Below are 132,348 nucleotides of genomic sequence, written 5' to 3'. Positions count from 1 at the left end.
TTTCTTTTTTTTTTTTTTGGTCAACTGAAATATTCATGATATTGAATACGGCAATGAACAGAGAGATAAGTTTTTCCTCTATTTCCCCAACCAAAAATCAAGATTTGCTATGTAGGAAATACAAACCCAGCTCCCAAGCATCAAAATAACCTCACACAAACAACTTCTCCCACCTCCCATTTCTAACTTAGGTATCTCATAACCTGAAAAATTTTAATCAGCTCTAGGTTTCTGTTGCCGCAGCACCTAGCCAAAGAGAGATGCTCATTTTGCTGAAGAAACACCAAAGTGCACGGACTCAAAGGAGGGAAGTGGAGCTATTTCTATTCCTGAGTGCCATGTGTGATACTTCCATTTATATAATGATTTTTAGCAACATCAGGACAGTTCTTGACAGTTGATATGTAAAGAACTTAGCAAATCTCTGTAGAAAAGGAAATGTAAATTCAAAACTGCCATATTTTATTAGTTTAATTACAGTAGCTATGAAACATAACTCAATTAAGCTTAGAACAAGTCATTTACAGAATTGTCCTGCTGTTTTTAACAAGCTGTGTTGATTTTTCTACTCCTCCCTCCTTTTCCCTCCGTGCTCCGCTTGCTGATTTTTTGTGATCTGATCTAGAGCAGCACAATACATTTCTTGTTTTTGTGGTCCAGAGAAAGACCTATTTCTCTAAGTAGTTGTGCGTCTCTAAGTCTCAATCCAAATCAATAGTGGAGAGGTAGGAAAAGGTTAGTGCAATACGCAACAACAAAAGATTTCTAGCAAAGCGAGAACAAAAAAAAAAAAAAAGAAAGGCAAAAAAAGTCCCAAGCTGCTAAGTGCATGTGTGAATTTCCCACTGTGTTACAAAATGGCCTGGTAATGATTGACTGCCTATATTTTCCACAAACTTTATAGACCTGTTATTTTGTTCCTTGCTGTATAAAAGCAGAGAAGCCAATGTCGCCACTTCTGTAAATGGCGCAGTTCTTACAGGGGACCACTCCCATTAATCCCAACATTGGCCATGGCCTCAGGGTCTGCTCCAAAGTTCAGGATATGCCCCAGATCCTGCAATTTTACTATTTGCAAAGAAACCCAAAGGGACTCATAAAGTAAGACCTAGGCACTGTTCTGAACTGCTGTGGTGCCAAAGCGGAGTAAGTGCATCCGTCAGTGGAGCAATGCCAGATTTACATTGTCATAAGTAAGAACAAGATTTGGCCCAAAAATTTGTTTATAGAGAATGTAAGATTGTCATATCTTAAGTTAAATATTGCACCTGGTTTCCTACAAATGGCCAAAGCCTATTCTAACTGTTCTGGCTATTGAGCAGTGCCATCTCATGCTGGAGAAGTTTAGATGTGTCTGTGCAATTGAAAATAACTTTTTGGTTTATTTTGTCATGCCAGGAGGCAATCAATTTTTTTTTTTCCAGCTGCTGACCCAAGGCATACAGTTAGCTCCAAAGTATAACCGTGTTTGTGCGTCAAACCTATCTTGCAAAGGAACAAAGGCTTTTAAAGGAAAACAAAAAGGAAATCAAAGTAATATACTGTACAGCTTGCTGTAAAATTGAGCTTAGTGTAAGAAGTTGTGCTTTAGAATTTACTATTGATGAACTTAAATGTGTATCATATTTATTTATTCTGGTAGGTAAAAGATGGGGAAAAAAAGAGTTTATATTCATTTCTGAAAAGCTGCAGCGTGATGCTATGTACCAATCGTACCAGTTCTGCTTTCTGTAAAATTATTGCCTGTTTTCATACTCCACTAATAAAAAAGAAAAAAAAAATTGCAAGAAAAGCTTATTTCTCAAGTCCTTCAACAGTAACAACCTGCCCTGGTCGACAGGGATGCATCTGCAAGCAAAGGGAACTGGTTTGCACCTCAGTTGCTCCACAGGCAGGCTGCAAGGAGTTTTCCGGTGCAGACAAAGTCAGAAGTGGAGTTTGGGGCAGGTAAGGGCATCCGAGTCTGGGTCAGCACTCCCAGCTGGCCCCGTGGCACCTCCACATCCCCAGGCTGATCCCGTGCTGAGCACCAAGCTCCCTTGCTGTGGAGCCACAACGACTGAGACACCCCAAAAGAGCCGTCTTCATGGGCACAGAGTAATCAGCTTCTTGCTGTTGGGGTCTCTGCCACCAGCTAGGGCGGCAGGAGTGAAATGTCCTTTTGATTGCAAGACACCGAAACGGTGGTAGGGAACCGATGTGATTTCATGTACAAAGCGGATGGCACTTAAAGCAGCGGGCAAACCACTTCTTCTTGGGTGGCACCTTCTGGGCAATCAAAAGATGTCTGGTCTGTTGTGATCTTCCAACATAAGCCAGGAGACAAGTTCATGCCTGATGGGACAGAGACAGGATGACACAGCTTGCCTTTACAGATAGCAGTACAGGATAAACTTAGCATTCTCAAATGATCCATGGGCTTTCCTGCAATTTTGGGGACATTTCTATTCTTTTGGTGGAAGACCTGTTCCCTTTTCCAGCTCAAAGTGGACCAGGGTGGACTCAGGAATTCAGTAGAGGAAAGACTCTTGTAAAAGAGCTTTTACAAAGCTCTTTTGTCCGCTGTGCTGCTCCCTCAGGGTTAGCTTGAACATCTTCTAGACGGTGAAACGAAAGATAGGCGAGATGTTGTGAGTGATGGCAAGGGCTTTGCATCTTGGCTATGGGCATAATCTGATGACCAATGAAGCTGATGAAAAAACCTTTTTTTTCTGAAATTATTGAGATTTTCCTGAGCTAATCTAATAATGAAGCTCTTGAAAAAGAAATAATCAAATTCTTTAGTTTCAGACTCTCTCCCTCCGCCAAACTTGCCCATTATGAGTTTCTGATTTCTTTTTCCAACTGTAGAAATATCACAGGGGGAAAAAAACTAATTGAAACGTCGGGAAAGAAAAGCAAGTGCATTTGTGATAATGATGTATATCTTTTATGTCATCTTCATCAATAAACCACAAAGAATTTTATAGAGGACTGCCATTTACCCTCATTTTATAGTTCGAGAATTTGACACACGGAGAAAGAAAAGTAACTTTCTCTTAAACCAGGGAAAGAGCCAGAAACAGTGGGATTATAGACAGGGACTGGATACAACCCTGTCCAGAATATTTTTAGCCCTATTTTTTTTGACCCAATTCCATCAATGCCTTCAGGGATCATTTGATCACGTGCACCAAAATTTCAGTCACCCATGACTGTCAGATTGTGACTATCACTGTTTGTTTCCAAAATAATGGGACAGACCGTGGAAGGTCCTGTTAACCACTAGATTTCCTTCTTCACTGCAGCTACAGGTTTCCTTTGAATAATAAAAACCCTGTGGGTAAAGAAAGCCCATGACCTTCCAAGCCACCGAATAGCTCACTCCCTACAGCCACTCTGCCAGGTTGAAAGACCATCGCCTGCGGGACACGGCCACAGCCCCAGTGCGATGTCAAGGGAGCTGGCAACAAGCTGTTTATAAACATCAGGACAGTGGGTCGAGATCTGTCCTTGTGCAGACTTCCTATGGGGCTCCAACAGTGGCAGGAGCAGATCTGCTCAGAGCTGGAGGTGGGATCTCAGGGGGGACAGGCTCCATGCTCACCAGTATGGCCTGCAGAGGTGGGACATGTTTTGCTGCGTAAATCATGCTCGCTGTTGGAACGTGCCCTGGAGCCAGCCTTTTCATGATTAGGTCACGACTTTCAGAGAAATGTGCAGTTCTTGCCTCCCAAATGGCCAAGTCCTCTCCCATAGTTTCATGCCATTAAGAATAAGACCTGAGCTTACCACGCAAGGTCAATGAGGTAAAATCAGCCACCCACTAAAACTGGAATCCAAACTTCCAGGAAGTTCAAGGTGATGCTTTGGCTGTAAAAGTCATGGCCTAAAGTTATCTGGAGGTTTGTTCCAGAAAAATACAATGTCAGAGGAAAAATAAGATTTGAAAGAGCTCCAGAGCTCAGTATTAACTGCACATGTGGCATTTTGATCCATTTCCATAAAGCATAACATAATATTTGCTAAAGGAGGAGGAGGAAGGAAGGAAGGAGAAAAAAAGACCACAGTTAATATTCTCCTTCGGATCCTCCATTTGCTGATTACTCTGCAAGCTGTGTAATTGGGTGTCTCTGGCAATACGATGAAATGTGCCACAAACATCAAAAAATGGTGCTGTATTAAATCTGCTTTTCATAATCTCTTCTCATTTCCCAGACCTGAGACATTTTATTCAATTTTTCCTGACTAAGTTGATATGTAAAGCCAAATAAACATATCAATGCAAATAAATACATACATATTTTCACATGTTCATCAAAAGGCACTCATTACAAAGATTTGCATCAAGGGTCTCTCACGTTGTTGTTATCCAAAGTAACTCCTTTTTTTTAATGTTGCATTATTTTTAAGAATAGTTTAAGGAGCTACAGGCTACTTTGTTTGTATCTCGTTAACAAATCCACCTCTATCTATCATGTTTCAGCCTTATCTTACCTGATTAGAAAAACATTTTGCTATTTGCATGAAGGGCAAAAATCTATGCAAAGTCACCATTATGTTATTCAGTCCTAGGAAAAGCAGTGAAGATCCTGTTATACACTGGGGCTGTCTCTGTTCTCAGGAGCTGCAAGTCCAGAAGGGACCAGGCTGGTCTTTTATTTTAACCTACTGCAAGACACATGTCAGAAAAACGTACCCTGCCTTTGATATAGTAAATATTAAAAATGTCCAGGTGACTTAAATACTTGCAACCTTTGCCTGTATATCACTTAAGGCCTTTGCAAACGTTTTGCCCAACGTCTTCAGGGTTTGTTGCCCGCTCTTTGGTGTCGGCTGGCTTTTTGTTCAGCCATAGGAAACTGCTCAGCTCCTTTCCTCTGGATGCTCCCAGAGACAAGGCCAGACCCCCACCCCAGCAGGCGTGGCTCCACCGGGAGGACCCAGCCTCCAAGCTTTCCTGCCTCAGATGATCTTTCACCTGCTGCAGCTGACAGAGGGAAATGCTTTCATTCCTGTAGTGGCAGGATGGTGTCAAAGCAAAGAGGTGGTAGGACTACATTTGACCTACACTGGATTTATCAGATTAGACCCAAAGCCTGAAAGGTGCTTAATTGCCTGAGTTCTGCAGAAATCAGTGGAAGTTAATGAGAGAAACAGTTTTTGCTAAGTCCTGATTCACCAAAGCCCGGTGCAGGAGGTTGAGCCAGGGCTTGCAATTAGTCCCAGTCTCATGTAACCAATTTTGCAGGATTGGGAGCAGGATGTCTGCACTGTGCCTTGCAGCCCAAATACTGCTTTCCCTTCACAAGCCCTGCGTTACCTCCCAGCCAGAGCTGGGCATCACTGGGACATGCAGAGTCTGTTCCTCAGCTTTGCTTTTCCTGGAAGCAGCCAGATCGGGGTCGCGCTTGCAGACACTTGAGTCCTTTCGCTCTTCAGCAGCACCAATTCTGCAAGGTTTCACCCATTACCTTCCTGACAAACCCTGAGCAGTGAATGCACGGACCAAAAGCAAAGTCAAATCACTAGCAGACCAAGACAGAAAACATATCCTTTCCACCAGGAAGGCATGGATTTCCTTCAGTTTGAATTTATTTCAAACACATTCCCTCTGCCTTAGTAAAGCAAAATACTGCAGTGTTGGATTGCACTATATCCACAAGAAAGCACATGGGAGAGCTGATAAACAGGGGTGGTAGGTTATTTCAATAAACATAGCTAAAGGTCCAATAAAAGATGACGTTACTTGGATTTTTCATCTCCTAGGAGATCGAACTTCCACCGTATTGCTTTCATAGGAATCATAACGGAAAAATAAATCACAGAATGACTACGTATGACAGATACAACTGGATAGGTTTATAAAAGTCAGGATACAACAGTGGAAAACTGACATGAAGTACTCTGCATTGGTGGCACCATCTACGCAGCAGTGTTTTCCACTCTATCCCATGCTGCATGTTCACCCACACCATGCCAAGTCCTGAAACCATGGGATTGTTCCTCGTCCACTGAGAAGAACGAGAGCAATGAGTGAGCAAGCCCAAGGTCACCCCACACCTCTGTGGCAAGAGGGACAAAACCTGGTCTCTCTCCAGCTATTTTCCTAGCACAAGAACAGGGGACACCAGATGAAGCCAGTAGGCATCACCTTCAAAACCATCTGAAGAAGAACACTTTTCCCAAAGTGCAACATTAACCTGGGAATTCCTTTCTGCAGGATGTTAGGAGGCCAAAAGTCTACACAATATTGGACAAGTACACAGGGAAGAATGCTGTCTGGAGCTAGTGCATACAAAAAAGTGCTACCTCCAGCTCAGGGAGCCCTACAAATCATCAGAGGCTGGGAAGAATATTTTAGGGAGGCTGCATGTGGTCATCCCACACGTGGCTTGGCTCTGCAGCATCAAGCAACAGGCCAGGCACAGAACCAGCCCTCAGCAGAGCTGGTTCCCATTATTAACCTGCTCTGTTTGGGAATTAAATTCCCTCGGCATTTCCACCCTGCCTTCTTCCAGCCTTGTCTATGAAATACTGGGGCTGAAGTGCCACTCTCCATTATAACCTCCAAGGGCTTTTGCATGGCAGAATTAAGACCTGTCCTTCCAGACCATTTTACACAATGCTGCACCTCAGATGACCCAAACAGAAAAAATCCCAGAGAGTAATGGATCTGAAATTAGCCTGTGAAAAGGGTGCGGGCCCCTGCACTATCAGTCCTCATGAAGTACCTGCTCTTCCCAGATTGACTTTGCAGCTATCATTTTTGGACAGCAAACCTTACTTCATGCCATCCCTTACCTCAATGACAGCTGCAAGCACAATTTGATTGCAAGTGCAATATTTATGCTAATTTTCCCATTATTTCCTTCTTATGAAGTCAATTAAAAGGCCACAAGGGCCACAAGGTCTATGTGAGTTAAGCAAAGTAGTCCATCTCAGCAGTGCGCAGCCCATGGCCCGGACAGCCATCGGGGTTGGAAACATTTATTCAGGGAATTACTGAAAAGGAGCAGAGAAAAACAAGTAGTTCTGAAGCCGGCTTAAAATGATCATGAGGGTGTCTCTGTAGCTGCCTTGGGAAAAGCGTGGAAGAAAAAATCCACTGTGATACCTTGTAAAAATCGTTGCTGATAGATTTCCGCATGTATGGAGTTATTCTTCAGTTAAAAAATGAACTTTCCTATAATGAGAAAAATGACTCATGACTGGTGGAGGTGGCTCGGTTCCCTTCAGCTGGTGTTTGTTGAAGGTGAAAATCTACCCTACAGTTTTGTTTCAGCTTCAGTTTTGCTTTGTGCCACCAAAAAAAAAGAAAAATCATGTAATACCTCCTGTAGTTCAGGCTTCTCCCTTTCCCGAATAAAACCGCGGACTTTTAACTGTCTAGTGACAATTTCTGGTGCTTGCCCCGTGGAGACCACCAAAGATGAAACTCTTCCCCCAGGAGAGATTATCTGCTGTAGACAGACCTGCTTGTGGAATTAAGGATATATTTATTGCTGTGTCAAGAGAAGCATTACAGCTTCCTAAATATCAGCCCTGCTCCACCCTGGCCCTCTCCCCCCAGCTAAGCCATCTAACATGTTTGCCTAACCTCCCCGTAACAGGCACCTTAAAGGAAAAAAAAAAGGCCTTCTGAGCCACTCTGAAACATGAGATATCTCTGAACCCTCAATAACATCTTAATTTCCTCTCCCTGCTCTCCGTGCTAGAGATGATTACTCAGGCAGGAATGTTTCTGAAGACAAAAAAAATTACATTAGTGGGGAACAATGGAGGGGAGACCTGATGGAGCAGAAGAAGTGAATTAATTTTGCCTTCGGAGACACCCACACAGAAGAGAAAGGTGCCTGAGTTGCTTCAAAGTAATTCTTCTTTCCACAGAGCTCCTCTAACTGGCTTAAACAAAGGGAGATGAGAGATGAGCTTTTGATTTCAGCCACATTTCCCCAATTGTGTTTGTTTGCCTGGCTTTCACATGCATTTCTAGGTCCCTCCACCTCCCAGAGCGTTTACTTTTTCGACTCCCAGCACAGGGCCATGTTACCTTGGAGGTCTGGGTTATCTGCTAAAGCAGAGGCAGGAATGCGTCACACCTCTACCGTTACTTTTTGTCATGTTCCTGCAGCTTTCAGCAAGGACTGGGGAACAAGGGTGGGAGGAGAAAAGCACCACTCTAGATGTAGCTGTTGCATTTTCAGAATTGAAATTTAGGGACAAGCTGACCTGAGTTGGTTGTAGAGGTGCCTTCAGGTCCATAACTTCCTCACTACAGGTCTGCACCCACTAACAGCAACTAAAATTCATCAGATGCTCTCAGACACCCCCAGGTCTGTTGTTGCCCTTTGAAAATGGCTAAACATGAGTTTGGGGCAGCTCCAGATCCTGCTACCGGTCAAGCTCATGACTGAGACAGCTCCAGCACTTCTCTGAGAAAGACATAACCATGAAAACCCTCCAGCCCTGGGTGCACGGGTGGAGGGACAGGCGGTCCACGAGGGCCGAGCACTTCCTGCTTGCAGCCTTTCCTTGCACAGATTCACACTGCCACATTGCACGGTCAGACCCAAACATCCGCCTCCAAGCTCTCCCCCATCACTGGCACGGCTCCTGCCTGCCGGGTTGCTCTGAGACCCCTCTCTGTGGGCGAGGAAGTCACCTCCCACACGTCTCTCCGGGGACCCCAGCCTGGAGAGGAGGAGAGGCCGCAGTGAGCAGCTCTGGTCCTGGCATCTCCCCACTATCTCCGTGGCACGCAGGGAGACCGCAGCCCTCTCACCTCAGGCTTTACACCAAGACGCGGCGGACAAGGCTCTCCCTGCGTCCGCACAGCACACGGGATGGGAAAGCAGAGCGAAGGCAAGAGCTTCTGCATAGGGAGCACGGAAGGGCTGAAATCCCAAACATCTAGAATTTTATCAAAATACATTTCAGGCTATCAAGAGTCGCGTCGTTCCTCCCTCCCCCAAATTTTAGTTCATATTTAGTTGAAAATCCCAAACGTTTCATTTTGGCATTAAGCAGAACCCTGCTGGTGGACCAAATCTGTTTTTTCAATTTTCAGCAACATCTGAACAACGTACTTCACTCCTGCCAAAAAAACAACCTGTGGTTCACTCGCCTTTACTTAAAAAAAATGCTTGTGTTCACCCCTTAAAATGTTTTTCTGAATCAGAATGGCAGTTCAGCAGCTCCACTTGGCATTTAAGTCACTATTTTTTGGCACGTCTTGCGGGGGACCAGGGGCTCCTATCTGGTGAACTTTCAGACTGTCAGGCTGAACAAAAGCAAGTGCAGCTTTCTTTTCTTAAGGATGAAGTGGAACACACACCAGCCAGGATGTCTTGTACATTGAAAAATTCCTGTGCTGTCACGCTTAACTAATAAATCGTCGAGCTATGTAAACAGGGCCAGGGATGCTATTTATTTATTTATTTATTTAAAAAGAAAAGAGATTTGTCTGCAGGTTTCTTGCCAAACACGTGTCAAGCAGTGGGGGAAGAAAAATCAACAACAAAGGAGTTTAAAGACAAAATATTAAGAACCCCAAATTGGGTGAAAATTGCTTTCTGACAGATATCACCTATTGCAAACGAGACAGAAGTACAAGTAATCTTGTAAAATGAAAGCCAAGGACAGACCTGTACCTGCCTTAGATGAATAAGTATCCCATTATCTTGAAGAATGAGGGCCTCGGGCTGTGATTATGCCACTATTGTATTCTAAACAGCATGGTTTGTCAAATGGAATAAATCCCAGCAAAATCAAATAAAAAAGAGATCCAAATTGAAGCCCAGCAGACAATTTATTATTTTGTTTAATGTCGCCCTCTCGATGTTACTGATTATTGGGCAAATAGCGCCATGTTTAAGCATGTGTTTAGAGGGGCCTGTCCTGCTTGCCGGCTCCCAGCTGTTACCCTGGGCTGCTCGCGGCTGCGGGAGCCACCACTGTGCTCAGTCGCCTTAGCCGGGCAGACAGCCATGGTTGCAGCCAGATTCACATAGAAAGAAAGCCAATATTTGCGTCTCTTGCTGCTTGCATGAGCCTTGAGATGACTGAGTATTAGGTATAACAGACAGCACTTTGCAGCATGTTAGCAGTACCAAACCAATCAGGGGCTAATGATGGAGGATTTCTTCATTAATTTATGAGGTAGAAGCAAATTTCTCGCTGCTTCGTTTCTATTTTGTAGATTTGGGGTGACGGCCCATCTCCCAGTGATTCTTGAAAAGGTTTTTCCCTTTTCAAAGGTACCACCCCTTGTTTTATGGTGTCTGAATCTTGGTTAAGAAAAGAAAGGAGACAAAAAGGGCCAAATGCGTAGTATTCATTACTAAGCGTTTTAGAATAAAGGCTGAATAGGAGGTCCTCACGCCCTTGAGTCACAGCATGAGACTGAACATGAAGCTGCACAAGGTGGATATGTTGCTGGGACACTGGGATTTTCAGCGCTAAGGAGCCAAATCTGTTCCTGCTTTGAATTCAGATGGTTTCCAGAAGCAGTGTGGCTCTCCTGGAAAATCCCTTGGAGGGCTGCCCACACCTCCCACCTACATTCAGCTGTGGGCGGTCAGGAAAAGATGGCACAATCACATCCAAATGCAAATCAAAGGGAAGGAGCAGGCTCACTTTCAGGAAACGGGGTTCAGCCCCCGGCTCTGACCCAGACCTTGTCCCTGACCCTGGGCACATCCGAGCGGAGCAATTTGCTGGGGAAGGAGCATGAATGTGGTCCCCATGCTCTGGGTCACCTGGACGGCATTATCATTTCTCTACGTGGCTTTGGAGGTGCTCTGAGCTCCGCAGCTGTGAACACCCCCTTTACCTCCATAATCTATTCATCACGTTTTCGTTTGTATAAACCCTTGAGCCACATAAAACCCTGCCCCAGGAGCAGGAGTGGGAGAAGGATTGCGCAGGTGATACAAGGGGAAGTTAATCCCACAGCATCTTTTCCCCAAATGGCCCTCGCACCAGCCGTTCCCCTGCCCCTGCCTCCCCCATAGCCTCCCCTTCTGTTCCAATAACCCCATCTCCTTGCGCCCCTCTTGATTTTTCATATTCCAGTGCCTTAAATGACTAAGGGTAATCGGAAGTGGTTGTAAGTGTGAAAATTCAGCCATTTGTCAGCTCCTTGGGGCAGGAACTCTTATAACTTGCAAGTAGATTGTGCTCACACACCAGGGCTGATCTTAGCAGGGAGCGACATGACAAAGTCTGGGAGTAATAGGAAAGAATGATGGATTTAAAGATTCAAAATAAGAGCAGACACATTTTATTTAGGCAAAGGTCCGATTGAAATCAATAAGAGCTACAGAATGTAGCCTCCGAGTTTGACTTGAAAGCATTATTTGTTAAGGGCTATGAAAAACGGACAGATTTTGAAAATCTAATTTATTTTGCATCATTTTGTGCTGGCTGTTTAACTTTCCTGAATCCTTATCGCTTTGGACATGGTAATGTCATTCATTCCCTGTTTCACTTAAGTTTCACAATATTGTCAACCATAAGCGTCAAGAAAGTTACTCTCAAGCCCCTAAAATAATTAATGAAATTTTGTTCGAGGACTCTTTGCCTTTAGTACTCAGCTGTCAAATCTCTGTAAGTCACAAGGGAGAAACTCACTTAAAAGCCAAGATGCTCTCATTTTCACAGGACTTTAGAAGTTATGTTTTAACCCCTTTGATTTTCATCCCCCTCACTCTGGGGGGGGGGGGGGGGGAGACGTTTCTCTTACTGGATTTCTGATGCTTGTGCTGAACACTTCTTACTCAACAGGGCTCTTGATCAAGTTTTCCTGACACTTTAAAACAGGCAAGCATTGCAGAAAGATGCAATACCCTCTCAGCCCAACAGGAATAGCTACATAAGGTCATCATCCATAAAGCTAATTTGTTCCTTTACCTAGCTATTTTGATCAGTCCAGTAACGGTATTACCTGCAAAATATCCTTTTCCAATACAAACCAGAAACGACAGCAAGATTTCTATTTCCTTTGTACAGAAGAAGTCAAAAATATTCCACACCCTCTTAATCTATATACTTTAGTCAAACAATACCCAGATTCCTGTAAATGAATACGGGTATTTTATTAGAATCCCTTCTTCTCCATCAGATTTCTGCTGAAATGCCTTTTTTCCAGTCTCCAAAAGTTCTCTGAATGTGCTCTGATCAGTTGTTCATAAGGTTACATGCTACCGAGAACCAGTCACAGGCCCATCTGTTGCTTTAGATGGTTCGGAAACAGTGACTGTGACAATAAGCACTAACAAAATCTTCCTTGTTACAGAGTCCTAACCTGCAACAAGGATATGAGAAACTTACAGGTGGAAACGTCAAAAACTTGTACATCTCTAGCTTTCTGAAACGAGCACATGAATATTTCCCAGGGGAATTTAATCCAATTTGAGTCTACAGCCCAGACTGTCTCAGTGTGCTCTGTCTTTTAGTTGTATGAAAGTAGTTTAAAAAATTGCCAAAATTTCTTTGCTTTCAGAAATATTTTCCCCTCTGTTGGTTTCAAAATATATATACTTTTTCTTCTTTCCAAAGTCGTCTGCTTTTCTGGAATTTCTGTTTTATAAAATCTGGAACATTAAGAAACAGCTCCCAAATATTTCCAAATACATTCCCCCCAGGATGCCAATCCCACCTAAAGGAAAAGAAGAAAAAAAAAAAAACTAAAATGCCCAGTGAAAGCCATGAAATCACATGCAAAAAAAAAAAAAAAAATTCAAGAGGCTGAACTCAGGACTTTCAAAAGGGAATATTCTCCCACTAATATAGAGGTTTGCACCTTAAAATCAACGTTAACCATCGTTGCCTTTTTTTTTCCCCAAGCAGCCAGGCTGCCTGCCCACAACACTGAACAACCAACAATCCCCTGAGCCCCTCTCCCAGCTTCTGTGCTGTGGGGCAAAGTTTCCAAGAGCCCATCTCCCCATTCAGGGCGATGATTATGCTTTCACCATTACACTGAAAGCCTTATGCGAAGGGGAGGGAAAGAGGGGAAAAGACTCCAAAGGAATTCTGGCACCCCGGCCCGATAAGAAACTTTAGCCCTATTCAGCGGCTGACAACCGCTTGTAGAATATGATCTTAATCCTGTTTCTAACATTCTTTCGCCGTTCGGCCTCCCTATTCCAGGCTGTATTCTTCTAACTGTCGCTTTAGCAAATCCCCCAAATAGAATTACTGGGGGAGATAAACATCAAAGGGAATTCAAGAAATCTACAGTAGGTTCACACAGTAGGGGAAAGAGGGGCAGGTGGGGGCCGGTGGAAAGGGCCCTCTCTCCCCTTGCCCTGAGTCCCTTTCTGATTGCATTCCTAAGGGCCAGCTTGCTATCTCTCTGCAGAGCGGCCCCACAAACCTGCTCAGCAGCATCTTATTTCTACTATTTATTTTTATTCTGCTTGAGGCCCTTTTGTCTCTGGAGGAAGAGAGCCTGGCGGTGCAAAGCGCTGTACGTAGTTACCATGTGTAAAATCAAATCTTTCCTCGGAGAGGGACATCATCTACACGCAGAAGATGGAGGTGGGAGAAGGAGAAAACATGGTACTGGTACAAAGCAGAAACTGGGAAAGGACTTGCCCAGCAGCGCACAAGAAGTCTGTGGTAGAACTTAAATGACTGAACGTAATTTGGGATCTCTCAGTAATTTCCAGTAGAAGCAGGAACCTTCAGCACAGAGAGCTCTGAAGAGCTTCCCAACATGGCTTAGCACCTCTTAACTGTAAGGAGCCTCTATCTGAGCCTATAAGAAGCATTAATATTTATTACACAGTCCCCTTAATATAGGCTTTCTCTGCTCTGTAATTACAGTAATGACAGCACCATGTGCTACCCCTCCTGGGCCGAGGAAACGGTGAGACTCCGAGATAAAAGCAAATCTTTCCATCCTGCCTCACTTCAATCTTCTAGAAAGAAGGGATGATGATGAGGGACGGAGTCCTACAGAAGAACAGTCAGCTCAACCTCAGATGTTGTCTGGCATGGCCAAGGTGAAGTATGGCCCAAAAGCCATCCAAAGGCCCCTTCCTACCCACAAGTTATTACTCTAAATACTGTGTTTCAAAAGGAACTGCCCTTATCGAGAAGGCAAAGGCAGTGTGGGTCATCAAAGAGAGTACAGATCACTCAAAGAGATTAACCCCAGCACCACAAAAGCATCCCCTTATTAACTCTCCCAAGATCGCTCTCTCTCACTCTGGGTCCAGCTCATAGAGTCATACACAGCAGCTCCATCAGCCTGTTCTTCCCAGTCCTTTTTATCAGTTGCAGCCTACAACCGCTTGAGGGAGGGTACAGAGATGACAGAGCCAAAACTTTCTTGTACAAGCAGATGATGTGACAATGGGCAAATGCCATGACTTGCAGCTTAGGAAATTCAGACTGAACGTTAGGAAAAATTTCCCTGTTGTGAGAGTGGGGCAGCCCTGGGACAGGACACCAGAGAGCACCTTTCTTAGAGGATTTCAAGGCCAGCCTCATCTAGCATTGCTGGCAGCCCCAGTCCAGGTGGCAAGTTGGTCTGGAGAGCCCAGAGATGCCCCAGTAATACCCCAAGATGCTCCTCAGTTGCTCATGCACCAACTGCCCAACAGGCAGTTTCATTCTGAAAAAAGGTGTTGCAAGAGCACTGTGAGACTCTGTGTGGCAGCTTCTAGGAGGTAAAAATCTTATCATTTCTAAAAGAATACAGTGACCTAGAAACAGAGCTCCCACCACCCACACTAAAGGATTAACTTTCAGTTAAGAAATATGGGGAAGACTTCAACCCTCATCAAGTCAAAGATCCCTTTCTTACTGTGGTCATCACTGCTAACCCGCTACATGTGGTTTGGAGAAAAGGCTTCACATTGTTGATTATGGTTTTCCTATTTGTCAAAGGGGGCTGAAAATCATTCTACATTCGTTGATGGTCTGGATTCACTTCTCAGATTTACCTCAGACCTCAAGTCAAGCTGGGTTGCAATGTATTATTGCCTATTATCGAAGTATGAGCCATGGTAAAATCTTTCCAGCTCCTGTCCCTTGCAATTAAGTGTCAAAACTTGTTTTAGTCAGTGAAGCAACCCTCTAAATATAGCACATGGATGAAGAGGGCCACCTTACACCAGTTATTTTGCTTTCTTTTGACACATTTGGTAGTTTTGGCATCTCATCCCTCCAGAGAAAGCTGCACAGAGACATTCCACATTTTCAGCACATTCAAAAAGGAGCAAAAAAAAAAAAAACACAAAAGGGTGTACCATTTTTCAGGCTACAACTGCTGTGACAGATTTGCAGTATAATTGCTTGACTTAAGCCGTATGATGCCCATGAGGTACTTTTGCAACCTTGGACAACCCTGATAGCACATACAGGACATGGGAATGCATCTTTTTGCTCTACTAATCTCTCGTTAGATCTGAGGTGGAAAAGCATGTCTAATTTTCAGCAGCACTTCAAAAAAGAAGTCTACTGGCTGGAGAAAAGTCTACACAAAGTCCACAGAAAAGTAGTGAGAATAACTGAAAAGCAGCATCACCAAAAAAAAAAAAAAAGATTGAGAACACTAATGATGTGTAACCTGGAGAGAGAAGAGCAAGAGCGCTAGAACAGGTTATTTGGGAAAGAATTGCACTCCCCTCCTCTGAAGCTCCACAAGAGGAAAGTCTATGCACATCCAGTAAGAACCGTAAGATAATCGTTCCCACTTCAGGATGCCTTCTAGCACTTCAGTGACTCTGCTCAGAGACACAAGGTCAGGATGAAGATGGGATCACTGAACGAGAATGAGCTTCGTATTTTCCTCCTGAAAACATAGAGCACTTAGTGGACACCGAAAATCCCTTAGGCATTTGGATTCAACTTTAGAGAATCCCAGTTTGAGGTGACTTGCCCAAGGTCACCCAGGAAACCTGTGGCAGAGCAGGAATTAAATTCAGGCTTGAAGTCTCATGCCAAGAACTTTATTTTTTAAATTTTGCTGATCAGAGTATATTTGCATTTTCATGAACATGCTTTTGCCCTGTGAAAAGTTCTCAGGTCTCATATCTCTTTGGGACACTCTCTCTTCCACCATGTCATTTGATATGTTGGGAATAGCTATTTACTTCTCACACTTTATGTGACCTGTCTAGCTCTTGCTAGACTGGTCTCCAAACCTCTTTTCCAGCTTCATAATCTAGTCTGTCACCCTGCAAATCACAAGCCAAAGAACTTGAATGAATTAATTCCTCCTTGAAACAGGGAATCCATTCTCCAGTCTAAAGACTGCCAACAAAGATACACTCCCCTACCTCACCTTCAGCAAATTTTTACTGTGGTTAATTACCCTCGCAGTCCATGTTAATCTCACTATGAGGTCCTGTCTCATCCTGCGGCTCATACCTCCTTCTCAGGTTGCTTGAGATTTCGCCCCTGATTGCTGATGGCATCCATAGTCCTGCTGGTTATGAAAAGCTCAGCCAGATCAATTGCAAAGGGAGGCTTAAGAGTTTCCAAGACCATAATGAAAATTCCTTTCTGTAGAAACTGTGACCCAGACAGGAAACCCAACCCTCAGTGGGAGACTTCTAATTTCATAGGAGACAAAAGCCAAGAGCACTGAAAAAATTTGTCACTTGTTTGCAGAATGGGGCTTTATCATTCAGGTGTGGAGAGCTCTATCACCCTCCACCTATTGCTTTATTAAGGGATGAGTTTTGGTTGTTGTTCTTGGGATTTCTTTTAATTCAGCAAAATGGGTGCGGGAACACTTTGTCCCTGCCCTGCCAGGAAAATGACACAAGCAAAAAGTGAAGCAGTTTTCAGGATCCTACAGACCCTTCTTGTTTTATCTTGAAAGTGTTTATCTGGCCTTGGGGGCTAGTTTGATGAAGATCTGGGAGATTTAATGGTTTGCCTGGGACAGTAGCGTGCTTGCTGCCAAGAATGAGGTGACGGGAACCTTTCAGATCATAACTCTTCTAGGCAATAGTCCACCCCAAACAGCTTCCCTGAAGGTTCACCCTTGCTCTGACCAGCAACAACTGAACCCTGCAGTGCTCATCCTGGCAGCATTCATCTGAGGCTAGACTGCTGTTTTCCAGAGATGCTCCTCATTGAGCAACACAGCTAAGGACTTAAAAAATGGGGTGATGACCACACATTCCCCCTCAAGGTAGTGCCTCTACCCAGAGAAAACAGCTTTGGGCAACACAACCTATCCATGGAGAGGGGATATTCATCCACCTCTACCATTAACTCCATTTATCTTTTATCAGATAGCAACATTCGCCAGAGACTGCTCTGTATGTCCAAGGAGCATTTCCAAGCTCCAAGCTTGACTTAACATTGAAACATATGAGCTGTGCCCCATGTGGCCCAGTGCCAAGAACACCTATCACACAGAAAAGAGTAAAGATGTCAGGGTGTAAAATGTTATTGGATTTCATCCACAGCAGTGTTACCCCTGCTTTACATTTAAGTAGAAAAATACTCCCACAATATCTGAGCCCAAGGAAGAAAAACAGCTACTAGAACTCTAATATCTCCTCCCCACAGGTCAAGAGCTTAAGAAAGAGCAGGGGAAACCAGGGCAGGAGTGTCGTGGTATGCTCCCAGCACAGCCTTCCACCTTCTGGCTATTGCATGCACAGTGAGAGAAGCAATGCCACCGCTTTGTGTTGAAGTGCCCCAATGTACTTTTTTTTCCATGAATTTGCCTAATCATCTGTTATAGCTTTTCTAAAGTGGTGCATAAATGGGTGTCCAAGCTTGGACATCCTCTGGGTGTGATACAAGTGATGGTTTTGTATTGCCAAGGCTCAAGACTGACCCTGCACCTTCATGCTCAGCAGATGCAGACCCTGATTAGAATACATCCGTGTTCAAATGAGTCCTAGGATCGTACTGTGTTCCCGCTCTCCTTTTCCCGGATCCTCGGTTTCTGGATGGTCTAACAGGTCAACCTGGACATCCAGAGGAGCAGGATTTGTGTGCTGCAAAGCACCCACATGCCGTGCAATGTCCTTACAACCTCAGGGATCTCCTTGTGCCTGGGGAGCTCTCAGCATTTCTCCTTACCAGCCCATTGCAAAATCGGCTTCTGGAAGGACTCCGCCTCTCTTTTCTCCCTCTTGTGCCTGTCCATGCTTCCCCCATTAACCTTGCCAAACTTTAGTTGTTTCTTAAACCAGTTCCAACTAAATGGGTTTTCAATCAGTTTGATCAGAAGTGCTTTATCCTAGAAGTGTGGCACACCTATGAAATCAGGCATTTCTTGCAGGACAGCTACTTCCTGAAAAAAGTTTGAATTTTCTCTTGGAAAATGCTCAGCACAAAAACAGAACTATTTGGCCTTGCAGCCAACATTTTCCTTTATAATTTCTTCCAGAATTTGAAATAGATTCTTCTCTCCTCCCCCCACTCCAAATTCTTTTCTCATCAAAATATTTCATGGATAAAAAACAAACCAAAAGCACTCTCCACTGGCTTGGAGTTCAAACAGGCAGGATTTTCACACAGCCCAGACCTGAGACTTGGAATTGCTCTGGCTTCTTGGCAAAGTCCATTCGGTAAAGTAGCTCGGAGTACCCAGATTTGTCCAAGGTACACCTCCCACCAATTTAACACTGGTGAGGATAATCCAGTTTTAAAATGAGAAAAAACATCTAATATAGATTTGCTGGAGCTTTCCTTTCCAATAAATTTTTTTTTTTTTTTTTTATTAGCAGCAACTGTCCGAGAAACATACTTTCAAGGATGGATCTTTCCCCCTTTCTCAGCCTCTCGACTACCAAGTCATAATTTTACTTATATCATGTGTTCCCCATGTTCTATACACATCAGTCCAGAGGATCACTGCAATTTATTTGGCCAGCAATAGCATGGCCACTGTTTATTCACTGGACCAGATTGCTGCGAGATAGGAGAGCCAGGCTGCGTGCCTCCTTGCTCCTAATGCTGAGAGATTAGATAGGGAAGGCAGATAGCCTGGCTTTGGAAGCAAGCAAATGAGCAACCCTAAGTACTTTCCTAGGCTTGGTGACCTTAAGTCCTTGGCGGTGACTGGTCCTTGTGGGATAATGCCAGGACGAGGCATATTAAGCACATGAATGTCAAGTTCTAATTCATCTCTTTAATGTTGTACAGTAGGAGGACTGTACCCCCCTGCTGCGGTGTAATTTCACGCTGAGGAGTCTGATGGGGCTTCCTGCAGACTGATCCTTTATGGATCAGAAAACTCACTTTCTCTTTGTGTTAGAGGGCCCAGAGATTATTTTATTAACCATTTCCATGCCAGCACAGATTAAACATCAGGGTCTGCCTCTTCTGAGGACTCCTCTGTAGCGATTCTTTTCCTTTCCTGCAGACTCACGTTGCAAAAGTGGATAACATTAACAACCCAACCCTTTACCAGAAGGTATCATATTTATGTGAGCAGATGTTCTATTTTCCGTTTTCTTGGCTCAGATGCAACATCAGCCTTGTTTGAACACAAAATCAGTTTAAGCAGCTTTGTACTTCCATGCTAGGCCTCCTCTATCTCTTTTTCGTTTTTTTTTTTTTTTTTTGTGGTTTCCCTTGCATTGCATCTACCTACACTGTTTGTACAGCATCAAGCTCTGTGGGACCCAAACTCAGCCAGTCCTTAGGCAATTCATAGTACCATTAAGTGACCTGGCTGAGAGCTCAGCTGAGATCATGCCGTAGGGACAGCAAGACACAGCAGTGACCAGCCTCGCTTCCTCCAAAGCGGTCAGGTACAGCATGTGGACCAGGAACAGACTGGAGGAGGGAGGATAGAGATCCAGGCAGGTTCTCTGAGACTCCTTAGGACGGAGGATTTTCCAGCCTGGGGAGACAAAAGCCTCATGCTTTCACCACTAAACCACACCGCCTCCCCAGACAATGCCGGAGGGCCACCCTGTAGCCACAGCCCAGCATGTAACAGGAGATGATAGTTTATAATCTCATTTTCTGGGCTGGCAGCCCTTCTGGTGACTCCCATGCTCCATGTAAATCATCTGGAGTCTTACATCTTTGCCCAACAGGGCCATTCCCCCCAAGTTTAAAGTGCAAATTACATTTGGGAGGCTTGTTTTCTTCTAAGAGGTTCCTGGTTGTACAGGGAGTTTATTAGTGAAGATGTTTTCCCAGGACAGACCCATCAACAGACCTGCAAGTCAGTCTTGTTTGGACACAGTATTGTAGCCAGAGTCAGACTCTGTCACACACCCCTAGAGAGGCATCCAGGATTCTTCCAGATTTTGGGTTTAGTTACACTGAACTCGACATATCACCATTTGTCAAATATAAAAATTCATTAGAGATAAGCAGTTCTACACATATAATAGACGACACTGGACTACACAACAATTAACACTGAACAACCTACAAATTACAAGTATAATAAAGCTAAAGGAGAGTAAAGCTAGAGAATACAGCAGGACTAAAAAAGGGATATGTACATATTAGACCCCTATAGTCAAATCATGGGTGTGCGGTATGGTGACCCCTTCCACCCTTTCTCTGTGCTTATCAGCCACCCCTCTGGTATACTTTTCCCTGGAAAGTTCTCACCTTGCTCGAGCTGTGCCAGGATGATTCATGTTCTCCCTGGCAGTTGACCTCAGGAGCATCCCCACTGATGGGTGGGTTGTCAGGTCCGCAGGCCAGCTGACAGTGGGTCCAAGTCCACACCCCCAGGAACGTGGCTTACTTTCTTTTATCTTTCTTTTGTTCTCAGGCTCAGTTCATTATCCAATCAAATAATGTCAGATCATAGTTACACAGCACTTGTATGAGCTCAGGTGGTAACAGCACGCATGTCAGCAGATAGCACCAGGCCTGGTTCTCATCAGTCTGAGCTGCCTTCTGCAGCTTGACTCTTGTACAGTTTTAACTCTTGCATGGGTTTGACTTTTGTACAGATTGACTCCTGCACAGGTTTAACTTTTGCACAGAGTGACTCTTGTACAGGCTTACCGACAGGTCATCTAGTGGAAAAATTTCACAGTGCCTGGATGCTCACAGCATGAGTCTGCAGTGCCACAAAATCTCCATCAGGTGTCACTTCCCCTTTGCTGACTTTGTTCAGCAGTCATGGGGTTGCTGGAAGATCTGCCACTAGGCTACAGCAACCCCCACAGGGTGGTGGCTCTGGCCGTGGTGCCCCTGGCTTTCGTTCACTCCTGGGGAGCACCCCAGAGCAAACCTCTCTTCTATGGGCTGCACCATCCTGAGTCCCACACTCGCCTGTGCGGCCCATAACAAACACCTGCTCACAGATAACCATATGCAGCTTCTGCAAATCAGGAGCAGCTCCAGCATGCTCTGATCATCTGTTTGAGCCTCCTATTTATGCACCTCCCTATCCATCAGCATAGTTTCCTGAATCAGGGTCATCCCATCCCTTTCTCAGCTCACCTGGTGCACCTGAGTGCAAGCACTGTGATACAGCCTTCACTAATTTCAGTTATTTCAGCTGAGGATGTTGTTTGTACCTGCTCACATTGTGCCGTGCTACAGAACCCAGTGGCAACCCATGGCCTTTTTGCAGCTAATGAAAAATAACCTGCCTTTTATCTGCAGAAAATAGCATCGCCTGGGTCTTATCATGGCCAATTATTTAATGGCTCTCCAAGCACTAAATAGTCCTTCCTCACCTATAGGGTTGTGAAAATCTCTTTTCAGCTGCTGCCCTGCTGGATTAAGATGTGCTGCTGACTGCTCCCTCTTGCAAAGCAGAGCTGTTAAACTGTGGTCGTAGCTGCCTCATCCTTTGAAGCAGGGAGCCAGAGGCCCCCTCACCTTGCTGGGGCAGAGGCTGCCACAAGCCCTCTCCCCAGGGCACTTTGCTCTTTGGCCTCACTGGGCAGGTCACCCCTTCCTGGGAAGCATACAGGACAAGAGGGCCCTGCCTTTGTGAGAACAGTCCTGTCGTTTTGCTTTCTCCCGGTGCTTTTCATGCCACCAGCTTTCCGCAGAAAGGCACTCCTGGGCTCTGCAGCTGGCTGTGTTTCACACAAGGAAAGAAGTTACTAAAGCCTTGAGGACACAGCAGCATCTCAGCAGGACAATCTGCCCCGTGCAGGAGGCCAGGCAGTTGCTGAGCATCTCTGCTGAGAAACATCAAAGCACAGAAAATGTCAAGCCTCCAAATTTCTAAGCACCCAGTCTCCTCTCCTTTCCAGATTGGATTGCAGAAGAGGGAAAGCCACCAGCTCCCGTTTGCATAACAGCCCCAGGGGAAAGGGGCCGTCGTGGGAGCGAGTGTCCCACGCGAGGGGAGCCGAGAGCAGGAGCAGGGTGCTCCGCGCCTGCGGCAGGGCTGCAGCCACCTCTCCCTCCGCCAGCCAGGCAGTCCGTGCCACGGAGGCATGCTTGGAAAAAACAGAGTTGTCGGAGAGAAACTGCTTTGGCAGAGGCTGTTTTTAAGAACTTTAACATCATTAATAAGAGTGGCTGGGTTTTCTTTTCTAATTGAGGGAGAATCATTGTTCTGATAACAATGTTATCAATATTTTTATTTTATGTTTCCATAAAGGAAGAAACAAACACCTCTGTTCTTGTTTAGCTTTACTGTAAGGTATAGTAATATAGAAAATGGACAGTGACTCGAAACCTCTTTTCAAATTCTATGAGAATGACTGAACTATTTTTTTTTTCCAAATAAACCTACTTAAGAAACCCCATAACTTACACCCTTTATTTTTGCATTTACAATTTGACTAATCTCTCCTTTGCCCACGCGAGCTGGGGCAGGTTTGGCTGGCACTTGGGGCTTTTACACTCTTTTTCCAACCAAGCCTATCTAGGTGGTGGGGGAAGGCTTTGGAAGCCTTTGGAAGGTCTGGAAATGCTGCCGGGGAAAAAGCACAGCTCGCAACCAAGCAGCATGGTTGCCAGCCATGGAAGTGGAGCTGAAGCACAGATCGCTGCAGGTTAGGGATGAAGCGGGTCAGGAGGCAGCTCTCCAGAGGATGCACGTGTGACCGAGGTGTCCACAGACCTGCTTGCCTGCTGTTGGCCCAGACTCAGAGCCACGGGGCTGCCTGTCCCTGCAGTTGCCTCCTCCTCCCCAGCAACATGGACATGCAGGTCCTTGGGCAGCCACTGCGCACCCGGCAGTGGGCAGAGTTAAGGGGATGGTGGCAGAGGCAGAGCCCAAGGAGTGCAAAGGCTGGTGGCTGCCCTCACCCTGAAACAGGTAGATCTTCAGGGTAAATAAACGCACAGCCCCTTATTCTGCCTGGTGCCATGGGTTTCCTGGAGCCGGTGCCTGAACGAAGGACCCTCTCCAATCCGCGAGCTGTCAGATCCCAGAGCAGGGGGGAGGACTGTTTGTTTAGACCTATGTGGGTTAGGCAGCTCAGGCTCTATTCTTGCACTTTGATAGGTTCCTAAATGAAAATCCAATAATATTTTAAGCAGAACGAGTTCCCATGAAAGTCATTTCTAAATCGCCCAGCTCATCCTACCTGTCGGCTGGATCCTCCATCCCCACTGGCCTAAGCTGGGTGTAACGGCGCTGCTCCCAGGGGCATTACTCCAGGAGCGGAGTCCGGCCCTGCCGGAGAGAGCACCCGCTCCTGCCTGCCTTTAATGAACATGTAAATAGACGGGAGGCTTCTGAGCAGAGCAACCCTTCAGTCAGGAAGTTCTCTAAAGCAGCTCGGGAGAAATAATACTTTATTCCTGGCGGTGCAAATAACTGATAGGGACTGGCTAAGAAGGGTTCATGCAAATACTCCTGAATTAAGCTCCGTCTGAAGTTAGAAAGGAAAGATGATAAACACACCCGGCTTTAAAATTGCAAAATATGCTTTGCAGGCATGAAACTGGAGGAGTAACAAAACTATCTGACATCATATTAAACAGCAAAGCATTTCTTATTCTCAGGGCTGCAGTTACCTAAAACCAGAGTCCCATTAAAGAGCCCTAACTATTATTTACATTTCTAAATCTTAAAACCATTAACAAAAGCCACTTAATTCAATTACTTTCCCTGGGCGCCGATGTTATTACATTATTGTCATGAAGCCGAGTTTGGCTCTGGGTTTGTCTTTTTTTTTTTTTTTATTCATTCGTCTTTTCTCCATGCCGAGTGCCTCCCCCCCACCTCCCCGTCTTCCTCTCCCCCGATGTCATTGTGTAGAACTAATGGGGTAAACTGAAATGGTATCTGTCCTCATTGACAGGTTTATGAGAATTTAATAAAGCGTGGCACGGATAAAATGAGATATTACAAGGCCACACAAAGCTGATTGACTTCTCCACGTCAGCATTTTTATTTGGTTATTTATTTATTTCTTTTCAACGCAGGGGTGATCTCAGTTCTTCAGCATTGCTGGCCCAGGAGAGATGCGAGGGGGAGGGAAGGTGCAGGAGGCAGCAGGGACCGATCGATCGATTGGCTGGTTTGTTTTAAAGAAGGACCTCGATGCTTCGTGGGTTTCCGGTGGCACCAGGAGGATGAAATGGCCCGAGTCCAGCTAGGGCCCCTCCGTGACCACCTCTGCATGCTCAGACCCCTCGGCCCTCCTCGGGGCCTGGGGTGAGCTATCTCCGAACTGTCAGGGTGAAGTGCAGGGTGATGCTAAAATACCCCCGCTTAGCCTGCTCAGTAGACCCTCCCTGGACACAGGCGCAGGCAGGCTTATGTCAGTCGACATAGAGCGACTGTTCAAAATCTGCAGTAGCACCCAGAGGGTCTCCAAGAAGGAAGGTCCTGCTCCTGCCACCAGGAAGATCCTGCAACCAGCTCCTGGCCAGGCACACGCCTGCTCCGTGCCTCAGTTTCTCCCTCTGTCCAATGTCCCTCCTGCTCTTTTAAATGTCAATTGGGGTTTGACAGATCAAACCTTCCTTCTGGGAGCACTGGGACCATCAGGGTGTACGTGTAAGTGCATAAGCTCCCATCCCATGGCAAACAGGGAGAGCTGCCTGGGCTGGAAATCGGGCTTATGCAGTGGCTGGCTGGCTGTCTCCCTCTCCTGGCCTGTTCAGAAAGTGAGGCTCAAAAAACCCAAGAATTTGGGCTGGGTAGGCGCTTTTCCAGGCAAGGAAAACCACGGTGGCCGAGGAGATCTGAGTTCAGCCCATACATGCTCAGAGCTGCTGAAGGGCTCAGGACCCCACTTAAACCTAGATGCCAAGCTACAGGTGAATGTTTCTTTGTGGGAAGACTGTCAGGATTAAACTTGGCTCCTGCTAACTCAAAATTTGGCCTGTGGTGGCTCTAAACTCAAATAATTTCTACTGTTCCCTGCCTTCTGCAATTTGTAATCAGAGAGAGCGGCAGCGATGCCCTTGCTGGTTCAAAAGCACAGGCAGCTTCGCATGCAGCCGAGCTCAAGCTGTCAGGAGAGCCAACAGACCTGTGGGTTTGAGCCATGACCCTGGGCACCTGCACAAATCCTGGCAGCAGCAGGGACGTGGACCTCTCAGAGCACCAGCGGTTTCTAAGACCAAACCCTCCTGAGACATCCTCCTTAGCAGAAGTAGCCAAGCCAGGATGGACTGACAGCAAATCTCCCATCATTTTTTAAGAGGACTTAAAATCACCTGAAATCAAAGCATTGCTTCCTACAAATACCTGTGTGGACTGGGCTGTCCCATCATCCAAAGAGCCAGAAAAGAGGCTGCTGCTTCCTTCAGTGCTCATTGCAAGCCGAGTGCATACTGCAGGCTTTTAGGGTAAAAAAAGTCTCCAGAGCACCAGATTTATGCCAGGCCAGTAGCTCAATCCTGCTCTCTGGTGGCTCACATCCGAAAGGCCGAATCACATCCAGCAGCTGTCTTGCCTTCTCAGAGCAGTGTGATGAACATCAGGACTGGTCCAGCATTCACATGTGGGCTGGAAAGGGTCTGCATGCCCTACTTTTTTTTTTTTTTTAACTCCACAAAGGGGTGCAACCCATTCAGATTCCTTTAAAAGCCCCTACAAATCTTTGCCAGAGGGGTGCCCCCCATTTTCAGTTTGCATTGCAGGAAGCATCCTGCTGCTCAGCACACTTAACTTGCCCCCAGTGCACCAGCCTTTCCTGGGCTGTTCCAGGCTGCAAACATGCCCCTCACCGTGTCTCCTTGCTGAAGAGCCATGGGGTGTGGAAGAAGCTGGGGAGGATTTCTTCCCGGCTTCTTCCCGTCTGAGACATACGTGCATTGCAAGCCCCACTGACATGGTAATACAGGGGGCTCACTCGAAGTGCAGGGCTCATGCAGACGTCCCTGGGGGACACCACCTCTGCCGTTCCCACCCCCACCATCAGTCTCCCAGAACCAGGCCACCACTGCTTGTGACCTCAGTAAAGGTTGTAATCGATTCAACAGACCCTGAGGCAGCATCCTATGAAGACTGGGCTCACACCGTGCAATGCTCAGGAGCATTTCACCCTCTTCTCCATGCTGGCTTCACTCCAGAAAGCTTTAAACCCAGAGGCAACCCCCTATTCTCTGCTCTGAAATGCACCACTAAAGAAAAAGATGTGGTCAAACTTGTCCTCCCTCTCTAGCTTTGCTGCCCTGACTCTGCTCCCCCTGCCTGAGCACTAGAGTTGCTCAGGATGTAAATGTATGTAAATCTTTGGCAGTATCCACAATAGCCCCTATCTCCTGCTCTCTTTCTCTCTCCAAGCGGCTGGAGTAATTACAGTGTAGCAGTGCTAGCATGAGGCATTTCTGCTGATGAATGCACTCAATCTAAGCACAGTTTTATGTATCATTAATTCTTTTAGCGTTCAAAAAAATAACTTTTTTGATGGCAGATAATACTGTAATCACTCACAATTGCCAATACAATTATCTTCATTCAGCTGTGTAAAACAACTACGGGAGTAATTTTAGCCACTTAAATTTTCTTTCTCGCTCTCTTTTTTTTCTTATTTTTTAATGTTCACATGAAATGCAAAGCTGCTTGGACTCAGGTTTCTGTGACAGTCACTGCTAGAAAGGAGTCCCCACTCCTCTATCTGTAAAGAAAGGAGGAGGTTTTCAGAGCCAGCCCCCTGCCCCTCGTGTTTGCAAGGTGCAGTACTTGCTTAAGAAGCCTCAAGCAATCTTAGGAACATCCCAAAGGGTCCCACCATCCTGGAGACCTCACTGCTATGACCTGCCCAACACTTCCTGACGCCCCATCAAGCCACCATGCAATAGCTGCTCCATGTTACATATGGAGCAGCCAGCTAAGGGTAAAAACACTTATAAAATCCCATGCCCCCAAAAGCTCTCCTAGCCAACAAGACCCATAACTTAGCAAGCCAAATGAGGGGGAACGTCTCCTCTCAAAGATATTTTGAGAGGTTCAGGTGTTGCTAAAGGATCCCTGGCACTTTTCACAGGCACAGGAACTGAATAGTGACAAGGAGGGTCAGCACAGCAGTGGAGTTATATTCCAGGTTTTATTTCCATAGAGGAGAAAGTGGAGATTTGCATGTCACACAGCAGTGAGCTTAACTCGGGAGATCGGCTGGCTTTGCTCCTTGCTTGACATGTCACCTTCAGTTGCCTGTGTTTGCACATGAGGCTCAGGTGCAAGGGGCTGTGCGTTCCTCTCTTCATCTCTCTGGGATGCCTCTGTTTGCACATCAAGCTCGGGTACAAGGGGGAGTGGGTCTCTCTCTTCATCTTTCTGGGATGCTTCTGTTTGCACATCAGGCTCCGGTGCATGGGGCTGTGGGTCCCTTTCTTCATCCTTCTGAGATGCCTGTGTTTGCACATCAGGCTCTGGCTCACCAGGCTGCAGGTCTCTTTTCATGTCAGGGGGTGGAATCAGCATTGGCACTTCACTCTGCTCATCTGACCAGGGCATCAGTGTTTCCACATCAGGCTGGGATGACACTTGCACGTCACTCTGCATGTCTGGCTGGAGAGCAGCTGTTTGCAGGTCGTCCCGCAGGTCCTCTGCAAGGGTGATTTGTAAGGTCGTTCTTTGCAATGTTGGGTGCTCCTCTGTCTTGCTGATTACGCTGGACAAATCCAGAAACATGCTACTTGGCTTTTGGGATTGCTGATCCAAGGAGGCTGCTCCCAGTGGGACCTGACTTGGTCCATCTCTCTGGGCTGCGTCAGCCCCAGACGCATCAGTTCTCCGTTTCTTCTCACAGGTCAGTCTTTCAACCTCTTTCATGAACCGAAGGCACAGCTCCTCCTGCCATGGTAAAGCCACACACTGGACGGCCACAGGCAGCCCCACAGCACCTTCCACAGCCTAAAACAGACGGAGAGCACAGAAGTATGACAGGAGATGCTCAAAGGCTGAAGATCAAATACAGCTCCAAGCTCCAGTGGAAGAAGGGTCTCCAGGACCTTAACAAAAAACACCACAGAGCAGAAGCCACACACAGGAGCTCTGTCCTGACCCAGGGTCTCCAGGAAGAGAGAAATTCAGGGCCACTTCTTCTAGAGGCAGGTAGAAGTGGCTTTTTCACCAGCAGCCAGACCAGTCCCCAAGTGGTCCCATATCCAGCAAATAATAGTGTCACCAGCAGCAAACACTTGCCAGGAGATACTAGTCAAGGCTCTAGCTGAAAGCGTTTGGACTATGCCACCAAATCAGCTCAACGGGATCAGGCTATAATATGCCAAAGACAGACTGGCCAAGCCTTAGCAATAACACTTCAGCAAAGGAAGGCAAGTGTAAGAGCAAAGACCCCATATCCTTAAATAGTGCCAGGTTTGGGGCTGCATGACAGCAGCCGAGGTTGTCACAAAGCCTGTGTGACCCCACAGCCCACTGTGGGATTACTATGATGTGCTGAAGCAGGCTCTGGAGCAACGAGATCACCCCGGGCTACCCAAGCCCCGAAAAGGACCTGTCTTCCTCACCTTCCTCAGCTTCTTGTCCCATGGCTCATCCAAGTACCCACTGTAAAGCTGCAGCTGTTCTTCATCTGCCTCTGTGACCACAGTGACAGGTACGACTCCCGCAGGGAAGTTGAGGATGTTGTACAACATGGTGGAGGACAGAGTGGCTGGGGAAGATGGGGGGAAGGAGTGAGAGATCCCAGGGGCACGTGTAAGGCCTGAGATGGACTTGCATCCTCCTGCTTCAAACGCAAGCACCCAAACCACACAAGTAGAAGCAGAGCCAGGGGCACTTCCCAACAGGGAGCTTATGCTGACTGCTATTAACCGTAGGCAGAGGAGGGCAGCTGAACCAGCTAATTTATCACGTCAGTCCCCCATCCTGAAACCTTCCCAGTAGCTGATATATTTTTGGTGTTCAGAATCTTCAGGCTGTGCCCATCCCAGCTTTCACTTTACCTTAACGTCACCCCTTGAGACTTTCTCTAACCCTACAGGCAGGATGAGAGGGGAGGGCTTGAGGTACATGGAAACAAAGCTAGGACTTCCACAAGGAATTTTTTGGATTTCTCTACCTCCAAAGAGGTTTGATGGATTTCCACTTGAGCCTGTCCCTGCGTCATCCGCTCTTTGAGGCTTACCAAGGTTTGTCTCCAAGTAGCCCAAAGTGAAGGCCGGTCCCAGCACAGGGCACAGCACAACATCCAGGTCAAGATTCTTCCATCGGGTGATGAATTCCCAGCGATAAACCTTGCCAGAGAGAGCCAAGAGGTTGTTATGCATTCCAGGATGCACTAGCCTCCTCCTCTCTCAGGAGCTCAGGGTGCTTTGCCAGCTCCACAGGCGATGAGAGGCGTGCAGAGAAGTGCAGACCGGCCCCACCACAGCGCTCAGTCCCAGGAGGGCTCAGGAGTCTATCCCCTGTCTATACGATCCTATGTCTCTCTGCAGCACGTTAGCAATCGGTATGGACATGTCTTTTATGCCTGGGATGACCTCAGTCAAGTGTTCTTGAGTCAAATTCACTTTCACCTCAGCATTAACTAGAAAAAAGATCTTCCCTACTCCAGTGATTTCTCATGCTCAGCCCCTGACAGCACTGCTGTATGCTGCACCCATTTGTAACCTGTTACTTACAGCTGTCTGCGAGCAATATTGGAGCGGCACAGACCAGGGGTAGTGACTGAAACCTTACGGTGTTTGCTGAAAGCAAACAGGTGAACACCATGAGAAGACTGCAAGCACCAGGAAAAAGGGACATGTTTGGGTGCAGTCACCAGTAATTCCCACTTCTCTGAAAGGGTTTGGCTGTTTTCCACTGAAGATGCAATCTTTGATGCTAACAAAGACACATACTACATTATAAAGCTGGCTTCTGGGGAATCTTTTCCTTCCCACGGCTGTAACAGTAAAACTGTCCCCTATGGAGCAGCAAAATTCAATTTTGCATTTTTTGCAAGAAGCATGGAGCTATCTGGGTTTCACAGCACACTGCTTCCTGCATGGATGGAGACCTCACAGAAATCAGGGATCTGGATTTTATCTGTGGATGTCACGCAGCAGCCTGAGGACCTATGTCAAACAGCTGTCACACCAGTGGCAAGACAACCTCACTCAGGAGCAGGGATGGTATTCATCATGTTCAAGGAGCCACGTTACCATTATGGCAGTGTGGAGGTCTGCAAATTCCTTCGACGACCTGCAATGAGCCAAACACAAGAAAACTGTGTTGGTCACTGAGCGGGCATGTGGCCGGGCAGGGGCTGTTCCATACCATGCCTCCCTGGGGAAAGAGTCAAAGCGTGTGCCATGCAGTAATGCCACTAGCCCCACACATAAACAGGTACCCTGAGACATGCTGCAGCAAAGCTCTCCTTAACCTGATACTCACACTACAGAACAAGCCCAGCTGAAAACTTGTCGCTACACATTTATTGTGGCTCTGTAGCCATATAATGGTTACAAGAACAATTTCTGGGGCTGTGTTTCCTGCTAGCAGGGAAAGGAAGCCCCAATCTTATGATCGCTCTCATGTCTGCTACTCGTGCAGTTGCCATCTGGCTAATCCACCCATTGGAGCAGTCATTTCCAAGCAGAGGGACCAACTAGGACTTGTACCAGGCTCTTCTGCTCCATGGTACGCTGCAAAGCCCCCTTATGCAGCAACCTGCCCCCACTCCGGGGTCTGACCCCTGAAAAGGCTCTTACCGCACTCCACACGGCATGTCCAGACAGCTGGTGAAACATGGGAACTGCAAAAGAACGAACAGCGGTTGTCAGGACAAGGTGGGGATCGCTGTGGTGGCTGCAACAGAGCTGTGGTTTTGTTCTGGAATAAGTGGGCTTGACCCCCTAGGTCCCCTCCCACGCCACATGCCAACCCCCTTCCGCTGGTGTCCTCAGCCCCTGTGCACCCTCTCCAATTGCAGCCACCAGCACACCAAGGCTGGACTGCCCATGCTGTTCTGTAGCCTCTTTGGCTCCTGGGAGCGCTGCCTCTCCCACTGCCTTTGCTACTGCTCTGCACGTCACAACCAGGATGTTGAAATGGGTTTGTGTTTTGCGGCCTGAGAGCTGAGGCATGGAGCAATGATCTGCCTTAACCAAGGGCCATAGTGAAGCCAGTGGCAGAGTTGAGGACGCAGCAACCTTAGTTCACACGCACCAGCTCTAACTACTAGCTAAAATTCCTGTCCCAGTTGGAAGGCTGCTGTTGGCAATAACCAGAAAGACGTTTGCTTTGGCCTCTCAGACAAATCTGAGCCTCATGTTGACCATTCAACTCCTACCACAGGCTCCTACTACCCCTAGAATAGCTTAATCCTAGCCCTTCTTTCAGAGCTGATGTTTGGAAGTGAGCGGGGAGAGAGCAGGCACTGTCTCACGGCTGGGGAGTCAATGGGCTTTCAGAGGGCCTGAGCTGTGCCGCACAGTTTCTGTCTGACCCTGGACCACGGGCTACAAAGCAGAGTTCACACTGCCAGGTTACCACAGGGTTCGAGCTTGCCTTTGGGTCTACACTGCCTTCATTTTGGTTATTGCTCCACCTTGGACCAACCTTTCACTTGGGTATGGGGCCACTCCAGTCCAAGCCCACCACCACCACCCCTGCATCCTTGCAGTGCCGACACAGCTGGCTCAAACCAGAAAGCTCTGGCATCCGGGTTCTCCTTTTGTTGATGCTGTTGTGCGCCTCAGAGTGACTCAGGAGCCCTGGGATGGACCCAGCACCATCTCCTCCTTTTGGGAAATATGCAGCACCTGAGCAGCCCCTCTGCACCTGGCCAGGATGTGGTAAAAGCCAGGGCGCTCACCAGAAGCTTTGTGAGACAAGCCAGGATCTTCTTTAGCACAGCTGGGAGTTCATCACAGCAGACAGGGTGGCTGCAGCCCGGCTCCAGAGAGTCCAGTTTGCTTGGAGAGAAAGACGAGGGGGAGGTGGGCAGGAGTAAGTCCCATTGCTGACTATGAACCAGGTCTCAGTCTCTGATTTTTTGACACCAATGCATGGTCAGAAACCCTGTCACCAAGAAAAGCCTCCCCCTGGGAGAGTCCTGCCATCTCCTGGCCACCCTGAGTGCTGCAAAGCAGAAAACTGAGGCAGAGCTCTGCTCCCACCCAGCAGAGCCCTCCATGATGCCATCCGTGCTCTGGGACTTCAGTGTCACCAAACAGCTTATGGGTAAGCATGGGAGGCAGTTAAACAGGGAGGAAACTAATTGTCTGTCTCCGCTCAAGCCACAGTAGTGATCTACCTGTCTACACTGAGCCGGGGAGTGGGACATTTCATCTGGGTAAAGCTTCCCTTAGACATTTGAATTAGGCCCAAAGAGGCAAGGCGAGGAGCAGATGTTGTTACTGTTGATGTCTTAGTGCATCAGATGTGCTGCAGCCTGCAATATTGGGAGCCAGCCCACCTTCCCACAGTCACCCGGCACTCTTTCCTCACTTGTCCTGGGTACAGAGGTGGGGATGGGATGCTTCAACCATACCGCGTGTCTGAAGAAGCACAGCCACTGTCAGCAAAGAGCCCCTTCACAAACAGGCTGTTCATTGCATATTCAACACTGGGAGGGACGAAGGGGATCATCTGGGAGAGGAAGAAGACAGGAAGTCAGTAAGCAGAGCTCATAAGAGCTGATTTCCTATCTCTGGGGTGTGGGTTTTCTGGTGTCTAATAAAAGGCTGAGTATACCCATCGCCCTTCTCTCTTGGGGTGTCGTAATGGGAACTTCCCCCCTCGCCTTGATAGTCTATATCCATGACCCTTTGAGACCTCCTTACCTTGGAGACCTCAGTGTCTCTGTCAAAGTGGGCTAAAATTGGCTAAGGAGTTCAATAAGAGAAGGAAAAAGTAGGCAGAAATGCACATACACATTCACACACACCCAAGGGGCCCACCTAGCTAACCTACCGTGTGTCCAGCCTCCTCGAGCAGCAGGCGGGTCTCATGGACAGCCCGAGTCACACAGGGTGGGAGCAAGAAGTAGTCATCCAGGGAATAGAAGCCAATCCGAAGGGGAGTGGGGCTGCTAAACACCTGTGAAGACAAGGACAAGGAGCTGTAGACAGGCTGGAGAGAAGCCCAAGGTGCAAACTCCATGCAGAGGCTCTTCTACATTATCTTCTCTTCCATCCTTCCTACTGTCTTCTGTCCTCAACTCTTGTGGTCTATCTCAGTCTTCAAGAAGTTAAGCCCCAGGATAGCTGCAGAGAGCTCAGTGCATGGTGCCATGTATTTTGGCTCAGGTAGCAACCTAACGAGCATTACTTCCATGTGTTGACCTACCACTCTTAAATGAACTACCTCCATGTTGAAGGGGATGGGTGGCACGGTGGGGTCCAAGCGAAACATGTCTTCACACAAAAGGGCTCTCATGCACAAGGCCAGACTGTCCACGTCTCTTGCTATGGGCCCCATCACACCTGCAGCTGCCACAGAGAAAAATATGCACAACCTCTAGGCCAAATACCTGTTCCTCAGCTAAGCTGGTAATGGTCATAAGATGTGTCAAGGGTGGATGTGCTGCTACCACACAATATGGTTCTTCTTTCTTTCTATCCTTCCCACCTCCCATGACCCTCAAAGACTTTTTATTATGCAGCTACCAAACATAGATAGGAAAGATCCATGAGATCTAGCCCACAGGTTCACTTTATATGGCCTCTGGTAACATCATTTTTTGCATATGTGTGTTTACCTATTGGTGATCAAGGCACTTTCTGGTCGGGGCTGAGAAGGGGCTTTCCATACCCACTGTGACAAAACTGACATTGCCAATAGATCGACATGCTCTGTGCCTTTGGCCCTTTGGATCTCCATTATCTCCTCTGCAATAAGCAGGGAGGGAAAGGTGCTTCCTCCTCCCTTGCCCCAGACATGAGCAAAGAACAGAAGCAACGCTGGTGGGAAGAGCTGTCCCATCGCAGGCAAAATGCTGCTTGTCATTGACTAAATGGAGACCGTAAAAATACATGGGAAGGTAGAAAAAATCAGCTTGCAGAGTACATCTAACAGAGGGAGGCATAAAAATGTTGCTATAAGGGTGTAATTCTCAGTGCTATGAGTGCTAATTCCTGCCCCAAAGACCTTAATTATTAACCCTTAAACACCCACAGGATCTGACTCCCATTGACTGAAATGAAGAGCAGGCAGCCAGAGAGCTTGGTGGCTCTAGGCACCAAGCCTAGACCTGACCAAGATGAGCCACTCTCGTATAGGGCCACTCTTGTTCTCTGAGGGAGTTTTTTTATCAGCACCAATAACAAGTGTCTTCCTTGCTTTTGAGCTCTCCATACCCAGAACCCGACTCACCTGTTTGAAGGCAGTGCGCTGGACCACTAACTCCCAAGTAACTATGGAAGACAAAGAAACATTTTTAAACACAAACGACAGCAGTACCTGGGACTCAGGGACAGAGGGTGGGACAGAGGTGAAAGCCTGCCCCTGGGGAAGTCACCCAAGGTTTGAGATCAGAAAGAAAGTACTGTGGGCAGGGCTGCCACTAGGAGCCCTAGTTGCTACAGGTCCCTCGGACACTGGCAACACCCATAGTTGCTCTTGTTCTCCCTTCTCTGGCCACTGGGTTGCTTTTTGGCTTGCCTCCTAAAGGATATAAAGTTTCTCTGTGGATGACAAGACAGGTGGGCTGGACATTTGGTAGTCCCTTCCAGACTAAATGTCAGCTTTTCTGGGTTGGTTAAGCCAGGTGATTTCTCCTAGCCCTTTGCCTGGCTTTGGAGGACAAGGCTAGACTGCATCCATCCCATCTGCAGCTCTTGAGACAAAGTCTCTTCAGGGTATCTCTTCCTGAAGTGGGAAGAGCATGCTAAGCACTTCAGCCTTGCCCTGCAAGGGGCTGGCCGGGAATTCAGTTTTGCTAGTCTGCAAATGTTGGTCAGGAAACACAGGCTTTCAGCAGGGCAAGCAGGGCAGATTCCAGCACCTACCTCAGTCTGTCGCTCGTGGGTTTGAGACCGCACAGTCCGCAGAAGCTGGACAGCAGGCGGATGCTGCCACCAACATCCAACCCAAAGCCCAGGATGGAGCCTCCCCCTGCAATGAGCGCTCCCTCCCCTCCAGAGCAACCTCCAGGGCTCTTCTTGCGGTTGAGAGGGTTCAGCGTCTGGCCGTAGATAGCATTGCTGCAGTCGTAGCTGGGGGAGATCAAAAGGGAAAAGTCAGTCCCTAGGAACTCGCTCATCATCCCTGCGGTGGAGGATGGGGGAGCTCAGTGGGTAAGTTCAATTGGCTGAGAATGACTTGAGTAACTCAGAGGTGGACAATATGGACAACTTGGCCAATACAAGCCTGCTGACGATGAATCTCGGCTCTTCTTCCAACAGCAGTGCAAGCACAGGGGAAAACAAAACCCTGAGGGACCACAGACCTCACGAGTGGAGAACAGAGGGAGGGAAGAGGCCGGGCATTTGCTACTGTCCTCAGCTTGGCTGCATCCATATGATGGAGCATCGGTGGCTGCAGGGTGGCCAAACAGAGAAGTATAAGGGGCAGAAATGGGTGCAGCTTGAACCATGGTAGTGCCAAGAGGAAGGCCCTGAGGTGGCTTCAAATTCAAGCAAGGGGTCAGAGTCTAAGCTGCCTGATCTGTGAAACTTTATAGAGAAATCAGTGCTTGGTGTATGGCAGAGCAGCTACTGAATCGCACTCTCCCCCATTGCCTGTCTCCAAGCTTCCTGAAGCAAAGGTCTCAGCAGTGCCTCAGGGAGTCAGGGGGCATTTTCTACCGACCCCCAAGACCATGTCCCAGTGCACAGGGCTAAGCTTGATACAAAACAGGGCCACCATTAGGGGAGGAGGTCCCACCAATTACTTGATCACGCATTGTGCCGTGTTGGTTTTCACAAAGGGGATGGCTCCTTGGCTCCTCAGCACTCTCACCAGCACGCTCTCCTCTTGCTCTAGGAGGCTGAGCTTCTGTCCTGATCCACAGATGCAGCCATAGCCCTTGAACCCAGAGGGCAGACACAGAACTCATTAAAGATATCAAGTGGGGATACAGCACTGCTGCTAATGAGCAAGCTTGCAGGCCCAACTTGAGGGGAGAAAATGAAACCATGTCCCCAGCCTGAGGCTCTTCCCCAAAAAGAGTTTGACACTCTAGGGAAGTTTTAGCACCAATGCGTAGCTGCAGTTAGATGCAAATAGACCTTTTTTCCCTTCTTCCCAACCCCAGGCTCAAGTGACTCTAAACTCTATGACGCCCTCCCCTACCCCACACTTTTGCATGTCAGTCCTCTCTCCTTCCCCCATTGGGCTTTTCCCCTTCTGGAGATCTGACTTCAGGTCCCTTTCCCCTCACCCAGAGCAGGCTTTGCTCACTCCTCACACCTCCAGCTATCCTGTTGCTGTAATGGCTCTGAGCCCTTCACCTTTCTGCTCCTACCCAGTCCCATCAGAAGATGCTTGACAGATCAGGTTTTTGAAGTGGGACCATTTGGAGGAACGGGGTTTGAAAGTCAGTAGCCACAGAGTCCCGCAAAAGACACGATTCCTGGAAACAGGTACCATGGTGAGGCAGCCACTGAAATCAGTGCAAGCAGCTTCAATCCAGGGAGAAAAATTTGCCTCCTGAAGAGGCAACCAGGGTTGGGAGCTGAGGAATCAGTGTTGTGGTTCAGTGCCTTGCCTACAGCTGGAGCTGGAGGGAATTGCCTTAGGGAGGCAGCAGTTTAGGGTTTATGGCATTTATTTCTAACCAGCAGGATGCAGTGGTGAGCAGACACAGGAAAAAGGCCGTAATAAATCAGGCTTCTTCATGACATGGCATGTGCACTTCTGCCCAGCCCTGATGGCTCACTGGCTCTTAGCTCCGCATACTAAGGTTCCCAAATAAGGGGACAAGGGGAAACACCTTGCAAACCACATGATCCTTAATGCTGATGGGAACACCGTAGAGCAACCCTTTCTTCTGGTTTCTCATTTCCTGGATATGGTGCAGGCAGCTAGGAATAAACGCTGTCACGCAGTTCACCTCCTGGTTGACTTCTAAGGCCTTAGCATGGAAGCACAGAACAGAAGAGAAAGGCCAGTCACCTCTCTAGTCCATGTAGGCCACTGTCTTCACCTTACTCTTTAAGGTTATGTGTTAGCAAGAAGAGACAAACCATCACTATCTTCTAGGAGAGTCTCTATTTGACCTAAAAAGTGCTCCATCCTGCAGTTTCCCTTTGAAGTTCCCTTTGAAGGATCTTCAGGAGCTGAGCACTTCATCTGATGGACTGTATCTGGCCCACGAGCCCCCAGCTGACAACCTTCCTAATTGATACCTGAGGTTCATTCAGTCTTGAAAGAAAGCAGGATTTTTTCTCACAAAAGAGATTTTAAACATATCACCATCTATCTTGAGCCTGGCACTTGTGATAGTTAATGCCCCTTTGGGGACCTGAACTGGATTTCCTTCTTGGCTCTTTCCAGTCTGGTGCTCCTGCTGCTGTGGAAGGCAGGTGAGGTGCCCTGCAGGCACACAGTAAGGCAGGATCTGTCCCTGTACCAGAGTACCGGTCCTCTGCACAGGCAGAACAAAGGAACCAGGGCCATTTCTGCTGGACAGGTGACAAAGAAAAACGCAAGGAGATGATAGACTTATTTGTCCTACAGTCAGGAAAGGAGTCTCTTTAGACTGGGGGTTTGTCTGCTGCCTGTCCCGCCTGGCAGGGCTGGTCCCTCACCTTCTCTATGTAGGAGTAGAGGACGCTCTCTGGAGACAGGGAACCTTCCCTCAGTTTCTCCACCAGCTCCAACAGCGGCAGTGACAGGATGTGGCTAATCTGGACATCTGGGTTCTGCAAAGATGTCAGGAACAATTTAACTTCACCAAAATGAACTCCTGTTTGTAACAACCACAAAAGAAAAACAGGTTCACACTGGGATTCAGCCCTACAAAAGGCTAGGCAGCTGCTAAACCAGCTGTGCTAGGCACTGCCAGCACATGGCAATGCCAGCAGTGTTTGGAAAATCATACTGACTGAAGGTTCAGCTGCAGGTGAAGGGAAAGAGCCTGCATGGAAGCAGGAATGATTTGCAACTAATTTAGGACCTGATCCAGCCAGCATTAGGCTGAGCAATCCTTTCCCTCCAGCATGCATGGACTTAGTGAGCTCTGGACCTCCATCTGCTTCCCAGTGTGCGAGAAGCAGGTGCCCTGAGGAGGAGCATGAGATATAGGCTATGCAAAGGAGCTTGTGCAAGTCTGGTCCTTTTCCGGACCAGTTCTGCTCAGCTCTGTTGGTGGAGAATATACGTGAGCGCTCCCTAATCCGCTCCAGAGCAGAGTCCACCAAGCTGGCAAAAACTACCTGTTCGACCTGCTTATGGTAACTCAGATACTCCAGCTTGAAGCAGATTAGGGAGCAACCAGCTGTACCTCTGGCCGTGCTCTGGAGGAGCTCCTCCTCAGTCAGGAGGACTAGCATCTTCTGCAGTCAAGGGTGCCTACAAAGTGAACATATGTCCACACCCTCGGTTGAAACGTGCTGTTTTCTTGAAAGGAGCAAAAGGAATCAAAGTGACACTACCTCTTTCTTGAACTGCTGGACAGCCTTCTCCATCTGCTCCAGGGCCTCTGCGTGGTGCTTAGCTCGGACAAACTTCCTCTTCATCAGCTTTCTCACAGCCCAGGCGAGAGCCATGAGGGCTGCAGTGGAGCTGCACAGCAGGACGGGGATGGAGCAAGGGTTATCCCCAAACCCTGAGAGGAACTGCTTCACCTTCTCACCGATCATGGTGGCAAAGCCTTCTCCAGAGTCAGCAACCTACATGGAGAAGAGAAATGAAGGAAAAGAGGCCGCGAGCTGCCATCAGCGAAGCTTGGACCTGCTTCCCAGTAATGCCAGGCTGGACAGCCGTGGGGAGTGAGGCCAGACCCACTTCACCTCTCCAAAGGGGGGCCCAGGCAGTTTCTCCTGGCTGGGGTGTGGGGCTCGGCTCCACGGCACATCGGTGCCTTCAGACCTTGCGCCGGCCCCTGCTGCCACCCCCCGCACGGCAGCCACAGGCCAGCGGCACCGCCGGTGCCCAACCGCCCGCTTCCAACCGCCGCCTGGAACCCACCGGTGGCCGGGGGCGCGGGCAGAGCCGGCCGGCACCGCTGCGGCGCTCGGGGCCCCCCGCGCTCCCGCAAAGGTCCAGGGCTTGCCACCATCCCTCACGGCACATCCCATCCACCGTGCTTGTCCTGCTTGCGCTTGCCTGGCAGAGGGGAGAAGGTGGGTCTCGGGCAGCGGTGCCTGGGGGGACCCGCGTGCCAGGCTCGAAGCGCCTATTTTATTTTCTTCCTTCCAATAAGATGAAAAGCCACAAATCTTTCCCACGTGAGAGGTGTTAAGCTGGGCTGACAGCGGGGAGAGGGTACAGGAGTCATTTTCATGGGACTGCAGTGCCCGCGGAAGCTCGCGCTGCCATCTAACCCTCCAAACCCCACAGCCAAAATGAATGGGGAAAAAAAAAAAAAAGAAAAAAAAAAAAGGTGGCTGGGAATGGGAAATAATAGCTGTTACTGCACATTACCTCCTGACCCAAATTAACAGGGAGATGCTTACCCTCAAACACAGAGCAAGAAGCCGCGAGCCATGAGTTCAGAGAGGGCTCCTCGCCCAAACAGCCTACGCCCGGCTGAAGAAGGCCTCTCACGTCACGGGCTTCAGCCTTTCCACGTCGAATATTCGCCTGGTTTCACCATCCTCTGGCACGGAGAGTCCCAGGACACCGTGCATGTGCAGCGTGGCATTTCTCCCCCTCCCAGCCAGGGCCTCTCGCCAGCCGCTGTGGTGCTACCAGCGGAGCCCTGACAGTCTGACACAAAGCCAGTGGCCTGACAATAGCGCCAGGAAAATCGGGTCCGGGGGCATGTCACCCTCCATCACGTTTTCTAGCTCAGCACCACATCTGCCAGGCACGGCTGAGGCACCGCCGATGCTGCTGGGAGGCAGGAAGACAGAGCAAACATCCCAAATCCTTCCCACCAGGTTTTCCATGATCCTATAGAAAGCATCTAAACAGGACAGCTTGAAACATTCAGGCATGAACTTTTGCAAGCAGTGAGGGTTTTTTAATGACAGGCTCGTGGAGAGATAAATCATTTTGGTGTTTCTCTCCAAACTGCAAGCGCGGGCAAGCACTTCCCTGGGGGAGTAAGGACGCCAGTTTTCCGGGCGGGACGCTCCAGTGTTTAGCAAAGTGCAGACACTCACCCACGCCTTGCCTAACCCATGCTTTGCCTGAAACAACGTGGACTCTGTAGGGCACAAGCCAAGGGCATTAATCGTTTTTTTTCTCCCCCACCCTTTGCCTATGCCAGCAAGGACTCTGTAGGGCACAGGCCAGGGCATTAATAATTTTTTTCTCCCTCACAGCTGCCTGGATTCAGGAAACACGCAGGAGCTGCGTATTTTCGGGAACCTTCTCTGCTCTTCCGATATGGCCAAGGCCATCCCCGGAGAGCACTGGCTGCAAAATCGCAGGGAGGAGCGTAGACAGACACACACACTCCCGGGATCAAAGCCTCATTTGGGGAATTGCAAAATAAACCTCATCAGACAGACACCACCCAGCAGCGTAGAGGGAGGGGTGACTTTTTATCCAGCAGCATTCCTGCTCCGAAACCATCTCCTCTCTGCCTGCGCTGGCACTGGCTGCGCCTGCGAAGCTGCAAACCAGCTAACTCGCTTCGCGGCGAGTCCAGCCCTTTCCTGCGTGCAGATCCCTCCCAGGTTTTGCCTGCCTCTTCCCCTGCTCCCCATCTGCTGCAAAGTGGCCTTGGATCAGGCCGAGAAAGTCTCTGCTGGGCGCCGAGGTGCTGCGCGAGGAGAGGGGACGCCCGTCTCCGGGTGGCGGTCGCGGTCATGATCCCGCTCCCCATCGTGCGGGTGCCTCTGTCCTTCCTGCCCACGCTGCTCTGCTGCTCGGCCGCCAGCCTCCTGCTGCTGCTGCGATGGCGACGGCGAAAGGGGCTCTGGAGGAAGGTGAAGGAGGCTCGGCAGAGGCACGACCGGGGCTTGGCGCAGATGGAGAAGGTTGCGCTGGGCTTTCGGAAGCAGGTGGGTGCAATGATCTCCGTGAGGGGAGGCTGTCCAGGGGTAAATCACCTCTCCGCCCACCCTGCATAAGCTCATCAGCTGGCCCCAAATGGCCCTTTTCCTATGAGTGTGCAGGGGGTGGAGGGTGCAGAGCCCCTCTTGCAGGCAGTGGGTTTGGGCTGTGCAGGGGTGATTGCTGGGCGGGTGGGAGGCCAGGCTGTTTTTCTGGAGCTTGCAGCGGTGTTGGAGGTTTGCCTGGGAGTGAGACTGGGTTCTGACTTATTTGTAAGGGCTTGCCTCCTAATCAGGGGGGATTTTCTTCCAAAACCTGTGTGTCCCTGCACCTCCCCAAGCAGAGGGGGGCGATGGGCAGCAGAGCAGGTGTTAGCAAAAAATAACTCGGTGCAAGAAGAGGAAAAAATTCCCCCCTCTCATTTGAAAGCGCTGTTAGTGCTCCCTGGCTGGGGCTCTTCTGCCCTGGTGAACTGTTTGGCCTGGCTGATAAGGAGGTGGCAGGAAGAGGCGAGAAGGAGTACTTAGCAGGCTGGGGCCAAAGTGCAGCTGTGCAGCCTGGGAACTGTGCCTGTAGGGCGGAGGCGACAGCGCGGAGGCAGGGAGCTGCTTGTATCCAGCTGGGTTGTTCGTACATCCAGCTCGCGTGTGCCTCTTCCCTCAGGCAGGCTGCGGTCTCTTCAAACTGCCTGACCCCTGGTTTGAGCGAACTCGCTCAGGCTCGGAGCCCAGCTTGGGGAATGAGGCTTTCTCGTGTTTAGAAGGCAGCAGGGAAATCTCTGCTGTGGCTCTTCCTAGGCCACCGTGGTGATAGCAGGAGAAGAGCTGGACCAGGGCCAAATTCATTCCTGGCTGGAGCAACATTTACAAACACAGGGCCAATACACCCTGCCACTCAGCAGGGAAAACTGTGTTGAGCAGAGCTCCCAGGCTCAGCTGTGACCTGTCTGAACAAGGTTTTACGAAGAGTTTCTCCTGAACAGCAGGTGTGGGGTAAGATCCCTCTGTCTGGGAGTTCACAAACCTTGGATATGTACTGCGGGTTTTCTCCCATACTCACCAGGAGCAGGGCTGCAGTCTTGAGGCAAGCATTGGGTTAGGATCATTTGGCCCCTGAATGGCAGATATTTTTAGGATGGGCTGCTGTGGGCACCAAGGGGAGAGGCAGCGCTCTTGGCCACCAGCTGAAGCAGGGATGGGTCCAGCCTGACCAATCTTTCCCATAGCATCCCTCTGTGGACACGGTCTCCATCCTCTCTTTGCCCTTGCCGGAGCTCTCTAAGAAACTCCACGATGGATCTCTCCCTCCGGAGCAGGTCTTCTATGCCTACGTGGGCAAGGTGAGGAGCGTGGGTGCTGGGGCGGGATCTCGCCAGAGCTGGCACTGGCTCTGCTGGGAGAAGCCCAGTAGGAGGGCACTGCCTGGTTCAGACGCTGCTGAGCTGCCACTGCGGGCTGTGTAGCGCTGGCTCCTTCAGCACGTTTCTGCGAGCTAAGGAGAGCTGGGTGTCTGCCTGCCACAGCTCTGGTCTTGGCTTGGAGGAAAGTGGGGACAGCAAGCACAGCATCTGGGAAGCCCATACGTATTTGGGGGCAGGTATAAGCTATACCTTATAAGCTATATTCATTAAGTTGCTGGGTGCTGGTGTGTCTCCCCTCCCCTCCATGCTTAAGTGCATTGGAAAACCTCAAAGACTCAGTGTTCGTTTTCATTCTCTAATTTTGCCAAAATGCCCTACTCTGTCCTGGGTTTACACTTTGGAGATTACTATTTTATGCAACAGCAGAAGCATAATCAGGGGAACAGCCTTTTGTATCCTGCTGGGCTGAGCATCCATCAGGACACATCCATTTGTACCAGTTGACACTGTGCCCCCTTGCATCCAGAAAGTGTTTTGGAGTTTGGTGTGAAAACGTCTTGTAAAGGGGCACAAAGGGCTGTCCTGATATAAACCTGCCCAAATGGAGACATGGGAAAAGGGAAAGAGGCAGGTGCCCTTTTCAAAACAGTGGTTATGCCATGCCGCGGGCTGCGTCTCACCCGTGGGCCTTTCTGGTTTCCCCCAGGCCCTGCAAGTCACCAGAGAGACCAACTGCATCACGGACTACCTGTGGGAAAGTGAGACCCAGATCCAGCAAGCAGCGCGGCCAGAGCAGCCAGGTTTGCTCTACGGGGTGCCCGTCAGCATCAAGGACTCCATCAACTGCCAGGTACCGCCAGTGCCGCTTGTCCCAAGGTCCCCGCAGTTTTGGGTTGGGGGGAAGGGGGTGAAAGGTTCAACCTCCACGTCCGGCTGCACCGCAGCTCTTGCTCTAGTGGACTTGGGATGCCCCTGCCCTCCTGGGTGACGGCATTTGCTGCCTGTCTCCCACAGGAGAAGTGGAGTGAATGGAGAAGGCTCATCAGATTTATTACAAATGCACTATGTGTGCGTGCTGGATGGGTGTCCTCACCAGCTGCTCATGAACTGCTGGTCACAGGTCAATGCCGTGATTTATTTAGGTATTTCCTCTGCTCCAGAATATCCTGCCAGTCCATGGCAGGGTGGGGAGGGCAGGTGCCGTCTGCGGCTCAGCTGGTAGTGTGGTTCCTGAGTGCCGTCCTTCCCGTGACAGCTGTGCTGGAGCCCCGTGACCCCTTTTCCTGAGCAGAGAAAGGGGAGGAAACAGGAGGTCAGCAAGGGAGTGAGAAAAGCCATTTTGAAAGGAGCTTGCTAGCACTTACATCTCCCCTGGGGCCTCGGTCTGCCTGTCATCCGTGTGATGTCCCTACACAAAGCAGGGGGAGCGATTGTGGAGGTTCATGCACACACCTCTATAAATAACACCATGTATCATGTAAGCAGGTGCTTTCGGGTGCTTAAAAGGCCTTCTGCATTTATATAAAAACCACACAGTTGAGGAAAACTGCAAACCTCCATTTGGAAACCTTATTGTTCTCTGTTCCCAGGGCTATGACTCCACAGTAGGGTTTGTAAGTAACCTCAATAACCCTGCGGCAGAGGACAGCGTGCTGGTGCAGGTGCTGAAGAGGCAGGGGGCAGTTCCCTTTGTGAAAACCAACGTTCCCCAGTCCCTCATCAGGTGCGTGGAGAGCCGCTGCCCTCTGCTCCGTTCCCTCGCGGTGGTGGGATTCCTTACTCCCTGGTCTTACGTGAGGGTTTCTATCAATTATAGTCTAATTCTGATTTCCCCTTTCCTTCTAAATGATGACACCCATTTCCTCCTCCTTACTCTAAGTTTTAAAGCTACTCAGAATTGGAATTAATTCCAATTGTAAATGAAATAAAGAAATAAAAGAGGGGAAGAAGAGAAGAGAAATCTGACCACCTTTCCTGTGCTGGGTGTTTTTAAACTATTTTTCATCTAACTAAACCCTCAGAGGCAGTTCTGTTAACTGTACAATGCAAATGCACTTTCGTGGGGGGGAAGCTAGTTGGCTACCTAAGCTGACAACCTTAAATTAACACCAAAGCTCCTGATGTGGCTGGCAAGACCACTCTCAATGTCATTGGCAAGGATGAAGTCAGGTGTGCTTTTCTGGACAGCCGCCCTGCTAACATCCAGGTGTCCTGCCAAGTGAAGTCTGGAAAAGCTCCTCTGTGGCTGACTATCGCTCAGCCTCTACGCACTGCCTTCCTTAGTGGTTTTTTTTTTTTTTTTTGCAATGACTGGCCATGATTTCTTTTTTTTAAAAATAAAAATAAAGCCGGACGAAGGGCCTGCCTCAGGGATTATCAGGTTTTACAGCGGTTCCTGGGGGAGCCCGGTGTTTGAGTATCACTGCAGATTGCATTCAGCCTGTTCCCAAACAGGGGCTTGTGCTCTGCCATCCCTCATGCCATAGGAGGGCCCGGACCTGCACTGGCAGGCTGTTTCAGATGGCCAGTGGCCCTCAGGACCACCTGAAGGGGGAGTCTTCCCAAGAGGTTTGATGCATTTGTGCTGCCAGAAGGTCTGTCTCCTTGGTCTGGGGATGACTTGACATTAAATTAGTTGACAGTGAATTCAAGTCCTTGGACCTCCATAAAAATGCTGGTCTTCTCAGGAGCTTTTGGAAGCTCTCTAGGCCTAAGGGAAGTCTTTGTAACAACATTGCCTAATTATAGAGGCTTTTAAAGCCATCCTGTGGGCTGGGTCTTTTTGATGTGACCTTCCACATCAACAAGTATCTACAGTTCTCTCGTCTGTGCTCTCTCTCTCTCGCTCTAGCTATGACTGCGAGAACTTAATCTTTGGCCAGACATTCAGTCCTCTGCTCTACACCAGAACCCCTGGAGGCTCCTCTGGTGGAGAAGGGGCACTCATAGGAGCAGGTGGATCCATCTTGGGCTTCGGGACAGATCTTGGAGGGAGTCTGCGTTTGCCCGCTGCCTTCTGTGGGATCTGTGCACTCAAACCCACCGGGAACAGACTCAGGTACTGCAAGTAATGCAGCTGTCCAGGTGAGACCCACCCTGCCACCCCACTGACTGCTATGTCAGGATGCTCCTGCTTCCCTCGGCGAAGGCAACTGAGCAGGGCTCGCTTCTCCCCCCTGCCCAGACATTTCTTGGGGCTTGTACGGAGGGAAACACTGTTCCAAAACAGGAATGTTCCCCTAGAACAGAGACAGGGGAGACTTTTCTGCCCTTGTGTTAAGGGGCGGGGGCGGGGGGGGGGGGGGAAGGTCATTCTTGACTGACAAGGCATAAATCATTCTGGCCTAGATTGGGTCCCTCTCTCTTGGGCTTCCTCTCAGCTCTTCCTTGGCTGACCTCTGCATTCCCTAAGGAAGGGCAGTGCTTTCACTAGCAGTTGCTAATGCTTGAAGACTTTCCTCTTCTGAAAATTGTTGTATGTTGTGTGCCTTTATTTCACAGCAAGAAAGGAATCATTTCTGGTATCGCTGGGCAGAAGTCAGGTAGGAATTGATGATTGCCCTCCAGGGAGGGGAGTAGGGCAGGGATGGGAAGGACTCTCAGCTGGCTATGGCAGACCTTCTCCAACACATTCAGAGAGGGAAGGTTTCCTTCCAGGGACTATCTCCAAAAGCCAGCCCCATGTGGCATCCTGCAGCTGATTCGAGGCAGCCAAGTCAGTCCCTGAGAGACTTGCACCCCCTGGACGTCGATAGGGACAGTTGTACAGTGCCTGAGACGTGCCCTAGGAACAGGCAGGGTGTTCTGCTGTAGTCGCACTTGGCTGAACTGAATAGCTATGGCCAGAAGGCCCAAACACCCCTGTTTTCCTGGAGCATGCATGGTTCTAGCTTGGGCTATGGGCCAGCTGAAGGACCCTTTTTCCCCTGAGCCTGTCTGGTCAGAAACTAGAAGTCTCTGGGCAAGATGTCTGGGTACATATCAGTGGATCCAGGTCCACAGCCGTCACAGTAAGAGCTTGTGGAAGAAGTAGTAGAGCTTTGGCAAGGACACAAGCCACCATGCCCGCAGGTCAGGATGTCGTGGTCTCTGAGTGGGGCAGGCTGCATCCTGCTTCCCACTGCTTCGGCAAACCATAGGCCTGTTGGTGGGAAGGCCCGTGTGTGTGTCCCCAACCCAGTCCTCAAAGAGGAGCTGTTGCCAATGCAAAAATTGGGTCAAAATGATGCCAAGGGGCCCTGCTTTTGGATGACATCACCTGTGCAAGCTGTACACCCCCTTGAAAGACTCCCCCTAACCATGAATGCTCTTTCCTGGTCTCCTCCAGTGGTTGCAGCAGTGGGGCCGATGGCAAAAGACGTGGAGAGCCTGGCGCTGAGTATGCGGGCACTGCTGTGCGAGGACATGTTCAGCCTGGACAGCACAGTGCCCCCTCTTCCCTTCAAGGAAGAGGTAAAGGATTCTAGGCAGGGAGGATGAGCTCAGACAAGAGCTGCCTTTGCTTAGTCTCAAAATGCCAGTGGCTCACAGGAGCCCTCTGGTACCATTCCAGCCTGTTGCATGCTGCAGGTGGGCGCGTGGGTGAGAAGAGATATTTACTGCTTTCCAGCCTCACCCTGTGGCACGGGTGTACTGCTGGCTCCTGACATTGCTGGCATCCTTCCAGCTGGACCTCTCTCTTGTTCTGCAGGTGTATTCTAGCACGCGGCCGCTCCGCATAGGCTACTATGAAACAGATTTCTTCACCATGCCAAGCCCTGCCATGAGACGTGCGGTTCGGGAGACAAAGCAACTTTTGGAGGATGCTGGTCACACGGTAGGATGTTACATTAACCCCTGGCCCAAAGATTGGGAGTGAAGTGGAGACTGCATATTCGTGCTCTTTGTCACCCGCTACAGGGTTTTAGAATTTACCCCCCCCCCCCCCCCCCCCGCCCTTGGAGACTCTCTGGGCATTGGGCAGCCAAGCCCATCCCGTATCTTTTGAATCATCAATTATTGCTTGAAGGGAAAGCTGCATTTTTAGTGGCAGGGATGGTTGTGATAGGGGGATCTGGTGGCCTCAGACACTGGAGCCTCTCCTGAGGGCTCTTGTCAAGAAATCCTCGGTCCTGGCTGAAAGGAGCCCAGCTCGGGGTGTTGAGAAGCCCAATGACTTTTCCCACGCGGTTGTTGTGTCTACGCCACCGACTCCTCTTCTGTTGTCCTTTCAGCTGGTGCCCTTCAAAGTCGATAACATCAACTACTTCATTTTTAACTTATGTATGAGAGGACTGTTTGCAGATGGAGGTGCCTCGTTTTTGAAGAAATTGTAAGTATAGCCTGGAACAGCTTGGTGTGATTGGTGCCTTTCTATGAAAATCCTCCCTTGTGGAGTCTGGGTTTCTCAAACTATGAATTAGATTTAGGTCTAAACCTAAATCACCTGGTCAGGTGACAAAGGGAAATAGGTCTGTTCTTTATCTGGGTGCTGGATGTGGAAGAGGTAGAGCTCGGTTTGGTTCCTGACTTGGCTGCAGATGTCCTACGTGAATTGTTTAACCTTGCTGTGCCTCATTTCCCCACTTCAGGGTGTCTGAGGCCAGTGTCTGGATACAGGAAGCAGATCCACTGGAAATATATAGTGTCTGATACCCATTGAGATTTACAGGGGAGTTTGCAGAAAAGCATTTCAGCTACACCTTCGAACTGTTTGGGAGCATTACCAGCATGTGACAGATTAAAGCGAGTCAGATGCTGATATCCTATAAATGTGCAAATACCATGGGAATTTGGAACCCAAAGGAAAGGAGAAAACTTCTTTTGTCACCGAAATACACTATTCGGGGGGGGGGGGTGGCCTTGCAAAAGCTGATCTACGGTAATTGCTTCCTAATGCTGCTCAGCTAAACACCACCTTCCCTTTCAGCAAAGGAGAACTGGAAGAAAAGAGCATGAGGCTGTTCTTATGGTTGTCGAGGACACCAGACTGGCTAAAAACTCTCCTGTCCTGGATTACCAAACCCTTTGTAAGATCTGTTTCTTTCTAGTATAGATGGAATCTAGCAATAGATGGTGAATAACTTGTTTCCCATTGGAATGAGGCTTTACCGTGGGGAAGGCTCCAGGCTTTGTTTCCTGGCTGTGTTTAGACATACCTCCTTCAAACTGGAGTGATGCCATTTCTGCTCCCCCTGTACTCATTTTGAGGAAAATCCACAAGTCCTGCCTGAGCACTGAGTCAACAGCTTGCATTTGAGCTAGAGCTGTCTAGGAGGACAAGGCTGTGATTAACGTAAGTTCTTTTCTTTATGACTTTCTCCTTCTCAGATGCCTCGATTGTCAGGTGTCATAAGAAGCATGAGAGTAAAGTGAGTAAATCTAAGCCTAAGCAAGTGTGTAAAGATTTGAGTTTCTCTTCTGGATTTAAAAATTAGACACCAGTGTTTTCTACATTAGGCGTACGCCACAAGCATGTGCATCTGAGAAAATATAACGCAATGGTGGGAGCAAACTGAGAGCAGTTTATGCCAATGCCATAACTATGCAGGGTTTGACAAACTGTTCTAGTACTGAGGATGGTAATGAGGACAGGGGCTCACAGACTTTTCCTTATGAATTAGATGAAGCTTGCAGGCATGACATATGCTGTTAACTTCACTCCTGGCTGATGCATCCATCATACTATGTAGTTGGGGCCACGTAAGGCAGAATGAAAGGCAAATGCATAGGAATGGAGGCTTGCCCTTGCCTGCTGTGATGCCAGTGTTGAGCTGCCAGTGGCAAGAAAGCACTCAATTTCCATAGCTGAGAGGCTGTACTTTGTGCTGTGCCTCCAAGACTGTCCCTGCATCAGAGGATCAGTCTATCTCATCCAGCCTGGCCTTTGAGAAGAAAAGTCCCAGTCTTGTAAGGCGGTGCTTGTTCCCCTAAAGGCACTTGCATTTCTTGGATGCAGAACAGTCAGCGGAAGATGCTCTGGCAGTTCAGTGGGAGGGCTGAAAGGGACTGCAGCTAGCTGATAAATAGGGTATAAGAACTTAAATGCTTTGCTTCCATTTCCAGCACAGTGGAAGACCTCTGGAGTCTTCACCATGAGATTGAGGTAAAGCATCACTATTTGAGGTGTTGGATGTTTCTTTTGTTCTTTATCTCTTTGGGAAGAGGTGGATTCAATGCCCACCAGGGTTAGGAGACTATCAAGTCACCATCAGCCTGAGACTCTAAACGGTTTTAAGGTGAAACATGCCAGTCTAGTAGATCTTCATTTATTTGCACCTTAAATATAATAAAATCAGCATCTGCATCTTGTAAGCTGCTGATATTTTGGTAGGGACAACTAGAGATCCCAGGGCAGAGCAGGTCCCAGTGCACGAGACGCTGCACAAATGTGTGGTAAGAGCTGCTGCTTCTCTCCAACACCATGCAGTCTAAAGAGACCAGGTGAGCAGTGAGAGGAGGGACTGGTTTGCCTAAAGTCACCCAGCAGATTAGTGGCTGAGGAGCTGAGGTGTCCCTAGGCCCATCCTCATGGATCACACTTGCTCCTGTAAGGCTATGACTTCTGCCCTGTACAAGTCGGTGTGCGGCCTTCAAAAGCAATGGAGTCCCAAGAGCTTTCTTCCCCGCCCTGGCTGGTCCCATGCATCCTGCCTGATCTCAGCTCTGTTGCTTTGTTCCAGGGACACAGCAGGATCTGAGCAACTTGCCTTCTAACAGAAAACATAGCAAGTTAAAGAGATGGTATGAGGCTCTGCCTTCTTAAAGGTAGACATATAACCAGTTTTTTCCAAGTGGAATCACACAGAAATGGCTTCATTTTCCCTAGGTAGGAACATCTGTCATTCCTGAACTGATCTCACTTGGATTTGCAAGCTCTCAGCACACTTAAAATTAGGGCCACACTTAAAACACATTTCTTATCTTGAATCAGTGCTTAACTTTTGATCTTTTTGCCTTTCCAGTTTTAGCAGGTGTGAGGGTGCTTTCATTGCAGGGAGGGCTGCTAGCTGAGCAGCAAAGTATTGCTGGATTTTTATCAGGCTCAGGCCTGATGTGGCTTGCCCCAGAACTGATAGATACTCCTTGGGAAGGGCTGGGAGCCAGGCTGGGAGCTCAAGGAGAGCTTTCAGCTGGCAGCTGGGTGGCAGCGCCTCTGCCCCACTGACCAGCAGTGCTTTTGCTCCTCAGGAGTCTCGCAACAAGTTCATCACCCAGTGGAAAAAGCTGAATCTAGACGTCATGCTTTGCCCTGTGCTGGGTCCTGCTCTTCCTATCGGCTACCCCGGGAAGCTTTCAGGTAGGACTGCCTGTGGGGGTAGGAATAGTCAGCCTTAATCCTTTACCTCCAGTGTCCCCCTGCTGCTGTACTTGCACTGGTTTGCATGGGAAATATTGCCCTTCGCTCCTAGCTTCTCCAAGGCACCGGTTAGTAGTGGGGAGAGCTCAACTCTTGGGGCTGCTGACAGTCCAGCCTCTTGGCTGAGCCCCACAAAAATCACCCTGGTGCATAAGGGAGCGAAGGGGTAAGAGCTTCCCACAGCCCCTGACTTTTCAGTGCATATGACCTGTTAACTAGAAATGGCTTTGGGGGTTTGCCATAACTCATGTGCCACGGGAGCCTTCGCACGCGGAGCAGGGTGGAGCTTTTCCCCATGATACACTGCTGCTGCGAGCTCGCCCTTTCTCCCGCAGTGGCAGTCAGTTACACCATCCTGTATAACTGCTTGGACTTCCCCGCCGGGGTGGTCCCTGTCACTACTGTGACAGATGAGGATGAGGAGGAGCTGAAGGGCTACAAAGGGCACTTCCAGGACTGGTGGGACTGGACCCTGGCGAAGGTGAGTACCGCCAGGTCCCCGAGGGACGGGGGGCATCCCTGGCTCATCCCATGGACGTTCTCCCTGCCCTCACCCCGCTCTGTTTCTGCGGCAGGGCTTTCGCGGCAGCGTGGGGCTGCCCGTGGCCGTCCAGTGCGTGGCGTTGCCGTGGCAGGAGGAGCTGTGCCTCCGGCTCATGAGGGAAGTGGAGAGGCTCGCCCAAGAGAAACACAAACTCTTCTGAGAGCGGCATCCGAGTGGCACCTACCAGCGCTAACGGCAGCACAAGCCATTGTTTCACTTAACTAGCTCACAGGACTCTTTCCCACCGGTGAGGCTGCACTGATAGCTGGACTGGTTGCTCACTTTGGGGCACAAGGGAAAACTGAGGCATTCTCCACTTGGGTGCAGTTTTCACAATGATTGTCCTAATACAATCTTTTTCATTATTGAAAAGAGTCTGTTATTTCGGGGGGGAGGGTGGGTGGGTATTCGTGTTTTGGGCGGGAATTAAGTAATCCTCTCAGCATCCTCAGAAGTGCAAGAACATGATCTTATAAATGGGCAAAGTGAGGCACAAAGTGGCTTTGTCCTGGCAGCTCAGTTGCTCAGACTCCTACTCACAGCGCCATAGGAAAAGAGGTGCACCCTGAGCACTGCTCCGTGGGGAGCCACAGACCAGCAATCGGAGATCAAAACTGCAGCCTCTGGTCAGCAGCGGGGAGCTGGGAAGCCTCCCACAGCACGGAGCTGCTGGCACCCACCTGCCAGCCGGGCAGGCGTGCAGGAGCATTCGGGGGAAATGCCCAGAGCGGTTATTACCTCCTCGGTCTGAACAAACACCTCTTCTTTTCCCCCCAGCAGATGTATAAACTGGTTCAGCCCACTGCATTGCACGTGTAACCAGTGTGCCAGGGTCAGGCGTCCCGTAGGATGCTCAGTCCTCCTCCGTTTGGTGGAGGGAGCCAGGCCAGGTTTTCCGGCTGGGTTTTCCAGCCTCTGGCAGGAGCTGACCCCAGAGCTGGCAGCTCAGGGTTGGCACTGCTCCGGCTTTCCCAGAGTGCCAGGGAAAGGGACTGAGCCCAGCTCCAGCTGCAGAACAGAGTGGCAGATGGCCAGCCAGCAGGGCTTGTGGCCCAACAAATGTTTCCTCCTCTTCACAGCTCAGCAGTTTTTTTCCCAAAGAAGCAGTGTCGCAAACAGATTATAACAGAGCTCTGACAGGAAAACTTTTTGTTTGTTTATTTACTGTCATTAAACCAGATTCATGCAAAAGCATGGGGTCTCTTCAAGGACTGGCCAGAGAGGTTTATCCTACCCATTCTTTATCAGCAGGCTTTAAAAAAAGGAGAGAGAAAAGGATCTGCAGGCAGCCCAGGACCGAACACTGTGTAAAGACAAACTTGCAAAGAGCTGTCTTTTGCCAGAGAGATTTTCCCACAGCACAATTGCAGGGCATCACTGTCCACCCAAAAAATGCTAGAGGGTGTTGTACCTCTCTGTTTGCATTTTAAAGTTACAGCTTGTAGGAGATTGTCCTCAGACAGGCAGCGCCACATGCTGGCCTGAGATGGCGGGGCACCAACCCAAGCAACACGCTCTCGAGCAGCCAAGCACTGTGTGGCCCTGCTGGTTTAACCAGTATCTGCCTTGTGTGGAGGTGGCAGGGTGCAAGAGTCCAAGGGACAGAGATGGCTTGTGGACCCAAGCCAGGTCACGCTCTGCTTGGGGACCCTGGGCGAAGGCCTCCAATGAGCTGCAGCAGCTGCCAAGGAGCAATGCACCGGAAAGGGCGAAGGCTGCTGTGCAGCTGCTGGGACATCAGACAGCAAAAACGGGCCCCAGTCCAGCATGGCCAGAGAGAGGTGGGTGAGTATGGTGGCATTGAAGCTGAAGGCCATCATGGGGCAATTAGGGTCATCTACACCAGGGCCACTGGCTCTCAGCTCCCCCACCGCCAGTGGGGAGAGGTTGGGACACCCATGTAAAGTGAGCTGTTTGGCAGTTTTCTCTCTCCATCCTGACCGAACGGGGAGGATCCTTCTCACCTTTCCCAGTCAGCAACCCGTTTTCTGCCAGGTCTTGCTTCTTCCCTGAGCTCTCTCCCTGCTGGCACAGGAATAATCACGCAGGATGTGTCCTTAACAGGTAAGGTAACATGATAGCAGCAGGAGCACTGGCTTTCAACCGCCAAACAAGATGTGTCCCTCAGAGAGCAATGATTACCCTGGCCAATGTCTCCTTGCAAGCTCTGCTGCTCCTCTTCCAGGAGCAGAGCCAGTATCTGCTGACAGACCTGCGTCATTGCAACTATACAAAGTATCTGGGCAGTTCATTGCCTCCAGGCAATGAACTTCCAGAGATATCCCCCACTGCTTCCTGTGGCTTTGCAGACCCTCAAGGTTTTAGAGGAGCTTAGTTTTCAGCCCATCTTCTCCACGCTGAGTCATGTGCTCCCCTGGGGCAGCCCTATGGCAGGGGAAACACCATGGCAAGAGTCAGCTTCTGCGGCATGCAAGACTGCGGGGTCCAGCTCTTTTGTCTTGTGCTGGTTGGAAGAGGGCTTGGAAACTGGAGAGCAGGTAGGGTCCATCAGAGGAATTTCCCAAGGCTGTTCATCACGTGATCTGGGTCACCAAGAAGGCATTTCAAAGGGGCTTGGCTTGAAAAATGATACAGCAGTTGTATTCTTTTGAAGGCATCTTCAGATGGTTCCTTCCAGGCCTTTCCAGAGTCAGCATGTTCTGCTTGTTCCCAATTTTTGTTCCATCCGTTTCGTTCTCCTGGCTTCTGAGCTCCCTCCTCTCCGACGGTGCAATTTCATTCCCTATACCTGGCCCCCTGGGGCAAACAGAACTACATTGTCCCCAGGCTCAGAGGGCTGCACGTGCTGTTGTCAGGGAGGGAGAGAAGACAGCTGATCACCTCTAGTTAATGGTCTTAGCTGCTAATTAATTATTGCTAGAGATGTAGGTGTGGTGGGAATAGCCCAGAACTGAGTTTTGCAAACATCCAGCTCTGTTAATCAGCTCTGTCCTCTATGTAGCCAGGTGAGGCAGCATTCAGTGGCTTGTGGAGACCTAGCCTTGGGGTCACCCCCTCCAAACCCAGTGTGATCAGAGCACACTGCTTGCAGCCCAACCTGCAACACTCCTCAAGGAGGCAGACGCTTTCAAATTCCACAGTCTAAAAAGTCAATTCCTGGACTTTGCTAACGCAACTCTGCTTCAGAGCTGATCTTGTACAGGAGAGAACTGAACAGTCGCTGCATTCACCAGCTCTCTCTAAGGAGAAGGTAAGAGCCCCAGGTATCTGTAGCTGGACCAGAACAGGAAGGACTAGGAGAGAAATCATGCCCCAAGAGCGACTGTGGCAGGTCCTAGATCCATCATGGGCAGATCCTCGCACCCTTTCAGCCCTGGTCGGCACTTCAGCTGCAGCCATTATGTTGCTGAAATGGCTGGGCCAAAGGCGGATCCAGCAGAAGATGGAAGAGGCGAGGAAGATGCGCGATCTGGCCTTGGAGCAAATGGAGAAGGCAGTCTGCAAGTTTAAAAAAGAGGTAATTTGGGCAAAAGTGTTGGGGGGGGGGAGGGGGAGGAATTGTATTTTGGGTGCCCCAACAAAGGCGGGAGTCCTGATCCACCATCCTTTGAATGGTGGTTTGGGCAATAGTGAGGATATGTGACATGCATGTGCCTTGGGTCAGCTCCAACTCTTTTTGAGGGTCACCACCCTCCTTTGTCAGGGAAAGCCCTGTAAAGGCAGGGTAAAGGAGATATTTCTTAATGACCTGTTGTGGGAGTCCTGAGGATGACTGATGAACTAGATTTTAGTACTCCCTGTATCGGGCCACCAACCCCAGAAAGTATTCCCAGACGTCCCTGCACCCTTGCATCTTCATCTTTGACTACCGCCAACGTTTTCCATTCCTGTCCCCTCACCTCTGCCCCTCTGTCAGGAGCTATCTATCCCAAAGTGCAGGGGGAGTTTTACACCCGTCCAACATCTGCACATTGTTGACCAAAGGCTGTTTCGTCCTGCCCACTCCCAGGTAAAGAATCACCTGTTTTTTAGTAGGTCATGTTCTTGGATTTGGGACTTGTCTTAAAACCAAAATAAGCACTTGTAGCTATTCTTGGGGGGGGGGGGGGGAGAGGGAGGGGAAGAAGGAGGTGTTGCAAACAGCCCAGACATCTTTTTTTCTCCTAAGTTAATGATAAATTTTGAAAACCTTCAGCTGGTTCAACGGCCTTTCAACACATTGTCTATTAATTACAAGGGGCTAAGGGCCTACAAGAAAGTAAACACAAACAGGCCACTCAAACCTCTTAAACGCTCACGCAACTCACTGGTCAAGATGTGTTTTTCTGCCTGTTTTGGTTCTCTTTTAGCAACCAAGGCTTTGCAGATTCTCTGTCAGCAAATTCCCTGCTCCAGTACATACTGTTCTGTGGCAAATCTGCATTTCTATAGCCAACATCCCTTAAAATGCTGCGTTCAAGAGTGTCCCTGGGCAAACGTTAGAACTGATTGAAAAACAAGAAACTGGCTTCATGGGAGATTCTGAAGCTATTTCCTTTTGCAGTATCAAAGTGCAATAATTTCCTAATTAATTTTGTTGGTGTGCTCTATACGTGGTACTTTTCTCCCTGAAATTGTGATCTGGCATGTTTATTTTTGGGATCATTTCTAATACCTTGAAAAAATAGTATTTCAGTGATGGGAAAGTAACCCTATTATAATTCTTTGGCATTCTTCAACAATGTTGCTAAAGAGAAGTAGGAATAAATCATCCTGTGATGTGAAAAATACCATTGTAGCGTATTCAAGGTGAGCCAGACTCTTGCCCGATGAAAACTGGATATTCACAACCTCAGTGCCAGCCTTTGCTGTCACTGTCTCCCCGTGCATCCAATTTTCTACCCTTTGCAGAACCCAGGTGCCCAGACTGTGCACATCCTCTCGCTGCCGATGGTGGAGCTGGTGGAGAAGCTGAAAGAGGGGTCCCTGTCCCTGGAGAGTGTCCTCTACTCCTACATGGACAAAGTGAGCGATACCTCCAGTGTGGGAGAGATGTTAAAGGGCTCTTCTGCACAAGCAGTGCCAGTTTTTCAAACTGAAAAAAGAGCCTGTTCGCTGGGAGAACTAGCAACGCTGGGATCACGATTTTTCAATACCTTAGTAGTTGAAGGGTGGCTTATGGGCTAATCAATAGGACAGAGATCCAGGGCAGAAAACTATTCCAGCAGGTAGCACTTAAGTCTATAGGCAAGATCTGAATAGTGAATGCTGGAGGATTGAGGAGAATAAATGTTCAGCTTGAAATTTCAATTTAAATGCTGTTGCGTCCCTTCTGTCCACCTATTTGTCTCACTGCTCTTCACTCTGTGTCTCTGGACAGGCTTTGGAGGTGACCCAGGAAGTGAACTGCGTGATAGATTTCATTCATGGCTGTGAGGATCAGCTCCAGAAACTGAAGAAGCAGAAGGAGAAGGGGCTGCTCTACGGCATTCCTGTCAGCATCAAGGACCACATTAACTGCAAGGTATGTCCTGGCTTCCCCTGCCCCTTCTCTGTCCTTGACCTGGGCTGGGAACAGGCCAGGACATCCAATCCTCTCCCCCTCTACAAGGGCCCCAAAGGGATTTGGGCTTGTTACTTTTCGCCTCATTGGGACTGGCCAAGAGTTCCCTCAGATAAGGACTTTCTGGACCAAACATCTGTAGGCTCAGCAAAGCCACCTTTCTTCTGAAGAAAATTTTGTCTTGGGAAATTTCTAACGTGCTCCAATCAGGTTTCCCCGGGGTAGTTGGGTTCTCTTCTGGCCATGAGAAAAGTTGGGTGGCAACTTCGTCACAGGAGGCATCAAGGCTTATGTCTCTTATTGCCGTAGCTCCAAACAGCACCTTCCCTGGTGCCTGAAGAGTTTTGTTTCCTGTCCCCAAGGGCCACATCTCCTCTGCCGGGATGGTGAAGTTTCTGGGCCAGGCAAAGGAAGAAGACAGTGTGGTCGTCCAGGTTCTAAAGAGCCAGGGAGCAATCCCCTTTGTGAAAACCAACATCCCGCAGACGATGATAAAGTAATCGCATGTTCCCCTTCATGAAAATACTATGCCATGTGACTCCTGTGACCTAAGAGGGTGGACCTGCATGCACAAACTCCCACCCTTGCCAAAACAAATCATGCACGTTAAGTTAATTTCTTCCTCATTTCAGCCTGAGTCCTTTCCTCCTTGTCTTTTCTACAGAATGCTAGAGAGACAAGACAAGGAATTATTTCTCCTGTATCTGATGCCCCTTCCTTTCTAAATCCAGTGGTCCCAACAAATCTATTTCATGCTGATCCTACCCTCCAGGATTAATTCCACACTCATCCCTATGTGACTGCTCAGTGCCCTGTATTTACAGTTTGCAGAGAGAGAAGTACTTAACTCACCGGCTAATCTTCCTCTCCCCAGCTATGACTGCAGCAACCTCATCTTCGGCCAGACACTGAACCCTCTCAACCACAAGAAGAGCCCTGGAGGCTCCTCCGGAGGGGAGGGAGCTCTGATCGCGGGGGGAGGCTCCATCCTGGGCATTGGCTCGGATATAGCTGGGAGCATCCGCCTACCATCCAGCTTCTGTGGGTTGTGTGGGCTCAAACCCACAGGCAACAGGATCAGGTACATCCCACCATCCGTCTGCTCCTTCATCCACTGTGCAGGCTGCAAAATGTCTCCCACAGTTCATCAAACTATGCGAGAGATATTAATGGTTTCGTCAGGGTTTATGTTACTACGCTAGCCTGCTTGCTTCCCTGTCATACCTAGGGCTAAGGACTCTATTTAAACAACACATGATTACCTCTAGCTGCTAACACAGCAAAGAGTAATTCAACCTATAATAGCCCTGGCCGTGACGCTGAAAGCAACTACTATAGGGTCATCTCCTCCTTAGATGTTTCTCAGCCCTTGCTTTGCTTGTAAGAGTTCTCTGTTTGTCAGAGCTGGTTTAATCCTGGATGAGGAATTACACCCACCCAGGGAAGGAGGTGATGACACCTTTCTCTAGCTCCTAGCAGCTTCCAGTCCATGAAAGTCTTTCTAGCTTAAAAAGTGCCAAGTCTTTGCAGGAACTTTCATTCTCCTAGATGTTGCCCAGGGGCGTATGGAAAGTCTGCAACTCAGCATGGCAACTTGCTGTACAACAAGAGCTGCTACTAATACACTTCTCTCATTATGTTCCTAGCAAGCTGGGTGTGGTTTCTGCTATCACAGGAATGAAATCAGGTAAGTCTATCCAGATAATATATTACTACTGTCAGACCTTCACTTCCTACATCTCCTTCCACTGCTGAGATGCCAGCAAAAGTACTTGCTCAGTTATGTGTCTCATGACCAGTTTAAGACAGAGATGATCTGTCTTAGACCAGATCGTGCCTTGTGGTATTACCTCTTTGCACCGTTTATTCTGTTCTTGATTGTGGTCGACATTAATTGAATTAGAACAGAATTGAAGCAAAATCCCTTTAAGCAATGCAATGAGTAGTACTGAGAAACATGCCCAAAGGCCTGGGATATTTCACTGAAGAAGCTTCAAAGAGACTGCTTGGTTTAGCTGCTGCCAGGTGATATTGCTGTTGGCAGGCGGGCTACAGTCCTTGCTCCCCTTAAGCAAGCCTCTGCTTGAGTTGTACCAGCAGAAGCCTGGCCCAGAAGGTCAGCCTCAGGAGGTGGTACCCTGTCTCCACTTTGGCATGCAGGTCTGGAGCATGTAGACCAATCCTCTGGGTCTCTTTGTTCACTTCCCTCACACACATTACACCATTCCCTGTTCCTCTTTCCTAATTTGACTGAAACTCAGCTCTGCTGGGTCTCTACCAGTGACTAGGGGCTCATCAGCCTGCAGTGATGGGATCTCTGTGCTTGCAGTGACCGGGATGCTGGGGCCGATGGCGAGGGACGTGGACAGCCTGGCCTTGTGCATGAAGGCGCTGCTCTGTGAGGAGATGTTCCGGCTGGACCCCGTTGTGCCCCCCATCCCCTTCAACGAGGAAGTAAGGCTGAGTTAGGGGCAATCCTATGCCTCCATTTCCCTACCAACAAAGTGGGATCTTAGGAGACTCCCATCTGGTTTCATGTCCCGACAATGAAAGACTCGGAGAGCAAACTTCCTTCTGAACTGAGGGCCCCCAGCATGAGCAACTGCAAGAAGCAGCTACACAGCAGGGTTGGCAGGCCTCTATCAGCTTGCCCTGATGAGACCTGACAGATACTGACCCCTTACCTTCCCCTTGTAGGCAACACTCAAAACAAGCTTGTTGGCTCTATCCTGGCCCAATCCCTAAAGGAGTTCATTTCTCCTGAGCAGAGAAGCTCACTGCTCACATCTTTAACCAAAGCTTGGTTTAGCAGTCATTGACCGAAGAAAACACTGGCCTTTGCCATTAGCTCTCTGCTACTGTCATCTGGTTGCTGATTTCTGGCTCAGGTCCTAGGACCCCAATCTTCCAGTTGTCCCTGATACTCAGACATACGGGCCAGTTGCTTGCACTACAGAAACAGGCCCCTGTACTCTGTCCACAGCCAGGCATCCCAGGCATATTATCTACACAGATGCTATCACACCTGCCATCTCAAAGTTGGGACATATTCACACGGGAAGGGGTGGCTTCAGAAAAATCATATCAAGGACCACTGCTGCAGACCCATGCCCTGGACATCGCTGCTGCTGCTTTCCACCAGCCCTATTGCTCCTGTTCCTTCTGCCCAGGAGTTCTCACTTGCTGCCTCCCTGAGCGTTGTCCTATCTGATGCATCTCTTATGTCCAAATGATGGCTCCTCTCCTCACAGGTTTACTCCAGTTCAAAGCCACTTCGGATTGGGTATTACGAAGGAGATGGCTACTTCCAGCCCTCACCCAGCATGAGACGGGCTGTCCAGCAGACCAGAAAGCTCCTCCAGGAGGCAGGACACACGGTGAGTTTTCATACCTGTGGTTGCCAGGAATTGTTGTTATTCTTCTCCCTATGAGGTTTGGACAAGTCACTTCCCATATCCACTTCCCCTGCCTGTAAACAGGGACTATCCTTCCTTTGCCCATCTGCTGTGAGGATCACACAAGGGAAGAAAAATGCAATAGTCTTTATTCCTGAGCAATCCCAGGAATTTATTCCAAAGCAATGCCTATTTTCTTAGTTTAGCAAACAGGAGAGTGACCTTCAGATATCTTCAAGTCACCCCTTTTCTAAAGCCCAGCATGGGGCACTTTTTTCTGTGCTGTCTGGTGTCCCCATAAGCATCAAACTCTCAATAGTTTCTGTGATCCCTCAGCCCCTGAGCCCAGTTTACACCTTTCTTGGTGGGCAAGTGGGAAGGGGACTGGAGCAGTTAACCCCCCAGGTGTCTCTTCTAAGCTAACTTACTCTGTAATCCCACTGAAGGCAATTTCTGTATGGGAACTGTTTCAGTGACAGGCATTAGTTAAAAATACTGGGTGTTTGGAGGTCTCTCAAGATTCTTCTTAAGAAATGGAGACATTTCTTGCACGAATATGCATTAATGTTTTGGGGCATGGAAAAGGGAAAGGCCATGGTCAGATGCTACCTAATCAGGGCCCTTTGAAAATGAGGCCTTGCAGGGCAGCACAGTCCCTGCTGTGAGAGCCCCACCTCTGACCTGCTCTGTGACCCTACATACGAGGAGCAGCAGGTTGGTGTCCACAGTCAGGGCAGCCAGCTGCATCTGGCATGTTGCTCAATAAATATGTGAGCTCCAGGGGAGCTTGAGGCAGAAGCCAATTGTGTGAGCTAATCAGAGGAGTCCTACCCAGTGCCCTGAGCTTGAGAAGGTGTTTAATGAGCCCCAGCAGTGGTAGATTGCAACCTCCCCAGCCTGTGTAGGGGTGGAGAACTGCTGGCACTGCTCTACAGCTGCGCTACTGCAGGTAAAAGGGCCTGAACTTTTCATCACTTCCCAGTTGCCTCACTAATGAGGCAGCAAGACTTACAGAAGTATCTACAAATCATTCATCTTTCTTGCCTCTTGCATGGTTTTCCTGCAGCTTGTTCCTTTTGCACCACCCAAGATTGACTACGTGGTAGATGAGCTGTTTACTAGAGGTCTTTTCTCAGATGGCACTGCTCACCTGGTGGATTGCTTGTGAGTAAATCCCATTTGCTTTGAGTGTGGGGCCTGGGACTTGCCACCGTATGGCCAGGGGACTGTATGCATCCAGAATTTTTATTCCCATGTATGCATACTGAGAGAGGCAGCAGAAGAGCAACTTCTAGAAGAATGAATTTAGCATGGACAGCAGTTAATTCACAAGACTAGTTCACAAACACAGGTAAGAAACTATGGGATACTATGTGTAAGCAGTGCTGTGGCAACTGGTTTTACGCGCATGGTTAGTCCAAAGCACATGGCAGACATCATGCGTTATTTTAACCTCCTTTGGAGGCTAAACAAATGTTCAAGCTGACTTACATTTACCATGGGCTAAGAGCATACACACAAAGAGCTGCTGCGGACTGGCTGATTTCCAGTAGATTGGTTGTATGTCTGTACCCAAAGTGTTATCTCTGAAGCACTGCAGCCCCACCGTCTATAAGAGCTTGGGAAACATCCTGAAAGCCAAGTAGAGTGACTGGCTCTAGCAGTCCTGTACCTCTCCCTCCATGGTTGCTAGTGGATGCAGAGTTAATCCATCTGTTTCATTTCTGGGTTATCTGCTATGGTCTGACCCTAACCCATCTGCATTTCAATGGCTTTGCAACATCCAAGCATTGCAAATGAGCCCCCAAGCTATGAACGGGGAGGATCTTAATGGCGGGGGGAAGCAGCACGTCTGTCCAGGTGTTGTAACTAGAGGGTGAAGCCAAAAGGAGCATTTGGAGAATGTCCTCCTGGCTCATCTTCTGGAAGCTGCTTGGGGGGGGGGCTAACTTGAACCAGGCTCTGGGCTTGACTCAGATGGAAAGGCCTGTGCTGGGATAGCACTTTTAATCAAATCAAGTACCGTCCCCTCAAGTGTCCCCCTGGCTTTCACCAGCTGCAGCAACCCTTCTGATCACAGATGTTGAAGGAAGCTGCAGAATGACATGGTCCGTGAGCTCTGTTAAGTGATTGCAGCAGAACTTTGAGATGAAACACGTCCAAGGTTGTCCATGTTCACTCTGTGTACGGACCCACCTCTGCAAAGCACTTCAGAGCCTTTACAGTGCTGATGATACTAGGAGTTGGAGTATTAATTTCTCTATAGCTTTTGCAGTGAGCACTTATGCCTGAGCAGGTAAACTCCATGTGAAGATTTCTTTTTCAGTGCTTTGGACTGAAGCCAGCAGACTTTGTCTCCTGGCAACTTCACCCTAAGGCAAACTCTGCTTGGGAAACAGTACTGCTATTGCAGTAGGTTTAAAACAGGTAGGCTTATCCTGACTACCCCTTTGCTCTATCACCTTCCAGCACAGGAGACATTGTGGATCCCAACCTGAAATCCCAGTTCAACACCTACAGGCTTCCTGTTCTGGTGAAAAGGATCTTGGCTATCATCTTGAAACCCATAGTAAGTGCGTGGACATCTCATCTGCATCATAGGAAATCTGCAAGATGGGATTCAAAATGAAATACAGATGTCCCTAAACCCAGGCTTAACCCATTGAGTGGCTTGACAGCCTTTTGTGGGAGTTTTGAATGGGGTGCCTAAACTATGATCCACTTTAATGAACTCATGAGCCATACAGCTCATCCAGCAATGGGCTCCACAGAGAATGGAGATCACTAGCAAGGATCTAAAGAGCATCCCCACATCCAGGAGATGCTCCCCAGAGCAAACAGCATGGTCTAGAGCCTTCTTTGCACGGGTAGTTGTGATAATAGGTATAAATCAATGTCAGAACGAAACCACTGTGTTGGAAACCATACCTTTTGTTCAGAGCCACTCCGGCTAGGACCAGAAGCATGCCCACAATGCAATCTCTTATTGTAGCCCACTGTTTCACCTGCACTGTTGTTGACTAATACCAAGTTTTTCTCTTCCCTCTGGAAGTATCCACGAATTGCTCGGGATCTCAACGCCCTCTGTGGAGTGGGGTAAGTAGCACTGAAGTCGCCCTAGAGAAAGGGGATGTACATGGACATGCCCACACAGGTTCTTGCAGGTAGATGTCAGCTCACTGTGCAAAGCCCAGTCACAGGGATGTGCAGCACAGGCTGAGCTTGCATGAAGATGTGCTGTCTCAACATCACCTGAGCTCAGTGTGGTGTTATCCAGGGTTATGTAGCCGGGGATTACCTTAAAATTGCAAGGATCCTCATGATAGCAGGGCTAGGATGTCTCCACGGAGCCCAGCACAGACTGAAATAGGCTAGTGTCCCTAGTGCCAAGTAGATTCTTGTACCATGTGCAGCATGTGCCATGTTAATGCAGATGTCTGTGCGTGCTTGCCTGAGTGGCACCTGCCACAGGCATCTCCCCCTTGTGAGAGAAACAAAGTCCAATAAGACTGGGAGAGAGCAGTTTACAAGACTTTGCCATGATTTTTGTCTAGGTGTAGGAGCAAATGGAAACATCATGGTATGTTTTTAGAGAAAGCTCTTTTCATGTACCTGTAGGCACAGGTGAGCCCTGCGGTCACCCATGCGATCACTTATGTGATACTATAGCTTGTTCCCCAGAAAAGTCATGAGCTTTCCAGAATAGTGGCCACATACACATTTTATTGATAGTTTTCTGTTGCCAAAGTCTCAGTGCTGATTAATTCTATCACCTTTCCAGGTCTGCCAAAAACCTCTGGAATCAGCATGCAGCAGTTGCGGTAATGTGATCTTTTTTTTTTCTCCTCACTAAATATAGTGAGAGATTTCTCAAGTCTTATATTGAATTTCTGAACAGCTGCTTTCTGCTCTGTGTTGAATTTGGTGCTGGAAATGGATCATGGGGAAATAAAGCAGCCGGGCTTTTGTCGCGCTTTGCAAAAAGTGATAAAACCTCAAGGCAATAGATGCTTGTCTGGCGGTCTCTATTTACTGGAGGATGGGAAAGTCAGATTATCCTCCGCCCTGCATTTTATAGGCAGAAATAGCATAAGAAAAGCCACTAAAGATGTGGTCTCTTCTTTTTTTTTTTTTTTTTTTTTTTTAATTCCCTCTCTTGGAGCAAATCCTTCACTTCAGACATTAGGTGCGATTGTTGCTTGCTAAGACTGTGACTGACCCTAGGACCCTATCAAGCAGAGACCCTAGGAGTCAAAAACTATGGCTGTGAACTCCTTGGCTTAGGTGGATTTTGTATGAATTCATTTGGGATGAGGAACATAGGAGAGGAAGCATCCTCCTGAGCAACTGAGTTCAGTGCTGTTCACAAACTGATCAGGTTCCTCTTTAAAACTAGTTGAGTTGTATGTTTGCATTTGTTTTTATTGGCCAGCCCTTTTTGTCCCTGCTCTGATGGTTAGAAACCTCCTTATTTCCAGTGCTATTTATTCACTTCCTCATTTATCCTCATTTTATTCTTGTCCTTGCGCCTACACAGCTCTTCTCCTCTCTGATATTTTCCACTGCCTCCCTCATCCTTGATCTATATATAGACAGCAATTGAATCCCCTTTCAGCTGGTATTTTGTAAGGCTAAAGTAGCTGAGCTGTTTTAGTGTCCTCCCACAAGGTAGGATCTGTGTTCCCTGGGACACCCTCGTAAAACCTTCCTGAGAATGAAGGTGCCCCTCTGGCTACGCCATGCAACCCCCATCAGTGTCAGTCACTCAATGGAAGTGTACGCTCATTTGCAGCAGCTCTGACATGCTGCAAATAGAGCATGCTTTTTTTATGAGAAAAAGCTCATAAACCAGGCTAGTCACTGGACTGATGGGAGTGTTTAGAATGAAAAGGTCTTGCGGTTTCTTTTGGGTGGAAATAGATTTTTTTTTTTTTCCCCCTCCTCCCAAAACCCTCAAAAATGCTGTTGGCCTCAGAGATATTTTGCAGTTCTTTTTCTTTATTTACATTTTGTATCTACTTCAAGCAAGAGCTGATCCCAAACTTTGGCTGGCTACTTGATTTTCCTTCAGAAAAATTAAGATTACCTGCGCTGATTATGTTTCCTGGAAACAATCTCTTTTGTTGAACTTTCAGCAAGGAGGATCTCAGACTGAGGATGGAATCAGATGAAGAATACCCTAGTGGTTAGACCTTTCATGGGAGATGTGGAAGACTTTCATATAAAAAACATGGGGTATGAGACAGTTGCACAGAATACGGGCTGGAACATGGGACAAACGTGTCCCAAAACAAGTGTAGGCTGCAAAGTTGGCCATACTCTAGTCCATCGATACTTACTTACTAAGACAAAGTGGAACAGCTCTTAAAGGATGGATTTGTTCATTGCTTGATGTTCAGCGAGGGTGTGGAAGACCAGAGTGCAAATCTAGATCTCTCTTGGATCTACAGTGCAAGCTTGTGCCTTCTAGCTCATGGTGGGAAGACCTCAGCACTTAACTGACTGTTTCTTGTGGCTTCTTTTTCGTACCTGTATCCTGGTGCAGAGTGAAAGGTTTTTTGATAAGATTTAGAATTCATGTTTTCTAGATCTCTCTACCCCACCCCCCCCCCCACCACCAAAAAAAAAAAAGTTTTTAGGAAATGGACTGTTTAGTCATCTGGAAATGATTCTTTGAATGACTGTTGATCTTCATTCAACCAAATTCAAGCACAAAACTATATGTAAAAGAAGATTGGGTTAATGCTCAAGAGAATCAACCCTCAGATGCCCGTCTAGCATCAACATTCTACGTCTGGACAGGACATGGTATTCTTCCAGGAAACCTAAGGGTAGAGGGAACAAAATCCATTGGCTCTTTCAAAACACAACTCGGCTTTGATTTGATTTTTCAGTTGCATCCAAGAGTTGTTGTTCCTCCTTTTTTTTTTTTCTATCCTGTAGGCATTGATCCACTGCTGCTGTCCAACAGACACTGTTTGTCATCTCGTCTGTCTTTCCCTCCAGGCTTACTGCACAGAATTCATTGCTAAATGGAGGAAGCTAGGACTGGATGTGATTCTTTGTCCTGTGCTGGGTCCAGCCTTTAACCATGGCTACGCTGGGAAGCTATTTGGTAATTTCTAGTGAGATGTCTCTGGATGCACATATGTGGTATTTGTGGGCAGAGCTGGAGCAAAATATTTTGGCCTCTTGGACATCCCTTGAACAATGTGCAGTTCCTAGCCTTTCCTCTGGGTGGAGAAAGCAAAGGAGAGATCTCTGGGTGGATCCTCTCATGCCCACGTTTCACCTGAGCTGCAGGTGTTTGAGTTATTATGGAGTATCAACCAGTCGCATATCTGTTCAGTCATTACTGGGTGACCTTCCCCTGGATTGTCCATCCTTCTCCCAGGAGCTACTCCTGTATCAGAGGGGTGGCAGACCTTAGCATGAAGGCCAGGCTCTTCTGAACATTGCCTTCCCACATTTCCTAGGATTTAGGCAACAGAGCCTTTCTGCTCTTTGCAGTCAATTGTAGAGAGGCGACTTGATAGCTTCTAGGAAACAGTCTGATTCCTTCATTTCTCTAGCAACAGCCCTTTCAGATTCAAAGTCCCCAGGATGGTGTCACTGAGCTGGAAAATTGGGTTATCTTGAAAACAGAGCCAGGATTTTTCCTTGGGGCAGGGGAGACATGGAGTCAGGCTCTGTCTGAACTAGATCAAGGACTTGTATCCCCCAGAACAGCTCTAACCTCCCCCTCACGGATAATGAAAGGCATGGGGCTCTCTCTGGTTTCAGCAGATGTATGGCCCTGAAACTTTCCTACCAGAAGTCCCATTAAAACTAGTGTGTTTTCATGGTTTCCTCAGGTTCAGCAGCTCCAGTCCACAATTCCTCAAGCCCAAATTGTCATCTGATAATCACTGCTGTCCCAGCACACTAAACCATGCCATATTGTATGTTCTGTGTGATCTTTTCCAGCTGCTACCTCCTATACCAATTTATACAACGTCTTAAACTTCCCTGCTGGGGTGGTGCCGGTCAGCACAGTCACGAGAGCCGACGAAGAAGAACTGAAGCATTACAGAGGGCACTACAGGGACCCTTGGGATAAGAGGCTGAAAGAGGTCAGCAGGGAAAGAGCTTAAGTCGTAGCAGAAGGCTCTAACTGGCATGTGGGTACCACTGACACATTGTCCCAAAGGCGCCTCTCCGTCTCCTGGTGAGAGAGGGAGTTTCTTTAACAATGAAGTTGCATACACCATGTTAGTACCCTGAATGAGGTGCAGCTAGACTGGTTTACAGCAACTAGAATTCTGCCCCCTCGTATGTCTGTCTTGGTCTCTCTTCTCTCTAATGTCAGGAGACTGCATTCCCTCATGTGGCTCCACAGGTGCTCTCACTCACACCACCACACTGACTTTTTTGTCGCTGCTGCAGGCTGTGGAAGGAGCTGTGGGGCTGCCCGTGGCTGTCCAGTGTGTGGCTTTGCCGTGGCAGGAGGAACTGTGCCTTCGGTTCATGAAGGAGGTAGAGACACTCACCCATGGCACGAGGAGAAATGTGTGATTTCTTGGGGACTGCCCTCACCATGAAGATGGCTTTTCGTTCCCCGCCCATCACTCCAACCTCTGTCTAACCTATGCACAGAGCAAGCTATAGGTTGTAGATAATGATCTGCAGACTCTCAACCACTGTTTCCCTAAACTGGCAATAAATGCTGTTTTAAAACAGTCAGCAAAATCTCATCTCAGTTGAAACAGTACTTATTTGTTAGGGTTAAATATGAGCCAAAGGTTCCTACCGAAAGTAATGAGAGTTAATGTTGGACCGAAGGAGTCCAATAGCTATAGTGTAATGGTGTAGGATCTGTTGAGTGACACAATGGCCAAAGAGCCATTTACCCCCATTATTTTGCTCCCACAAGTGGCCAGTAGCAAATATTTGTGGAATAGTATAACTGGTAAGTATAGGCTTCCCTTTCTGCCTGTGCCATTATCTGGTTATGAGACTTTCTGGCTGAGTCACAGTCAACCCATCGTGTTTAATAGTCTCCAAGAAAGCTCTCCTTCATGAACTTGCTGGATCCCTTCCTGAACTAATTTGTTCTCTTGGACTCCACAACATCCTATGGCAGTGGGATCCAGAGTTTAATCAGGCAGTAAGGGAAGAAAAGCTTCATTTTCTTTGTTTAGGTGTATGCTGTGAGAAACGGTATCTAGTCCTTCTTCATTCACTTCTGTTCTTCTAGTTGAGCGATGAGAGAAGAAGGGTTTTTTTAATGGCTGCTGAGCACTTGAGGGGAAACTTGAGTTTAAGCATTACTGTGGCTACTTTTAGACTGTTTGCACTGTCTCACTGTGACAACCTTTTGCTGTTTCTGGACCTGTCCCTTCCCCTTGAGGTGGAGGGAGAGGCTGGAAGGGAATGGGGGGAGGGGTGATGGAGGAGAATGAAATGCCTTTGATTACATAAGTGTGCCTTGAAACAAGGCATCAACGTAAGGAATGATCTAGGCCTTCTCCAAACCCTGCATGCCTCTCCAGCCACATAGGCCAGAATAGAGACAATATTTCCCCAATAGCAAGAGAGAGGCACAGGAACAAGGGGCAACACCCATCTAGTTACCTATCTACCATCTGCCCTAAAGCCTCCCTAGGAGTGTCTAGTGATGCCACGCACTGGCACTTTGCAGTCAAGTCTGGATGTGGCACGATGGCAGTCCTCATCCTGGTCTTCCTCCTGTGCTGGACTCACATGTGCCAGTCCTGGCTCCTGAGCCTGACTCGCGATCTGCTGTCCTGCACAGAGTAGGGCGAGGAGCCACAGCACAGCTCTGCTCCCCAAAGGGGCCCAGTATTCACAGGATCACTGCTAGACAGCCTCAACCACAGAGCTCCTGCTTGATGGGTCTACCAAATTATAGCGACTATCTCAGGCCAGAAACAAAGAATTTTAGGCTGTCCTCTTACAGAGAAGATGGGAGCTCACATTTCAACAGGTGACCTGCCTCCACCCCATGACCCACTTTATTTCCTCTTAGTTTCCCCGCATTGCCCAAGATCTGAAAGCTTCGTTTGGAACTGGGTAAGCATTTTTATTTCTATCCTCATCACCAGCATAGCAGCAAAATGAGGAAACCCATGGAAGGATAGAAAGAAAAAATCAGATGGGTGGTTGTTAGAAAACCTGTCTCATCAGTGTCATCAACACTCAGTAGCAATGCTCATCAGTAGCAATGGGTCAGTGATGCAGTAAAAGATGTGCAAATATATCTAGAGGCTGTGTGATGGGGCTGGATCAACTTTGCTTCCTTTATGCTAATATAGATGGGGACATCCCTGAATTAGGAAGGTGTTCAAAGGCAAGATGTCCTTGGAAAGTCAGTATCTAAGGTGTTCTCAGGTCTGGCATCACAATAGTGTCTCAGCACTGCTAGATGAGGCCTGGGATTGGGGTATATTTTTTCTGATCCAAGCTCGAGTGCCTAACACAGCTGCAATGAAAATGTATGTTCCTGAAACTCTAAGTGCAAGAAAGGTGCATAGGAATAAATGAGGGACAAACTGGTGGTGCTACCTGCGTCCAGCATGAACATGGTCATCACTCTCGCATGGAGATTGTGGACTGGAATCAAAGCCAGATGAGGAAAAACTTTGGAAAAAAGCTGCACTTGGTCTTGTTTGTTTATCAGTGCAACTTGGAGGAATGAACTGTGAGTCAGATAGGCCTGACTCCTGTGCTATGGGCTTGAGGTGTCACTTGGGACATCCTTTTGCTTCCCCGCCTCAGTTTCCCCATGTACAAAAATAAATGGGGAAAGCAACATGCCCAGTCATGTTACTCAATGGGTATGAGCACGGGTTAATTCACATCAGTGAAGTGTTTCGGGCATGGCAGGGCACTACAGATGTGCAATATTGTATAGGTTTGCTGTGGTCTTTGCACTTTCCAGGTCAGTGAAGAACCTGTGGAAGCAGAACATTGCATTGAGGGTAATTTCTCTTCCCTGATAGAAATGATGGGGGTTTGTGCCCAGGAGGGCATTGATGTTTAACTATGCCTTTGCTTACACAGTTGTTTCTGTGCTGAGACAGAATCTGTCAAAGAAGTAAGAATCATTTCTCTTGGCAAGTTGGGCAGTGTCAGAAAGATCTAGGGGGAGAAAAAATGTATTTTCCGATATCCTTTTAAACTCACATTGTACAGAAAATTAATGATCTATTGGCTCATGAGACACGCAGCTAAGCCTTTCCCACCCTACAGGACTGAATTGTGTCACCAGAGTGATGGAAGCTGATTAAGAAGAGCTGAAACATTACACAGGGCACTACAGGAACCCTTGGGCTAAGTGGCTGAAACAGGTCAGCTGGAAGCAAGGAAGGGCATTTTGCATGGGAGGGCAAAAACAGGACATTTCTTTGCCCAAGTCTTGTGCTTTTCTGGGGACTCTGAGTGACATAGAGCTGGGATTGGAGGTGCACTGGTGAATGGCCCCTATATCTAGCATTCGCCCTCAGATAGTCCACAGTCTGTCTTAGCTAAAGCTCTCACTGCAACTGAGCTTTTGGGAACAGCTGAAAGTTATGTGGGCCACCATGGTGGTGTGGGGTGAGGGAGGGAAAAGGCTTCCTACGGTGGATGCCCAGATCTGGAACATCTCTGGTGCTGGACCCGCTTTGCCTCAGTGCTGAAGCCCTTCTTCATGGATTCCTGGGTTCAGGGATGTGATCAGCTCAGATCTGGCTTCCCAAATTCATGGGGATGGTGGTCTCTTTCTCAGAAAACTCTCACTTTCTCCCAAATACCTCCTCTTTGCCTTAGCCTAGCTGTGGGTCTGCACAAAGTTCTCCGCTGGGATCTCAGCTCATCTGCCTCTGTGTAGCTGTTCTCAGCCATGGAAAGGACTCTTAAAGTTCCTGTGGTCTCTCTGCAAGGGTGAAGCGTCTCAGGAGCCCAAAGGCCTACTCAGGGGATGCAAAAAGGGATTTGTGTTCCTTCAGGGTGGATTCAACTCTCATTCCCCTCCCAATGCTTCCCTCTGTGCATGTTCCCACTGCAGGCTGCAGAAGGAGCCTTGAGGCTGCCTGTGGCCAAGCAGTGTGTGGCTTTGCCATGGCAGAAGTTGTCCCTCCAGTTCGTGAAGGAGGCAGAGATGCTCACCCATCAATAAGAAAAGGGGCTCCCTCAACAAGATTTGGCCACCTGGAAATGCAGCTGTGCCCGCTAATAAAACCTCCCTTTGAAATGTCGAGTCTGTTACAGCTGGTTCTATTTCCATTAAACATTTACCAAGTTTCTAAAGGGCAGGATCAAAGCACAGGATCTAGTGTGCAAGCGGATGTGGGCAGCTAATGCCCGAATTGCCCCCCAGGAAGGGGGAAATAACTACCTCATCTGCTCAAGTCTGTTGCAGCAGTTACATCACCATCACACCCAGATACCCAGAGCCCACCTTCAGCTCAAGAAGCCTTTGAACAGATCCCCGGAGGCTGGGAGAGGATTTGCGTGTCATTGCATGCTGGCCCTGTTCATATGCACCTTTCCCAAGGCATCTGCTATAGCTGGTACCATGGGGCAGGAGCTGGAGCTAGATGGGCTGCTGATCTGTTGCCAGGTGACTAATATCTTGTAAAACCAACAGTGGCTTGGCTGAGGATGCGTGCTCTGAGACAAGGACACCAGGGAAACGCAGTAAGCGGTCAGCTTAACTAGGTAATTGCTGTCACCTTCAGACTGTTGCTTAGAGGATGCCGAAGTCAGTGTTGTCCAGGGTCTCTCATGAATCTCACCAGTTAACAGCAAAGAACGTTCATTACTGTCACCAGTTGAAGGGGAAACAATAATGAACTTGTCTAGCAATTAAGAAGGGGCATGACGATGGATGAAAAAGTAAGCGTTAGAGGACTCTCTAGCCTTGATGAGGGAATGCTCATCTTTCTTTCTATATCCAGTTCCACACTGCTGGACTGGGATCAGGTTCTGGGATTCTGCCTGTCAGTGCAACCTTGTAAAGTCATGTAATGCACAGTCCAGCTTCCCAGCATCTGCCCGGTGCTGCAACCTGGAAAAAGTTGTTAGCTTTTCCAGCGGAAACCAATAGCACGCAAGCATCTTCCTGTATCTCTACCTAGTCACCCTAGCCAAATTTGTGTGGAAGGCTGCTTGAAATCCTAGGGAGGGAGGTTTTCATTAACCAGGGAAGTGCTCTGGAACAGGGGGTGTTATCCTGCATCATCATTACTGGAATGCCTTTTTTTTAATCGGTATGTGTTAAAGCCCTGCAGGGTCTTACAGAGGACTTACTTAAATTACCCTTCTGAGCAGAGGGTCATGAACTCTGGGTAGGGACCCACTGTCCAAGACAATTAGAGAGGATCACAGCTAGACCGTGGCCTTTGACTCGAGGCTGATGTCAGCTAGGTTGTTGCAAGAGGTGTCTGCTTCCTGCTGGAAGGACATCAGCCAGCAGGAAGCCATCTCTGTCTATTGGGAATGGCTTGCTTCCAGGCTGCAACCTTGTGGGATTTTCCACTCCTAAAGTAATATCAGCACACTCTGCAATGGGGTGGACCCACCCTCTCCCTGTGGTGTGTGCAGATATCGTGGCAGTGCTGAGCTGTATCTCACAGGCAGGCTGAATTGGGAGCAGCACAGGCTTAAGGAGTGTGGAGTTGATGGGCACCCAACATGTATGAGTCCTCTGGGCATACCATCCCCGTCACCATCACTGTGCAAGAAAATCCTGTGATTTCAAGCTGGATTTTCCCCATTTCCCATCGTCCTTTTAGGTTGCCCAGGAAACAGGAGAGAAGCTATTTCCTTGCTTCTTCTCTTCAGCTATCCCACAGCTATTCCCTCCCAGAGGTGATCTTACCACAGTCCAGAAAGCCAGTATGAGCCCAACACACCCCAGAGGTTCATTGGCCATGCAAACTTCACCTTCTCCACTTCCCAGCCAATCATTCTCCCCTGCACGCTTCACTGAAGGCAGCTCTTCAGGGATTGGCACTGGACTTTCAAACCATTTTCTGAGCTGATAGTGGTGGTGGGAAGAGGGACGGGTTCAGGGAGGGAGTTAACTTGTCCTGCGCCTGCCTTGCTTTTCTTTCTCACTCAGTCCCCAGAGACCAGAGGGCCACATTACAATGCAGGAACAGCTCAGACAGCTCCTGCCAGATAGGGAGGTGGGTCCTTCTGTTGCTCTTGCCCTGCTCTGTGGCTCAGCTGCAACCATGGCAGTCTGGAAATGGCTGGGCAAGCAGCAGATCCAGGAGAAAATGGAAGAGGCTCAGAGGACCCGGGATCAGGGTGTGAAAAAAATGGAAAAGGCTGTTCAGCACTTCAGAGAACAGGTAATACGTCCTTGGTGACGGGGGGGAGGGGGTCTGAGTCACAGCAGGATGGTCTGCTGATGTTATTCTCCATCTCTTCCTCCTAGATCACTGTTCTATAGCTTTTATAACAAGGAGACTTCTATAACCTGAGACTTGTGTGCAAGGAATTCATTACCAGCTCGTTAGCACTGGTGTTTGTTCAGCTGAGATTACCTTTACTGGGTACCTTTACCTTTACCTGATTACCTTTACTTACCCTCACCTGGGTAAGTGCCACAGTGCATGGAGGAAGACTCAGATGGGATGCATTGCCTTGTCCATTGCTGCAGTGGATGCATGAAGCTCTTCTATGCCTTAAGGGACAGCTGGGCCGCTGTGATTTACACCGTGTTCATGCCATCAAGGTCTACAGAAAAGCTCAAACTTCGGCTGAAACAGTCAGTCTGCCTTTCCAGCAAGCTCAGTTGAAAGCGTTGACAAAATTTAAGGGACTTGCTCTCTCTGAGCCAAGGCACAGGCCCTGACTCAGGTACCTGGAGATGCTGTCCTGGCAACCCGTTCTTCTTCCCCTTGCAGATCTCCCATGTCCAGACTGGTACCATCCTATCCCTGCCCCTGGTGGAGCTTGCTAGGAGACTGCAGGAAGGGTCCCTGTCCCCTGAGACAGTCCTCTACACCTACATAGAGAAGGTGAGAACCTATCCATGGCATGAAGGGCAAATCACTTACATTCCCCACACCATGGTGTGTGGGTTGGTGGAGTTGAGGAGACTTACTGAAGCAGTTGATTATGGCAAGTCTTTAATATAGTAGATATCAGAAGATAGATATGAAACAGAAAGGATGTCTCTGTCTCCTCCTCCTTGGTCAGACCTCTCACTGGATAGTGCTTTTAAAGGGTTTGAGCTGGGATGCTATAGGGAGGGCTTATCTTTCATCCTGAGCCACTAGCTCTGAGCTTTGCAGATCCAGGTAGCTACTGAATGCACCTAGGTAATTACGTTGTTCTTAACTAACACATCTTTCTCAATGTGTCCTGGAAAAGGCCCTGGAAGTCACCCAGCAGACGAACTGCCTGCGACATTTTATCCTAGAGTGTGAGGAGCAACTCCAGGAAATACAATCGCGAAAGGAGAAAGGGCTGCTCTATGGCATTCCTATCAGCATCAAGGATCACATTGGCCACAAGGTGCTTCCCTTTGTGCCCATGAAGCATCCCACTGAGAGTTAGGCTCAAAGTTAGGTGGGCTGTGAGGTAAGGGGGACACAAAAGGATGGGAAAGGGGCCTAATCCCCTTCTGCTTACACCACAGGAAACCTGCTGGTCTGAGGCTATGGCCCCACATCTCCTTGCAGCTGCCGCCCTAGCAGTTAAAAAGTTGCTGACCCCAGCATCTTCTGAGTGCTTTCACTTTGAACAGAAAAAGCTAAGCCAGAGCAGTTTAAAGAACAGATCTCTGCTAACCTTGCTCATGCTGGCAGAAGCAGGCCAGGGAGCCATCACACAAGCAGTTTAGCTGCCAGAAGAGGATGTGTGTCCACAGCCTGAATGCAAGAAGCCCTGAGCAAGGGAAGCTAACTGCATCAGCAAGTCTGTCCCAGGGCCTCCATCAGCCAAAACCAAGGGGTGAATAGTTATACACCCAACCTCTCTTCTGATACATGGGACAACGTAGCCTGGGACATACAGCCTTTGGGCCATAATGCAAGTTATGCTTTGAGGTTTGCAGGGACAGCAAGGCTCGGCTTCTGGAAACTTGTTAGCAGTAGGAACTGTTAACCTTGAAACCCTGCTACACTGTAGCCTGGCCACTGAGCCCCATAGCAATGAACCTGTGTTCAGAACAGATGGACTAGTGACCCTGTCACTTGGACAAGCCCTGATGAGGACCGGCCTTAAAGACCACAGACTCCTCAGCTGATTTGTTGGGTTGTCTGCTCCATGCTGAGTTACCAATGCAGCTAACAGTGCTCAAGCCCAAAGCAAGCCCCATACACCAAGAATAACTAAGAAAGGAGTACACTCTGTTTGCCTGGTTTTATACTGCCTCCCTGAACATTCAGTACTAGCAACCTCTGGAGAGCACGATACTGGGTTTGATCTTGAGATAGTGGGCAAAGGAAGAGCATCTGTAGAGATGCATCGGGGACAGGGGAGCATGGAAATAGCATGGAAAGGAGCAAGGACAGCTTTAGGAAAAGCCTTAACCCTGCAAGTGCTTGGCAGCCCTTTGCTGCCATGGGCACCACTGGGACGAAGAGTCCTTGGCCCTTTGTGCGAGGGCACACAGTAGGGAGCAGATTAGTACCCAAAACATGGATACCAGATCTTCCTTCCCAAACTGCAGGCTGAAACTGCAGGGGAACTGCCCTGACCCTCTCTGCTGTCATTTCTCTTCTTTGCAGGGGCATCTGTCGACCTGTGGGCTTGTGCAGTTCTTGAACAGCCTGGTGCAAGAGGACAGCGTCCTAGTCAAGGTTTTGAAGAGACAGGGGGCCATCCCATTTGCACTTACCAATGTGCCGCAATCCCTCTTCAGGTAGTACCTCATTAGAAATCTCTCCTCTGCCTGTGCTCCTGAAGCTAAAACCCAGCTCTGTGTGTTTCTTGAGACATTGCCTGGCTGATTTCCCCATCCCATCAGCTGCGGACAATCACAGTTCAGCTGAAGATAGCTTTTATGTAAGATTAAGGGGAAAAGACACACAATGAAAGAAATCAAGTGCACTAATATATGGGACGGAGAACTGCGTTTTCCTCACTACAACCCACAGCAGACAGCTTGAACACAGTGCTGGGACTCAGATACCCGTTTGATTCCCTGCCCACACACGGTGATCTGTGACATCAGCCTGTGCCTCAGTTCCCAACTCTTTCTGATGGGAACGAGCCATGTCCCAAAGGGATTACAAGGTGGAGGGGTTTGGCTGTGCCATCCAGCCTCGCTGTAAGGAACAGCCAGCGAAGTCAAGGCATTAGGCTGTTCCTGACAGTCTGCTTGCTGGTTTTCTTCTCCTCAGCTACGACTGCAGCAATGCCATCTTTGGCCAGACCCTGAATCCTTTCAACCACAAGAAGAGCCCTGGAGGCTCCTCCGGAGGGGAGGGAGCTCTGATCGCAGGTGGAGGCTCCATCCTGGGCATTGGCTCAGACATTGGTGGCAGCATCCGCCTGCCGTCCAGCTTCTGTGGGTTGTGCGGGCTCAAACCCACCAGCAACAGGCTCAGGTAGGTGCTGGAGTCTGCCCTGCCTGCTCCGCAAGGAGCCTGAAAACCCATGTTGCTGCTCACTGAGGCACATAGAGCCCCTCGGAGCTCACAGGTACCTTGTCCTACATGCACTGCAATCGGGGACAAACTGGGGCTGGTTCAACAAACTGATGGATCAGCAAACAGGATGGCTGTCTGTCACATAGAACAGCGTTTCTGTGGTGAGGGAATGGGAATTCAGACCAGCCTGTCTTTCAGTCCCTAAATCCCTGAGACCAAAGAAAGAAAAGTCTAACTCATGAATTAGAGATGGAAAGAGACTTATTTGGATCAAACAGTGAAGTTGCCCCTAAAATGAGGTTTAGGAGGGCTTGATACTAATTGTCAAACTCACTGGGGAAAAAGAGAGGAATTAGAGGAAGAGAGGAATTCCTAAAATACCAGCTTTGTTCAAAACTTACTCCACGAGGCAGCCTTATTAGGTTCTGCTTGGAAATGGTCATGTTTTCATTGTAAAGCTGATCCAGAGTTAACAGGAAAAGGGGTCTAAAATGGCTCAATGACTCCAAAATGGAACATTTTTAGTTAAGCCAAAACTAAGATTTGTTGAGGGTTTATTTTCTTTTCATTTTGATCAAGATTTTCTGTTTCATGCAGCTCACACCAAATATTTGCAAAAATTTCTTTCTGATTCAGTTTCTGAACTGAAGATCCCGCTGTCCGTTCAGACCTCCTGGGAATATCTCACTATTACTTTTTTCCCCCCTCAGCCTGTCTGGAGCAAGCGACCCAATCAATGGGATCCTGTCAGGTATGTGAATTTAGAATTGTTTTTCTCCATGTGCTGTCAAGAGCAGGAAGGGTGGAAGGGAGAGGCTAGGTTTATTTGTGCCTGGCCACGTCATAGGACAGCATGAGGCTTTGGCCTAGGTTCAGCATACCCAGGTGTAGACTGCCACAGCTCCTTGGGGTCACCTTAGTGATGTCATCTCTAAGGCCTACTGGCCTACCGTAGAAACAGAAAGGCGGGATTCCCTGTCTTTGCTTTGTCTATTTAACCTGCTTGTCTTCAATTCAAGGATCAGCTCTTTATACGCCTGTGCACATAAAGCAGAGGATGACAATATCCTATTTTATCGGGGATGTTTAGATCCTCCTTAAATAGATGCGAAGGACTGGTGCCTCTTATAGCATTCGCTTTCACAGAGGCAGGCCAGATGGATGAGCTGGCAAAAAGGCAAACAGCAGTCTCCCTGCAGCTGCCCTGAGCTTACCTTTCCCCATAGCACAGACACTTTGGGCAAAATCAAGCCAAGCTCTCTGGAACATCCCACCTCATTGCCTGACTGTTCCTTGCAGCCAGCTTGGCCGCACGGAGGAGACCAGTGTTTGGCACACCCGCTTGCTTAAAGTGGACGTTTATTCTCCTCCCTCTCCAGTTCTCTGCGCGCTGGGGCCAATGGCAAGGGACGTGGACAGCCTGGCCCTGTGCATGAAAGCACTGCTCTGCGAGGAGATGTTCCAGCTCGACCCCACTGTGCCCCCCATCCCCTTCAACGAGGAGGTGAGTCCTCAGTGAAAGAGCCCTGGTCTTCTTGAGGGTGCTTTCATGTCAAAACATGAAAAGGTTGCTGTTTATTTCATGTTCTTCAGGGGTGATTCAGAAGAAGTCTGAGGTGGAATTTGGCACTGTGGAGTTACAAAGCCAGTCATGAACACTAGGGCATGGGACAGACAAAGGGAAGGACGGTGCTGTGTCCAGCCAGCTCTGAGCATCCCATGGAGCACCAGGGAAGAAGTACCTGCTCAGCACACCTATTTTTTAAGGGTCCACAAATTTTTGCAGTATAGGTTTCCAGTAACATTGTTAATTTTCTTTGAAGGCACAAATTGTAATTGTTAGAAATAGAACAGTTAACAACAAAAATAGCTATTCTTTCTGCCTCTCAGTTGGTGTGTGGGATATTGGATTGAGAGACCCCCAGCAAAGGGTGGGGAAGGAAGAGATCATCAGGAGCAAAAAGCTGGAGAGTTTTAAAGGAAGATGGGACAAGCTGGGTAACTCCTGCAGCAAATCTCCTCCTGACTGAGGACACTTCCTCTCCCTCTGTGCAGATGAACTTCAGGTTTTTCCAACCCCATCCTTTGTAGCAATGACTGAACCAGCTGGTCTTGAGTGGCTGTGCTTTAGCTGAAGAGAGGGATGAAGAAGAGGCTGAAGTCAAAGGGGGGGGGGCACTGGATATTTGGAAAGGGTAACTTGTAAAAACCACAAGCAGCAGCTTGCTAACATCTGGACCTTTTATGCCCTTCTGCAGTGGGCTTCAGGATGGGGGCAGGACTAGGCCCAGTAAGGTTGGAAGTCTTTACCTGGTGGCTTCTTTCCTTCAGGTGTATTCAAGCTCTGCTCCCCTCCGGATTGGGTACTATGACACAGATGGCTACTTCCCGCTCCCTCCCTGCATGAGACGGGCAGTGTGTGAAACGAGGGATGCTCTGCGGGCAGCGGGGCATGAGGTAAGCTTAACCTCACCAAACTCTTCCCTGCAAAGTGTTTCCAGCTTTGTCTCTCTCTGCTGCAATCACTCTTCAGAGAGTAGATATAACCCCCAAACCCATCTGACCATGGGCTAGCCAAGGATAACTGTGTGGGGAAAATTTAAGGTAATAGAGATTCTGGTGAAAGTTACTACATCCACGTGCACAACGCAGTCACACTCTGTAGGCCAGCACATCACCTGGCCAGGGTGTTACAGCACTGCCCTCTCATGGGGAAACAGCACAAGCGACTAGTAAATTTGTACTGGCAAATGGGTTAGGGCTGTAACAAATCCATCTCTGCTCTCCTTACAGCAGTGACCCAGACCAGGCAGCAGGCTCTGTAAATGTGCTGTGTCTTGTCCCTGGAAGGCTTCCCTGGCCTTTTCTAGATCTATCTTTCCCCACTAGGGCTGTGGGAGCCATTGCTCACCTTCCTCCGCAATGTTCAGGGCGCCATCTCCCAGACCACTGAGAGAAAAGAAAAGGGCCATGGGCAGGGGATGGAAAATACCTTCCTCTCAGTCTAGATCTATCTGTAATAAGCGCGTTAAGGCTACCTGATCTTTATAGCAAGCTGACTCTGTGTCTGAGCAGGTATCAGTTCTGCTGGGACACAGTGGAAATTGGTGCAGTTTCTGGCTCACTGATCACCTAGAATAGGAGGAAGAGGAAACGGCTCTGGAAAAATCTCAGAGCTGGGCTGAGCAGCCCTCAGTGAAAAACAATTACATATAGGAAAGGGATGAACTGGGGCTCTCCACAGATGTGTCGAGCCCTGAGAGGCTGCTGCTCTGCATTTGAAGTACTTCCACAGTCAGGCCTTGGAAGTTATTTACATCCCCAAGCTGCCACATAATCTTGTACTTTGGTGCAGTTGGTGTCATTTGCTCCACCTCGGATCCACTATGTCATGACCGAACTGTTTTTGAAGACATTTTTTGCTGATGGAGGCCGTGCTTGTTTGGATCTGTTGTAAGTAGGAATCCTCTGGCAGCAGTGCCGTAAAACACCTCCATCCCTGTGCCCATAAACACCATGCATGAGTAAAATTAGCTCCTCTCTTCCATCCCAAACAGGAGATACTCAGGTTTCTGAGATAAGGCAAATGGCTTCTCTGGCATGATCCCCTACTCTTCTTGTCTCTCAGCACAGGAAATATTGTAGATCCAGGCTTGAAACCACAGGTGAATTGCTACAGGATCCCAACACTGGTGAAGAAGCTGCTGGCTCTGATTCTTAAACCTCTGGTGAGTCCCTGGTCTCATGCTCAAAGAGCAGTGTCAGCAAGGCTCTGTGATGCTTGAAAGGGTGCTGGTACTGGGAGATGCCTTCACCTGGAAATTCTGGGATTTCAGATCAAGGCAAACGCTACCACCTTGGAAGGTCTTTTCTGAAGTCTTGCTGGGATTTATCTATGCAAAAGGAAATGAGAAAAGGACCAGCCAATAGCTGTAAAAGAATAATGCAGAGCCCACAGCAAGCAGTTCTTCAAACACTGGACCTAGCAGTGCCCAGTTTCCTACTGATTCATGCAATTAGGAAACACTGCAGCAGGCAGACTGGAGTCTGAAGCTCTATCCCGGTGTTTGAGGCCTCCTAAAGAGCTCACTTTCATGGGAATTCCTCATGGTTAATAAGGCCTGATGCTAACTGTAGCCCCTTCGCCAGGAGAGTATCCTTCTGTAGGCTTTCTCCCCTCCATCCTGTTTCCTCTGTCTTTCTGTCCAATTGGGTTGCTCTCAGCTAACAGGGTCAAAAAGATAGCAGTGAGTGGGAGACAACCAAAGTGCTTGCAGAAGTCTTGTTTCTGTGGGGTAACACAGTAAAAAATGTTGTATTTACCAAAAATAATAGAAGGTGACTTGCTTCTGTGAGAAGGAAATATTGGGCTGCAGGAAGTCGATCAGGAACCAACAACCGAGTCAGAAACAAACTAGAATGAGAAGTATGAGGAAGACTTTAAAGCAATTTCATTCACTGTCAGAGCAGCATCCCCAGGGACAGAGATGGGCTGCAACTGGAAGTCTCCCAAGACGACACAAGTTGCTGCACTCCACATCCTGACCCTAACAGGACTCTCTCTTTTCAGTTTCCCCGCCTGGCTGACTATCTGAGTGCCTTGTGTGGAATGAGGTAAGACAGCACCTTCCTCAGCCGCCTGCTAGGAAAGGGGGGGAGAGGGGGGTTGTAGAAATGACCTGTACCTTCTGCAGTTAGGTACCCATGGTGGGGTGGGGGACAGTGGCTTCAAGACATACTCTGACCCATTTTCTGGAGGGGCTGTCCCTCTGTCCTGGACTACACTTTAGCCTTTGGGTATACCTCTCCCCACTCCTCTAGTATTATCATGCCTTCCCACAGGTCTTTAAACATGCTCTGGGCTGCTGCAAGGTGAGAAGCAATAAACTGTGTCCTGCATCTCCCAGTACCAGGACACAAAAGTCAAAGGCTTAACATTACAGCCAGGGAACATCAGGAAGCATTCCCTCTGGGAGAGGATCCCCGGGGGACACTGCAGTGTCCCAGGAACCAGATGCACACTTGTCAGTGATGGTTTAGACCCACCGGGCCCACCTTGGGTGGGGAATGGAAAACATTCTGATGGCCTCTGATGGTTTCTGTCAGCCCTATTTTTGGTGATTCCCCATATTAGATCACAGGGCCTGAGACAAGCTACAAAATATTTAAGAAAATCACTTTCAAAGCTAAAGCCAAGTTTTATGTAATGAATAATTAGATGACATATCCACCACATCCCATCTTCAATATCCTCTACAAAGAGGAACTAGCAGTAAAGATACTGATGAAGAATCCAGATACCCTCCAGCACAAACGAGTTTTCTCTCCAGCTCTCTCAGAGGCTGCAGCCTTCTTGTTCCTTCAACATGCCAAAGGTGTGTCTGTTTTGCAACTGCCTCAGGCAGTCTGATACAAGCCCTTCCCTCTTGTAGCCAGTTTGGGATCCACAAGGGATTAAGGGACTTAGATAAGGTCGTAGAGTAAGCTTGCAGCAGAGCTGAGTATTAAACCCAGCCTCACAAGAGAAACCTTTCTACCTCTCCCAGACAGTTGCCCAAATCCCAAAAGAAACTTTAGAGAACTTGAGAGAGATGCACTCTTTTGAATAACTGCTAAAATCACTGGGGCTTATCAACTCAGAGCATAATTTAAGCAGCCATCCCTTCCTCTTAAAATTTAAAAATGTTACTGTGGTTTCCATTTGCAGGTCAGTGAAGGAGATGTGGAAGCATCAGCATCAAATAATGGTATGTTTTGAGGACTCTTCTCTCCAGCATCATGCTATGAGAGGATTTTGGGGATCACTATTTAAGAAAGGGGGTGTGCAGCGGAATACTGAGGAGGAGAGACGGAAGGAAAGGCACAAACAAGAGGCAAGACTGGGCTAGCTGGGCTTTTTGGTCAACCCAGGATGGTCTTTATGGGTTACCCATTGCTCATGGCCAAATGCCTATGCTCCATGGACCCCTGCTGAAGAGGGGTCTTTCTTACCAACTTCTCACTCTTGAGCCATTTAACCATGGTTTGTCCTTGTGTTGCAGGGAAGGGCATTTGCACACAGGCTTTTAGTGCAGGTCCTGCTTTAGAGAAATCAGCAGCAAGCGACCACAATAACTTGGGCCATAGAGGCTCTGTACGTAGCCTTTAGGGCAGGGACATTTGCTGACCTCCCCACCTTCCCTGGTAGCATTGTGATCATGGAAAACTTCCGCCATCATGCAGACAAATGCTGTAACCAGGTGCTGCCTTTGCCCTGCCTCTTCCCCTCACGCACTCATCTGCCTGCTGCTGCCTCCCCCAGGCATGCGAGAGCCTGGTGCACAGCCCAAAGAAGCGGAGACGCTCCAGGTTTTGACGTGCCCTCCATGTCATCTCTGCTCTCCTCCCCAAGGTGTACCGCACAGAGTTCATCGCCAGGTGGAGGGAACTCAAGCTGGATGTCATTCTTTGCCCTGTCCTGGGTCCAGCCTTCACTACGGGGTACCCCGGTAAACTCCTAAGTAAGTGAATCTGAGGCTTCACCAGGAGGGGAGAAGACCGCTGTGGCTGTGACTGGACAGAAGCATCCCACTGTAGGGGCAGCTGGGGAGCTTTATTGCTTACCTAAGCATTTTATGGGTGTTACTGGCAGACGGTGACAGACACGTAGATCAAGTAATTTGGTGACAGTTGTTTTGTGCAGTGGGACTTGGACTCACACACAACCATCCCTCTGGGGTATCTCCTCCCAGAAGTGGCTAGTTCTCAGGGGGCTTAAGGAACATGCTTGAAGTTTGAAAGAATATAGGTGGCTGTGGCTACCTGCAGTCTTTCTTTTGCTTCTCTCAGCTGCCATCTCCTCCACGATGTTGTACAATGTCTTGAACTTCCCTGCTGGGGTTGTACCCGTCAGCACCGTGACAGAAGCTGATGAAGAAGAGCTGAAGCTTTATCGAGGATACTGTGATGACCCCTGGGACAGGACACTGAAGCAGGTCTGTGATACGGAAAGGAAAGGAGCAGAGGCTGCTGGCAGGGGTGTTCAGAGTAATAGTCTCACTGAAATAAGGGGTTCCTAAATGCCTCCATCAATACAGGCACAGCTTAAAAAAAAAAAAAAAAAAAAAGCACCTCTGCTTTATATATGCCTCACAAATCCCTTTTCTTCCAAGCCCCAAAGGTCACAAGTCAGCAAACATCAGAGAGGGTCAGGGGGGCACCCAAGAGCAGGATTTTAGTCTGCAACGAGGAAGAAGCCATGGAGCAAAGCTTCCTTGAGTAGGTTCTTCTGATAGCCACAGCCTGCAGTAGTGCACTGCAATTCTCTCCTGCTCCATGACCTGCTCTGCCAGGCCCAGGCAGTCAGCAGAGCACAGATCAGGCACAAAGATCCTAATGGAAAAGGGATTTCATAGCAAGACAGCTCAAAGCAGAGCTGACTGGGGGAGGACTGACCTCACACATGCTACCCAAGACTTGGCCATCATTTCCATCACGAAAACCGCCTTCTGTCTGCCTCAGCGCGCTTTAGATTTAGAGATGAAGCCTGCCCCTGCTTGAACAACAGGGCTCAGCCTCCAACCTCCCTGCTCTCCAGAATGAGCCCTTGGGTAAGAAGGGACTAACTAGCCACAAGGCTCAGCCAAGCTTCCAAAAATCTTAGAGGTCTGAGCTCCTGTGGGTAACACCTCATTGCTTGTGTCCCCACTGCAGGCTGTGGAAGGAGCTGTGGGACTGCCCGTGGCTGTGCAGTGCGTGGCTTTGCCATGGCAGGAGGAGCTGTGCCTCCGGTTCATGAAGGAGGTGGAGACACTTAGCCGTGAGAAGACAGCAATATAGCCTCTCCAATCCTGCATCTGCAGGGCCACAGACAGCCAGATGCAGATACAACAGTGCTCTGTGACTTCTCCCCAGTTCTGATCTGAAATGCATAAATTGCAGCAAGGAGGGAAGGAGAAAGGAACAACACTTGACTCTCCTCCTCCTTGCCAATAAACACATAACCTGGAAGGGACACAGTGGGTTTCCTCATTAGCCATTAAAAGCATTATAAATCTGCCTAATTTCCTCCATCTTTGCTAGGATGCTGCTGGATTTATGTCTAAACATTTCAGTGGCTGAGACAGAGATCAAGCAAATATCAAAATAATTTCTCCAGAACATCACCATGCAAACTCTTCACACCACCAAACCCTTCTGCTAAAAAGAATCCCTGCCTTGGCTGCACTGCCTTCTTCCTTTGAAGAAATATTCACACAATGCCTATGGGTTCCAGACTGACATTGCAGCTTCACAAATCATTCTGTAATCACATCCTGCTGCTCGTTCTCAATTCTCCCCTACTTTGCAGCAGCAAACTGATCTGGCTGAAAACAATCAGTTCCTTCTACTGCATTAATGCAGTGTTCCCTGACCCAGTACCCTGTGCAGCCAGATTAATGCTCATCTTGGCCCAAGATGTGATGCAGAGGGCAATGCCGGCTTATGTTGGGTTCAAACGGTCGTAAATTATGACGTGCCAGCTTCCTGGAAGAATAGACATGGATGGCAATTTCACCCTCATTTTCATCTATGTCGTGTGTCTTGCAGAAGCATGGCAATGCTGAGATAGGAAAACATCCTTAAAGCTCAGTAGAATTTTCTTGCTGGCACACTGGACTAACTTCATACAGATGCGACTGTGGGCTATTCTAAAAGCATTACAGGTGATAGCATATTTGCATGAATACAGCCACGCCTGCCCCACCATATTTGGCTCAAAAATAAAAATGTAGATATTAAGCAAATCTTATCATAAGCTCCAGTAATCTATCATTTACTATTCACTGATGGGTTCGATTATGTGGGTGCACAGGTACTGCAAAGTCATAGGAACACCTTCCCGCTGCAAATGAAATAGTATCTAGCACGTGTGGGCCTGTTCACACCCTCTCCCTTTGTCACTGCTTTCCTGCCTATGAGAGATAGCAATAATCACTCGCCTTTCCACAGCACTGAGCTCGTTCCATTAGCAGATCTCAAGCATCACAAGGATATTTGCACCTCCACTGCGGCAGATTTCTTATGAACCTCTTCTTCAAGAACTTCAGGTTGCTTCTTCTAAAAATGCAAAGAAGTGAGATAAGCGGAGAGTTGCAACTCAACTTTGCAGATAGTGAAATATGGGCCAGAAAGTCTAGGATCCCCAGATGGTATTTATGAACCTGCTCCTTCAGGATCAAAACAGACAGCAGGGAGAGAACAACATCTGCACAGGGCAATTTAGCCCATGCTGAGACAGACGGGATGGACTGCTCTCCCTGATAGGCCTTCTCTCGCCTTCCAAGATTAAACACCTCAGTCTTAAACAAATAAATGAGTAGGAGAGTCCATGGTAGGTCTTTCTCATTTATTCTCAATGCCTGCAGTAAAGAGCAGGTTTCATTTAGGACATTTTAAAAAGAAAAATAAATACAAAGCAGTTTTGCTTTCCCTAGAAACTTGGGGTACTTCATTATAGCCAGCAGCAGGGAAGCAAGATCAGTTCCATTCAAGATGGCCCAGGAAGGTACAGTGGGGAAACTGAAGCTGCCACAGAGCCAAGAGGTCTGTCATTCCCTCTACGCTCGACGTAATTTGCAGAAATACATAGGTCCAAAGTTGGCGGTAAGGTGAGGAAGAACAAGCTCCCCCAGCCTGCAGTCTGAGGAGAAAGAAAACGTATCCTGGAAGAGGGTCCGGAAGTGGCTCAAGTCCTCAACATGGGTACCAATGTTAAATTCAGTTTCTGCAATTTCTACGGCTCTCTCGATCACATATTCATTCTGCAGCTGAGAGAGGGAGCACGAAGAATACACAACTTCTCCTCCTGGCTTGGTAGCAAGGATCCCAGCCCTACAGGCAAAATGAAAACATACTATCACAACAAGAAAAGGATTGTAGTGGAACACCAGCATTTCTGCCCTCTGAAATTAGGAAGCCAGGCCTTAACTCCTAAGAGATGGAAAGAGACAAGCCTCCTTGACCTCTGCAGACTCAGCAGCCTCACAAACTTCCTGCAGTTTCAGGACTGTTTTAGACCACAGCAACGCGGGTGAGAAAAATGCTTAGATCGATAAAACATTAAAAATGGGAGAATCACTACTGCAAAGTAGTTGAAAGGAATAATCTTACAGTCACCTCCAAGTGAGTGGGATAAGAGTAAATACAGAGCAAGAGGCTCTGGTAGAGAATTCCATCACAGTGCTTTAACTAAGCTCCGCTTTGTTATTGCCACATTTCATAGTCATAGCCTCCCTAGTGAAACAGGGGTAATGAAGCTCCCTCATGCCCGGTGTTGCTGTGACGAGATGCGGAGAGCTCAGGAATCCTCCACGGCTGACTGCCAGGACCTGGGAGATCATCCTAAGAAAGGACATTGCTATATCCATTCCCTTTCTTAAACTCTCCTTATTACCTCCTCGTGGTCACTGCTGGAGAGAGCAAGGACGTTTGGTCTGACCAAGCACGCTTTTACCTTCTTACGTTCCTTGTGGTTTAGTATGTGCAACTACTGCAGTTCCAAAAACTGCATGCATTTTCCACATTTGGCAGTAGGAGCCTGAGCTCTCATACAGGCACACGTAACGAGATAAGCGGTTTCAGTGCTGGGCACCCACAGAGCTGCTCTCATAAAAACACAAATGGCAGCATGGCATAGCTTTAACTTCACTCACACTAGCAGCTGTAACTGCAGCATTGGCAACATCTGACGCTCCTTGGATCTCCTTTTGTTGAAGATGTTGTTCTCCTCCTCCATGACGGAGTGCCTGTCAGTCGTGCAGGGAACATCCACAAGGACCTGCAGCAGCAGAGATCCGGCAATAGACCCTATGCCCAGTTCAAGCTCAGAAAATCTCCTGTCACAACCTTTTTTTCACCTAGCTCCTCCGCCCTTGCCACACACAAGCTAGATTAATGCAGCTCTTTATACTTTGCCTAGCTCATCATACTGACAGAATGCAGGTATATACCTGCACTGAATCGTTATTTGTTTGGCTGCTTCTGAGTCTCCTGGATGAGCAAACAGACACAAAAGTGCTGAATAATTTCACATTCTCACACATATCCTCATTTAAAGTTTCCACTCAGTGCATCTTGTTGATACTTGCTACTGTGGCAGTTACCCATATGGATACAGTTATGCACGGCCAAAGCTTAACCACCTCCTGGAGCAACAAAATCACCTCTCACAAGCAAAACAAACTGTTATGTGCAAACACAGCTGGAACACCAACACACTCCTGACTGACAGAGGCAAGAATCCGGGGCCTGGGAGTGGGTGACAAGAAAGCCTCAAGTATCTAAGCCTCAAATTTAAGCCCTTGCATGCTATAAATTAGGAAGGGTTCTTTTAAGGGCTATTATACAAGTAGATACAGGTAAAACTTAGCATGGCCCTACTCCAGATCCTACAGGAAGTAGGCAAGCGTAGCTAGAGGAAACATTACTCTACATATGGCTTAGCCTTACCTCTTTCTGTGCGTGTCAGACTACAGAGAGCTGGGCCGACCCAGCTACAGTGTCGGACAAGCTACTGTCTTCCTCTGAAAAAGGAGGAACTGAACTCAGCAGGCTTATCTTCCTGTTCTTGGTTACCTACCTTATGGAAAGTTCCACCTTCCAGTTCCCCCCAGTTCCTTCCGTCCCATGAAGTGACGCACACAGCTTCCCTGATTTGCTTGGGAACATAGCTATTGAGAATCTGGTGCAGCCTCCTTGTGCGAGAAATAGAGACATCATTGGCTGCCAGATGCCCTGAGGTGAGAGAAACAAAATGGCACACTGAGAAATTCACTCTGAAAATACTACATCTGACTCCTACCTCTTATGATCACAAAGGATTAATGGCCAGATGGGCATTTCCTGGGGAATAAACATATATTGCAGACGAGAGGTTGCCAAACTTGGGTAGGTGCAGTGAACACTGCAGGTACAAAAGCTACACCAAAGCTATACATTGCCTTTCTCCCAAAAAAAACCAGAAAAAAGCTTCCAGCAAAAGGCAAAAGCTTTCATCTCTCTCTACATCCTAGCACTGAAGCAACAGGAGTCCCCAGCTCTATGTGAAAGAAAGAAAGAAAGAAAGATAGAAAGAAATGCCTTTCTCCCCACCCCTGTTTCTGGACAGGCACTGAGTCAGGAACTGCATCATCACCAGAGTCACAACCCTGTTCTGCTAGGATGAAATACACCAAGTTTGCAAAGATCCACATCAAAATAATTCCCAGAGAATCATTCCTTATTGCCCCCAGTGTAGCTCTCATATTATCCGGGGATGGGAGGAGTTACCACAGCAAACTCTCTCATCCCAGTTTTACACAGCAGTACCAGGCTGAACGGTGGGGATTAATGCCCTTACTTACCACAAAACCCCGTCTGCAGGATAGCCAGAGTCTTGCCACCTGGAGCTGCACAGAGGTCAAGGACAAAGTCATTAGGTTGAATGTTAAGTGCCAAAACAGGCAAAACAGATGCTGCATCCATGAGATAATAGTTGAGGATCCCCAGAATGTCTGGCCTGGTTTGTGTACAAAAAAAAAAAAAAAAAAAAGCATGTGAGGAAAAAAAACAAGTGAAAGTTAAGATGAGTACATACAAAAGAAGTTGACATTAACAAGCATTCAAACCCTGAGACTGGCAATAATAACGTATAGTTTCTACTATGAGCGTTCAATTAACATTAAAAAAGTTTGGCTGGATATAGTCTAGCGCTTCTCATAACCAAGTAATAATGTCTTTTAAAAGCATGATTTTTAATTCTTTACCTCATTCAAGCACAAATGTGCCAGTATTATGTGTATTTAATACCGGGGTGAAGAAAACAAGAAAATGACCCTTCCCTACCCCAAGGCTTTTGTTTTGCTGAGGTCTTGCAACACTGGGATGAGAGCAGTAAGTTCAGTTTCTATTCTGGAATTCCTGCCCTTTCTGTCATGAAACTGCTACAAAACGGGCTCTTCTAAGAAACCTAGATTTGTAAGATGAGTGTCCCTTTTCAAAGAGGAGATCTGAAAAGGGCACTGTAAATATCTGTGTGCAGCACAAGACCCCCCAACTCTCCGGTTAGTGCGGCCACCTTACCGTGCAGAACGAAAGCGAGTGACATCGCCTCTGGGGAACGTGTAACACTTGATATTGGAGGTGACAGAGGCAGAAAGCGGTGGCGGCGCCTCTGCCTGTTTCACAGCCTGGTGTTCACCAGGCGCTTCCTGGGACGCGCCGTCCTCCCTCCCTGCTTGTTCTGCAACCGGATCCCGCTGCAAACGCTGGACCTTGTGCAGGGCTTCAGAAATAAAATCCACGGCATTTAACAGCTCCAGCTCTTGGGTGACGCGGCCAACATCCGCAAAGTTGTTGACGAGGGCGCCGTACTTCTGCTCGGACAGAAGGCTGACGCGGATGGAAGGCCAGGCGTCCTTAAACTGCAAGCTGTAGTTCATGTCGAAGTTCTGCAGAGCCAGTCGCGTGGCCGGGACGCGGGGGGCAGTCGTAGCCTTAAGAAAAAAAGGGGGGGGGGAGAGAAGACGACGACATGAGGGATGACAAAATTCCTCGATATCCCAGGGCTCCCCAACCTCTGCATTTCTCAGGGAGACCCAAACCCTTGGCGCCGTGTGGCCACAAGTCCCTGCGTCCTCCGCAGCCCCTTTTGCCACAGGAGCGGCACCGCCCGCCTGAGGGAGCGACGGGCCGAGGGCGCCGAGGGCTTCAGGGGCCGGGGAGCGGGAAATGGCGGCCTCCCCGCGGGCTGCCGGCCGGCGGGAAATGGCGGCCCCGGCCTCGCTCACCCATTTCTCCTTGTGGCGGTAGCGGCGCGGCCCCGGGCCCAACGCCGCCGCCGCCGGGCCCCGCCGCAGCAGCAGCAGCGCGGCCGCCCGCCCGCCGCCGCCGAGCGCCGCCATGGCCCCGCGCCGCCGCCGGGGCGGGCAGCAGGGAGGAGCGAGGCGCGGCGGCGGCGGCGGCGGCCAGCAGGCGGCGAGGCGGGTGTTGGAGCGCGGGGCCCGGCGCGGCGGCCGGTCGTGCGCGTCCCCCCCGCCCCGGGCCTTCTTTCACAACCCGAGCCAGGGGGAAAACGCGGACCCTTACTCCTAACTCGTCGCGCTTCCCCGAAGAAAGCGCCGTTTCAGTCCCTGAGGGCTCACATCAGGACCCCATCAGCAAAAGGATTACGGACTACTATATCGTTAAGACAACCGCCGAGTTTTTAAAAAATGTTATTTTTTAACTCTGATGATTTAAAAACCGCTGAGAAAGCATTTGCGGCCCTGTGAAACATCCCCATTTTTCCAGCGCTGAACAACCTCCCGCCCAGAGCCGCAGCCCGAGGTCGTCCGGGCAGGGGGATCCAACCTCACCCCCAGCAGGGCCTCCTCTCTCCCCAGCAGCGCTCGGAGCCCCAAGGACGGCTCACAGCCCGGGCTCTAGCGCCGCTGCGACTTCTTGCGCTGGAGAGCAGGGGCGAACCATCTCGCCAGGTCTGTCTACAGCCACCCGGTTGCTTCGTGCAAGACCGCAGTAGAGAAGAGGCTCCTCCGACCTCTGGCAGCAATAGGTGGCAGTGAGGGACAGCTGCCAGCTTTCCCCACAAGGCACTTTATAGTGACAAGGCTGCGCATTGCGGCTTCCCAAAAGGCAGGTACCAGGTTTCAAGCTCTGAAATAAATAGGGCCATTAAAAAAAAAAAAAAACCAAAAACACACATGAAAAGGCTGTTTAAAAAGAAAAGTCTTCAACCAGTGCAAAGACATAATTTTTCTCAGCTGTTCAAGTACACCATGTAAGCTGTATTTCTCCCCTAAAAAAAAGAGTCACTCCATATCATCTGGTAGGCAGCAAGTATTTTTGGAAGGCGTTTAATTTAGTCACAACTTACTGAATGAACAACACCCATCTTGAGCAGCTTAAAAAAATCTTTTGGTAAGAGAAAAACTCTTACTTATGGGATTGCATTCCAACTGTTGCTCATAATGGCTGTACAGAAAGGATGTTCCCAAAAGTGAAGAAAAGCCTCTGCCATCCACTCCCACCGACAGACTCCAACCCACCCTGCTTTCATCTCTTAACCTGGTATTGGTGCAAGTCAGAACCACAAGGATTAAGAAATAAAAGGAAGATATTTCCACAGGAACTTTTAATGTTTAATATGGAAAATTACAGAACATCAACATGGGTTTTGTGTAGCTGCACATCTTCCATGAAAACAGATGCAATGATATGCCAACACTCAGTCACTGCCAGGCTGCCAGAAAGCCGTTTCATTTATATTTCACATTCACAATAAACAGGCAGCAAGCAATACTGTGAATCCAAGAACCATCTACAAGGATTTTCTGTTGGATCGTGGAAGTAGATGAACAATTACTCCAGAGTTCACTTCAGTTTATTAAAGAGTTTGTGAGCAACCTAAAAAAAGAAAGGACAAAGCACTCACTGTTAAGTTCTCTCAGTTCAAAAAAATCCGGAAGCCAAGACAGTTTTTCACCCATCACTTGGTTTTCTATACCACTAATACGCATGACTCTCCACCCTCTCTGCTCTTCTCAATGTTTTACAAATACTAGAAAGTCATTTCAAAAAACTAACAGGCTGAGATTTCTTACAAGGCATCACCTCAGACAAAAAGGGGTAATTCTGAATAGGTAATGCTAACATAGCAAAGCTATTTGTACGGCACAAAAATGTGATCCACTTACTCCACTGTTTAATAGCCTACAGCATTTCAGATGGAATTGTAATAAGTAGGAAACATATTTACTGTTAAACTACACTTCTTCAGAGCTCCCTCTGACTGGGACTCAACAGTTACTAAGCCTCACACTCAAATTATTTTCACTCTTAGAAATACAGTTAAACACACTTCTGCTCACAGCATCAGCAGGGATGTTACACCCACCCGTGCTGCACTTACACAGTGGTCCCTGGCATGCAGAAAGTCAAAGAGCTCCTCTGTGCACTGCTCTTCTGTTTGGGACCTCGAGGACACTCGTGCATCACACAACTCCAGACGTTCCCGTGCCTTCACGCATTGCTCGGTCTGCTCACAGTGCTCCCTAACTGTGGTTAAAGGATCCTGCAGACACAGAACTGCGATGAGAACAAAGAGACCTTGCAATGCAGCAATTTTTCTCCTCAAAGTTCATTGTTTTACATGGCCTGATGGGAGCCATACACCCATACAAGAGTCTAGATTCAAACTACTTCCATCCTAAGCTTTGTATCACCAGCATAAACCAGGAAACAGCCACTCAAACCTACATATGCGTGCTCTAGTGCTGAGATCCACAGCGTGTCTCTTTCACCAGGAGCAACAAGCTGCCGTGCAGACTATGGAGCAGAGCAGTCCGTGCCCAGGCCGCGCACGCAGCAGGTGCAGGGAGTCACACCCGCGTGACAGCGCGGGGAGGGCCCAGCTGCGCTGCACCCACCCCTCCCCATCGGCACCACCGACCCAGGCCCCCGCTGCGCTGCCGTCTCCAGCGTCTTACCACCAGCTCCTCTTCCTCCTCCTCTTCCTCCTCCTGGGGATAAACCAGAGCACAGTCGTTACCGACCCGCATGGCCTCGCCGCCCGCCCCGAGACGCCTCGGTCCGCCGCGGCCCCGCGAACCTCGGGATGGGGCTACGGCGGCCGGCGGCGGTTACAAGCCGCCAGCCGTACGCGGGCTACGGAGCCCGGCAAGGGTCAGCGTACGCTGGATGAGCGCCTCCAGGCTGAACGGGGGCCGGCAAGGGTCACGCCGAAGCCAGCGTTCTATCCCCACAGAGCGGCTGCAATACGGCAGCCGTCAGGGCTCAGTCCGCGCTACCCTGAGGGCGGAGAGGAAATGCACCCGCCCCACCCGCTCTACAGCCCCATCGCCGCGGGGAGGGCGCGGGGGCAGGGGAGAACGCTAGGGCCGGCACCGCTCACCTCGGGCTCTCCAGCGTGAACGACGTTATCGTGCAGCCCCATCTCCCCGCGCCTCCGCTGCAGCCGGGCAGAAGGACTCACCAGGGTCACCCGCCGGAAACACCGCTTCCCGCACCGGAAACGGAAGTCAGTCAGCGACACGCCGAGTGACCTCCCCAAGAGAGCCGCGCTTTAGGCCCGAGCACGTCCCCTCCCAGTACGGCTGGGCGTGTGACCTCCTCAAGATGGCTGCCACAGGGCGCCACACTTTTGTCTTTTCTTTTCTTTTTTTTTCCTTCTTTCGGTGAAAGCAACGCTGGGGCCTGGTTTCCGTGACCTCCTTGGCCGAGCTACCCTCCGTTCCTAACCCATGCTGCCGACTGCGGGACAGAGACGCCGCTCAGGTTGACCTCCCCGACATGGCCGCCGGCGCCGTCCGTCCCTCCCCCTCGCCAAGATGGCGCGCGTGGCGGCGCGCTCTCTGCCCTGCCCGAGATGGCGGCGAGCCGGCGGGGGCGCTGAGCGGGGCTCGCCGTGGCCATGGAGGAGGGCGGCGGCGGCGCGGCGGGGCCGCCCAGCCTCTTCGCGCTCAGCGGGGCGGCGGTGAGCTCCAGCATGCGGGCCCTGGAGAGGGACGTGTGGGGTAAGGCGCGGGGCCGGGGGGGCGGCGGGCGCGGGAGCCTGCCCGCACGCTGCCGCCGCCCTCTCCTTCTCCCGCAGCGCTGCCCGGACACGTCCTGCGCGGCCTCCTGCCGCTGCTCAACGTCTTCTACCTGGAGCGGGCCGAGGGCGCCGCGCGCCGCGCAGGTGGGCCGGCGGGGGGCCTGCGGCGGGGGGCCTGCGGCGGGGGGGGGGCCCCACGGGAGGGACCCCCGCGCCTGAGACACGAGCCCCAGAGTGGAGGGACACCGCCTCAGAGCTGGAGGGATGAGCCGCAAACTGGAGACCTGGACCCCAAAGCGGAGGGGCAGCCTGCAAGACTGGAGAGATGGGCCCCAAAGTGGAGGGAACTCCCCCACCCAAAACTAGAGGGATAAACCCCCAAACTGGAGCACACATTTCCCCTGCCCAAGCTAGAGGGACACTTCCCCCAGACTGGAGAAGAGAACCCCTAACTGGAGGACCAGTTCTTTCCCCCCCCCCCCCCCAAACTGTGGAAGGTCCCCTCAGCTGGAGGAACAAACCCCTGCAAACTGGAAAAATGAACCCCAGACACAAAGGACAAAAGCACCCCTCTCCCCAGCCAAGTTGGAGGGGACCCCCCCCCCCCTTCCTTACTCCCTCAAATCAGAGGGAGAAAGCCTTGCAAACTGGAAAATAAACCCTAAACTGGAGGGATGAACCCAAAGAGCGCAATTATAGCCCTTGCCTGGGACACCAGTAGCTTGGCTTTGCCACCTCATCGCAAACACATGGAAATCCGGCAGGAAAGGTCGCTACTCCGGTCCAAAATCCAGTCATGGATGCAGGTGAGGTTTTTACAGAATTTTGGGGTGTGTTGTAACTCTCTTGGCTCACCAATTTGCTTCTTTTGAGGACCAGCAAAAACAGCCATTTTTGAAGTCCTATCTGTTAAAAGGCAGTGTTTTTTACCTTGTCACATCCTACATAACAAATGTAAAACAACTTCCTTCTGCTCTAGGGGTCTGAATTTGCTTCTCCCTAGAAAGCTGTTCCCTCATCTGCCCAAATGCACATATGAACCCCAAGGAGGGACAGTCTGCAGAAGGACTTGAGGCTGGGAAGAAGAAGTAAAGGCACCTAGTTTCTTTTTTCAGGCCTCTCAACGCAGCCAATCTGGCGCAAGCTCTGGGATGATGTGATGAAAACCAGGCCACCCAACTCAGAGGTGAGGAAAAGCCACTCATGGGGAGTGGAGAAGGAGCACAAAGCAAATGCCCTGGCTTTGGCAGAGTTTTCTTTACATAGAAGAACTGAAGAAGCTCCACTGATTTGGCATAACAAGAGAATGGTTAGGAGACAATTTAACCACAGTCTATAAATAGACAGCCAGGAAGAAAATTTTTGATAATGTATTCTTTAATAATTTAGCTTCACCTTCAAACTGCTGAATGTATTAAATTAAGCTAGAAGCAGAATGAAAAGATAGCAGTGAGAGTAATTCAGTGTTTGAACAAGCATACTGAAGAAGAATGTTGTGGACTAGGAAAGCAGTTTCAGTTGTGCTAGTGGTAGTTTTATTTGAGGCCATATTTACTAGAAGCTTAGCAGAGAGCAATAATTTGATTTGGAATGAGAAGGATCTTAGATGACTTTCTCTTAACGTGGCTCTGTTGAATGCATTTTGTCCTGGTTAACCTTAAGGTGATGTAATTGCAGAATATAACCTGCTGGAGGAAGAAGTTCCTTGAAACATTCTTCTCAAACGTTCTTCATGGCGTGTTGGATGTTTCTTCTGACTGGCGTCTCAACGACAATGATTTTTCACCGTTGCTCCACAGCTCACAGCACGTTACCCAGCTCACTCTCTGCAACATGCTGCAGGGGGTGATTGAGCTCACTGCTGAACGTAACCAAAGGGTGCTTGAAAACCTCGCTGGCTCCCTGCGGATACTGAAGTTTCGGCATCTGCTCTCCTCTGATCAGTCTATCAGACATTTGCTGGTTTTACTTCTTCACCGGCTGATTCATCATGGCTCTGTCAGCCAAGTGTCCATGTATTCCTGGCCTGTTCCTGACACAGTTCTTCTCATTCTCATCTTGAGCGTGAGTGCTGGGTATTGGCACTCAGGAAAGGGGCTTATGTATCACAGCAGCCCTTGTGGCTTTTGCAGAGTGGGCAACGCCCAAAGCCAGGAGTCCGCACAAGAGCGATCAGAGATGGGCCGTTGCGATGAGAGGGAATGGAGCAATGGTGAGAACCAGCAGGCTTCCCCCAGAGTGCTTGAGGAGGCTGACACGCAAGAAGAAGCGAATGCATGCGGGGCTGACGCTCCCCAGAGCTCAGCCTTCTCTGGACTGAGGAGTCATCCTTCCCAAAACCTCGTATGTGAGGAGGGAAGCAGTGAGGCGTCCTGTGACCCCACCGGTGTTAAAGACCCCCCTGGAGGGTCTTCTTGTTGCCTCTCAGGAAGGCTGTCCTGTCACCCCGTTCTTCGAAAGCCACGTAGACGTCTGAAATCTGCGGTAGGGAGGAGACGCCGCTGCCCTAGGCAAAGCAGGGGGACGTATGATAACCCAGAAGACCTTTATGATTTTGTTTTTACTATTGCTAAAGAGAATGCTTCAGAGTTGCTGCATAAAAACATTGTCGCAGAAGGCGAAAGTGCAGATAACTGGACTAGTTCCTCTACAGGTTCTCCGTGCTCCAGCAGTGCTGGCTGTAAGAAACGAGGAGGATCTGCTGGGATCTTTTCTCTGAAAGCTGCTCACCGCTTCCGAAGTGTGTCCACACTGGAATTGTTCTCCGTTCCTTTGACTGGCGACACATGTCGGACTCTGAGTAACCTGTTGAGCTCCTGGGTGTCATTAGAAAACCTGGTTCTGTCTTACAATGGTTAGTTGTATGAACAGGACGCTTTCTTCCAGCTTTGTTTTAATAGTGGGACTTACTGCTCAGGTTTACCCTCCTTTTGTTTATTTTCACTGGAATGAGCATTTTAAGAGTAACTAGTCCCGAAAATGGCATTCGCAAAGACATATAATGAGTGTGAGGAGTCGTTTGAGGGGAGAAGGACAGTCAGGAATGACAGAGAAGGGCCGTTATGTGTTGGAGGAAATGGTGCTGAGATGAAAACACGGATTTGCACAGCCTATGAGGGATGAGGAAAAGAAAGGAACAGGATGTAAACTCAGTAGGATCTCAAGGGCGCGTGATGTGGCTAGGAGACAAAACGGAACACAGAGCAAACTCTGTTCAAATACCGGGTCCAACTTCCGTATGGGGAAGTGTGACAGGCCCACCCTAAGCCTGCCAGTTTTCCCAGGCAGGTGGATTCTCTCATGCTGTGTTTTCATGTGGGAGGAAAACCCTTGCACTGTGGGACAGGTAATGGAATGGGAGACCGATAATCAACTAATGTAGCGAATGAGGTGTAGCAAGTTCTAAGGGTACTGAACGGAAAAGAGCAGAGTTGTGATGATCTTGAATGTCCACTGGTCAGGACAGGAATCTGTGACTTACTGGTTTTGCATTTGCAAGTGGTGATCTGTATGAAAGATCAGAGCCAAACACTTCCAGCCAAACACTAACTGCATAAATTCTGTTCCTTAGAAAACGTTTTGGTCCATTCATTCCTGTGATACGGATTTCCCTCTTTATTTATGATCTAGTGAAAGGCTACCGGATTAGTTTTTACCAACAGGAGGCAATGCTCAGTTTCGGCCTTGCATCCAGTCCTCCTACCTGCCCGGAAGAGACGGTACAGCAAGAAATACAGGATGCCCCACAGGCATATGGGAGGTACTCGAAGTGAGGAAGTCCAGGCAAAACACACTTACGGTCTTTACCCTGAACACAGCCTGAGATCTGAATATCCCTGGGTTAGTGCGCTAGACAGTTGCAAGTGATTTCGATGGCAGCGTTCCTACTGCTTCCTAGGAGAACTGGAAGTCTGCATGCTGGTCTCTGTTCCAGTAATTGTTTGTACTAAGAGGGGAAGTGCCAGCAGGAGAGAATGGGGCCCTTCTGCCCAGAACAGCCCATGGCCCTGTGCTCATAGGCTTTCTTGAGCAGGGGAAGAACCCAATCTCCATCTCCCTCTTAAGCTCTAGCTTAAGAACTTGTGGATAAAACATATGTAGCAGAAACCCTCTTCTCCTCTGGCACTTTGTGGATTTAGCCCTTGGCTTCAGCTGCTTGGCTGGGCACTAAACTGAAAGCTCCACTGTTGATGTCAGCTCCAGCCATGTGTGTTTCAGCTATGATTCTGTATGTGTGTGACACCAGTCTTGCTTTCTGTAAAAATGTTGGTTCCAGGCCTGGGAGATAACATCTTCTGCCTCCTGTCTGGGCTCCGGGCCCTCTCCCGCCACTCAGACTGCTGCCTTCACGTGGTGCGTGTGAGCGACGTGTTCTCTCACATCCCCTGCATGGACCTTGTTCGCTGCATCCTGAGTGCCTTTCCCCGGCTCCATACGCTCTCAGTCAGCTTCGATCTCAAAAACCAGCTGGAGGGGAACAGACCAGAAGGGAATCCAAGCTGCAGGGAGGCAGAAATCCCAGGTAGGGAACAGATTTTGAGCGATGAACAAGATGTGGCTGTTAGAGCTGTAAAAGCTTGGTGCAAAAGATTTGAATTCCACATAGTCCCAAGTGACATGCAATTAGGCGATTACAACCTCACCTTCCTAGTTTACATAGTGTTGCAGTTTGTCGTTTCCAGTCTTTCATATGGACCTTGGAGCCCAAGTCTTGGACAAAGTATATTTTTGCTTTGCACAAGGCCAGTCAGAACCTGCTAGTAATGGCTGTCCATGCAGCCTGCAGGGAGCATATCTCACCAGGCCTTTAAATTGTTCAGGAGTTTCTGCTCTGTCCATCCTATTGTTGATGATGCTCTAAGCCTTACACAGCTTTGGCCTACCTACCCTTGAGCGGAGGGAAAGTATCTTTCGATCATCACAATACCAGAGGTAATGGCAAAACACTTTCCAGGCCTCTGGGTTACTATCTGGGAACTGTAGCAGGGTGTTCTCAGCTCAGAGGTGTCTCATCACTCTTGTTAGCCCCTGAACAGAACAGAAAAGCAGAAACCAAAGCCTGAGTCGGTATCAAGTGCGGCCAGTGAAGACTGTGCTCTGGGGGACGCTGACTGGTTTGTGGATAGATGGTGAACTTTTCTAAAGTAGCGTTTCGCTACCAGAACATGGTAGAAATTGGTGGCCCCGTGGTCATTTCCCCTGAAATGGGCCTTCAGTGATTTAAAGTTATCGTAAGTCTGTGTTGCCGTACAGCTCTGTGGGGCAGGAGGCTCGGCACAGGCACTTTCTACCGGTTTAAATGATAGCCATGTCAGCTAGGCTTCTTGCTTGTTCCAGCGAGCTTTACTGAGGACAGGTACTCCAGACTGAGCTCTTTCAATGTTGGTTTTCTTCCCTTAGAGAGCTGCCTGGAGCAGCTGGAAATCCGATTCCCCAGGGAACCTCTGCACACTGCGTTCCTGCTGCCGGTGCTGAAGGCATCAAGGTCTCTCCAGCAGTTGTCCCTTGACAGCGCTGCACTGCCCTGTCCTCAGGAGCTTGAGCATCTTTTGCAGGCACTCAGAGGTACTGTGCTAAACCGTGTGTAGCATTGCTGGAACAGACAGAGTAGCCCCCTTGCTGTGATTGCCCATCCTAGGAGCCTCACTGCTTGCTTTTTAGTTGGCTTAGACTCTGCTAGAGCCTGATGCAGACACCCCCATTTCCTGCTTGCTGTTGAGCTGGCCAGGTTCAGCTTGAGTCTGGAAGCAATTCTACTGCATTTATGAGGCTCTGCACCCAAGCTGCTAGGGCACATCTGCTGGGAGTACTTAGATGCTCAGGCGCCTGAACCTCCTGGATGTAAGCTCTGGGCTCTTGCCATGTCCTTCAGCCTTTTTAGCATGGAGCCAGCTCAGGTGGGTCCCTTTCTTCCACGTGGACATCCTTGAAGTCAGTTGAGAAAAGGAATTGGGTGTCAGCCATCCCACTTTGTGCTGATCATTCAGCACATGAATGATCCTGCACAGCGGGCTGTTCCCTCTTTATTTATTCACAGTCCAATCAATGTCTGAGTGTTAACAGGCAATTGTGTCAGGTTCCTTTTAGTCCGAGGCCATGCAGTGCTTTATCCAGGAACTTGTCTTCCTTTCAGAGTGCAATCCAAACTTGAAGAAACTGAGCTTTCATGATGTGAACCTTGCTGACCACCAGAAAGAAGTTCTGCTTTTGCTTCAGGACCCCATCCTGCAAGGTACGGAAATTCCTAGGCACTGGTGCTTGAAAAGCTGCTCTGGGCTGCTCTGCAGGTGGCTGCTTTTGGTGGGCTGATGTTTTAATAGGTGATCTTAGGATGTACAAGGTTTAGCCAAATGCCAGTGCCCCAGGGCAGATCTGTAGCTGTTGGCAGAGTGGGACTGTATCTGTTTCTCTGAGCCAGCAGAGCAGGGAGAGGAGCAGATGCAAAGTTGGCTGTGCTGCAGAGAGGAGTCCCTAGTCTTGGCTAATAAAACAAAAGGTTTTGAACCTGCAGAGCGTGTCTGCCTTTAATTGGGTCAGCTGGCTAAACCACCTTCCAGGGTGTGATCACTGCTGTCTTCAGGTAACAAAACAGAGGCACTGTCCTATGCTACCCACTGCGAGCATGTTGTAACCTGGTGCCTGCCGCAGGGAAGCTTTGGTTTTGCATATGCATTAGAGGCTGGAGCCATCTGCAGGATGTAATTATGGAATAATGAAGTGTGCAGAGAGTACTAAAATGTACTGTCAATCCATTTCTTCTGTAGAAATCACATTCTCCTTTTGCCGGCTGTTTGAAAGTTGCACTACTGAGTTTTTGTCAGAAATAATCAATACAGTGAAGAGAAACTCATCTCTGAAGAGCCTCAAACTGCCTGGGAATCGCCTTGGTGCGTACTGTTAATTTAAATACTGAGGATAATTTGCAGCTTGTATGTAACACCTGCATTTCCCCCCACTTAGGGAATCACAGGCTGGTTGCCCTTGCAGACATTTTCTCTGAAGATTCCTCCTCTTCTCTTTGCCAGCTGGATGTCAGGTATTCTGCTGCCCTAAACGCACTGAATTTCATGTTTCAGGAGGCCAGAGCTGAAGTGGATTCAGACAGCAGGAGAAGCCTGAGCACAATTCTGTTCCTTCTCCAAGGGAATATGTCCCCAAGAAAAGCTTAGAGAACTTGTGTAATAGGCACCTACCACCTTGGGGACCTCCCAAGAGTCACCAAGGGCAGGCCTGGCCCTCTGAGGCATCACACTGTCTCTTTCACAAATGAGTCAAACTTCATCTTAAAAGCAGCTTTGGTTTTCTGCTCCCTTAAGAGGCTGCTGCAGACCCTCCCTGCTCTGAGGGTTAGAACTAATGTCCTTATATACATTTATTCTTGAGCATCAGCTTGAATAGCTCTGTTCCCACTGCTGTCCCAGCCTGTTGAGAGTGCTCTTGTTTCCCTGTAATGAACTCCTCCTCTGTGTTCTTCTCATCCTCTCTGATCTTTAACCTAAACTGCTCTTCTCTGAGTGGAAATGGTTACAAACATAGACAACAATCTCTTTCATGAGGGCATGGGGCCTCGTATTTCTGTAATACTAATGACTGAGTTTAGCTTTTTTTTTTCCCCCTCCTCCTTAAGGACACATTTTGTTACATTCTTAGGACTTGGCTTGCTGATGTACATAGCATCGACACTTAGTTTGACCATGGGCTCTTCTTTAGCAGCCTTAAATCATGAAGCTCTCTCTCCAACTGGCTGGTTTTGTTTTTCTCACAAAATTAAGTCCAGCATTCAACTTCATATTTATTTACACATCTGTGCAGGGCAAGTGATCTTTTAATCTCCTGGAATACTGGGACCTGACACCTGCTCTCCAGATGCTCTCACAAGGGGGAAGATAAATGATCGCTTACTGCTGAGGTTGGCACTGGGGCCTGTGGGCCGGGCTAGACTTCTTAGTCCAGGCACCTGCCAGCTGCTGAGAGACTGGGGAACACAGCTTAGCTAAGAGCCTGGGATTTCAAGGCCCACAACTAGCTCTACTCAAGTCACTGGTAATAAGGCCAGGCAACTGAGTTTAACTTGTCAGTGGTTCCCAGCATAGTTAAAATACTTTTAATAACTTCCAGCCCTTACCATAACTGGGCTTCAGTTTTGTTTTGCATCAAAACTAATGGATTATTCTGACTCTGTATTGCTGAAGGTTTAAACCTCCTAATTTACTTTGCACTGAAACATTCCAGAATACTTGCATTGGCATTTACTGGAGGGAACAGAAATTGAAACTAATTAAATTATACCCTATACCCTTACTGACTTTTTTTTTTTTTTTCCCCCTGTCATCCTTTCCCTGGAAAGCTCAAATTGCATCAAACCTGATGGGCTTCTGGAGTTCACAAAGAAGCTGGAAGGACACATCCAGCAGAGAGGGGGACACATTAAATTCACCCACCTCCGCCTCTTTCAAAATTGGCTGGACCAGGATGTCGAAACAGCTCAAGAAGCACTTCGGCGTCTCAAAGCTGTGTGCAGCGTGGTCAATGACACGTGGGACTCCTCCCAGGCCTTCGCTGACTACATCAGTGTCATGTGATGGACACATGAACAAGAGAAAACTGATCAGCTTGTACTAAAGCAGTTCAGTCTATGGCTAATAAATTTATTTCTTAGTGCTGGTGGGCTTTTTTTCTCCCCCTGGTCCAAGCAGGGGTACAGTGTTTTTCATCACTTCTCTGTTGATTTGAAAGAGTGCTGCAGATCAGCAGTTCAGGGTTGTCCAACTCCATCCTCTTCCCAAATTGGCTACTTAAACCGGGGCAGACACTTCAAATAAATTTCTGCGACGTGCTGCAGGTTTCTGAACAAGCAGTTAACTACACTCGGTGTAAATTAAGAATTTATTGTTGTTTCAGCCAATAAATAAGAATCCCTCCATATAAAGGCAATAGAAAATAAGCAAGCTAGGTGAAAATCTGAGCCTGGACCTCTTGTATTTGGAAAAACTTTACTTTGAGGAAAAAAAGAAATTACATCAAACATAGCCTGCTGTTTATTTGCAATCATTGATTAGTTTTTGGGACAAAAATTCTTCTCACCCCTATTCAGTATGTGCACTCATTTTACAGAAGTAGAAGTGTGTTCTTTTGTAAAATTTTTATAATAAAAGTAGAATTAAGACCCATAATGTACCAAAGTGTGAATTTTATTACTGCATTGTAAGTAGATTAATTAAAACACTGCTTGATCAGGGGATCCTGCCCAAAATACAGCAAGTGGTTTTGGAAAGGGCACGACCTTACTAAGGACTGATTTCCTACTGCCTGAATGTTCTTTCAGGCCGGATGTTTGAAGTACGAGTGGAAGTGGGTTTTTTTGTATGAATCCTCTTGTTCCTGAGCAAGTAGCAATGCTCACATTTTACAACAGAAATGGATCCTGCCCATTTCTGCTCAGCAGCCGTAAGCCATAGCTGTCCGGGAAAAAAATGCGACTGTGTGCATCATCTGCTCTAAAGCTGCAGGCTTAACTTAAACTTGAAGGCAGAACTTGGCTGAGTAGAAGGCACAGGCACCAACAGCATGAAAACCAGTGCTGATCAAGACATGCAGTCCGGTTATTCATGGTTCCTAAAGGGCTGTTTTCCAGGCACACAGTACAGTAGCAAGCAGACCCTGCCCAACCCCAGAGGCCTTCCTACTTCTCAGACAACACACTGTTCTGCTCTTCCAGAGTCACGCTACAATCCAGCATGTCCTGCTGTCCGCTGTCCCTTGTCATGAAGGGCATTATAGCAGTGTAGGCTGCCACAGGAGCCTACCCTTGCACCCACAGCCGATAGTGGCCTGTTAGAGAATCCCTCGCTGCTCCTCATGGGAGTGGTGATGGAAGGTGAAGGTGATGGCAGCATCCCAAGCAGCCTTTAGCACAGAGTCCTGCAGTCCCCGCTTATCAGCGCAGTGGTTCCACTGGGAGAGGTCAGAGGTACAGTCGGACCCTTCAGGAGGAGGCCGTACCTGGTGGCCATTTACACAGCGACGACACTTGATCCTGGAACAGAGAGCCGGTCAGGAAATGGTGCAAGGCCCTTTCTCCACTTCTTTGGTTTATGGATCGTTTAAAAATGTGGCTAACCAACATCTGGTTTTGCCCCTCTTCATCTACAATACTGGCCACTGGATTTTCAGGGAGGCTGAATCACTACCATATGTCATTTAAACCCACAAATACCCTATGGTATGTGACAGATGTGTAAAGAATCATAGCTGTTTTGGAAACCTTGGGGCTTTGTTTCTAATGGTGCTCTCCCTCCCTGTTTAGCCACGTGGGAATGAGCTGCTGGAAGTCAACCCAAATCCAAAAGGAGAGAAAGGAGCCAGCAGGGCCCAGAGGCAGTTCAGGATGAGTTTCTCTTGAAAGGTGAGGGGTGTTGCTCAGAGCAGACGCCAAGCCCCCACCACTAATGCATTCTCAGCACTACCTCAGGCTTCCTGAGCTCAAGGTAGTACAAAATGCTCTGACCTGCTCTGTCCTGGCTCCCACCACAACCACCACGACCAGGTTGGGCTCAAGCTGTCTTGGAGGTGCACAGCTGACCTGCTGCACAAGGATACAAGCAGCGGCAGCCTGCCAGCAAGGCTTGTTGCCATGCAGAAAAGACACCTACACAGAGCTAAGCTTCAAGTCAGCTTAAAGCTAATCCTCTTCATTTCTTGCCTCACTAACTTTCTCAGTGAAGCATTTTCCTGTATTCTCTGTCCTCTTTCTGATGGCTACAGTACCACAGGTCTAGAAAAAGGGGCAACATAAGATTTTTCAGTCCCCATAGCAGCACTCAGGTTGGCCTCACTAATTCTTAAGGACAGGTAGAATAGCCCTGGCAGAAGAAGCACCTCAGCATTCTGGCCCTTGGGGAAAAGGCAAATCAGCCAAAGGACCAAGCTGGGCTCCACCAGCCTGGACAGCTCTGGCAAATACCTCTCATTAGCTGCAGTATTTTACAACCTCCAAACACAGGGAGCCAACAAGATAGTTTACTCATTTGTCCAGCTAGCAAAGCTTTGCTAAGACAACAAAAAAGGAGGCCAGCAAGGAAGTGCTAATCTCCATATGGTTAAGAGTTTCAGAAGCAAAGACACTCAAGGCCTTCCCTTGTTGAGCTGCTTCCTGCTGCTTGAGGAACCTCTGAATCAGCAGACTAAACTGCAGAGGGTTTTTGCTGACCCCATCCATCATTATTCAATATACTTACTTATCATGGGTATCACTCGTGGTGGCCTCATTAAGTGTGAACAGCTCCTTGAGCTCCCCAAGTGAGAAGTGTCTTTCAACATCCTGCTCCTCATCCACCACACAGCTGCTGAGCGCCTTCTTGTGGGTCTGACGTTGGAAGATCTTCTCCTCTATGGTCCCAGTCTACAAGAGAGATGGTCAGAGACGAAGTATTGTTGGGAAACTAGTATTAAACCACCACTACATTGGGAAAATGACACGGATCAAATGGCTGTAAGCTGTCAGGACGTCTAGTGCCTTACTGGGCCAGTACAGAATGACAAGTAAGGGTCAGTAACTGCACTCTAAGCATGTCCCATTTGGCCACTGATTCAACCCAACTCTGCTTCTGTCACCATGTCCACGGCAGTGGAGCCAACTGAGGTCTGGATGGAGAAGAGATGGAGCTGCCACTTCTGGCTGAGGCACACGCACTGCACCACATTGTGACGATAGAAGGGGAAGGAGCCAAACAGCTACAGCCCTCTCAACCCTTCCTGATGGATCTGCCAAGATGCAACACTTGCACAGCACAAGCTCTTAAAGGCAAGAAACGACCATCCTGGTGGTAGCCAGGAGGAGACCACTGAACTCAGAGCAAAAACTTGCTCTCCAATTCCTGCCAAGACCAGAATGCCCGCAAGCAGGAATTCTCCTTTCTATCACTTGGTTAAGGTTCATCTACATCCCTGCCTGGGAGACTCAGTAGTTTGGGAGCTAGTAGCAGCACTGCTTGCTAGAATCAACTGGTAAAGGACAAGGCAGACTATAAAATCATCATCATTGCTTGGCATTGCCTTGCTTCACTGGAGCAGTATCTTCTCCTGCAATCAGACGCTCCTCAGGAAAAAAAGCAACAGCAAGGGCTAGCCGCAGGTGACACGAGTGTCAGCAGTATTTTCTGGTATACCCACACACTGATCAGTCACACCTTCTGACGAGAGGGAGATGACTACTTCTAGAACAGATGTGGTTAAAGGCCAGTATGCTACATTTTTAAGGTAAAATCTACGAGAAAAATCCATGGCTGTTTTGCAAGCAAATGTAATACAAAAGAGGACAGTTATTAGTGAGATTTGCAGACTGGCTTGTTCGTTCTAAACGCAAAACAGGGCTCTGCTTCCAGATGTAACCAGGTCAGAGAAAAAGTAGAACACCATAAAGAACAGCTGGGCAAAGAACACACGTACAAATGCACAGAAGATGGAAGACAAGACTTAATAATCGTTGTTTAAGTAAAATAACAAATGATCAAGGAACACAAGCTTACTGAGAGGTGAAGGTAAACAATGGTCACACGGGACATCTGTGAAGAGTATACACTACTCATACCGTAACGCTTTGTCAGAGAGTACTAGCTGAAAAAAGCTAGTCTCTTTTCTGATTTCCATTTATAGAGCAGCTACCTCATCTACCAACTGGTAGCCCCGTTCCAAAAGCTACTGTAATTCTGGGAACATAGCTGCTGTTTAATACGTACATGTATACACAACCACAATACACTGTAGCCAGACTGATAAACAAGACTTCAGCATCAGATACCTTGCAAAATCAAGGAAGTCACATGCCTAAATGACTTCAAAAAAACAAACAAAAAAAAAACAAAACAAAAAACACCCCCACACTTTATAATCTTATTTGGAAAGTTTCAGTTGTTTCTATTTTCCCAGAAGTCAGTCACCATTAGAAACCAAGGCCTGCAGCTGAACGACCCTCCAGCTTGAACACTGATTGTTTTCCATGGTAACATGTCTTAAGCTTGGAAGCAATCAATTTCCAATCAATTCTGGTCACCGACCCAGAAGGGTTCTCCCCCTTCTGGTGCAATCACACCAGCTGCAAGCTGGGAGGACACTGAGAACCCTGTGTTAAGGGGGTGAGAGGAATCAGACTTACTGAAAGCAGTCGATAGATGTAGCATGTCTTTTTCTGGCCATCTCTCCACACACGAGCCATGGCCTGCTCATCATTAGCTGGATTCCAGTCCGGGTCGAACATAACCAGTCTGTTAGCCCCAATCAAATTCAAACCACAGCCACCTGCTTTGCTGCTCAACATGAAGATAAACTCAGGGCTCTGTGGACAAAGGCAGGCACGGATTAAACAACAGAGGCAGCCCAACGTTTACTTGCAGCTCCCTGAACTGGGAGGACAGCTGCTGGCAACTGGCAGATTCTACGTACCGAGGGGCTGTTAAATCGCTCCACAATCTTTGCTCTCTTTTTAATGGACATGGTGCCATCCAGCCGGACGTATAAATACCTGGAACACACAACATTTACTACAGCCTGAGTGTTGTAAGAGAAAAATCTTTCAGAGTCTTGTAACAAGGGGCTGGGCTTTAGGAGCTTTGCAGAGGGCCAGAGCTTTTCTGCCAAGTGACCCCCAACAGTGAGAGAGCACAAGTCACATAGTTCCAATTCAGTAATCTCTCTCTAAGGTACAAGAGAGGTCACAAGTTCCTGCTGATAGAAACTCTAAAAATAGCCAGTTTCTTTTACAGTGTATGCTGAAAGTACAGTTCTGGAGGATTAGACAAACGAAGACCAAAGACAAACCTTCTGTTCCTGCAGAGCTTTTCAAATAGGTCCAGTGTCTGGGTGTAGTTAGAGACTAGAACTACCTTGTCATTACTGGTACTTTTTGTAACAGCCAGGATGTAGTCCAACACCAGCATCTTTCCTGGAAAAATGAAGAGGAAGAAACCTAGAGAAGCTCCCAAATTCCTGACCTTGGAGGGGTACTTGTTGGGGCACTAAATACAGTCTCATGGGTTGCCTGTGTTGGGTAACACATTTATACTGTGAAGCCCCACATTACCTGAAAGCTGTGGCTCCACAGCTTTGGTGCTGTAGCCAGCAGGGAACAAATCCAGGGCCCCAGTAAAACCTTCTTCTTCTTCCATGCACTTGTCATAGATCAGGGCAGGGTCTGGAGAACAAACAGAGCTCAGACTGTGGAGTGTGCACAGGAGGCTCAATAAAATACCAACAATGTAAGAAGCAGACCCATTTACCCCCAGTGAGACAACTCACGATTGCAGAGCTTCTTTAAGGAGGTGATGGAAGAGAGGGATGACACACTGATCTTGCCCTCCTTCAGCTCCTCTACCGGCTTGGCTTGCTTCAGGAAGTTCTTATACAGCTCAGCCTGCAGAGGCGTCAGTCTGAAACAGAACAAGAGCTCTGCAGCCCCAGTCCGCCCCCAAACCAAACCCCCTCTTCCTCCACCATCTACACAGTCGGTTCCTTTTGGTTCCATTCCCCAGATTTTTTTGCTAAAGCACAGACGGCCTAGAACTGCCTACAAGGATGAAGCTGGATTGTTCGTATCTCAGCCCAGAACTGGAAGAGATGCTTGCAGACACTCCACGTAGCCCAGACTTCTGCTATACACAGCTGCCCAGAGCATTGCAGCTAGCTGGCAGAAGCCCAAAGTAGTGGGTTGACCATTCCTGCTTCAGGAGGAAGAGCAACGTATTGCTAATGGCTACAATTTTATTCCTAGAGGGAAACAGTGCTAACAACCATCCAAGGCAGGGCTTTTTGCAACTGTTCAGTCCTTCCTGTTTTTGTTCCCTCTGCCCAAGGAGAACATATGCTTTCTGATACCTGCAGCAGACCACCTGCTCAATCTTCACTGGCAGATATTTGGACAGGATGTCCGAAGTTCTTCGTATTAAACACCTGCATGGAGGGAAAAGAAAATCAGATGCCTGGATGACATCAAAAGCCTGTTTGGTCAGTATTTTTCCTCAGAAGTTCGATACACAGTCCCTTAGATATCTAGTCATCACCGTCTGTGACAGTCCAACATATGGCAAAGCCCAGGCATCCACTATCCACACCAAACCTATGCTAAGAGGCTACATCAGCCCATACTACAGAACCAAGGATAACCCAGTGTCTTTGTGAGGCTCCCAGTTCTTGTTCATGAGATTTGGAGGGATCAGGCACGATCAAGGCTAACAGAGCCCAGTCCCTTAGCAGAGAAACTCAACTCTTTCTCAGTCTACCAAGGTCATTCAACTTGAGCTACAGCAGACCAGTCGTGTTGACGGAGAAGAGGGCAAAGGATTTAACCACTACACACTACGGACATAACCCAACACAGAAGCAGTCAGCTCCCGGCATAACTCAGTAGCTCTCCTCAGCTGAGATGGGTTCATTCTCTGGCCCGATATCTGGAAAAAGGGCAGATCCTCTAGGGTCATAGAAATGTCCCAGGGAGCAGTTCTACTGCACTTCACGAAAGATGGGATGGACTACAGATAGTGCTGAGCTGCGTGACCAGAATTAAAAAAAGGTGCAAAAACCCAGTTCTGCCATGAAAGATTGAAAAGTTGAGGTTATAAAATCTACAGCAGAGAAGAACAGCAGGGATATATGACAGCCCCGAGATCTGTCAGAGGCTGCTGCAAAGAAAGAAATAATCTGTTCTCCAAACCCATAAACAGCAGGATGAAAAGTCACAGGCTTATACTACAGTAAGGAAAATTTAGGTTACACATTCAGAGCATTTTCTAACTGCAAAGACAGTGATGACCTGGAAGCGATGCCCTGGGGAATTTGCGAGGTCTTCACTGCTGGGTAGGGGCTGAGAAAGGGACGGCTTCGGTCTAACTCTTTCTCCCTTGGTACAGCAGGATGGATTAGATGCTTTCTTCAGGGCCCTTTCAACCCTACCCCTAAGATTCCACATGTCCTTTGATCACGGTCTCATTTATAATTCCTACCAATTTTGATTGATTCATCTGTACTGTCTGCGTCTGTCCTCTTCCCTGCTTGTATACCATGACTGCTGCACAATAAAGAAAGCGACCTCTACAACACAGCCAGGCACAAACATTCTTGAACACACTTTTCCACCCTTCTCCATTAACGAGAAAAGAACCGCATCTACCTCAGGAAGGAATAAGCTTTTTTCCTTCTAACCTTTCCTTTTGCTCAGACTTCTGCAAGCTGGCCTGAGTCAAGGCCATGGCTGTCTCTATAGACAGGCTATACAAAGTGTGAAATTCAATTTGCCATGACTTTGAACGGCTGGGGTGTATTTGTGAAGACTGTAAAAGCTCAGATTAAAAAGAAAGAAATGAAGGCACTAGCAATGCTGTGAATCAAAAGAGACTCTAGTAAGAGTTCTTACAGAGAAAAGATTGCCAGAAGATTTGGATGCCATGGTTTTATTCTTGAACAGAAAAGAAAGCACACTTAAAAATAGCAAAAATCAACCAAAGAGAAATAAGATGGCATTTTACATGACAGAGGTGCTTCTCGGGGTTCAAAAGTCACGTTTCTGACACTACTAGTCTAATCCCAACAGAACCAACACAGCTATGAAAAAGCAAGCTGGATTCTTTTCTAACTTGGGCATCATCAGGAAAACTGAACACTCCTTGTTCTCTTTCTGTCTGCTACTTGCCACTGGCCTTGATGGATTTTCAGTCTGACCCAGCCTATGCTGTTCTTATATTAATGTAAATAAAAGGATACTCCCTGACTGTTCAGATCCCAAGAGAAACAGAAGAGTCAAATCATGATTCAGCACCCAAGAACATGGGATTGGGGGTTACTGAGGCTAAATACACCATTACAACATGCTATTTTTCAAACTAAAACTGTATGCTATGTGGATTTTTTCAGGGCATAAGTACTTGTACAATCACTTACTGAATACTGGTAAGAGAATCTGTTACTATAATTTGCAAAGATATCCACGTGCGCCAAGGGTTTAGGCAAAAGCTCTGTAAAGTGAAGGGGGCTGAAGTTCACCTGTTCACAATGCTGATCAGCTCTTTAAGCCTCTCTTCTCCTTTGTGTCGCTCAGCTTCACTCGCATCTGCATCTCTGCCTTTCAAGATGGGAATTTCAAAATGTCTTTTAAACTCCTGTGCTGTTCCTGTATGAAACAGAACAGAAAGAGGTGACAACCACTACCGAATAGACTTTGATCAACACTCCCACTGCCCCAGCTATCATACCACAAGCATGGGGCCCTCGCCCCTTCCGTATGATTTTTCTTTCTAGTCAAACGAGGCAGGGAAACATGTACAACACAAAAATATTTCGTACTCCAACAACACGGCACTGCCAAAGATTGTACAATTTTAATTAAAACTGAGTCCCATCAGGGCTGTTTTGTTTTTGCTCGCGTATCAGCTACACTTTTAATCCCAGAGTATGCCCTTGCAAACAAGGGCACAAACATTTTGTCTGTCTGTTCCAAAATTATTTGTAATCAGTTGCTTATTACTGGTCACAGGCTGAAGGAAAGAAGAGTGACTACTATATGCATGCAGCCTTGATGGCAGCATTTATGGTATTAACCTCATCTCAGAGAGGAAGAACTGGAAGTACAGGGAGACTAGTCTTGCCTAAATACAGGTCAAGAAAAATCATATTAGCTGTCTGCAAAAACTGCCCAAAATTGAAGCACACAGAAAAAGCAGGTATAGGACATCTACCACCCCATCCCATCCTCTCCTTGAGGAATCTTGGGAGCAGAACAGCTGAACAGAAAAACATACAGCCCAAACGCTGCTTCGAAGACTCAGAACCTGATGATTTGTGTTTAGGTAAGGAGTGGTGTGCAAACTGGATTTAACGGCAAGCCTTTTGGACTGGATGCCCAACAACCTAACACAAACACGGGTGCCAAGTTACAGCAACAAAGAAATTTTTTACAGATTGGTTTACTTTCACTCCTTGACAGAAAAATGACCTTTCTTGACAAAGATGACCTTCTTCACACTGGAAAGCAGTAGAGCTGCTCCTAACCCAGAACGCATGCAGGGAGCATGTAAAGCCTACTTTGCTTTTAAAATGAAAACACAGGCAGAGTATAGGAGCCAGAGCCTTTTTAAAATTGGTTTCATTAACTAACTAAAAATAAAATCAATAAAATCAAATTTTAAAATTTAATCTGCTAAAGCTACGATTTTAATCCGCTACCAGCAATCACAGATGTTTGATCCTGAACACTCAAACTAATCAGCATCTCTCTTCGACAGTCTTTTTTTCCTATCTCAGATAAAGCTTATCCCAGACTCTCAGGGCTTCTTCACCCTAAAAGAATGCAGTCTCAACTCCAAGTGCTAGACATCACCACTGTAAGCCTCCTCTCAGAAATATCTAGAAGCAGGATGGCAGACTGTCAGAGATCTGGGCTTTGTCACCTGCTCTACCAGAAGGTATTCCATTCCACCTTGCACCAGTCCCTTCAACTTCATGTGTCAGATGGGTACAATTAGGATAGCAAGGGGAAGCTGGTCTCCCAGACTTCCTCTGTACTCAATATAGACAGCAAGTCATATCAAGCCCTCCTCTCCAAAGAGCCTCCCCTACAAAGACATCAACCCTGGTTCAGGAGGTCTCTGAATCTGCTGTAGCCTGCAAGTGTTGTGGGAAGTACCATTACGAGCTCGCCTTTCTTCCTCAGCTCTTCCTGTAGTATCCCTAACCTACTGTCAAAGAAAGTCCTAGCCTATGCAGGTCCTTTGGATGACCAGTATAGCCACACAAGGAGACCAGCTATCTAGTACTTGCAGTAAGATATTCGTTTTACTCTAATAATGAATTCCCCTTCCAAAAGACCTCTATTAGATTCACCCTCTTTAAATAATGAGCTCCTCATAACTGAGTTCTGCTTACAAACGGACCCTGATCTAGACTTTCCAGATACAAGCCAAAGGAGAATTAAGTCTCCAAACTGTACATAATCCTTCCTTTCACTAACGTCTTGGTTTCTGCTTTTGCTAGCAGTCATGGCTGAAGGAGGCCTTATCAGCAATTCCCCCCTTTTCACATCTAATCCACAGTCATATTTCTTACCTAGGATGCCTGAATTGACAAAGTGCACCAGGCTGAAATATTCAAGCAGGTCATTCTGAATGGGGGTGCCAGAGATAAGGACTCGTCGGGGTGTATTTAAGCTGTTGAGAGCTTGGTATGTTTGATTTTCAGAGTTCTTCAATCTGTGGCCCTTTGAAAGGAAAAAAGGAATGCATCCGATTATAAATTCAATGGCTCTCACGGGAAGCAGCTTGGAGTCCCCATCAACACACTGTATTTGCCAAAAGGCACCTCACTGCTCTTCCCCTTCCCAATCCTGTTATCGGTAACAGAGTTTTATGGTTTCAACTGTTGTGCTACAGATTTCTTTCAAAGGTAATAACCTAGGGAAAAACCCAAAGCTATTATGTGAGGAAACACGACATTTTCATTACAAGCTCCCCAGACAGGGGACATCCGAGTCACACCCAGGCAAGAGGGCCTGCCATGAAAACAACAACCACAAGGTCTAACCAGAAGAATCCTTTCCTGTTCAAGGATAGGGACATTGTTAGCAACACCAGGCACTGAACTCTGGATCAGTGATCCTGCAGCATCCAAGGTCAAGACCACAAGCCATTCAAGACTACCTATATCCAGGACTGCCAGGCCTTTGCACACTAATAAAAAAGGGCTCTGCACCTACAGGGAGTAGTTTGAATATGGTCCTCATTTCCTGACCACAGAGATGGGGTTGAGGTGGATAACACATTGCTCTATATCAGTGTTTTGCAGCTCATGCTCCTTGGCCACTCATGGCCTGAAGGCATCGGGAGGTGAGATGAAAAATGAATGTAAAAAAATAAAAATAATAATAATAATAAATATATATATATATATACACACACACACAAATATATATATATATATAAAATTTAGAAAAAAAGTTTAAGAAATAAAACACACCCAGATTCTCCAGTGCATGAGCAAGTTAAAAAACACCCACAAACAGGAGTCGAGCAAATTGGAGTGAGAGAGGAACGTTTAAAGCCTGCATATGTCTTATTTTGCCACAGACAAACTATTAGGTTCACCCTGCATATGAACATGGTTGGGACTGCTGAGGGCTCTTGGATTAGAGAACTCCGTCATCCTTTAGTAAAGTGCTCCAGGACACTACCACATGCCTGCACAAAGCAGCTTTATTAGCATCTGGGTGCCAACCTGCAGGACAAAGCTTAATCCGGGAGACGCTTTTTGAAAGTGTGAGATCACTGCAGAGTTGAATATTTATCAGGAACATGAGGAAGACACAAGACCAAGGACCTGCACCACCACCTGCCGGCCACAGCCGGTGGGCTTGGCATCTCCTTTCCCTCTGCCCCATCCCAGGGGTACTCGGAGTGGGGGCAGTCAAGGACTCGCTTGGATAAAAGTTGGATGGGAGTTATACTGAAGGAGGATGTTGGCTTTTTAAGCTCCTCCCAGCACTGTTCTAGCAGATACAGAACTAAACCACTGGGTGGCACCAACACTTAACAAATCCCCTTTAACGTGCAGCATAGAACACCCCAACAGTGGCCAAGGCCCCCAGATTGATCATTTCAGGGAGGTAGAAGGATTTAATTCTCTCCTTCAGGGAATCGCTGACTCTCGCTACCTACACCCACAAACAGGGAAGGATAAAGGAAAGAGCAAATCCATTTCAGCCATGGGAAGGCAGAACTTGAAAAGCCAGGCTTGGCAAAAACAGATGAAATGCTCAGCAAGCAGGGAGTGAAACCAGGTTTGCCTGTTCTCAAACAAGCAGCAGGTGCAGTAACGCTTCACCTAGCTCTCCTACCTTCTACCCAAGTGTACCCATGGCAGAAGGGAGGGGAGTGGGGGTTGTGTCATGGGAGACCCCTTCAAACCACCTCCCCCCTCCTGCCCCCAGTGCAGAAAGAAGTCTTCTGAGCTTGCAGCTTCAGAGAGCAGGCCACTCCTACTCAGGGAACAGTGCCAGGGGAACAGGCACAAGATCTGGGACACAAGATTGCAGGATACCTGGCCATTTTGAGGTCCAGATCCCACCTCCATGGGGTGTCTGTTATCTCCAATAGAAGCATGATGGCACCTAACTTGCTATGTCCTCAGCATGGCTGAGGCTTGGACAGGAGAGAGGGAAACAGAGATTCAGGATGTTATAGCGTGGGGGGGGGGAAGTAACCTAGCAGTCCAGGAGAGATAGGGGAAAGCATGAATCAGGAGACTTAAGCGCAACAACTGCTTAAAGCTGCCAGATAAAGTGGCTGAGAGCAGTCAAAACTACACACAACACCACACCAAATCACAGAATTGTTTACTTTGGGAGAGACCTCTGGAGTCTCTGATCCCACCTCTCGGTCAAAGCAGAACCGACTTCAAAGTTACTAGGTAGAACATGAGGCTGGACAAAACAGAAAGCACTTCTCACCTGAGCAAAGACAGAAGCAAACAAATGAAAACAAGAGCAGGGCGCTGCCATTCCAACAGAGCAAGACAAGACACTGGACCACCCTTCTGCGACATACTTACGCTGGCCCTTCACGTTGAGAAGGGCCCAGTAGGTGCAGACCCCTGCAAGGGACCCAGGAAGTAATTACTAGAAGGTAACATCTGGATTTTTTTCATCTCTCAGTTCCTGAGAATAGCTTCTCTCGTTCAGGCCCTCCCAGTATAGATGAGCTGGTTACCCAGAGCCTTTGGAACACAAGGATGCATGCTTTCCACAGCTCACTGCCCCCCTCCTCTTTAAGAGGGCAGAAACAGTTTTACCCAGATCTCGAGAAAACATCAGGAACAAATTCTTATTGAAGATTCTCTCATACCTCATCACATATGACAAGCCCAACGCTGCCCTTCTGCAGTGCCTCAGCATGAAGGCGGAAAGTCTCATAGGAGATGATCAAGATGGGGGAAGGCACTCGCAGTCCACGCTGGTTCATAAAGCTGACTGTGGGTAGAAATGGGGAAAAGGAAAAAAAGAGGGATGAGGAAAACAGTAAGAGAATAGGGTTCAAACTCTGCAAGTTGAGACTGATCCTTTTGCCTTAAAAATCTAAGAGAACCTTCCCATCTGTTTCAATGCCTTCGGACCCTGAAGACCTGCTGCCTCCATAGCACCTCTTCTACCTGCATATACCCATGCTGCTTTCTTTGCAACTGTCCCCATTTCCATCCCCCTCCCGCTTCTGCCAGTCATCTTCAACCACTTCAACTGCTCGCCTCCTCACTAGCCCACTCCCCCTGGCTGGACAAAGTAAGTGGCACTAGATCCACCCTAAATTGAGCATGCAACTGGACTTGGATTATTCCCAAAGATCAACTATTACTAAACGTGCAAAGACCTGATTTAGACATGAAGTTAGAAGAGACTTTCTTCAGCTTCTGTGGGAGCTGTCTAATGACAGCTCACAGATCTTCGCATCAGCTGCAGCTGGGCTTTTTCCAACTTAAGTTTTTTACCTAAAGCACACCATTTGCAAACATTTCTGTACCTAGCTTACGGTCAATCTCTTCTTTGGAGCCTCCATCAATGGCCAGTGGCTGGATCCTTCCCGCCAGCCATTTCTCTACTTCGTTGTACCAGTTTCTCACCAGACTGGAGGGAGATACCACCATAGCTTTCTCGATTTCAGGCTTGCAGTCCGGACTTTGACGGAGAAGTGTCCACATGAGAGTAATGCACTGTAGGGTTTTGCCCAGTCCCATCTCATCAGCCATTATACAGCCGTGACTCCCAGGGATCCGCCTGCTCGTCACGCAGTCCCACAGGAACTTCACTCCCTGCCAAGAAATTGTTCTCTCAGAGCAGGATGGGGACAAAGGCAGAATGATAGCTTCATCACTGCACAGGACTGATATTCCAACAAAAAGCAACTCTGCATAGCACATCCCTGGGGGCCTGTAAGCGTTCTAATGAGACAGAGGGAAATCACTAGAGATGCAGCTGAAATGCAGCCACATCCGGGTTGGAACATTACTGGTGCTGATACATACCTCATAACGCGTACCAAATCTTGCTACATTTTAATTGTACAATTATAACTAGTTTCCTAACTCAACTTCCCAGAAATTCCTACCCTTCGCTACATTAATTAGGCCCAGGCCAGCAGCAACCAGCTACTCCAAACATGCTAAGCATCTGAACAACACACAATTAAGTAGTTTTGAGAATAAAGAATCATAAAGTGCCCAGACTTGTTTCTGTTCCCCAATTAACTTCCAAAATACCCTCAGCAGCCCTCCTCTCTTCTGCCTAGAGACACAGAACCACTAGGACTCAGCTGGGGACACACAGTCCAAAGCAGATTTAGCTTCAGAGAAGACACAAGGCTGGGGCTACCGCTCATGTCACATGCTGGGAGGAGAGCACAACCATGCCCTGTGTTCGGCTCTGACACATGACCCGTACAGATTCAGGGAAGAAAACAGAAAAATCTCTGAAAAACATTCTTCTACCATGCGAGGATAGGGAGTCAGAAAAACCTGCAACATTGTCCTGGGAATACACAAGCTTCCTGTACTGTGTCAACAGAGCAGAAACTGGGGGACAGGACCTGAAAACACCTAGATGGATTCACCCCACTATGGTCTGTTGTATTGGACTGGAAGATGGAACAGCCACTTTCACTTGCACTTCAATTCCTTTTCTTTTTTTAGGCCCTTAACAGCAGATTAATGGAGTTTATTTGAGCCAGAAGAATAATCCATTGCTGACTAAAAGCATGAGTTTGGCTGGAGATCCAGTAAGGTAAGCTCCCCAGGGACTGGGCAAAAGACTCGACAAAAACTGAGCAAAGCTGCACAACAGTCTGCGAGCATCAGTGGAAGAAAACCAGCACAGGAATCTTAGCTGGCAAAGACTGATTGCTTTGACTAGAACTGAGACTGCTGTATGAGAGATACCTAGCTGTCAAAAAATAGAGCGCTCAGGACACCAACACATTACTTGAAAAATGTGCCAGCAGGCAGTATCTTATCCAAAATAGAGTGCCTCCAGCTACGTAGCCAGAGATCAGCATTACACTGGGTCATAGGTTCAACACCAACTCTGAGATAAAAGTACAAGCTAGAGGCAGCCTACAGTGCTCTCAGAGCCATCTATAAGATCTCCTGTGCAGGGACACATCTAGCTTGACCTGCTTAGCCTGCAAGATCAGCAGTCACAGCTTCCATCCGTGTTGCCTCTAGGCTTAAAGGATAACATACTGCATCTGTGATAAATCTCAAACTTTCTAAATACCTAAGGCAAATATTCAGGGGTTAGTACTCACAGCTCCAGGGTTGTGATGCTGCATATTTTTAAGACAGAAAATATTTTTCAGCAGTCTCCACTGGCTAATTCCAAATCTACAGAGATCACTTACAGCTCACTTTCACAAAGAATAGCCTGTGAATGACATACAGTGAGGTAGGACACTGCCCCCAACTGTGTTGGGAACTATCGTACCAGAAACGAGAACTTCCGTATTTACTGGCTCAGAAAGTGCAGATCCAGTCGGTTCTGCTGATCAGTAAAGCACAGTGCTTTGAACAGTCCTACCCTACCCATGTCAAGATTGCACTGCTAGGATAAGTTATTGCAAGAGTATCCCATTGCATTCTGGATTGAATTCCTTTATGAGCCATTCAGGAGAGCTACATCTCCAAACTTCAAGATAAGTAAAGACTAGACTTTCAGCTCTAACTCTGCAAGATCCAGTTCTCCATACAGAAGCTAGTCTTTTCCTAAGGTTTCACAGGTGACACAAAAGCAAGCCAATGTTCTTTCCTAGACCTATTAAACCAGTGCACAGTGGTCTCAGAAGCTCCCCAGGTCCTAATATAAGCAGATCTGACCTATATACCCACAGAGAACAAATCTGTGCGTAAGGAAATGTCATTTTTATACTGGGAGTGCACTGACCCTGCTAGATCAGAGGCAAGAGAAGAGAAAGAAAGTTCCTACCCACTAGAAAGCAATAAATTCCACATTTTTAAGGCCAAACAAGACTGCTACAATAGTCACAGCATGTCCTCTTGCTTAACATAGGACATAAAATATCTGCAGCATTCAGACCTCTAAGAGGGTGGTTAAGACAAACCCATTGGATTTTGCATTTGCAACAAACTAGAAGAGTCTATTACATAACACAGTCCGCACAGCTGGTGGGTAATAATTCCAGCAGAGGAACTGCAGCTTTTTGAAATGCATCAAGACCTCCAGCCATACCCTCAGGTCCCAATACAAAACTTACTTCTCTTTGATGGGGCCGTAAAACACGGCTGAGGACAGGATCCACCACAACATGGACGGGTGCTTTGTCCCTGTACGAGGCAGTCAAGAAAAATGAATATATGATTAATGCACTCAGTACAGCATATGTTTGTTTCTCTTAATCTCACTGCTATTCTAAGCACTCCTCAGTGGCTTGAGGGAAGCAACTGCCAATTAGAAAAAGAAAAATGGATTAATTTAATTTTGAGAGAAGAGTCACAGGGGCCTGATCCACCACCTGCAGTATCAGTGAAGCTGTGTGTGTACTCAGGCCACAGTTAAAACAAGGCCAGAACATGGTTCAGAGACACCGTTGAAAGTCATTAGTATTTTCCTTGTGTGAATAACAAAACTAACTGCATTGCTTGAGAGAACAAATCAGGAACCTCCTCCTCTGTCCACGAAGATCCAGCTGATAGCCTTAGACCCTACGACAGGCTGAAATTTTTGATGAGCGGGAGATCAAAGAACCGGTGGAAGAACACAGTCTGACGCAGGTACATTCTTTCCTTTTACTAGTACTACACCTGAAACAATTTAGAGGCAAAATATCTGGATCAAAACTTCCCTTGACATTCGGACCCTAGTCCAGACACCTCTAGGAGGAAAGTAAGCAAAACTTCATGCACAAGGAGGTCAGAACGGAAGCATTTGTGCCAGGTGATGACTCACTTGTCTATTTTCAGCTGGTCGTGGGCACTCAGCGGTGGGGGCTCATACAGAACCAGAGCTCCTTCCTCAAAAGGGTCGTGGAGAGGGCTCCTCACCCCTGCTCGTTTGATACCCAGTGCCCGCAAGCCCAGTGGCCCTGAAAGATTTAAAAAAAAAAAAAAAAAAAAAAAAGGCACAGCTCAAAGAACTGCTTTGTCCCAGAAGAAAACAGTGAAGGAGCAGAGGCAAAGATGGAGCTATGACTGTCAGCCCACATTGAGTGCACCAAAACGGGCATGACTGGGTGCAGCAGATGCCGTATATGCTGGCACACAGCAGTACAAGCTGTTTATGAAGGTGATTGATGGCTTCATCCCACCTGTGCCACAGGCATTCAGTCATCAGCAGGCACAATGTCTCCCTCAACTACTTCTGAGTACCCTTTTTGGGCTGTTCCTAGTTCTCAAAGGGCGTCCTTTTTCTTTCATGAAAGACGAGCAGGATTCAAAGATGAATGCTTTACCTTACATTCCTAGGTACATAATATTTGGTACTGGGCCACATCTTCTTTTTGGAGCACCTAACTCAGGCCTGGCAGGACTTGTATCTTTTATGCAAGGTCAGGAAGAGATCTTTAACAGCAATGAAGTTTGACAGTATCACAGTCAGCACCATACTGCCGTTATCTTGTCTAGGGTATTATTTTCCCTCTACTGAGCAATAGCAGATGTTTGGCTTTGGAGATAGTTTCTGTGAAAAGCAGAGACTAAGGATGAATCCTTTTCCTCGTATTATATTTTGGTGTCGCAGTTCTGGAACGGAGGTGAACATAAAAAGAACACACACACAAATCACTTCTCCCATCAAAGTTCATCTCAGAAAGACACATCTGTGTCCTGGGAGGCAACTCCGCTCCCAGGATTTGTTTTGCTTTGGAAAAATTACAGCAGGGTCAATTTCCCTGCTGCTTGCTACAGTTCCTTGCAAAATGAGAGCATATCAGAAGCTGAGACAACAATGCCTGCACATCAAGAAAAGAGAACATGAAACAGCTTCATCTCCCAAATAAGAGAGGAAGATGACAGTCATGGAAAGCAGCTTCCACAGTTATAACCGAATTTCAGCTTCCTGACAAATTTGCTTTTCCACCAGCCAAGAACGTTGTTAAACGAGTTCTTTTTAGGTTAGTCATTTCATACTCTGTGTTTGTCTATAGCCATATTTCTTAAACTAAAGTTTGAGTGAAACTGGCTGACCTGTCTTTGAATTTTCAGCTGGAGGGTGAAAGGGAAAAGAGCAGCCCCATTTGTTTCTGAGATTTTGTGTTTCAGTGATTCAAAACCAGCTGAGGCTTTGCACTTCAAAACAACTGTTGTTTTGAAGATCACCTTGAGACTTAACACATTCGGGCAAGTAGAAAGAAAACTGGCACATATTATCTTTCTCACGCACAGCCTTCTGTCTGTTAGTACCATTAGGGTATTATTTAGATGATAAACTTTCAGGGCTTGGAATCCATCTTGCTTTCATGTTTGCAATATGGGATGCAATGTTCTGGCACTACATAAAATACATAGCAGTAAGTATACAAAATCCAATTCTGAAATGTAGGATTATCCAAACTAAACACTAGTAAGAAATAAGAAGACTTTGCTAACGTGCCAGTATTTTTCTTTCAGAATTAAGTCAGGATTTCTGGAACACACGCATCAGTGCAAAAAATAACAATAATCCCCCAGACATATTTGACAGGCCAAAGCTTCATCTGCTCTGCTAGAGTCAGCCAATACAGACAACTCAAACCTGCTCATCTTACCTTTATAATTTGGAATGGGAACTTTGAAGGGTTTGGACAAAATGCTGCGGATAAAAGCCTCCTAAGAACGCAGAAAGAAAACACGTTTAAGTTGAAGTCTGACATCAAAGACTGCTAGCAAAGGAAAACTCAAGACACTTCTTGAGAACACATTTTTGCCAAGTGCTGAGAGCTCCTCTGGTCTCACTTAAGCTTCAATCCCAACTGTTTTCAAGGACATACAAAAGGAAGAAAGTGAAACACCACAATTCCGTCCTTTAACCCTGCTGTCTAAAACTGTTTTCTTCTGTGTTTTCTAACGCATGAAATTTATTTTCATAACTCCATCTTCTTAAAACCACTGGCATTATTCACTTCTCTAAATGCTACTGCTTCCCCCACCTGTTCCAATGATGCATTCAATCAACTCATTTCCTGTAAAGAAGCAGCGTTAACATTGTAAGAACAGTCATGCTGGACCAGCCTAGTGTCCAGCCAGACCAGCACCTGGTCTCCAAAGGTGAAAGCGCAGAGAAAACAGGGTGGGCAGGCAGACAGAACTCGAGCCATTCGTATGGAAAGCTACCCACACCCCTTGGCATGATCCTTCATACAGGCCCCGTAACACTCCTTTATTCAGATTTTCCAGTATAGAAAGTACCCCCACCAAACCTCCTTCAACATAACAGGGCTGGACAAAAGGCACATCCTAAAAACCTCAGATGAAGTGGGTCCATGGAAGTGTTTGGACTCCCTTGATGAATGAGTTCCACATGCAACCCCCGAGCTGTCCCGTACCCACTTACATGTTGACTGCTATCCAGGCACTGAGGCCTATTGGTCAACTGAGACAAGGGTTTCCGGAAAGGTGACCTGTAGCATTCCCCACTCTCGGTCTCACTGCCAGGCTTCTGTCTCTTCTGAGTCTAAAAAACAGAATCAAGACAGAACTCATAGATATCTGGTGAGACCAGATGATAGATGTATCGCTGTTACACTCAGTAAGCACCTAACCACAAAGGCAATCCACCCTGCCAGCTGAGCAACTCTGAATAGACACAGTCGTTATTCACCACCGTTGTCAAAGGACAGAGCCAGCAACATCACCAAGGTCAACAGGCCCTGAAGTTTAATCTGCACAAAGGTTAAAACGCTCTCCCAATTATGAAAATAGCTAACAGCTTCCGATCTGTAAAAGAGCAAGCTTGTCTGTACTGAAACCTGCTTCCCTACCCGGTAGGCGATTCAGAAAAAAAAACAGGGAAAAAAAGAAGGAAAAAGAAAAAGAGCAGGAAGAAAAACACGATTCATTTTCAGTGAGCAAAATTTCTTCACTTCCCCAAAAAAAGGCAGAAGGAAGAAGAAGAGGGGTCAGTAGCACAGAACACACTATCTGAAAGCCCCCCAAGGCTCCTGTGGAGAGTTTTATTTTATTTTACTTCTATTATTAAGCAAGTGAAAGCCCCCCCCCCACTGGAACCTGAATTTCAGAAACTTAGAGAGGGATCAAGACGAATAAGTCAGTGATGCGTCTTCTGATTTAACGCAATCCTGTTCACATCGTTGCCCCTGAGACAAGGCCTTAACTATCTGCTGGCATAGAAGAAGAGATCTGATACTGAAAACGCTGGGTGAAGTTCTTTGGTCTCTATGACACGGAACGTACCATCGTAACGCTCTCTTTTGGCTTAAATATCTGTATGTCCCCAGTTACCGGCCTTCTCGCAAAACACTCGGCAGCTCTGCCAGGGGACAGTTTTCTCCGTAACCACAGAAGAAGCACCTTCTTCGTACAACAGCTTTCTTCTGCCAAACACACGCCCAGAACACAAATTCTCCCCAAACTGATGAAAACCGCATAAACTTCAAGCCTGACCCTAGGCTCACAAAAGACTGATATGATTAAAAAACACCCTCTAACGAGGCACCAGGCGCGTGACGGGAAGAAAGGCCAGCCCGGCGGGCCCGCAGCCCTGCCGCCCCGCACCTCTGCGCGCCAGCACCCTGCGGCGCCCCCGGCGCTGCCAGGCCGAGCCGCGGCCCGGCCGGCGCCGAGGGGGAGCCCGGCCCGCCGCGCCCCGGGGGTGCTCACCGCCGGCGGGCGCCAGTCCTGCTCCTCCTCGTCCCCCGCCTTCCTCTTGGCCAGCTGGCTGGGGGCCAGGCTCCTCCTCTGCAAGGGGGGCACAGCGCGGGGCTGAGGGGCTGAGGGGAGGGCTGCGCCCGGCCCCGCGCCCCGCACCCCCCGCCCCGCGCCCGCTCCGCACTCACCATCGCCTCACGGGACCGCGCCGGGGGAGGGGGGGGAGGCGGGGGAGGGGGGGGGCGCGCGGCGCGTCAGTTTGGGGGGGGGGGGGGGAACGTCCCGCGCGCGAGCCCGGCGCGGCGGGTGGGCTAGCGGTGCGAACCGGTTCGCGCGCGCCGAACTGGAGGCGGGAAAGGCGCGGGGCGGGCTCTGCCCCGCCCCTCCGCTAGAGCACCAGGCGTGGCCAAGCGAGCGCAGAACCCGGCTGTGCCGCATCGACCCGCTCTGCGCTCTGTTGAGGGAAGGCAGGAGAGGCACAGGCGGAGGGGGGCGGGGGGCTGACGGGCGGGCTGACTGCCTGGCAGGCTGACTGACGGGCTGACTGACGGGCTGACTGACGGGCTGACTGACGGGCTGACTGACTGAGAGGCGGGCTGGCTGACTGCCTGACTGACGGGCTGACTGGCGGGCAGGCTGACTGGGTGACTGATGGGCTGGCTGACTGCCTGACTGACAGGCTGGCTGACGGGCTGGCTGACTGGGTGACTGACGGGCTGACTGGGTGACCAACAGGTGGGCTGACTGAGTGACTGACAGGCTGGCTGGCTGACTGAGGGACGGGCAGACTGACAGAATGGCTGGCTGATAGACAGACTGACAGACTGACTGATAAACTATCAGGCTGAGTGATGGACTGGCAGACAGACTGACTGATGGGCTGACTGATGGACTGGCAGACTGGACCAACTGACCAACCAACTGACGGACTGATGGACTGGCTGAGCAGAGGGACTGACAGCCCACCCAGCAGACTGACCCAGCAGCGGGGCAGTGGGTGGACACCACCCAGGAGCCCTCCACAGTCAGGAGTAAATGGGGCGAAACCCCTGCAGTCATACCCCTTGACCCCAAAAATACGGAGCCGCCCTATGGAGCGGGGCGCAGTCGGCTGAGGAAGCCAGCCGGCGCCCCGCAAACGGGTGCGGGCGCCCGGCAGCGCCAGAGCGGAGGCGCCTGCGCCCTGCGCTCGCCCCTGGGCCTGGGGGACAGAGACACCCGAGCCGGTGCTCAGCCGCTGCCAGAGCCTGGACTCTGCTTGAAAGCAGCTTCACGGCTTCCAGACTGGAGCCAGCCTGGGAAGTAGTCTAGTCGTGTCTGCACGCTGCTCAGCCTTCGCTGCGCTCACACAGAGCCAAGGCTGCGGTGGCTGGGGCGCTCCCCGGCGCCTCTGCGCTCCCAGCATGGATGCTCTGCTCACAGGGAGCTGACGGTTGTTCTCCGATTCTTCCCCGTCGTCAGCCTTCCTGCCTTTTCCTGAGTTTCTGGGCAGATTTCCTGCACGCAGCAATGCAGATAAGACCCTCCCACAGAGGGCAACAGCTGTGGATCTTCATCAATCTGAACAGGAGCCCTAATGCGCTGTGTCATGTGTAATTACGTGCAGCTAATGAAGCCCTGCTAATGCTCTGTCAATATCAAGGATCAGGTGCTGGCAGGAAAATACATCTGACATCTTCGGTACCTCATGCTTGAAAGTAAGCTCTCCCAAACCTCCTCCGCCTGCTCAAACCAAGGGAAGGAGTGAGGTGGTTTGGCAGAGATGCTGCCCCCCTGCTCGAGCTGTAGCTTTGTCTTCTGCACTGGCTGGTGTGTCTGCCAGAGCTCTCAACCCATCTGACTTCCCTTGCTATGGCGTAAGCGGAGAGAGGTGAAGAGTGTTGCCAGGGCTTTGGATGGTCTCTGACAACAGTACTACAAAGGTGTTAGGCTGAGAGCTTGGACTTTAAAGTGAAGTAAGTCAGATACTGCCTCCGAACCCAGACACTCATAGCTGCAGTGACTCCTGCTAGCAGGAAGGAAATTGTGGGTGTTGTCACAAGCTAGCAACCCTTCGTGCTGAGGGACAAGCTCAGTGGAATGGGAGGCACCTTCTCTCTAGACTCACTTCTCAAGACCTAACCACAAAATAATAATTTTACACTCATTATTTCTACATACTTACCTGTTTAGAACACAGCTGACCTGAAAGCCATGATTATGGACCAGCATCCCTCTGCGCATTCACAGACCAAAAAACACCCAATGCCTTTGCTACGCTCTCAAGGGCATTTCTGGCATTTAGGGTGAAAAGCAAACCCATACCAGCAGCACTTTAGGAGTAGATTTGTTTTCCTTGGAAGTGAAGGTTAGTCCTCAGGAAAGAATGACGCTGTTCTTGTTCCATGGATCACAGCTGACAGATGATAAATTTATGACTGACGCTCACCATGCAGTTATAGGACAGACTTCTTACAAATTGCAAAACCACAGAATTTTGGAGACACTCAGCTAAATTCTCCTTTTGGCTACCCAAGGGAAACCCCAAATAACTACATGAAATTAGCCAAGTCCTCCTTATGTTTGTATAAGAACGGTGGAAGGCAAATTTGCTCTTTAATGCAGCTTCTCAGCTCCCAGTCAGCAGTGGATGGGGCCATTGCATCTCTGTGCAGGAGAGTAATACAATCCATAATATGCCCTTTAGTAGGAGTCAGAGCATGTCCTCTAGAGTCTTTGGGTTCTCCGAGACCTCAGTCGCCAAGAGCGTTAATACTTCTCAGGAAACACACCAATTCTCTAGACGCTGGCCACGAAGCTGCCGTGTCAGCCAGAGGCAGGCAGGAGTGGAATGTGGCCTTCAGTGCAGTCAAGACACAGCAAGCGATTCACCATACAATGCTTCATCAGTGCAGTCCTTAAAAGGGCTTCATTACGCACCTTTTAAATATAAACCATAAAATAAGAGTAGGTATAAGACAAAGCCAAATTCTTGCAGCTCCAGGACATTTCAGGTGTAAGTGAGCATAGATTCCTCGCAGCCATTTACACCAGCTGAAGATCTAGCACCTTAACTTTTTTTTCCTGACTTTTTCTTTTAAGACCAAATGCATTTGTCAGTATTTTATTTCTGAAGTGCTTTCAGAGCTCAGTGACTAATGTTATATGTTGCAATTACTGGCTCACTGGGCACAGAGTGGTTCTATAGGAAGGTAATTGGCTATTTTTCCTGGCATGAATAATATTCACATTAATAGCCTCCCTCACCACAGTTGAGAGAGCAATTCTGCTTTGTGCTTTCTGCATGTTAGGACAACAGACACGTTTTCTAGCTTAGGCAGGCTGGATCAATAATAAGAGGAAGGAGAGGCAAAATGCTTTGTCCTGCTTTGTGTAGACATTAATGCTACAGCAACGGGAAAGATCTTAGTTGTCTTATATCCAACCCAGAACTGCTGACAGCTCATTCCTATTACAGCTTTTCTGTTCTAACAATTTGCAAAAAGGCCCCGGAGGGAAATTTGGGGTGATGCCAACACCTAGGTGTGCCAGCCCACTCTTAAGCCAACAACGCCGCAAGGCTGCAAGCCTGTAGCAAGGTGGGTAGACACGTGAGAGATCCCGTCATGTTTACTACAAATACATACTGTGAGATGTTCCCAGCCCCAAACAACGCTGGATAAGGGATGCAGCAGAAAGAAATATTCCTTTCTTTCTCCAGAGAGAAGGTCTGAAGGACTTGCCCAAGGTGACACAGGCAGTTGGCGACAAGGTCAGCAGCACACTAAACCCTTCAAGTGCTGTGGATCCCGTCCTAGGAGCCACTCTGCACTCACGTTTCCACTCTTCTCTCCAAACCGGCACCTTCAGGCAGAGGTAACTCCCCCTGACTTCCCTCTTTCTAATTACACAATTTACTCCTTTTCTGACTGTAATCAGCTCCCATTTATACAGCCCTGAGAGATCATAGGATAATAATCACCGTGGGGAATAATCTTATGATTTCCCTTGCCATCTCTGCAGGATGCTGAGTCCCTCCAGTACGGGTAAGGAGAAGAGAGGAAGCTGAGCATCTTTCTCAGGGCAAGAAACAGCTCAGAAATAATCAAACTGAGCCTTATGTCCAGTCACCAACCACGGCATTAACTAATGACACTCGCTCAGTGTCAACCAACAACACACTGCAGTGACCAAGCCCTGCACAAGGCTATTCGGTGGCGGGGCCAGATATCTGTTCACCTTCCCCATCCTGCTTCTGTACGTGCATGAGGCTGAGGAAGGCCAGGGATTGCTGTCCCTTGTGTGAGGCAGCAACGAAACCCAGTGTCCTGCAGAGAGGGACCGCGCAGTGACAGACACAGCCTACTGCAGGCTGCCCTGGCCCGCAGCAGAGGCGACTTCCCCAGCACCCTGAGCCCAACATCCCTCTCCTCCATCCCTGCTTCCTATTCCACCCAGTTCCTGGCTGCTGCAGTGGCTCTCCAGTGACTTCCATTATTTGTGGAATCTTCCTTCTTTAATCACCCTTTTTTTTTTTTTCTCAGAGAGGTCCTTCCCTTTTGCTTTAGACTTTAGGCTCCCCCCAGTTTCCCATAGCACCTTTTAGGAAACACACTGCAGGAATCAGGGCCTCGTGTGCATCACTTCACAGGCAGGTAATAAGGACAGGCCCTGCCCGAGAGAGTTCACAGCCTCCTGTCCCCTCGAGAGAGCTTGTGATCTTAGCGGCAGACAGAAAACAGCATGAGACAAAGATAATGTGAGAAAATGTCTCCTGATGGAAGCAAACCTCAGACCTTGTCTAACAGCTTCAGCCATTCTGTAACAAAAAGTGGAGGCAAAACCTATAATCAGGATAATAAGAGCAGAGTTACAGCTTTAACAAAACTCAGTGGTGCTATCTGGATCTTCTCAGGTGAAGGTCTGAATGGACTGGGATTGCAGGATCAAGACCCCAGCATGCCTGTATAGCTTGGACATATTCAGCTGCAAAAGTAATTACTTAAATATCCTTCCCAGTTAATTCCTTTGCAAACCACGAGAGGGAAACTCAGTACAATCCTACCAAGTTGCTGTCAGCTGGAGTTGTAATCTCGTTTCACCACTGTCAGAGACAGCTCAAATGCCCTTCCACCAAAGCCACTTATTGAGAGAGATGAAACATTAAGTGCTTTAAAAAAATTAACTTCAGGGACAAAAATCTCTTAGCTTTCCTGAGGTCGGGTGCCATTCAACACGCATCCAGGCTGCACACTGCATGCTGGATGGAGGCAGAGGTTTACAGAGAAGATCCCAGCATTGCAGCTGCTTTCAGCATGTTTTCACAGATGTCGCAGAAAAGAAAACTGAGTCATGAGCCCAGACTGATTCAAGTCAGGCGGCTGACAGAGTTCCCACCCCCGACCGTCTGGTAACTGAGCTGTACATGAAGGAACTCCGGATCTGTCACAGCAACCGAGCACCGAGCTGAGGTTACCTCCTCTGCCAGGCAGAGAGGTGCTGTGGCTAAGGGTGATCCACATCCCACCCAGCCGTCCCCGCTGTAACCTCCGTCGGAGCGGTAGCTCGTGCAGACAGGGACAGTGAGCACTTCAGCCTTCGTGCTTGTAGCCCACCGCACTCGTGAGCGCACCCGAAGATGCAGCCCTTGCGTTGCAGAGCAGGCTAGTGCAGCTGTGCTGCTGCTACTGGCCTCTGTCTTGGAGCTCTTTGCCATCAGGCACTATGCATTAGTTTTCACTGTTTCTTTTGATTCATTTATGGCTGCTGTCCTTTTGTCCCAAGTGGTACCTAATTCTTTTATTGTTAGAAGAGAAAAAATAAATCTTTGCTCATCTCATTTATTGACAAAAGAGACCCACAACTTCCTATTTCCTTAAAGCAGCAAAGCCAAAAGGAGCAGGGAGATTCAGGGCTGAGAAATCTCAATGGCCACTACTCCAGTGAGCTTTGAACCCAAGAACAGTCACGTTCCTGATTTCTTTCTCATGGGTTTGTTCCCTTTCCAGATGCCTCCTTGGCCCTGTGTTTGAAGTCAAGACCTCCCTCCCCAAGGGCAGAGATCTCTGCACCACGCTGAGCCGCACAGCACTGGCATGAGAACCATGAAGGGGAGGAAGGAGCAGAGTGACATGGAGACAGGAGAAGGAGATGGCCCAAGCCAGGAAGGTGAGCCAGGAACTGGGCTGGCCTCCAGATAAAAGAACAAGCTCCTTCAGGTGCAAAGGCCTGTTGCAAAGCCTGGGACCTTCTCCTTCCACATTGCTGCTGCGTCCAGCCTTAATCACAGTCTCTGTGTCACTAACCTGATGTTAATAAGCAGCTGATTCCTATTCAGGCTTGTGGCATTGGCTGGAGGAGTATCTGGAAGAGAAGGATCTGCTTTCAGGTGCCCATCCTTCCTTTAAGAAGGCCCTCCCCACAAAGTACTTTCCCCACCCCACCTTTGCTTCTAAGTTATTGTTTTGTCAGAATGTTTTTAAAAGTGCATCAGTCTGACTCAGGTTTTGAGTCAACCCAAAATATTTCATTTGATGCAAAGTAAAATGTTCCATTTTGTTTATAAGCTAATTAGCCTTTCTTATCTCCCTCCTCTTTTTAAATACAGCCAAGCCAACAACCCAACCTGCAAACATAAAAAAGCCTGGCCAAACCCCGTCTCTGTTGGCACTTCCAAAAACACATCCCTTATTTCTTAAGGGGGAGGAGGGGAGGCTGAAATGGCTCCCAAAATTTGGCTTGATTTTGCAAATTGCTTTAGCCTTTCTGAAGCTCCATTTTTGCAAGAAATTTACAGTCAGTTGCAATTTTCCTTGCCAAGCTCAGCCATCTACGGAGCACTCAGGGATCCGCAGAACAAACCCAAGGGCAGGACCCAGCCTCACAGAAGGGAGACAGACCCCGATCATCCTGGGTCCTCACCAGCCACCCAGCACAGCCACCACAATTCTTTGAAGCCATGTTCACGAGTGCCACCCACAGATACAAATAGGTCTCTATGCAAGTCCAGCTGCAGGACTGCAACTGAAACAAAGAGGACTGCAACCATCTTACCAGGGCAGGTACTTCCAACTTTTATGATCTACAGAGAGACACTCACCATAGTCAATCTGGGTGTGAAAGTTGAAAGAGAACATATACACACACACACACATGCACACAGACTCACTTTCTAAGCAGTTAAGCTACCAAGCATCCTCAGCCTCATTTCAAATATGTGCTTATCAGCTTGCATGACCAAGAAAGACTTTATTGCAAATAGGTTTTTCTCCAAGACAGGCGAAATTGCTTCCCTTCCTGCTGACTGAGCTCCATAGGGAACCAGCGCTGGTTTCCTTAGGAGACTGGTTTGGCCCCTGCATGTGATTCCTGCTTATTTACACAACCCCTAAGGGCCAGGAGTGAGGCTGGCTGGCAGAAGCTATGCCCAGATCCAGGTTTGTTACAAAGCACGTGGTGGAGGTGCATGTCTTGGAGAACATCTTTCGAGGCACGCACACACCATCACGTCAGCTCCTCGCTTCAAAGAGGGGCTCCCAGCAGTTGAGAATAACGCACAGGCAACTGGGTTTTCATAGGCCTTTCGCCACGGCACGTGGTCCTGCCCACAGCTGCCCACGATGGTGCGAGGCTGCCCCAGGCCCTCTGTGCCTCGCGCGAGCTCTGAGGACCCATTTGGAAGTTCACAGCAAGGACAGTGCAAGCTCAAATATACCCAGTTTTACAGGTGGACAGACCATCATATTGCTCAGCCACATCATCCTGAGCTAGTGTGTCACCCCTAACTGCATGTGACTGCTCTCTCCAGCCCTAAACTGCTCTGCCTTTACTTAAAAAAGCTCTTCCTCTGGCAGGAGGCAAAATTTTATTTTCTTTGCACCTGATTAAATCTTCAATAGCAATATAAATTCTGGCTCCTATAAGTAATGGCATAGGAC

The 132,348-nt window shown here is 48.5% G+C and overlaps 8 protein-coding genes and 1 long non-coding RNA gene across 18 annotated transcripts; 4 read left to right on the top strand and 5 right to left on the bottom strand.

Moving 5' to 3' along the window:
- Positions 1 to 27,397: 27,397 nt before the first annotated feature.
- On the bottom strand, positions 27,398 to 40,002 carry LOC104143626 (vitamin D3 hydroxylase-associated protein). The gene is made up of 16 exons (XM_009674219.2): positions 39,925 to 40,002; positions 38,806 to 39,042; positions 37,960 to 38,073; positions 37,143 to 37,283; positions 36,102 to 36,235; positions 35,218 to 35,424; positions 34,583 to 34,623; positions 33,575 to 33,699; positions 33,182 to 33,307; positions 32,760 to 32,857; positions 32,082 to 32,181; positions 30,976 to 31,019; positions 30,427 to 30,466; positions 29,409 to 29,517; positions 28,789 to 28,934; positions 27,398 to 28,171 (listed from the first exon to the last, which is right to left on the bottom strand). Exons 1-16 carry the CDS (start codon positions 40,000 to 40,002, stop codon positions 27,398 to 27,400), a joined length of 2,514 nt encoding a protein of 837 aa, XP_009672514.1.
- A 715-nt stretch (positions 40,003 to 40,717) lies between these two features.
- On the top strand, positions 40,718 to 51,931 carry LOC104143613 (fatty-acid amide hydrolase 1). Its single transcript, XM_009674203.2, has 15 exons — positions 40,718 to 41,325; positions 42,543 to 42,656; positions 43,384 to 43,527; positions 44,267 to 44,400; positions 45,529 to 45,735; positions 46,179 to 46,219; positions 47,005 to 47,129; positions 47,368 to 47,493; positions 47,891 to 47,988; positions 48,586 to 48,685; positions 48,987 to 49,027; positions 49,722 to 49,761; positions 50,847 to 50,955; positions 51,351 to 51,496; positions 51,591 to 51,931. The coding sequence occupies exons 1-15, from the start codon at positions 41,131 to 41,133 to the stop codon at positions 51,717 to 51,719; spliced, it is 1,749 nt and encodes a 582-aa protein (XP_009672498.2). The 5' UTR covers positions 40,718 to 41,130; the 3' UTR covers positions 51,720 to 51,931.
- Positions 51,932 to 53,269: 1,338 nt separating this feature from the next.
- Positions 53,270 to 68,190, top strand: LOC104143614 (vitamin D3 hydroxylase-associated protein). 3 transcript variants are annotated; one of them, XM_068953029.1, is made up of 16 exons: positions 53,270 to 53,340; positions 54,522 to 55,037; positions 56,411 to 56,524; positions 56,880 to 57,023; positions 57,425 to 57,558; positions 57,937 to 58,143; positions 58,709 to 58,749; positions 59,392 to 59,516; positions 60,314 to 60,439; positions 61,524 to 61,621; positions 62,927 to 63,026; positions 63,510 to 63,553; positions 64,239 to 64,278; positions 66,464 to 66,572; positions 67,424 to 67,569; positions 67,883 to 68,189. In XM_068953029.1, the coding sequence occupies exons 2-16, from the start codon at positions 54,828 to 54,830 to the stop codon at positions 68,009 to 68,011; spliced, it is 1,767 nt and encodes a 588-aa protein (XP_068809130.1). In that variant the 5' UTR covers positions 53,270 to 53,340; positions 54,522 to 54,827; the 3' UTR covers positions 68,012 to 68,189. The 3 variants fall into 3 exon arrangements, with proteins under 3 accessions (XP_068809130.1, XP_068809131.1, XP_068809132.1); XM_068953030.1 differs by lacking the exon at positions 53,270 to 53,340 and having other exon boundaries at positions 54,447 to 55,037; positions 67,883 to 68,190; XM_068953031.1 differs by lacking the exons at positions 53,270 to 53,340; positions 56,411 to 56,524 and having other exon boundaries at positions 54,467 to 55,037; positions 67,883 to 68,190.
- A 5,383-nt stretch (positions 68,191 to 73,573) lies between these two features.
- LOC104143615 (vitamin D3 hydroxylase-associated protein) lies at positions 73,574 to 85,815 on the top strand. Its single transcript, XM_009674205.2, has 15 exons — positions 73,574 to 73,797; positions 74,356 to 74,469; positions 74,825 to 74,968; positions 76,186 to 76,319; positions 76,801 to 77,007; positions 77,760 to 77,800; positions 78,429 to 78,553; positions 79,381 to 79,506; positions 80,405 to 80,502; positions 80,678 to 80,777; positions 81,620 to 81,663; positions 82,757 to 82,796; positions 83,441 to 83,549; positions 83,878 to 84,023; positions 84,742 to 85,815. The coding sequence occupies exons 1-15, from the start codon at positions 73,591 to 73,593 to the stop codon at positions 84,865 to 84,867; spliced, it is 1,761 nt and encodes a 586-aa protein (XP_009672500.2). The 5' UTR covers positions 73,574 to 73,590; the 3' UTR covers positions 84,868 to 85,815.
- LOC138068047 (uncharacterized) lies at positions 80,776 to 86,148 on the bottom strand. The gene is made up of 3 exons (XR_011142599.1): positions 86,010 to 86,148; positions 83,851 to 84,025; positions 80,776 to 80,942 (listed from the first exon to the last, which is right to left on the bottom strand). It is a non-coding gene; the product is annotated as an uncharacterized lncRNA (long non-coding RNA).
- A 253-nt stretch (positions 86,149 to 86,401) lies between these two features.
- Positions 86,402 to 90,950, bottom strand: NSUN4 (NOP2/Sun RNA methyltransferase 4). The gene is made up of 6 exons (XM_068953032.1): positions 90,837 to 90,950; positions 90,130 to 90,542; positions 89,412 to 89,566; positions 88,649 to 88,803; positions 87,723 to 87,847; positions 86,402 to 86,901 (listed from the first exon to the last, which is right to left on the bottom strand). The coding sequence occupies exons 1-6, from the start codon at positions 90,948 to 90,950 to the stop codon at positions 86,628 to 86,630; spliced, it is 1,236 nt and encodes a 411-aa protein (XP_068809133.1). The 3' UTR covers positions 86,402 to 86,627.
- A 1,212-nt stretch (positions 90,951 to 92,162) lies between these two features.
- Positions 92,163 to 94,396, bottom strand: UQCRH (ubiquinol-cytochrome c reductase hinge protein). The gene is made up of 4 exons (XM_009674206.2): positions 93,959 to 94,396; positions 93,534 to 93,566; positions 92,957 to 93,118; positions 92,163 to 92,451 (listed from the first exon to the last, which is right to left on the bottom strand). The coding sequence occupies exons 1-4, from the start codon at positions 93,998 to 94,000 to the stop codon at positions 92,419 to 92,421; spliced, it is 270 nt and encodes an 89-aa protein (XP_009672501.1). The 5' UTR covers positions 94,001 to 94,396; the 3' UTR covers positions 92,163 to 92,418.
- Positions 94,370 to 103,261, top strand: LRRC41 (leucine rich repeat containing 41). 7 transcript variants are annotated; one of them, XM_068953020.1, is made up of 11 exons: positions 94,382 to 94,580; positions 94,658 to 94,744; positions 95,365 to 95,406; positions 95,716 to 95,786; positions 96,278 to 97,454; positions 98,877 to 99,122; positions 100,001 to 100,165; positions 100,734 to 100,832; positions 101,365 to 101,487; positions 101,561 to 101,636; positions 102,948 to 103,261. In XM_068953020.1, exons 1-11 carry the CDS (start codon positions 94,478 to 94,480, stop codon positions 103,180 to 103,182), a joined length of 2,424 nt encoding a protein of 807 aa, XP_068809121.1. In that variant the 5' UTR covers positions 94,382 to 94,477; the 3' UTR covers positions 103,183 to 103,261. The 7 variants fall into 7 exon arrangements, with proteins under 7 accessions (XP_068809123.1, XP_068809125.1, XP_068809121.1 ...); XM_068953022.1 differs by lacking the exon at positions 95,365 to 95,406 and having other exon boundaries at positions 94,370 to 94,580; XM_068953024.1 differs by lacking the exon at positions 95,365 to 95,406 and having other exon boundaries at positions 94,372 to 94,580; positions 95,580 to 95,786.
- A 211-nt stretch (positions 103,262 to 103,472) lies between these two features.
- On the bottom strand, positions 103,473 to 124,827 carry RAD54L (RAD54 like). Of its 2 annotated transcripts, XM_068953027.1 has the most exons (18): positions 124,621 to 124,827; positions 124,445 to 124,522; positions 123,159 to 123,278; positions 122,374 to 122,434; positions 120,579 to 120,714; positions 119,887 to 119,956; positions 117,145 to 117,433; positions 116,476 to 116,600; positions 113,687 to 113,837; positions 111,629 to 111,755; positions 109,469 to 109,543; positions 108,893 to 109,023; positions 108,678 to 108,788; positions 108,416 to 108,539; positions 108,041 to 108,119; positions 107,754 to 107,933; positions 105,838 to 106,001; positions 103,473 to 104,636 (listed from the first exon to the last, which is right to left on the bottom strand). In XM_068953027.1, exons 1-18 carry the CDS (start codon positions 124,621 to 124,623, stop codon positions 104,435 to 104,437), a joined length of 2,226 nt encoding a protein of 741 aa, XP_068809128.1. In that variant the 5' UTR covers positions 124,624 to 124,827; the 3' UTR covers positions 103,473 to 104,434. The 2 variants fall into 2 exon arrangements, with proteins under 2 accessions (XP_068809128.1, XP_068809129.1); XM_068953028.1 differs by lacking the exons at positions 124,445 to 124,522; positions 124,621 to 124,827 and adding an exon at positions 124,019 to 124,234.
- Positions 124,828 to 132,348: the final 7,521 nt, after the last annotated feature.

The sequence above is a fragment of the Struthio camelus genome, chromosome 8 (genome assembly GCF_040807025.1).
Source record: "Struthio camelus isolate bStrCam1 chromosome 8, bStrCam1.hap1, whole genome shotgun sequence".
NCBI lineage: Eukaryota > Metazoa > Chordata > Aves > Struthioniformes > Struthionidae > Struthio > Struthio camelus.
The sequence above is the reverse complement of the archived record's forward strand: the minus strand, read 5'-3'. Positions and strand labels throughout refer to the sequence as shown.

What these genes read in the sequence shown, in the direction of transcription:
- LOC104143626 (XM_009674219.2), bottom strand. Translation starts at nt 40,002, where the DNA reads ATGCACGGTGTCCTGGGACTCTCCGTGCCAGAGGATGGTGAAACCAGG. An exon ending in CTTGTCTCACAAAGCTTCTG is followed by an intron (nt 31,020 to 32,081) that starts GTGAGCGCCCTG and finishes GTTCTTTTGCAG; the next exon opens with TTCCCATGTTTCACCAGCTG. An exon ending in CTACTTGGAGACAAACCTTG is followed by an intron (nt 28,935 to 29,408) that starts GTAAGCCTCAAA and finishes CATCTTCCCCAG; the next exon opens with CCACTCTGTCCTCCACCATG.
- LOC104143613 (XM_009674203.2), top strand. Translation starts at nt 41,131, where the DNA reads ATGATCCCGCTCCCCATCGTGCGGGTGCCTCTGTCCTTCCTGCCCACG. An exon ending in ATAAGAAGCATGAGAGTAAA is followed by an intron (nt 49,028 to 49,721) that starts GTGAGTAAATCT and finishes TTCCATTTCCAG; the next exon opens with CACAGTGGAAGACCTCTGGA. An exon ending in GTCTTCACCATGAGATTGAG is followed by an intron (nt 49,762 to 50,846) that starts GTAAAGCATCAC and finishes TTTGCTCCTCAG; the next exon opens with GAGTCTCGCAACAAGTTCAT.
- LOC104143614 (XM_068953030.1), top strand. Translation starts at nt 54,828, where the DNA reads ATGCCCCAAGAGCGACTGTGGCAGGTCCTAGATCCATCATGGGCAGAT. An exon ending in AGGACCACATTAACTGCAAG is followed by an intron (nt 57,024 to 57,424) that starts GTATGTCCTGGC and finishes CCTGTCCCCAAG; the next exon opens with GGCCACATCTCCTCTGCCGG. An exon ending in AACGCCCTCTGTGGAGTGGG is followed by an intron (nt 63,554 to 64,238) that starts GTAAGTAGCACT and finishes TCACCTTTCCAG; the next exon opens with GTCTGCCAAAAACCTCTGGA.
- LOC104143615 (XM_009674205.2), top strand. Translation starts at nt 73,591, where the DNA reads ATGCAGGAACAGCTCAGACAGCTCCTGCCAGATAGGGAGGTGGGTCCT. An exon ending in CCCACCAGCAACAGGCTCAG is followed by an intron (nt 77,008 to 77,759) that starts GTAGGTGCTGGA and finishes TTCCCCCCTCAG; the next exon opens with CCTGTCTGGAGCAAGCGACC. An exon ending in CCATCCCCTTCAACGAGGAG is followed by an intron (nt 78,554 to 79,380) that starts GTGAGTCCTCAG and finishes TCTTTCCTTCAG; the next exon opens with GTGTATTCAAGCTCTGCTCC.
- NSUN4 (XM_068953032.1), bottom strand. Translation starts at nt 90,950, where the DNA reads ATGGCGGCGCTCGGCGGCGGCGGGCGGGCGGCCGCGCTGCTGCTGCTG. An exon ending in ACCGCCACAAGGAGAAATGG is followed by an intron (nt 90,543 to 90,836) that starts GTGAGCGAGGCC and finishes TTTTTTCTTAAG; the next exon opens with GCTACGACTGCCCCCCGCGT. An exon ending in ACTCGCTTTCGTTCTGCACG is followed by an intron (nt 89,567 to 90,129) that starts GTAAGGTGGCCG and finishes TACACAAACCAG; the next exon opens with GCCAGACATTCTGGGGATCC.
- UQCRH (XM_009674206.2), bottom strand. Translation starts at nt 94,000, where the DNA reads ATGGGGCTGCACGATAACGTCGTTCACGCTGGAGAGCCCGAG. An exon ending in TTCACGCTGGAGAGCCCGAG is followed by an intron (nt 93,567 to 93,958) that starts GTGAGCGGTGCC and finishes GTTTATCCCCAG; the next exon opens with GAGGAGGAAGAGGAGGAGGA. An exon ending in TGCATGCCAGGGACCACTGT is followed by an intron (nt 92,452 to 92,956) that starts GTAAGTGCAGCA and finishes TTCTTTTTTTAG; the next exon opens with GTTGCTCACAAACTCTTTAA.
- LRRC41 (XM_068953020.1), top strand. Translation starts at nt 94,478, where the DNA reads ATGGAGGAGGGCGGCGGCGGCGCGGCGGGGCCGCCCAGCCTCTTCGCG. An exon ending in CCTGGAGAGGGACGTGTGGG is followed by an intron (nt 94,581 to 94,657) that starts GTAAGGCGCGGG and finishes CTTCTCCCGCAG; the next exon opens with CGCTGCCCGGACACGTCCTG. An exon ending in TCAGGACCCCATCCTGCAAG is followed by an intron (nt 100,833 to 101,364) that starts GTACGGAAATTC and finishes TTTCTTCTGTAG; the next exon opens with AAATCACATTCTCCTTTTGC.
- RAD54L (XM_068953027.1), bottom strand. An exon ending in GGCTTGTCATATGTGATGAG is followed by an intron (nt 113,838 to 116,475) that starts GTATGAGAGAAT and finishes TTCCTTTCAAAG; the next exon opens with GGCCACAGATTGAAGAACTC. An exon ending in TGTCAATTCAGGCATCCTAG is followed by an intron (nt 111,756 to 113,686) that starts GTAAGAAATATG and finishes TGTTTCATACAG; the next exon opens with GAACAGCACAGGAGTTTAAA.